Source organism: Bubalus kerabau, chromosome 4, assembly GCF_029407905.1.
Source record: "Bubalus kerabau isolate K-KA32 ecotype Philippines breed swamp buffalo chromosome 4, PCC_UOA_SB_1v2, whole genome shotgun sequence".
Taxonomy (NCBI): domain Eukaryota; kingdom Metazoa; phylum Chordata; class Mammalia; order Artiodactyla; family Bovidae; genus Bubalus; species Bubalus kerabau.
In genome coordinates this window covers 156,070,532-156,208,835 of record NC_073627.1, presented here as the reverse complement: position 1 = coordinate 156,208,835, position 138,304 = coordinate 156,070,532, and the positions used below count along the sequence as shown (strand labels likewise).

Below are 138,304 nucleotides of genomic sequence, written 5' to 3'. Positions count from 1 at the left end.
TTAACCTCTGAGCCACCAGGGAAGCTGGTGTGATGAGACATAACCAACTAAATTACAAACTCCCCCAACAGAACCAACTAGGTCCAAGATCTCAGTCAACTTCCAATAGACCCTGAGCCTCATTATACTCATTGTAATACATTAACAACTAAATGACACATCCAGAGGTGCCATGACAGTTTTGAGGCCAATCATAAAAGGTCAAAAAGTGGGCAGTGGCCGAATTCCTGAAAATCTCCACCCCTTCCCCAGAATAGGATAATCCTCCCACTTATTAGCCTGTGAAATTAACCAGCCCATGAAAACTAACCATCCCATAGTTCAGGGTCTCTTGCCTTCTAAGATGGCCCACACTCTGTCTGTGGAATATGTTTCTCTCTGAATAAATCCATTTCTTACCTATCTCACTGAATTCTTTCTGTAACAAGACAATTGAGAACCAGAGCTTTATTAAGTCCTGCGATCAGGTGTGTGATCTCAACTAAAAGGCTATGGGTTCAAGTCCCAGTCTGAGTTGCACAGCTTCAATATGACACTCAGAGGGCTCATAAATTCTGTGATCTGGGGTGCTTGAGAGAGAATCCATCAGGGGTCCTGTGTACAAGACATTGTAACAGCTAACACTTTCAGAATCCTCACCCTTACCACCATAGCACTAAGTGTTCTGTGAGCATTAATTCACATGTTCCCCACAACGACCCTGTGATGGAGGGACAGGGGCACAGAAAAGTGATGAAAAATTTCCAAGGTTACACAATCAAGAAGTGCAAGTGGGCTTTCAAACCAGCAAAGGCAAGCTTTGAACCACACTGATAGCAATGGTTCTCAAAGTTGAGTCCCCACGAGCAACAGCATCATTGAGAACTTGTTAGGGAAGCAAATTCTTAGCCACATCCCAGACCTACTATGTTAGAAACTCTGGGGGTCAGCCCAGCAATCTGTATTTTAACAAGTCCTCCAGGGGATTCTGATGATTGCTCAAGTTTAAGAATGACAGTTCTACAGCCTAAGGCCTCTAATTAGAAAATCTCTTTCACATTATTTATCTCTTTGCTCTCTCACATATCATGAATAATTCCATGATTTCTGTCTTCCAAATCACTGACTCTTCTTTAAATTTTTCCCAATGCTACTATACTCATCCAGCGAGTAATTTCAATAATTATATGGTTTTTTCACTTTTGTAAGTTGTTATTTCCCTTTTATGACCCTTTCATCATACTTTACAGTTTCTTCTTCATTATTCTATTTTCAAACTTCATTTTACTTTATTTAAACATGTCAATTGTAGTTACTCTATAACCTATGTCTAAAAATTCCAATACGTGATGACTTCAGGAATCTATTTCTATGGAGTGTTGCTGCTGGTTCTCACTCAAGCTACATTATTGCCTTCTGTAAATGACCTGTAACTGTGAACTACTCCCTTTTTTGCTAGCCTAATGTGAGAACATTTAATGTGTAGGATAATGTTTAGGCTCCTGCAAGATGTGAGTATATTCCCATGTGTTGCCTGGGAGCACAGTCAATATGAAACCATGTGAAAAAAACTTACAGGCATTTAGAATCACCCCAAGAACACTGGAGAAGGCAATGGCACCCCACTCCAGTACTCTTGCCTGGAAATCCCATGGATGGAGGAGCCTGGTGGGCTGCAGTCCGTGGGTTCGCTAAGAGTTGGACACAACTGAGCGACTTCACTTTCACTTTTCACTTTCATGCATTGGAGAAGGAAATGGCAACCCACTCCAGTGTTCTTGCCTGGAGAATCCCAGGGACAGGGAGCCTGGGGGGCTGCTGTCTATGGGTTCGCACAGAGTCGGACACGACTGAAGCGACTTAGCAGAAGCAGCAGCGGCAAGAACACTGGCTTGTAGTTAAAATTCTCAGGGAAGTTTCTCCTCATCTAAGGGAATGCCAGCAATTATCTTTCTAGTCTCCACATCTTTGTATTCTCCGTTGTTTGTACCACACTCCTGGATTGATGGAATACACTTTTGGGGTCCTAGCTTAAAGCAGGAAGTTCTCTTAAAGCCTACACCTGGCAGCAGATACCCTCAAAATGAAAGCTGGGTTCAGTAACCAGATTACCTGGTTAGCCTTGCCTTCACTCAGCTTTCTTCTTACTATTTTTTACTTTGTGTATCAGAGTTCTCCAGAAAAACAAAAACAACAAAAAAGAAGCAGAGCCAAGATATATACAATACACATATCAATATATAGTATATCCAGAGAGAGAGATTTTTTTTAGGAACTGGCTATGCAGTTGTAGGGGCTGGTAAATCTGAAGTCCATAGGGCAGGTCAGAAATTCAGGCAGGAGCTGACACTGCAGTCTTGAGGCAGAATTCTGCAGGAAATCTTGGAATTTACCCTTGAGGTCTTCAACTGATTGGATGAGATCCACCCATGTTATCAAAGGTAATCTCCTTTACTTACAGTCAACCAACATTAATCTTGTCTACAGAATCCCTTCACAGCAGCACCCAGCATCTTCACAAGTGGTTGTTGTCTGTGCCATAGCCTAGCCACGAAATTAATCACCACTCTTTGTTTCAAGATCATTGATAGATTCAAGGATTTCTCTTTATTATTAATCATTACTTTCAGCTGTTGTTACTGAGTCAGGAAGAGTTTCTGGTCTACCATATTGCCAGATATAGAAACCCATTTTATTTATACCAAGAATTGGCAAACTATAGCTCTTAGGCCAAATGTGGATCACCATCTGCTTTTGTACACTCATAAGCTAAAAATGCTGTTGTTGTTTAATGAACTTTACTTTTTATGAATACTTTTTAATTTACAAAAAAATTTGCAAAGACAGTACTGAGCTTCCATATACCCCACACCCACTTTCCTCTATTATTACCATCTAATATTAGCATGGTACATGTGTCACAATTAATGAGCCTATTTTGATTTTTTTTTTTTTTTTATTAACTAAAGCCCACACTTCACTCAGGTTTCCTCAGTTTTTCCCTAATGTTCTTTTTCTGTTCCAGGATCCCATCCAAGCTACATTTAGTCATCATATCTCCTTAGGCTCCTCTTGGCCGTAGCAGGATAATTTTCATTTTTAAGTGGTTGGGGGGGAAATCAAAAGAAAAATGCCATTTAATGACACATAAAAATTAAATGAAATCCAAATGTTATTGTTAACCATGCCCATTTGTTGACACACTGCTGCTTTTGCATGTCAGGGTAGAGTCAGTCTGTATGGTCCAAGAGGACTTAAATATTTATTACCATCTAGCCCTTCACAGAAAAAATTGCCAACCTGTACTGTATACCAAACAAATGCAGTTTATTTATCAATAATGAGGAGAGGTCTCTATGAAGACATACAAGGAGAGTCAAAGAAAACTCTGGACATTGACTGTTCCCATATATTTTGTGGCCAAAGTGAATACTATTAACAAGGTGCTATGACCAACTCGTCCAAGGAGCCGTGGCTGCTCGGGTGCAGGAGGGCCTAGAGGAGCTATCCCACGTTGAAAGTCAGGAAGGGCAGCGATGAGGGGATACCCCTCGTCCAAGGTAAGGAGCAATGGCTGCACTTTGCTGGACCAGCCATGAAGAGATACCCCATGCCCAAGGTAAGAGAAACCCAAGTAAGATGGTAGGGGTGCCAAGAGGGTATCAGAGGGCAGACACACTGAAACCATACTCACAGAAAACTAGTCAATCTAATCACACTAGGACCACAGCCTTGTCTAACTCAATGAAACTAAGCCATGCCCGTGGGGCAACCCAAGACGGGTGGGTCATGGTGGAGAGATTTGACAGAATGTGGTCCACTGGAGAAGGGAATGGCAAACCACTTCAGTATTCTTGCCTTGAGAACCCCATGAACAGTATGAAAAGGCAAAATGATAGGATACTGAAAGAGGAACTCCCCAGGTCAGTAGGTGCCCAATATGCTACTGGAGATCAGTGGAGAAATAACTCCAGAAAGAATGAAGGGATGGAGCCAAAGCAAAGACAATACCCAGCTGTGGATGTGACTGGTGATAGAAGCAAGATTTGATGCTGTAAAGAGCAATATTGCATAGGAACCTGGAATGTCAGGTCCATGAATCAAGGAAAATTGGAAGTGGTCAAACAAGAGATGGCAAGAGTGAATGTTGACATTCTAGCAATCAGCGAACTGAAATGGACTGGAATGGGTGAATTTAACTCAGATGACCATTATATCTACTACTGCGGGCAGGAATCCATCAAAAGAAATAGAGTGGCCATCATGGTCAACAAAAGAGTCTGAAATGCAGTACTTGGATGCAATCTCAAAAACGACAGAATGATCTCTGTTCGTTTCCAAGGCAAACCATTCAATATCACAGTAATCCAAGTCTATGCCCCAACCAGTAACGCAGAAGAAGCTTGAGTTGAACAGTTCTATGAAGACCTACAAGACCTTTTAGAACTAACACCCAAAAAAGATATCCTTTTCCTTATAGGGGACTGGAATGCAAAAGTAGGAAGCCAAGAAACACCTGGAGTAACAGGCAAATTTGGCCTTGGAATATGGAATAAAGCAGGGAAAAGACTAATAGAGTTTTGCCAAGAAAATGCACTGGTCATAACAAACACCCTCTTCCAACAACACAAGAGAAACCTCTATACATGGACATCACCAGATGGTCAACACCAAAATCAGATTGATTATATTCTTTGCAGCCAAAGATGGAGAAGCTCTATACAGTCAGCAAAAACAAGACCAGGAGCTGACTGTGGCTCAGACCATGAACTCCTTATTGCCACATTCAGACTTAAATTGAAGAAAGTAGGGAAAAACCACTAGACCATTCAGGTATGACCTAAATCAGATCCCTTATGATTATACAGTGGAAGTGAGAAATAGATTTAAGGGCCTAGATCTGATAGACAGAGTGCCTGATGAACTATGGAATGAGGTTCATGACATTGTACAGGAGACAGGGATCAAGACCATTCCCATAGAAAAGAAATGCAAAAAAGCAAAATGGCTGTCTGGGGAGGCCTTACAAAGAGCTGTGAAAAGAAGAGAAGCGAAAAGCAAAGGAGAAAAGGAAAGATATAAGCATCTGAATGCAGAGTTCCAAAGAGTAGCAAGAAGAGATAAGAAAGGCTTCCTCAGCGATCAATGCAAAGAAATAGAGGAAAACGACAGAATGGGAAAGACTAGGGATCTCTTCAAGAAAATCAGAGATACCAAAGGAACATTTCATGCACAGATGAGCTCGATAAAGGACAGAAATGGTATGGACCTAACAGAAGCAGAAGATATTAAGAAGAGATGGCAAGAATACACAGAAGAACTGTACAAAAAAGATCTTCACGACCCAGATAATCACGATGGTGTGATCACTGACCTAAAGCCAGACATCCTTGAATGTGAAGTCAAGTGGGCCTTAGAAAGCATCACTATGAACAAAGCTAGTGGAGGTGATGGAATGTCAGTTGAGCTAGTCCAAATCCTGAAAGATGATGCTGTGAAAGTGCTGCACTCAATATGCCAGCAAATTTGGAAAACTCAGCAGTGGCCACAGGACTGGAAAAGGTCAGTTTTCATTCCAATCCCAAAGAAAGGCAATGCCAAAGAATGCTCAAACTACTGCACAATTACACTCACCTCACACGCTAGTATAGTAATGCTCAAAATTCTCCAAGCCAGGCTTCAGCAATATGTGAACCATGAACTTCCTGATGTTCAAGCTGGTTTTAGAAAAGGCAGAGGAACCAGAGATCAAATTGCCAACATCCGTTGGATCATGGAAAAAGCAAGAGAGTTCCAGAAAGCATCTATTTCTGCTTTATTGACTATGCCAACGCCTTTGACTGTGTGGATCACAATAAACTGTGGAAAATTCTGAAAGAGATGGGAATACCACACCACCTGATCTGCCTCTTGAGAAACCTGTATGCAGGTCAGGAAGCAACAGTTAGAACTGGACATGGAACAACAGACTGCTTCCAAATAGGAAAAGGAGTTCATCAAGGCTGTATATTGTCACCCTGTTTATTTAACTTATATGCAGAGTACATCATGAGAAATGCTGGACTGGAAGAAACACAAGCTGGAATCAAGATTGCCAGGAGAAATATCAATAACCTCAGATATGCAGATGACACCACCCTTATGGCAGAAAGTGAAGAGGAACTCAAAAGCCTCTTGATGAAAGTGAAAGAGGAGAGTGAAAAAGTTGGCTTAAAGCTCAACATTCAGAAAACGAAGATCATGGCATCCGGTCCCACCACTTCATGGGAAATAGATGGGGAAACAGTGGAAACAGTGTCAGACTTTATTTTGGATGGCTCCAAAATCACTGCAGATGGTGACTGCAGCCATGAAATTAAAAGACACTTACTCCTTGGAAGGAAAGTTATGACCAACCTAGATAGCATATTCAAAAGCAGAGACATTACTTTGCCAACAAAGGTCCATCTAGTCAAGGCTATGGTTTTTCCTGTGGTTGTGTATGGATGTGAGAGTTGGACTGTGAAGAAGGCTGAGCGCTGAAGAATTGATGCTTTTGAACTGTGGTGTTGGAGAAGACTCTTGAGAGTCCCTTGGACTGCAAGGAAATCCAACCAGTCCATTCTGAAGGAGATCAGCCCTGGATTTCTTTGGAAGGAATGATGCTGAAGGTGAAACTCCAGTACTTTGGCCACCTCATGCGAAGAGTTGACTCATTGGAAAAGACTCTGATGCTGGGAGGGATTGGGGGCAGGAGGAGAAGGGGATGACAGAGGATGAGATGGCTGGATGGCATCACTGACTGGATGGATGGGAGTCTGAGTGAACTCCGGGAGTTGGTGATGGACAGGGAGGCCTGGCTCGCTGTGATTCAGGGGGTCGCAAAGAATCGGACACGACTGAGCAACTGAATTGAACTGAACTGATTGGTGAGCTTCTGCAGATGGAAAGGCAGAACTCCCAGGGGGCAGGGCTGAAGGGAAGAAGTCTCCCACACAGGCTGTTCCACACCTCTCTGATCAGGGTCATCATCTGGAGGAAGTCACTGATGCCCACTACCCTATCCCTCCCTCCCTCCAGTGTTCTGATTATGACTCTATGATGCTGACTCCTGCTTTCCTCTTTCTCTCCTGAAAGAACTGTAGGGGGAGTTGGTAATTTCCTTGGTTCTGTCTCATTGCAACAAAAATTTGAAGATATGGATGGACTAGTGTTACAGCTCCATGTTACAGCTCAGTTTTATTTGGCAAGCAAAGAAAATATATCCTCAAGGTGTGAGGGCCCGCTGACCCAAAAGACACGAAGAGAAGCCCCCAGCTCAATTTTGGCTCCTCTTTGTATATGTTTTTTCTCCTCACCCTAAGCCCGCCCTATGTAAATTGGGCCAGGCAGGAGGGATACTTGTTTTACCTGAGGTTCTCACTCTGGGGTTCTCGAACCTTCCTTTGTTCTATTTTCATGGGCTTTTTCCTTCCTTGTCTTTTAGCCACCGCCATTCTGGACTCCTTTTTCCTATTCTAACTACTTAACAGAACCAAAACATGAGGGTGACTGAGTGAAAGGGCTGGTCAACAGGAAAAGCTTAAGTAAGGGCTCACTGGGGACTTCAGTGGTGGTTCAGTGGTTAAGAATCCACCTTCCAATGCAGCGGACACAGGTTCAATCCCTGGTTGGGGAACTAAGATGCCACATGCCACAGGACAACTGAGCCCAAGCGCCACAACTAGGGAGAAGCCCTTGTGCCACAATAAAGGATCCCATATGCTGCAATGAAGGCCCTGTGAGCTGCAACTAAGACCCAGTGCAGCCATAAGTAAATAAACAGTAGAACTGCATCTGAGCAAAGCTTCCCCACTAAAGTGTGGTGGCTGAACTTCCCAGGGGAGGATTTTGCACACTGTGAGTTTAAGAGGCCAGTACACACTCCTGGGACTCCACAAAGCCCTGTCTCAGCAGCTTAGGCTGCTATAATGAAATAGCACAGATGCGGGCTTACACAGCAGATGCTTATTCCCCACACTTCTGGTGACTGGAAATCCAAGATCAGGGCAACCACGTGGTCAGTTCTGGTGAGAGATCTCTTCCTCACTGGGTCCTCACATGGCAGAATGAGGAGAAGACAGAAAGCTTTCTGGTCTCTTCTTGGTGGTGGTGGTGGTGGTTTAGTAACTAAGTCATGTCTGACTCTTGCAACCCCATGGACTATAGCCTGCCAGGCTCCTCTGTCCGGGATACTCCAGGCAAGAATACTGGAGTGGGTTGCCATTTCCTTCTCCAGGGGATCTTCCCAACCCAGGAATCGAACCCAGGTCTCCTGCATTGCAGGCAGATTCTCTACCAACTGAGCTACAAGGGAAGCCCTGGTCTCTTCTTATAAGGGCTCTAATCCCTTCACAGGGGCTCTATACTCACAACCCAATTACCTCCCAAAGGCACTCTCTCCAAATGCCATCACATGGGGGGTTAGGACTTCAATATATGAATTTGGGGGGACAAAATTCAGTCACTAGCACCCCTATTTAGGCAGTGACCTTTTTGCCACTGGCCAGGATCAGAGCTATTATGCCCCTAGCTAGCCAGCTAAACTGCTATTAAGAGTAGCATTTAGCCTTTCAGATAGGTTTATCGTGTGTTTAGTCTGCTAATTGAATCAGTTTAAGAGCAACCCAGCTGAGAAGCCCAGCACACTCTGGCAAATGGGCTGTATTTTACATTAAAGGGATTCACAGGACTCAGTCAGTTATAAGTGAGAAACACAATTCAATTAAACTTAAAAAAAAAAACAAACAGGAATGTGTTATTAGTTTCTGTGACTGGGGAATCCAAAGCAGTTCAGGTGTTTCTAGAATCAGACAAGTCTGCATCCAGGTGCTCAACTGGTATCATCTCTCTCTCTCTCTCTCCCCGCCTTCCCTTCGCAGCCTACCTGTTTGGGTCTCACTTTCAGGCAAGCCCTCTCCATGCAGAAGCAAGATGCTCCCTTCTTGGTCTCCTGACTCATGGGATTCCTTTCAGTCATCTCCCTCCAGAAAGAGTGAGGAGTTTTCCCAGCTAAACTCCCAGAGAAGATGATCATTGGTCTGGTATGAGTGATGGCCAGACCCAGAGCTAATCGTTGTGGCTGGAGGGCAGGTACTATGATTGCCCAGGGCTGGGCCAGTGCCACACAAACTATAGAATAGAAGCAGATTGATTATGCAACGGCCAAGGGGAACCTGCCTTCCCACAAAATGAAAGTGTGTGTTTCTCTCTTCCAGCCCTCTCCAGGATAGTCTCCTTGGTGAGGAGAGTCCATATTCTCACACTAACTGGACATGCTTAGTAAGTTCCTAGGAACTTCTTGCTATAAGTTCATTATTGATTCAAAATATTTTCAGTAGAGAAAACGGACCTTTTTTTCTTCATTTACCAAAAAAGGCCACATGATGGGAGAATGAATAATGGCTTCATCTACTTCATCCCTTATCTTTGATGATTCAAATCTTTCTAAAATATATTAAAGAGTAAGCTATCTTCTATAACAGTAAACACAATTTAAATATTCTCTGATGTTACAATTACTTACAAAACATATGCATACATTACTACGGCTTCTAATCTTCCCCTCACACATAGCCTTCACCTTACACCATTAGGGATCCAACTCCAGCTGCAACCCCATCTTTCTCACTTTTAACCCACCAGCCTGAGACTCCCCAAACCACCCAGCCTGTGTTTCTGTGCACGTTGAATCTATGTGCTCAAACACAAGACCAAAGGGCTTCCTCTACAGAATAGAACACAGAAGCGCCGAGGGTTTAGGGGTGTTATTTCTCTCTTCCCTGGGTCACTACTGTCCAGACGATCGGCAATGGCACAAGCCCAGAGGAGCCCTCCTCCTATTGCTGGCTAGCTGGGTGATCATGTGTGGTGTCCTACCCCCACTGATCCTGTGTTGCTAAATGAGAAAGGCAGTCTCCACCTTGAGCTAGGTGGCTCAAGGGGACAGGCACACAAAGTGTGGGCTGACTCCCCAGCCCTGCCCCCCACCCTCTGCTTCTGTCCACACAGCATGAGACAAACAAGGCAAGGTCACTCCCTAACCCCTAGGCCGTTGTCTACACCAAACTACCCACCACCAGAGGAGACAACAGGTGTGGCTTCTGCAGGGCCCCAGCCACCCTGTTCTGTCCCATCTTTCCAAGTCTTCCCACAGCATCACCTTCCTGAAATACTCCCTCCCAGCCCTTCTCTCAAGGCTCAAAACCCGACATTGTCTTCTGTTACCATTTACTTCATCCACTTGGATGTTTTTCCAATTCTAAGACCCTGAAAATGAAGGAGGGGCCTGTAGCCATTGAAACCTAGCAGGTACCTGCTCAGCTCAGCCCACCCCCAGCTCTGACTCTCATCACTCCCCTGGTCGTGAAAATTGACCCTGAGTCTTCTTTGCCTGCCATTATCCTCTGCTTCTCTCCAAAATCTACTGATCTGTCTGCCTTCTCTAAACCTGCTAATGATCCTGATTCATTTAATTGATGGAATATATCTTTTGATGTATCCTGCCCTGCTGGACTGACCTGGAACTTCTCTCAGGGTATGAGTCCAATTAATTCAGTCGTCTACCTTTCTTTTTTGTATACAACTTTATTTATTTATGGCTATGCTGGGTCTTCATTGCTGTGCAGGATTTTCTCTACTTGCGGCGAGCGGAGGCTGCTCTCTAGCTGCGGTATTTGGGCTTCTTATTGTGGTGGCTTCTCTTGCTGCAGAGCACGGGCTCTAGGGCGTGCGGGCTTCAGCAGCTGTGGCTCCCGGGCTCTAGAGCACAGGTGCAATAGCTGAGGCTCACAGGCTTAGTTGCTCTGGGGCATGTGGGATCCTCCCAGATTAGGTATCAAACCCGTGCCCGCTGCATCGTCAGGCGGACTCTTTACCACTGGGCCACCAGGGAAGCCCAGCCCCCTACCTTTCTAATGAATAAAAGTCACTGAAATCAGACCTCTCAAGGCACACATTGTTACTATCAAGGTCAAAAACTGTTAATAATAGTAACAGAAGGAAGGAATTAAAAAACAAAACAGCGACAAGTGGGAAGCATATGTCTGTGCACTTGCTGCCTCTTCATGAAAGTAAAGAAAGACTTTCTGCTATTTTTCATCAGTATCAGAAAATAGGGGAGAACTAGCTTCCAGAACCAGAGCCATGTACCCCATCCAAGGGACTTCCTGGAGGCTCCAGGTATCATACCTGTCTGGCTCTTCAACTCACCTTGAGCCTAAGGGTCAGGTCTGGAAGCCATTCAAAGACATCTATTATTTTTAAAAGTTGTTTTTCTTGGGGGGAAAAAAAACACAACTCACTAAATGGAAAAAAGTGAAAGTGTTAGTCATTCAGTTGTATTTGACTCTTTGTGACCCCATGGACTGTAGCCAACCAGGGTCCTCTGTCCATGGTATTTTCCAGGCAAGAATATAGGAATGAGTTGCCATTCCCTTCCCCAGGGGATCTTCTCCATCTAGGGATCAAACCTGGGTCTCCCACATTGCAGGCAGATTCTTTACCATCTGAGCCACCAGGGAAGCCCATTGAAATTAATAATCCAGGTATTTAAAAGTCAATTGCAGACCTCTGGTTTTGGAACAAGATAACAAGACTCATTTCTCCCTGTTCCTCCTCTCTAAATACAACTGAGAACTCTGGAAATAATTTAACAGTTAGTGATAAAAGGACTCTGAAAGCTGGAGTAAAGAAGGCCACTGACTAGGGACTGCAGAACGTGAGGGCTGTGGACACGGGAGCTCTGAGGGTTTCTCCACATATCCCAGACTGGGTGTTTAAGAAGCTGCAGGCTGGACCAACAGTCCTGGACCAAGACCAAACAAAAAAAGCCCACTCCCTCTGGCCAAAGGACCGGGAAAGGAAAAGCCCAATAGAGACCTAATGCAGGCCCCCAACAGGGCCTCCTGTGGCATCTGCTGGCTGACCTATATAAGTGACAGCCCCAAAGCCCCAGCGGGTGACCCAAACCCTATTCCACAGCCAGGCCCAGGCACCTGGGTCATTCTGCCTGCAGGGCCAACACCTGGGCCATTCTACCTGCAGGGCCAATAGCAGGGGAGCCATAGTCTCCTGGGCCTCCACCCAGTGGTACAAGGGGAACCAGGCCAAGCAGAGTTTGCCCCAACCCCAGAAAATGGCCTGGCAACACCAGGAGACCATGGAAGAGCCTCTTTCCCTTGCAGATATCAACTGCAGAGGCTGTGTGAGCTCCAGCAGCACTGCAAAATGAGGCAGACCAGAAATTACACTGCAAGGGCCCTGAAAATGAAACCGCTATTGCAACCATGGCTACAGTAGGCCGCAATAGGCAAGAACCTATTCCCTAAACCTGAACAGGGAAACTGCCTGCTGGAAGAGAACTCTTAGAAAGGATCAAGACTTTCCTAACATAACGCCAAACATTCTCTTAGAGTCGAAAATCATTCAGCACACCAAGAGCTGGGAATTTCAATTTCAGTATATCTGGAACAAATTTTTAAAGTAGAAAATCTCAGCAAAGAAATGAAAGTTATTTTTAAAAGAATCAAATGGGAATTATACAACTGAAAAATAGAATAATAGAAATTTTTAAAACTCTCTGGGTAGACTCAACAGTAGAATGGAGATGACAGGATAGAATCAATGAACGTGAAGACAAATCAATAGAATTTATTCAAGAAAAACAAAATATTTTATCTTGAATAAGATAAAATTGAGAGAAAAAAAAGAGCCTCTGGGATCTGTGGAACAGCAACAAAGATCTAGTATTCATAGTATTAGAGTCTCAGAAGCAGAGGAAAAAGGCATGAGAATGAGAAAGTAGTCAAAGGAATAATAGCTGACAATGCCCCAAATTTTGCCAAAGACATATACAGGTGTCCCTCACTTTTCTGAAGGTTTGATTTATGCCACTTCACTTTTACGAAAAAGCTATGTTAGTACTTGTTTTTGCCTACCAAAAGAAATCTGAAGAGGATTTTTTGCTTTTACAAAAAAAAAAAAAAGGTGAAAGATGAAAATAGCATTCAGTATTTGCTTTACAGCAGGCATTACAGAGGCACCAAGGACCCCGAGCAAAGAGAGTGGAACCTCCAGACAAGAGTACTGGAGTAGCCATTTCCTTCTCCAGGGGGTCTTCCCAACCCAGGGATCAAACCCAGGTCTCCCACATTGCAGGAGGATTCTTTACCATCTGAGCCACCAGGGAAGCCCAAGAATACTAGAGTGGGCAGCCTATCCCTTCTCCAGGGATTGAATCAGGGTCTCCTGCATTGCAGGCGGATTCTTTACCAACTAAGCTACCAGAACTGTCAATTATGAATCCACTATCTGGCAAAATTATCCTTCAGGAAAAAGTGGGAAATAAAGACTTTTTCAGATTAAGAAAAAAATATGATAATCTGTTGTTAGCAGAGTAATCCTTTTAAAATAGGTGAGAAAGCTCTCCAAATAGAAAATGGCAATAGGAGTAAGCTGAGACCATCAGAGATTTTTTTTAAAAAGCAACAGAATAGCTAAAAATAGAAGTATGCATAACAGATCATCGTATGCCTCATGAGTTTCTATAATTATATTTTGTGGCTGAAGCAAAACTTACAACACCATCTGATGTGGTACTCAATGCATGTGGAGGAAATACTGCAGACAGTTATACTTAGAATTTGGAGATGGTAAGTGATGCTCGTCTGTGGCCGTGGAACCATCCTGCCAAACTCAGCCTGGGGCTATAGGCTCTTCATCCTTCAGTTCTCATTTTGCACAATTCTCCTGCATCCTTTAGGTGGGGGTGGGGATGTGATGGAATATGGAATGAGGGGTAGGTGGCCGGCCATGGGCAAAACTATGGACAGGAGGCTGGCTCCTGCAACTGGCTGCAGATGGACATCTGTGGCAGGGGGTTTGGCCATTACCACCCTCTCCATTACCAGACAGACGGAGGGCCAGGACCCCTCCAGGAGTGCCGCTGTGTTGTCTTCTTTGTCTCAGAGTCCCCCTATTCTCCCAAGTCCTAAGTCTGCCCATTTTCACGTTTAGCACCCTAGGTTGATTCCTCACTCCACGTGACTGTGATTAGGGAGGGAGGTACTAGTACCCAGGCCAGGGCCACTTCTAAAACATGGCTCTTTGGGAGCCCAGAGCCCAAGTCCTGGCAAAGAGGATGCTGGAATTTCAATACCCACTTCTCTTTCATCCAGGTAGCCCAGTGAAGTGAACAACCTATCCAATATCACATTATGGCTCTGTCCTACAGAAGGTCTCAGCTCCTGTGTACTTGTCACTTTAAATCCAGAGAAACCTAAAGATTACATCCTGAGGAGAGGACTACCTCTATTAACCTGCCTTCTTGTCTTTCTTCTCCAGAAGACAGCCTTTGCGAGTCCTGTGCATTCTACCAGCCAGCCATATTCAATTCCTATGCTCAGCAGCTCCTTAAAGTCCCTTCAGTTAGTATATCGGTAACTGCTGCTCTATATAAAATTTCAATGAAAAAACAAAAAAGTTTTTTGCCTGTATGAGTCCCCAGAATGGAATCTGTCTTCTCTTCATCATTTCTAGACAAATATTGAATTCTTTGTTGTGCTTTTAAGATTGGTAAGCACCTGAAATGTATTTGTTTACATCTACAATGTGAATATTTTCCTAAATTATTTTTTAATATTAGTCTACCATATTGTTAAAGGGCACAGGGCACAGATATCCCTGCATGAAATGTTACTTTAAAAAGGACAGATGAGTCCAAGAGGAAGGTGGCATCTCCATAAACTTGTAGACAAGACTCTTACATATCTTCACTTACATTGTATTTTTGCAGTCTTATTTTCTTAGTCATCCTAATAATCTTCAAAATATTTCTCCTGACCTGCCTTACCTCTCACTGAAGCATCCTCTTGGTGAGCAGGAACAAATGATTTGTTCTATGCAGATGACAAGACACCTAAGCCACTGGCTCCTGCAGAACTAGAAACACCACTACATTTTCATAATGCAGTATACTTTTTTAAAAGCACTGCAATTAAAATTGAAGGCAGTCCCAGAAGGACGAGTATTTGGTCTTAAGAAATCTTATGCTTGTCTGTCCCATGGAATTCTCCAGGCAAGAATACTAGAGTGGGTAGCCATTCCCTTCTCCAGGGGATCTTCCCAACTCAAGGATTGAACCCAGGACTCCTGCATTCCAGGCAGATTCTTTACCTTCTGAGCCACCAGGGAAGCCCACTTATTTCCTAATACTTAAAAAAAAAAAAAATCTGTATTCTGCCTGTTTTTAAGGATACCCTGAGTATCAGTGAGAAAGGCCCCTGCATGTACAAGGGGGATTGCAAAGAAGCACAACAATTTGAGGGAGACTAACCTGGTGACTCAGACAGTAAAGAATCCACCTGCAATGTGGGAGACCTAGGTTTGATCCCTGGGTTGGGAAGATCCCCTGGAGGAGGGCATGACAACCCACTCCAGTATTCTTTGCTGGAGAATCCCCATGGACAGAGGAGCCTGGTGGGCTACAGCCCATGGGGTCGCAAAGAGTCGGACACAACTGAGAAGCAAAGCACACAGACCAAGGTAGGGTTTCCTAGGTGGCTCAGTGGGTAAAGAACCTGCCTGCAATGCAGGAGACACTGGAGATATGGGTTCGATTCCTAGGTCAGCAAGATCTCCTGGAGGAGGGCACGGCAACCCACTCCAGTATTCTTGCCTGGAGAATCCCATGGACAGAGGAGCCTGGCAGGCTAGTCCATAGGTTGCAAAGAGTCAAACATGACTGAAGCAGCTGAGCACAGCACACAGGCCAAGGTAGTATCAGAAAATTAGCTATACTTTAATATTTTTTCCATATTATACTTAAAGACATTAAAAATGTTTTTATCCACATAGAAAATGATCTATTTTCTTATATGAAATGTTTTTGTGATATGAAGAATTTTTAAATCCTCTCATGTCTGAATGAGAAAAAAGTTATAAAGTTAAGGGGAAAGAATGGAAATTCCATTCAGTAGAAATTGATCCTAAACATAGATTAAGGGACCAGGCAAAACATGGTTTTCAGATTCTACCTACACAGACTGAATTTTTTATGAATTATGTGAATTTATATTACCTTCATAGATCATTTATCTCCTTCCAAACCAACAAACTAACCTGAGAATTAAAATGAAATGCTTTTCAAAATAAAAAATGACTCAAAAAGTTATTTGCTGCAGTATATTTTAACACTGTCACATTGCATATACTTTAAAAAAATTCACAAAACAATAGTTTGTCTTATATGTTTAAATCATTGTTGAATATGGTTTCACTAACCTTCTCATTTGAAAAAAGAAAAAATCTGAGCCTACAAAATAGCTAAATTACTTACAAGAAATTTAAACTGTTTCATCTTGTTGATTTTAGTATACTAATTACATTTTGGAAGAAGGCAGGAATAAAAAAAAAAGCCAATTTTTATGTTACACTGCTTTTTCTAATAGTTGCTCATACACACCACCCCTGGCAGTCAATTAAGGCCATATTTCACTGGGGAGATTTGACTGCTTTTTTTTTTTTCTTTTTAATTATTACAAAACCATTATCTTCTTGAAATGTCACTGCTCAAGTCATCATGCAAAGCAGGCCACGAGATGTTTCAACATTTATCGTTTCCAAGTTCACGTTAGTACAGGATTAAATCAATTTTAATTTCATCCAGAGAGGCTCATTCTATTTTTAAACAAATACGATTCGGCCTCAGGTCATTGTCATTTTAATGGTGAAAGTATGTCACCTGCACACACATTCGCCTCTCCAGGCGATCTTCCATTCGGGTTGTTATGGAAATGAAGCCGCCGGGGGTAGGTTTTACCTGCAGAAGGGTGAGGACTACCTGTCAAAAACTCCCCAGGGCAGATCCTGCCCGCCGGGGCGCGAGGTTCTGGGTGCACAGGGCTACTGCGCCCAGGACGCGCTAGGAGAGGACCAGGCGCACCTAAGCCCACAACTCCCTTAAAATACAGAAACCCTTGAAATACAAAGACTATCAGTTTTATCATTCCCACCCTGGAAAGTAATGTGATGGATGCAAGAGAGCAAGAATGGTGACACAGAGGAATCTGTCCGGTTATCTCCTTGGTGTGTCTCCAAAGAGAGCAGTCACTCAGACCGTAAAGCGTCTGCCTACAATGCAGGAGACCTGGGTTCAATCCCTGGGTCGGGAAGATCTCCTGGAGAAGGAAATGGCAACCCACTCCAGTATTCTTGCCTGGAAAATCCCATGGACGGAGGGACCTGGTTAGGCTACAGTCCATGGGGTCGCAAAGAGTCGGACATGACTGAGCGACTTCACTCACTCACTCACTCACATTGGGCCTTCAAGGAGCCAAGCAAGGGACCTCAAAGCAAGAATCAAAATCTGCCCTTTCTTTTTTTGAAATATGGTAATTGTCATCAATATGGCCGTTGCCTTTACTGTCAGGTCTTCTAGTTCTTGTGGCCTAATAGGTGACCAGATTTGCTTGTGTGAACTCCAATCATCTCAGGGTGCTTTATTTTGTGTGGTTTTGTTTTCTTTTGTTTTCACTGAAGTATAGTTGCTGTACAATAGTAAGTAACTTACAGGTGCACAGTATAATGATTCACAATTTTTAAAGGCTATACTCCATTTATAGGTATTATGAAATATTGGCTCTACTCCCCATGTTATACAATATATTCTTGTACTTTATGCTTAATAGTTTGCACCTCTTACTCCCCCACCCCATCTTGTCCCATCCCCCTTCTCTCTCCCCACTGGTAACCACTAGTGTGCTCTCTATATCTATGAATCTGCTCCTTTTTTTGTTACACTCACTAGATGGTTGCATTTTTTTAGATTTCGTATGTAAGTGATATCACACAGCATTTGTCTTTGACTTATTTATTTCACTTAGCCTGATGTCCTCCAAATCCATCCATGTTGCTGCAAACAATAAAATTTCATTCTTTTTTTTATGACTGAGTGGTATTTCTATATAAATCTATATCAACAGGTGCTTCCCAGGTGGTGTTAGTGGTAAAGAACCTGCCTGCCAATGCGGGAGGCATAACAGACTCAGGTTCCATCCCTGGGTCAGGAAGATCCCCTGGAGGCGGGCATGGCAACGCACTCCAGTATTCTTGCTTGGAGAATCCCATGGACAGAGGAGCCTGGTGAAATGCAGTCTGTGGGGTCACAAAGATTCGGACATGACTAACACTTTCATTTCCATCACTTACCTTACCTTGGTTCAGTTGTCACCACTGAAGACCACAGTTTACTCCATTTCACCAGCTTTTCCACTAACGTTCTCTTTGTGTCCCAGGATCCAATCCATGACATCACACTGCATGTAGTAGTCATGTTTCTCCAGCCTGCTTTGGTCAGTGGTGAGTTTCAGAGTACATCCTCATTTTTGAGGAAGTAAAAGCAGAGACATTACTTTGCCAACAAAGGTTCGTCTAGTCAGGGCTATGGTTTTTTCTGTGGTCATGTATGGATGTGAGAGTTGGACTGTGAAGAAGGCTGAGCACCGAAGAATTGATGCTTTTGGACTGTGGTGTTGGAGAAGACTCTTGAGAGTCCCTTGGACTGCAAGGAGATCCAACCAGTCCATTCTAAAGGAGATCAGTCCTGGGTGTTCATTGGAAGGACTGATGCTGAAGCTGGAACTCCAATACTTTGGCCACCTCATGTGAAGAGTTGACCCATTGGAAAAGACTCTGATGCTGTGAGGGATTGGGGGCAAGAGGAGAAGGGGATGACAGAGGATGAGATGGCTGGATGGCATCACTGACTCGATGGACGTGAGTCTCAGTGAACTCCGGGAGTTGGTGATGGACAGGGAGGCCTGGCGTGCTGCAATTCATGGGATCTCAAAGAATCGGACTCGACAGAGCGACTGATCTGATCTGATCTGATAAGTATAAATATATATATATATATATATATATATATATATACACACACACACACACACACATATATACATACATACCACATCTTTATCCATTCATCTGTTGACGGACATGGGTTGCTTGCCTTTTCTTTTCTTTTCTTAAAGACAAAAGGGTAGAAAAATCCTGGAGATGCTGGCAGGGAAGGCACTTCTCCAGTTGTAAATGGGCTTCAATTCTTCAGTGTTCCTGCCGGAAAAGATAGCACCATATTTCATACTGGTTTTCCCACTTCATGTCCCCTTTTTTAACAGCTCTAATATAGTTGATTCATTCATTCAAATGTTGCATTGCAAATATTGCAAATCTAAAATAAAGGCCTTCAAGTCTCAGTAGTTCCTTCACACCTAGAGACCTCTACCTAGAGACCTAGGTAGAGAGGGCACTGTCACCTGGTAACGTGGAGTCCTCAGTGAAGAGTGAGTGCCAGGTAGGAAGCTGTTTCCTGCCAAGTTTGGGGGAATCCAGCTCATGTCTTTATCATCATCCTTGGCTTCTTCTGGCATATTACCCACAAGGCAAGAGACTAAAAATGCAAATTCCTCCATTGGAGTTTCTTGTCCATGGAAACATGGACACATGGAGTTTTGCCTGCTCCTTTGTCAATATGTTATTTGAAACACTCCACTGTTGTTACAACAACCATAGGGATCCCTGGTACCATAAGTTCCATTAATTTTAAACATTCTATTTGATACGCAAACATTCAATGCTTGAGAAAATGGCAATACATAGCAATATCGTGTCACAAAATTGAGTGAATACTAAGAAAACTCATTTCTCCCTTTGGGACTTTGAATCCCAAACGTGGGAAGTGGGGGCGGTAGGGGAGAAAGATAAACAAGGATGCCAAGCCTCGAGGGAAGGAAGGAGAGGGCTGCATTGACAACGGCACACCATTGTCTTCCTCTCCTGGATTTTTCTTTCTTGGATTTCTGGTCCCCACCATTGCCTGTCTGGGCTTTATTCACCTAGATTCTCACAAGAGAGAACTGGGCTTTCTCAGAAGGAAGGTCTTAGAAAACCTCAGGTTAGTTTGTTGATTGCAGCTCTAAAAATTTGGCTGACCAGCCCTGTGTGATATTCTTTGCTCTGAGCCCTTGGAACCTCCTTGCCTAACCCTATTAACAGGGCTTGAGCTTTGCCACTAAAGATCACCTGGATCCACTGTCTTGGGGTCCAGGCGCCCAGGTTAGATGCTATCTTCCTTGGAACCCACCTGGGTCACTTCTCCCTATCTTCTCTCCTACCAGCTTATCCCTAAGGGAATTTTCCCCAGGTTCCCTCTAAGGACCAGGTCCTCTATTCTATTCCTCAGGAGAAAGGAAAATGGCATCCAACCTCCCATCACTACAATAGGCACTATCACATGAGAATAAAAATACTCTGAAAATAAACAGTACTCACAGAGAATTGTCAAAAGAAAATTATTTCCAACCAGTCAGTGCTATGACTGCATTACTTAGCCAGCTCTAGAGAGGAAATGCCTTTCAACATTCCTTTCTGTGTGAAATACCAGAGACTCTTTAAAAATGTAAGTTGTTCGTGTTTATAAAATACACTCAACAAGCACAAATGGTATGATGTATCAATAACACAAATGCAACTTTATTTTGCTTTCCTATTGTCTCTTTAAAAATGTGCTCAGTGAAGGATGTTCATCAACATCAGACCCTGCTCAAGTAGGCCCCAGCTTTGCCCAGGTTAAAAAAACAAAAACATTTTTTAAATCTGCGTAACCAATGCAGATTTTCAAATCTGCGTAACCAACGCAGTCTCATTTGTTAGGTGAGTCCTCTCTCCCTGACCTGGGGTCCCAGGTGGGTTACAGGGAGAACCAGTTCCGCCACCCTTTCTGGCTCATCCCTTCCCCCTACACTGAAGAGATGCCAGTGTGTGGTGTCTGGGCTCAGCAGGAGAAAGGAAATGGGGGCACCAAGTTCCCTATTTGACAGAAACAATTGCAGAATGCTTTGCCTTCTCTGGTATGGCAGCTGACAAATGCTTTTCTCTCATAAGCACTTTCACTGCAGAGAAGTGCACACACACACACACCCTCCCACCCTCAGCCAGGTCCCAACAACTGCAACACCACCTCGTCTACACCCATCCCCACCCACACATTCTCTGGGCATGGGCAATGCCTCCCGTTCCCTAGACTGCTGCTCCATGCTCTGTCCCTGCTTCCTGGTGGTCCTCCCCTCTAGACTCACCCAGGGGAAGGCCCAGCGCCCTGCCAGTGGTCCAGTGCTCCTGACTCCCAAACTTGTTACCAGTAAATCAGGTCCCTCTACTCACCGCTAACAAAATCAATTACAGAGTCCTAAATGGTAGAGGAGAAAGGTGCCTTCAGTCAAAATGTCAGCAATATGGGGAGATGGCGAATTCAGTATTCTCCCAAAACCACCTCTGAAGATTCTGCTTGGCCATGAAATTTCATCAAGAGAAACAGTTGAGTGATCTCAGTTGATCATTGAGACAGAGGGTCAGAGTCGTCACCATCTCCCACTGTCAGGCTTGTGTGCAGACTTGTCGACTCCTTGTGATCTTATTCTAGATGTTATCCTGGTCACACTATTTGTGCCCAAGATTACTGAAGGGGAAGCTAAGGAAGAGATCTGGTCATCTGTAAATTACTTTTTCCAAATTCCTACTTCTTTGATCTATGGAAAGAACCAACAGGTTAGGCAAGGTATTGTGTGATCAAAAGATTTGAGATATGTGCTTGGGCTGAGGTGAGTAGGGCATGGAGGTGCCTGATTTGAAAGTTAGTTACAATATAACTTTGCTCAAGTGACAGGAAAAGGGGCTTCCTGCTGAGGGCAGTTTCCTACAAAGAGCTGCTTACAAATTCTTCCTCACGGGGACCTAACATATTTTCCTGCACCATTTAATTGGAGAAGCTGTTCTGATTATGATTGCTGTATAATAAGGTACCCCAAAACTTAGTGGTATAAAACAACAAACCGTTTTGTTGTGATCATGTGATACCCTAGTTAGAAATGAGAAATGGAGTATCAGTTCTTGCCATATTAACAAACAAGAATGTCACAACCATTAGCGACTCCTATCCAGCCCTCCAAATGTGAATTTCTGAGCCCAGAGCAAGTGCAGGAAAAACAAAACCTGCTATTCAGCAACTATCAGGCTGCCCCCTACAGTGAGCAAGGAACTAAGAATGTGAAAAATCTCATAGTGGGATGCTGGCGCCAGATAGCTGAGATGCATATGAAAGGAATGATGATAATAAGCCCAGATTCTTGCATCTTCCCATACAGAGGAAAGTGCTAAATTACTTAACTTGGGATATCTGGTTTTTCTTAATTAACAATAATCTTTTGATTTTCAGACTACCGGACCCTTGTGGCAAATTTCTATGTAAACTGACTTCTCCCCCCACTCACCCCACCTCCTTAGAACAGTTCTTTCAGGGCTACTTGAGGTGCTGTCTTCTGGGCCCAAACTCCTAAAAATTCCCACCAAATAAAACATAAGTCTCAACTTCTAGTTTGTAATTATTTTTTAAGTCAATAGAAACAAACATTCCAATACAAAAGAGGTAAAGGATTAGAAAAAATATTTCACCAAAGACAATATAAAAGTGGTGAATAAGCAAATAAGATGTTCAACATTATCAATCAGGAGGGAAAAGAAGTTGCAATTCCATGAGATGTCACCATGCTGCTGTTGTTCAGTCACTAAGTCGTGTCTGACTATTTGCTACCCCATGGACTGCAGCACGCCAGGCTCCTCTATCCTCCACTCTCTCTCACAGTTTGCTCAAATTCATGTACATTGAGTTGTGATGCTATCTAACCATCTCGCCATCTGCCACCACCCCCTTCTCCTCCTGCCTTTAATCTTTCCAACATCAGGGTCTTTTTCAATGAATTGGCTCTTTGCATCAGGTGGCCAAAGTATTGAAGTTTTGGCTTCAGCATCAGTCTTTCCAATGAATATTCAGGGATAATTAATTTCCTTTAGGATTGACTGGTTTGATCTCCTTGCAGTCCAAGGGATTCTCAAGAGACTTCACCAGCACCACAAAATTCAAAACCATCAATTCTTTGGCACTCAGCCTTCTTTAAGAAGAGGTGGCAGGGAATACACAGAAGAACTATACCAAAAAAAAGTCTTAATGACCAGGATAACCATGATGGTGTGATCACTCACCTAGAGCCAGACGTCCTGGAGTGTGAAGTCAAGTAGGCCTTAGGAAGCATTACTACAAACAAAGCTAGTAGAGGTGATGGAATTCCAGCTGAGCTATTTCAAATACTAAAAAATTATGCTGTTAGGGGAAGCACACTGATTGAAAGCGCCCACCCTGGCCAGGCACCATAGTAACCATTTGCATGAGTTGTTTTATGACAGGAGGTCCCGGTAAGGAACACGGAACTAATAACCCACCACCAACTGGAAGAGTTTGGGAAAGGTCAAAAGGAGACACCACATGTCTGACCATCTCCCAGAATCCTTCTCTCTGGCATCCATCTTGGCTGAACAAGGCGTGCACCACCAGGAAGGACTCTAAGTCAGAATGATTGGCTGAAGACAACCCAGAAACTAATCCCATTACCATAAAACCGAGACTACAAGCCACATGGCAGAGCTGTTCTCCTGGGTTCCCTTACCCTACTGTTTTCCACCCAGGTGCCCTTTCCCAATAAAATCTCTTGCTTTGTCAACACATGTGTCTCCTTGGGCAATTCATTTCCAAGTGTTAGACAAGAGCCCAGTTTTGGGCTCTGGAAGGGGTCCCCTTCCTACAACAGTGCTATTAAAGTGCTTCACTCTATATGCCAGCAAATTTGGAACACTCAGTAGTGGCCACAGTATCTGTCATCCCCTTCTCCTCCTGTCTTCAATCTTTCCCAGCATCAGGGTCTTTTTCCAATGAGTTGGCTGTTTGCATCAGGTGGCCAAATTATTGGACCTTCAGCTTCAGCATCAGTCCTTCCAATGAATATTCAGGACTGATTTCCTTTAGGATTGACTGGTTTGATCTCCTTGCTGTCCAAGGGACACTCAAGAATCTTTTCCAGAACCACAGTTCTAAAGCATCAGTTCTTTGGCACTCTTTATGGTATAAAGCCTGGTTTAAGGTTCAACTCTCATGTCCGTATATGACTACTGGAAAAACCATAGCTTTGACTATACAGCCCTTTGTTGGCAAAGTGATGTCTCTTTCTTTTAATAGGCTATCTAGGTTTGTCATAGCTTTTCTTCCAAGGAGCATGCATCTTTTAATTTCATGGCTGCAGTCTTCATCTGCAGTGATTTTGGAGCCCAAGAAAATAAAGTCTGTCACTGTTTCCATTGTTTCCCCATCTATTTGCCATGAAATGATGGGATTGGATGCCATGATCTTGAACATCGAGTTTTAAGCCAGCTTTTTCACTCTCCTCTTTCACCTTCACCAAGAGGCTCTTTAGTTCTTCCTCGCTTTCTGACATTAATATGGTGTCATCTGCATACTTGAGATTATTGATATGTCTCAGCAATCTTGATTTCAGCCTGAGCTTTATCCAGCCCAGCATTTTGCATGATGTACTCTGCATATAAGTTAAATAAGCAAGGTGACAATATATAGCCTTGACATACTCCTTTCCCAATTTGAAACCAGTCTGTTATTCCATGCCCAGCTCTAACTGTTGCTTCTTGACCTACATACAGGTCTCTGAGGACGCAGGTAAGATAGTCTAGTAGTCCCATCTCTTTAGGAATTTTCCATAGTTTGTTGTGATCCACACAGTCAAAGACTGTGAAGCAGAAGTAGAGGCTTTTCTGGAATTCCCTTGCTTTCTCCATGACCCAACGGATGTTGGCAATTTGATCTCTGGTTCATCTGCCTTTTCTAAACCCAGCTTGTACACGTAGAATTTCTTGGTTCATATACTGTTGAAGCCTAGCTTGAAGGATTTTGAGCATTACCTTGCTAGCATGTGAAATGAGTACAATTGTGTGGTAGTTTGATCATTCTCTGGCATTGCTCTTCTTTGAGATTCGGATAAAAAGTGACCTTTTCCAGTCCTGTGGCCACTGCTGAGTTTTTCAAATTTGCTGACATATTGAGTGCAGCACTTTAATAGCATCATCCCTTAGGTTTTGAAATAGCTCAGCTGGAATTCCATCACCTCCACTAGCTTTGTTTGTAGTAATATTTCTTAAGGTCCACCTGACCTCACACTCCAGGATATTCAGCTCTAGATAACCACACCATTGTGGTTATCTGGGTCATTAAGACCTTTCTTGTATGGTTCTTCTGTGTATTCTCACCATCTTTTCTTAATCTCTTCTGCTTCTGTTAGGTTCTTATAGTTTCTGTCCTTTTTCATGCCCAACCTTGTATGAAAAGTTCCCTTGATATCTCCAATTTTCTTGAAGAAAGATCCTAGTCTTTCCCATTCTATTGTTCTCCTCTATTTCTTTGTATTGTTCATTTAAGAAGGATTTCTTTTCTCTTTCTTGCTATTCTCTGGAACTCAGCATTCAGTTTGATGTACCTTTCCCTTTCTCCCTTGCTTTTTTGCTTCTCTTCTTTCCTGTTTTTTGTAAAGATTCCTCAGACAACCACTTTACCTCTTGTATTTCTTTTTCTTTGGAATGGTTTTGGTCACTACCTCCTGTACAATGTAACAATCCTCCATCCACCTTCAGGCACTCTGTCTACCAGATCTAATCCCTTGAATCTATTTGTCACTTCCACTGTATAATCATAGGTATTTGATTTAGGTTATACCTGAATAACCTAATGATTTCCCCTGCTTTCTTCTATTTAAGCCTGAAATTTTCAATAAGGAGCCCATGATCTGAGCCACAGTCAGCTCCAGGTCTTGTTTTTGCTGACTGTATAGAGCTTCTCCATCTTCAGTTGCAAAGAATATAATCAATCTGATTTCAGTATTGACCATCTGGTGATGTGTATGTGAAAAGTCATCTCTTGGGTTGTTGGAAAAGTGTGTTTGTGGGTTGTTTGTTTGTTTGTTTGTTTGACAAAACTCTGTTAACCTTTTCCCTCTTCATTTTGTACTCTAAGGTCATACTTGCCTGTTATTTTGGGTATCTCTTGGCTTCCTACTTTTCATTCCAATCTCCTATGATGAAAAGGATATCTTTTTTTGGTGTTAGTTCTAGAAGGTCTTATAGGTCTTCATAGAACTGTTCAACTTCAGCTTCTTCAGCATCAGCAGTGGTTGGGGCATAGACTTGGATTACTGTGATGTTGAATGGTTTGCCTTGGAAATGAACTGAGATCATTCTGTCATTTTTGAGATTGCACCCAAATACTGCATTTTGGACTCTTTTGTTGACTATGAGGGTTATTCCATTTCTTCCAAGGGATTATTGCCCAAAGTAGTAGATAAATGGTCATCTGAATTATATTCACCCATTCTCATCCATTTTAGTTCACTAGTTTCTAAGATTTAGTTTTAGTGGAAGTTGCTCTGTTGTGTCTGACTCTGTGATCCCATGAACTATACAGTCCATGGAATTCTTCAGGCCAGAATACTGGAATGGGTAGCCTTTTCCCTTCTCCAGGGGATCTTCCCAACCCAGGGATAGAACATGGTCTCTCACATTGCAGGCAGATTCTTTACCAGCTGAGCCACAAAGGAAGCCCAAGAATAATGGAGTGGGTAGCCTATCCCTTCTTCAGCGGATCTTCCCAACACAGGAATTGAACTGGGGTCTCCTGCATTGCAGGTGGATTCTTTACCAACTGAGCTATCAGGGAAGCCCTTGTTCAGTCTTGCCATCTCCTGCTTGACCACCTCTAATTTACCTTGATTCATGGACCCAACATTCCAGGTTCCTATGCAATATTGTTCTTTATAGCATCAGACTTTACTTTCACCATCAGACACAGCCAAGTATCAGCATCACAGCCAACTTCTGCTTTGACCCAGCCACTTCATTCTTTCTAAAACTATTTGTAATTGCCCTCTGCTCTTTCCCAGTAGCATATTGGACACCTTCCAACCTGGGGGGTTCATCTTCCATTGTCATGTCTTTTTGTCTTTTCGTACTGTCTGTGGGGTTCTCCAGGCAAAAATACTGGAGTGAGTTGCAATTTCCTCCTCCAGTGGATCACTGTGACCCATCCATCTTGCGTAGCCCTGCACAGCATGGCTCATAGCTTCACTGAGTTACACAAGCCCCTTCACCATGACAAGGCTGTGATCCATGAAGGAAGACATCACCATACACCTATTCAAATGTCTAAAGTTAAAAGACTGACCATACCAAGTGCTTGTGAAAATGTGGAGTTATTGGAACTCTCACACGCTGCTGCTGGTGAGATGTGAAATGGGATAGCCACTTGTGAAAACAGCTTGGCATTTGATTAAGAAGTGTAACATGCATCTACCATGTGACCCAGCAATTTCACCTCTAGGTATTCATGCAAGAGAAATGAAAGCAGATACACACAGGTTTATACAGGAATCTTTCACAGTGGTCACACATAGCACAATGTTAGGTTGTGGTCTAGGAATGTGGTGATGTTTGTCCTTCCCTGTGGCCCCACATGCTCCCAGTTTTCACAGCACTTCTACATAAGCCAAAAACAGTGCAAACACAATAGAGTTTAATACAGTACTTGGTGGACTACAGCCAATAGCCTAAGTATAGTCACTTGCCTGGATCTTGTAAATAAAGGTCTACTGCAATATGATCCTGCACCTTATTTACAAATTTCCTCTTTTGCAGTATGGCTGCACAGTTGAATAGTTATGATACAGACTTTGTGGCCAGGAGAACCCAAATATTAACTATCTGGCCTTTTGTAGTAAAAGTTTTCCAAACTCTTGTCAAGTAGAGAAGAGCATGGGATCCGGCTTCAGGTAAGCTCGGATCCAGCTGTGCCTCTTAATGGCTGAGTAATCCTGGGTCAGTTACTCAGTTCCTCTCTGCCTCAGTTTCCTCGTGTCCTAAATTAGCAAGAGTTAGTCATTTACAGCACTCAGATCACTGCTGGGTACATGGTAAACACTTCACAAATGTTAGCAGTTATTATTATTCATTTGGCACAGGGTCCTGAGAATGTGCTTTATTTTATTTCCAGGGTTTTTTTTTTGTTTGTTTCAAATATTTCATATCTTTACTAAATATTTGTCTGACTGATCTGTTCATTTCTGGAAGAGATGTGTTAAAATCAGCCCCTATCCTTGGAGATTTTTGCTTTATATTATGTCGAAGAAAAGTCTTTAAATATAAAAATTAATAAAGAGAAACCTCAACTGAAACAAGAGTCAGGAGACCAGCAGGGGGAGCGCTCACACCCCACAATGATAGGAGAGCCTGGGAGGAAGACTTTGCCTTCTAGCCTGGCAAGACCTCAGCCAATGAGAGACTGTCAATTCAGCCGATGGAAAAGCACCATACTCTCAGTTCCTCCAATGGATTCTTGTTTTACTATGGCCCTCTTAACTTCCTTTCCCCCTCTTTAAAAGAGTCTTCTTGTTGCTTGAAGACTTCCACATTGCTTCCCATGGTGGCAGACCCCCAAGTGCAATTCTTTGCGGATTCCAAATAAACCATTTTTTTTGCTGAAGAAAAAACCTGAGAGTCTCTTTGTTTTAGGTCAACATAGATCTCGTTCTTTTAAAATTGCTATATCTTCCTGATAATTATTCTTTTACCATCAATCAGGACCCTTTTTAATACTTAAATTTTTTTTTTCAAAGTTTAATTTATCTTATATTCATACTGCTATACCATAATCTCTTTTCGCTACTATTTCACAGTTACATATCACTGTCAACATTTCTTGATTATGTCTTGGGTGTCTGTCTTATAAGTCTTAGATATCAGTTGTTTTATGCTATTCCAAATAAACTATTTCTTTGTATTGGATATCATTTATTGGATTATAGATGTATTTACTTATTTCATCTGAAGGCAATGGCACCCCACTCCAGAACTCTTGCCTGGAAAATCCCATGGATGGAGGAGCCTGGAAGGCTGCAGTCCATGGGGTCGCTAAGAGTCGGACACGACTGAGCGACTTCACTTTTACTTTTCACTTTCATGCATTGGAGAAGGAAATGGCAACCCACTCCAGTGTTCTTGCCTGGAGAATCCCAGGGACGGGGGAGCCTGGTGGGCTGCCATCTGTGGGGTTGCACAGAGTCGGACACGACTGAAGCGACTTAGCGGTAGCAGTTTTATGTTTGCTTCCCGTTAAGTTAACATTTTCTCAATGTTCCTTTTCCTCTGAATTGTTGAAAAGAAAACCATGTCCCAAAATGGCATCGCTTATACTAAAACTCATCACTTATACTCATGATACCAAACCTAGATTTAATACCTGACCTAATTGCAGTTTTAGCCTCTCCCAGAAATGTAATCATAATCAACCAGTTTGGAATTTTCTAATCAGCACCAATAAGTAAATCTGTCAAGAAAATGTCCTGGCCTAAAAATAATCCTTTTCTTTTGCTAATAGCTCCCTTGCCCAAAACTGCTTCATATAAAAAAATTTTCCTTTTTCAAAAAAAAATTTGCTTTTAACTTTTTTTTGGCTGTGCTGGGTCTTCGTTGTTGCAGGAGGGCATTCTCCAGTTGTAGCGCCCAGGCTTCTCATTGCAGTGACTTCTCTTGTTGCAGAGCACAGGCCCTAAGGCATGCAGGCCTGCAGTAGTTACACACTCAGGCTCCACATAGTTGCACACTCAGGCTCTACAGTGCAGGCTCAATAGTTGTGGCACACGGGCTTAGTTGCCCCATGGCATGCGGAATCTTCCAGGACCAGGGATTGAACTCATGTTCCTTGCTTTGGCAAGTGAATTCTTAACCACTGGGCCACCAGGGAAGTCTAAGTTTCCATATTTTTACAACCTTTCCAAGTGAAACAGAGGAGGATTCTATGGACCTTGCCCCTCTACTCTACGTCCTCTCTCTGCCTTTCGTCTCAAATTTTAGTGAAAAAATACTTCAGTCAGAGAAATGAGAATATGCAAAAACAAAGGAAAACAGTCAAAGAAAATCAAATAAGCATAGTCAAGGGCTTCCCAAGTGCTGCTAGTGGTAAAGAATCCAACAGCCAAAGCAGGAGACTTGAGACAAGGGTTCGATCACAGAATCAGGAAGATCCCCTGGAGGAGGGCATGGCAACCCATTCCAGTATTGTCTCCTGGAGAATCTCATGGACAGAGGAGCCTGGCGGGCTACAGTCTGTGGGGTCACAAATAGTCAGACACGACTGAAGCTACTTAGCACACACACATGCAAGCATAGTCAAGGACACTTAATTCCTTCTCAAGGGCTATAGATAATTTTCTGAGCCATATCCTGTGAGCTGTCTTGTAGATACTGAAACCCTCACCAGCTGGAAGAAGTTAACTACATGATGACCAGACTGTAGCCATGACATAAGCTGCCACAATGCCGAGAGGCCTCAAGAAATGGAAATAAATTAATCTTGGGATTGAAGGTTAACTGTACCTAAAACAATCAAAATGATGCTGGTCAGACCACAGCATGACCAATTTCAAGATGATTATCAGAACTGACTGTGCTGTTTCTGCATGTAGCCCCCTCTCTCTATCTATAAAAGCTTTTAGCCACTGCTTGTCAGCAGGGCAGGTAGATGGGGTACAGAGGGTCAGCTTTTGGGTAGATAGCTGCCTTTCCTCCAGTTGCCAGCATCCAAATTAAAGCAAACTTTCCTTTCTATCAACCTGTCCTTTTTATTGGCTTTTGAGCCACAAGCAGCCAGACTCCACTTTTGGTAACACAAACACCCTTCTCAGATCAGATCAGATCAGATCAGTCGCTCAGTCATGTCCGACTCTTTGCGACCCCGTGAATCACAGCACGCCAGGCCTCCCTGTCCATCACCAACTCCCGGAGTTCACTGAGACTCACGTCCATCGAGTCAGTGATGCCATCCAGGCATCTCATCCTCTGTCGTCCCCTTCTCCTCCTGCCCCCAATCCTTCCCAGCATCAGAGTCTTTTCCAAGGAGTCAACTCTTCACATGAGGTGGCCAAAGTACTGGAGTTTCAGCTTTAGCATCATTCCTTCCAAAGAAATCCCAGGTCTGATCTCCTTCAGAATGGACTGGTTGGATCTCCTTGCAGTCCAAGGGACTCTCAAGAGTCTTCTCCAACACCACAGTTCAAAAGCATCAATTCTTCGGTGCTCAGCCTTCTTCACAGTCCAACTCTCACATCCATACACAACCACAGGAAAAACCATAGCCTTGATTATATGGACCTTTGTTGGTAAAGTAATAGCTCTGCTTCTGAATATGCTATCTAGGTTGGTCATAACTTTCCTTCCAAGGAGTAAGTGTCTTTTAATTTCATGGCTGCAGTCACTATCTGTAGTGATTTTGGAGCCCAGAAAAATAAAGTCTGACATTGTTTCCACTCTTTCTCCATCTATTTCCCATAAAGTGGTGGGACCGGATGCCATGATCTTGGTTTTCTGAATGTTGAGCTTTAAGCCAACTTTTTCACTCTCCACTTTCACTTTCATCAAGAGGCTTTTGAGTTCCTCTTCACTTTCTGCCATAAAGGTGGTGTCATCTGCATATCTGAGGTTATTGATATTTCTCCCAGCAATCTTGATTCCAGCTTGTGCTTCTTCCAGCCCAGCGTTTCTCATGATGTACTCTGCATAGAAGTTAAATAAACAGGGTGACAATATACAGCCTTGACGAACTCCTTTTCCTATTTGGAAGCAGTCTGTTGTTCCATGTCCAGTTCTAACTGTTGCTTCCTGACCTGCATACAAATTTCTCAAGAGGCAGATCAGGTGGTCTGGTATTCCCATCTCTTTCAGAATTTTCCACAGTTTATTGTGATCCACACAGTCAAAGGCTTTGGCATAGTCAATAAAGCAGAAATAGATGTTTTTCTGGAACTCTCTTGCTTTTTCTATGATCCAGCGGATGTTGGCAATTTGATCTCTGGTTCCTCTGCCTTTTCTAAAACCAGTTTGAACCTCAGGAAGTTCACGGTTCACATATTGCTGAAGCCTGGCTTGAAGAATTTTGAGCATTACTTTACTAGCATGTGAGATGAGTGCAATTGTGCGGTAGTTTGAGCATTCTTTGGCATTGCCTTCTGTCGGGGTCCGGCCCCAGCTGATCCAGGGTATTCGAAGGAGAGACGGCGCAGGCGAGGGTCAGGAAACAACTGCTTAATTAAACGTTAATTAAGGATATAAAGAATAATAGAATGAGGATAGCTCAGTAGGAAAATTCAGTTGAGAAAAGAGGCTGAGTAGCTTGGTTTACGCGGGAGACCAATAAAACTTCAAGACAAGAAGTTTGCACCACTTACGTAGGCCGCAGGCGTCCTTCCGTTCTCCCGAAGGAGAGGAGACACTGAGGCCTCCCTGGTCGGATCTTAGAAGCCCAGGCATAATTAGCAAGCATGGCGGGTTCCGCGCTCCAGATGGAGACTCAGACAGAGAGAGAGAGCGACATGGGGAGACCAAGTTTCAGTGAACAAGTCCTGCACTTTATTTTTGAAAGTAGTTTTTATACCTTAAGTTGTGCATAGAGGATAATGGGGGAAGGGGTGGAGTCATGCAAGGACAGCAGTTCCTGGTCCTAATCGAAGCCAGGCTTTCAAACTTATCATATGCAAAAGTTCAGGTGAATTACATCATCTTCTGGCCCGGAGGCCTGTTAAAATTTTAAGAAACTTATTTTTCTCTAAAGGTGATTATTCCAAAGTCAGGCACCAGCCTTCAAAAAAGCATTGGACAAAGCTGCATTTTACATTTCTATACACCCTTTATATCAATCAATACACCACCAAGGACACAGTAGGTAAGGAGTATGGAGACTTAGCAGCAAACATTGGCTCAGTAAGTGAAAAGCCCTTCACCAATACAATTTCTAATCAATCTTTTAACTACTCAAAAGAATCTGTGTTTAGACAGTTTAGAACATCTCCTGCCTCTCACAGTTGGGAGGCTCTGAACAATCACATGTGGCCTGAAAAACCTATTCAGGCAGGCTAGAGGACTTCCAAAGGAGTTTGTAGTTTGAAACACTGTCACACCCAGGAATTATTAACTGGAGCTGTAAGCTAGCTCTTTTTTCAAAGAGAGGTAGTGGGGGACAGCCGCCATAAAGTCAGAGGTGTAGGTGAGAGCACAAAGCAGAAAGTAGGCAGACTCTGGTTTGGGGGGGTAGATGCTCGAGAATTTCCAGGGGGACTCCTGAGGCTCGATCCAGCCTTTGCGTATGCCGAGCCTCCTTCCTCATGACCTTTGTCATGGGCGGAGTTCCTCACGCTGGCTCCCGGCAGTGATAGAATTCCAGTTGAGCTATTTCAGATCCTGAAAGATGATGCTGTGGAAAGTGCTGCACTCAATATGCAATATGCACTCAATATGCAATATGCCGGCTCCCGGCAGCCTTCCTTTGGGATTGGAATGAAAACTGACCTTTTCCAGTCCTGTGGCCATTGCTGAGTTTTCCAAATTTGCTGGCATATTGAGTGAAGCACTTTCACAGCATCATCTTTCAGGATTTGGAGTAGTTCAACTGGAATTCCATCACCTCCACTAGCTTTGTTCGTAGTGATGCTTTCTAAGGCCCACTTGACTTCACAATCCAGGATGTCTGGCTCTAGGTGAGTGATCACACCATTGTGATTATCTGCATTGTGAAGATCTTTTTTGTACAGTTCTTCTGTGTATTCTTGCCATCTCTTCTTAATATCTTCTGCTTCTGTTAGGTCCATACCATTTCTGTCCTTTATCGAGCCCATCTTTGCATGAAATGTTCCTTTGGTATCTCTGATTTTCTTGAAGAAATCCCTAGTCTTTCCCATTCTGTTGTTTTCCTCTATTTCTTTGCATTGATCACTGAAGAAGGCTTTCTTATCTCTTCTTGCTATTCTTTGGAACTCTGCATTCAGATGCTTATTATCTTTCCTTTTCTCCTTTGCTTTTCGCTTCTCTTCTTTTCACAGCTATTTGTAAGGCCTTGTCAGACAGCCATTTTGCTTTTTTGCATTTCTTTTCCATGGGGATGGTCTTGATCCCTGTCTCCTGTACAATGTCATGAACCTCATTCCATAGTTCATCAGGCACTCTATCTATAAGATCTAGGCCCTTAAATCTATTTCTCACTTCCACTGTATAATCATAAGGGATTTGATTTAGGTCATACCTGAATGGTCTAGTGGTTTTCCCTACTTTCTTCAATTTAAGTCTGAATGTGGCAATAAGGAGTTCATGGTCTGAGCCACAGTCAGCTCCTAGTCTTGTTTTTGCTGACTATATAGAGCTTCTCCATCTTTGGCTGCAAAGAATATAATCAATCTGATTTTGGTGTTGACCATCTGGTGATATCCATGTATAGAGTGTTCTCTTGTGTTGTTGGAAGAGGGTGTTTGTTTTCTAGTTGCTATTAATAGATGAGATGCTGCCAGATTCATGAATTGCCTAACAAAGATATTCAAACTAACTTGGTTGAATTTTGTTTTTTAACAATGTTAATTTAGACATTATAGTCTTCTTTTGCTGAGGCACAGACAGAAGGGATTTTTTTTTTTAATTAGTAGTGCAACACAGGAATTTAAAAAATAAATCATGAATTCCATGTACCATCCCTCAGCATCCCACTCTAGAGGCACCAACCCTTACCTGGTTTGTTCCAGGAACATTCTAGGCTTCAGATACTGAGTTGAATTCTCCCCCATGTTAATGTTCACATCTACCATCTGTTTTTCTCCCCTTTATTTTAGTCTTCCTTTTCCCTTACTCCATCCATCCTTCCACCAACCTTAACAGGAGGAAACAAGCTGACAGAGACAGGAAGTGGATAACAGAATTTGGAAGTGAGGGAAGAAGAAAAGAATTATCAAAGAAACATAAAGTTCAAAAAAGAACTTTTAAAGGATTAGTCCAACCAGAGTCCCCTATGTATTTGATCTTTGTCCCTAGTTCCTGGCAGAGCTCTTAAAATCCTTATTGATGTCCTTAGCGGTAGGACTGTCCATTATTCATGAACAGCCCCAGTAAGTTTGTTTTAATGGGATGACTCAGAATGGGGTCTCTGGAAGGGGCTCAACACCAGAAAGGCCAAACCCGAGATTAAAGGATGGGGGCTTTTCCAGACTTCCAGATAGGGAGGGGGAGCTGGAAATTGGGCTATAAAAATCCTTGAACAATAATTCGATCCCTTGCAGGTTGGTGGACACATCGGAGATGGCAGTTCTGCACCTCTCCCTTCTTAACTTGCCCTAAGCATCTCTTCCCTGTGGCTGTTCTGGGTTGTATTCTTTATAGCAAATCAGAGAATGTAAGTAAAATAAGATGTGCGGGTCTTTCCAGTGAATTATCGAACCAAAGGAAGGGGACAGGGGAGCTTTCTATTTATAACTGGTGGATCAGAAACTCAGGTGACAACCTGAGATGACAACTGGTGTCAGAACTGAATGGATTGCAGGACTAATGTCAGAATTGGAAAACTGGTCAGGAAGCATCCCGTATCTGGTGTCAGAAAAAAAATCACATTTCTGGAAGAAGAAAACAGTGAGGGACACTGAACTATCAATCTGTATCGCTTCACACATTTATTGCTTTTTGGAGGAAAAAAAAAAAACCAACCCTCCCAGAAGAACCAGTCCAGGATGAGAGGAGCAGAGAGAGCTTCAGGGAAGAAACTCACGTCCCCAGATGTGTCGATCAAATATTATCCCACTTCATTACATGCATTCTTCTCATCTCAGATGAAGGAAATGAGTCAATACTGTACACAGATCTCTGCACAGGAAAGACATTGGTGATGGACAAGTGTCTCTTTTTTGTTGATAAGAATTTTCATTCTGAAAAAGACCTTTTACTAGGATTTTGTTGACTTGATTATAACAAGATTGCCAAGGGAATAGCCTTAAAGTATTCAAATTTATGGGCTTCCCTTGTGGCTCAGCTGGTAAAGAATCCATATGGAATGCCGGGAAACCTGGGTTCAATCTCTAGGTTGGGAAGATCCCTTAGAGAAGGGAAAGGCCACCCACTCCAGTATTCTGGCCTGGAGAATTCCATGGACTGTATAGTCCATGGAGGTCACAAAAGGTCAGAAACAACTGAGCAACTTTAACTTTCACTTTTCATGCAAATTTATTTGCTAAACAGGGTAAACATTCCATAGCTTTTTAAGCTTTAAAATATTATATTTTCCTTTCCCTAATAAATTAAAATAATAAAATAGAGCAAGGATACATTCATAGGCATATACATGTTTAAATTAGTCAGAAGTTCTGTTCCAGGGCCTGAAACAGAAACCAAAACTAGCTTGACAAGCAAAGAAGACCTAAATAAGTGTGAGGGCATGCCATGTTCGGACACGACTTAGCAACTGAGCACACGTGCACACGTGCCATGTTCATAGACTGAGAGACTCAAAAGGGTAAAAATGCCAATTATCCCTAAATAAGCCTTCCTTGATGGCTCAGTTCAGTTCAGTTCAGTTGCTCAGTGGTGTCTGACTCTTTGTGACCCTATGAATCGCAGCAAGCCAGGCCTCCCTGTCCATCACCAGCTCCCAGAGTTCACTCAGACTCATGTCCATCGAGTCAGAGATGCCATCCAGCCATCTCATCCTCTGTCGTCCCCTTCTTCTCCTGCCCCCAATCCGTCCCAGCATCAGAGTCTTTTCCAATGAGTCAACTCTTCACATCAGGTAGCCAAAGTACTGGAGTTTCAGCTTTAGCATCATTCCTTCCAAAGAAATCCCAGGGCTGATCTCCTTCAGAATGGACTGGTTGGATCTCCTTGCAGTCCAAGGGACTCTCAAGAGTCTTCTCCAACACCACAGTTCAGAAGCATCAATTCTTCGGTGCTCAGCCTTCTTCACAGTCCAACTCTCACATCCATATATGACCACTGGAAAAACCATAGCCTTGACTAGATGGATCTTTGTTGGCAAAGTAATGGCTTAGATGGTTAAAAAAAAAGAAAAATGCCTGCAATGCAGGAGACCTGGGTTCAATCCCTGGGTTGGGAAGATCTCCTGGAGAAGGAAATGGCTCCAGTATTCTTGCCTGAAGTATTCCATGGACAGAGAAGACTGGCAGGCTACCGTCCATGGGGTTGCAAAGTCAGACAGGACTTGGAGAATGAACAACAGTAGCAAGCCATGATTAAGTTAAATGGATCAAATGGGTCATGAACTTAAATTTAAAACATAAAAATGTAAAACTTTTATGAAAAAACACAGAAGAGATAATTCCCTGACAGTTTAGTGGTTAAGACACAGTGCTTCCACTGCAGAGGGTTCTATCCCTGGTCAGGGAACCAAAATAGCACTAGGCCATGTGGCATGGCCAAAATGAAAGAAAACAAAATGAAAAACAGAGGAGAAAACTTTGGGATCCAGGACCAGATAAAGAGTTTTTAGACTTGACACCAAATGTGAAATTCTCAAAAGAATACATTGACACATCATTACATTAATCTTCATCTAAATTAAAAAAAATTTTGATCTATTAAGGCCCCTGTTAAAAGGGTGAAAAAATAAGCTACAGACTAGGAGAAAATATTTTCCAACCACATATCTGACCAAAGACTAGTATCTAGAATATGTAACTCAACTCACAAGTCAACAATTAAAAAAAAATTTTTCAATTAGAAAATGGACAGAAGACATAACAGACATTTCCCAGAAGAGGATATACAGATGGCTGATAAATATATGAAAAGATGTTGTTCAATTTTATTATTAAGTAGGAAAATACAAAATAAAGCTTCAATGAGATATCATTACACATTTATCAAAATAAAAATTAATGACCACACTATTTGCTGGCAAAGATGCAGAGAAACTGAGTCACTCACACATTGCTGGTGGGAACACAAAATGGAATAGCCACACTGGTAAATGGTTTGGCAATTTCTTATAAAATTAAACTTACAATTACCATATGCCCCATAATCTTATACTCTTGGACATTAATCACAGAGAAATGAAAACTTGTGTTCACATTAAAGCCTGCATACTAGGACTTTTCTGGTGGTCCAGTGATTAGGACTCTAGGCTTCCAATACAGGGGACACCAGTTTGATCCCTCATCCAGGAAGATTCCACATGTCTCACAACAATGAAGTCACCTGCCCCAACTACTGAGCCCGCGATCTAGAACCTGAGAGTCACAGCTACCAAGCCTGTGTGCTGTGACTACTGAAGTCCACACATTCGAGCCTGTGCTCCACAGCAAGAGAAGCCACTGCAATGAGACACCTGTGTACCACTATGAAGAGTAGCTTGCCACAACCAGAGAAGCCCCCACAAAGCAAGAGGACCCAGCGTAGGCAAAATGAATAAACAAATAAATCATAAAAAATTTTAAACCCTGTATCTGGTGGCTTAGATGGTAAAGAATCCACCTGCAATGTGGGAGACCTGGGTTGGAACCCTGGGTCAGGAAGACCCCTGAAGGAAGGTATGGCAACCCACTCCAGTATTCTTGCCTGGTGAGACCCCATGGACAGAGGAGCCTGGTGGGCTACAGTCCACAGGGTCACAAAGAGTCAAACACGACTGAGCGACTAAGCACAGCACATCTAATATTTATATCGGTGTCATTAGTAATAGCCAAAATTGGAAAGCGTCTAGGTGTTCTTAAGCTGTGGTGTGTGTGATCTACTCAGTAACTTTTATAAAATGAGATACTGATGCAAGCGACAACTTGGATGAATCGCTAGAGAATGGTGTTAAATTTAAAAAGCCAGTCCTAAAAGCTTATATAGCCACATGATTCCATTCTCATAGCATTCTTGAAGTGGCAAAACTACAGAAGGGAAGAACAGGTTAGTAGCCACCAATTATTAAGAATGGTGAGAAGGGGCAGGTAGACAGGGAACAGCTGTGACATAACAACTAGGGATCCTGGTGGAACTGGTTGGTACCTTTGTTGCCAAACAAGGGCTGGCTACCTGAGGCACATAGAAGATGATACTATGGCACTAGCTTTTGAGAAAAGAGCTTTATCATGAGGTCAAACAGCAAGGAGACAGGAGGCTTGGCTCTCAAACCTGTCTCCTCCATACGGGGTTCAGGGTGAAATTTAAGGGGATAGGGAAATTTCAAACTTGGAATCTGATTGGCTAGTCTCAAATCAATCCATATCAGCCACTCTCGCTACTGGAAGCCAGCTTTTTCTTATTGAAGGAATTCTCGCTTCATAAAGGGCTCCAGTGGCAATGTTTCTATTCTTTATGTTCCTAATTCTCGGTGCCAGGGTCATTTGGGAGACATGGATTCCTGTCTTGCACATACACAGTGCTGTCTCTGTAAAATTACTTCAGGTTTGATGAGTAAAACCACCTGTTTTAAGGAGGCAAAACCAGTTTAAGGTGATCAATGTTTTACGTGCTATTTTATGTTGACTGTGGTACAGATATGCAAACCAGCATATGTGATAAACCTGCATAGAATGACACGTTCTCACACACAAATGAGCATGTGTAAAACAGGAAATCTGAATAAAGATTTGTGGATTAGATCAGAGTCAATATTCTGTCTGTGATATTGTACTCTAGTTTTGAAAGATGTCACCTTTGGGGAAATTGGGTAAAGGGTACACGGGATCTCTCTATTATTTTTCACAACTGTAGGTAAATCTACAATTTCTTTAAACTAAAAAGTTTAAATACACTTATTGTCTTAGCACATTGTTCACAATAACCAAAACGTGGAAGCAACCCAAGTATTCATCAATGGATGCATGAATAAAGAAAGTGTAATTTATCCATGCTTGGGTGCACGTTCAGTCTCTAAGTGGTGTCCAACTCTTTAAGACTCCATGGGCTGCAGCCTGCCAGGTTCCTCTGTCCATGGGATTTTCCACACAAGAATACTAGAGTGGCTTGCCATTTCCTACTCCAGGGAAACTTCCCAATTCAGGGATCGAATCCATGTCTCCTGCATCTCCTGCTTTGGCAGGCAGATTCTTTGTCACTGAGCTACCTGGGAAGCCTCTATCTATACAATTCAGCCTTAAAATGAAATGAAATCTGACACATAGGTAAACCTTAAGGACATTATGCTTAATGAAATAAGCCAATCACAAAAGGGCAAACACTGTGTGATCCCCCTTATGTGAGGTTTCTAGAAGAGTCTAATTTGTAAAGACGGAAAGTATACTGGTGGGTGCCAGGGGCTAAGGGGAGCGGAGATGGGAATTAATGTTTAATGAGGACAGAGTTTCAGTTTGGAAAAATGAGAAGGTTCTGGAGATGGATGGTGATGATGGTTGCACAATAATGTGAATGTACTTAATATCACTGAACTGTACACTTAAAAATTATTAAGATTGTAAATTTTAGGTTATGTGTATCTTACCACAAATTAAGAAAAAAAATTTTTTTCATGTATATGGAGAATTCCCTGGCAGTCCAGTGGTTAGGATTCTGCACTTTCACTGCCAAGGGCCCAGGTTCAATCTCTGGTTGGAGAACTAAGAATTTAATTTTTTAATTTAAAAAATTATTATGCTTAGAAAAAAGACAAGTAACTTAAGCAAAGGAAAACTGGAAATGACTCATTGGCTATTCACATAGCTGAGAACCAAAGGCACGCGTCTGGGTCCAGGCATGGCTGGCCCGGACCTATCCCCTCCATCTTCGCATCCACCTTTTTCTCTGTTACATCCATCTCAGGCAAGCCCTCTCTACTTGAGAGCAAAATGGCCAGTGGGAAGTCCAGGCTGATATTGTTTACAAGTAATGACATCCAAAGAGAAAAGCTAAACTCTGTCTCCCCACATAGGCATGTCAAATCCTAAAGAGAACTCAACTAAGCCAGCCCAGGCCAAAGGTGGCACCTGATGTGAGGAAAATGGGGCACGTGATTGACAGCCCCTGCCCACGTTTACCTGGAATGGACCAGGTTTCATCTCCACCAGGAAAGTGTGTGGGCGTGTCCACCACAGTGAAGACACAAACTTTGTGACATTACAATTGTACTTCAATACAATCCAAATTCTCTTAGCTTCAAGGGACTTCTCCCAGAATAAATAAATCCTGGAGCATCTAGACACAAAACCAGGCGAAACTGTACGAATTTATAGAAATAATTCTCTGGTGATAACTAAATCACTAGGTCTATGTAGTATTACAATTTCATATTTTAAAGAAAATGAGAACTTATAATCAGTGGAGATAATGAAAGTGGTTTGGAATTAGGAACAAAAGTGTTCCATGCTTTAATGGCACATATTCCTGCTGTACTTGGCAGGAAGCTTCGTTTCTATTAAGATTCTCCTTGTAGTTTTTCTAGAATTCCTCCTGGAAACAGTCTGTAGGAGATCCTGGTTGAGCACACTGGGTATGCACATGTGAAACGGTATTACTCTACTTTGCAAGTGCGATGTAAGGTGCCTCTTTTGCTAAGAAAGGACTTGTGTTGAGCAGGTATATGTAGCACTTATGTATAGCACCTACCTGCGTTCTCAGTCCCATCCAACTTTTTGCGACCCTATGACTGGTAACTTACAGTGACTGGAAAGCTAACACTGAGTGTCCCAGACATCCTTTCCACTAGGACCCTGAGTTCCAGCAAAGCAGATGGCAGACGTGAGTGGTGAGAAGTAGCACATGGATAGTGTATCTCCTCGGACAGCTCTGGGGGAGGTTCTAAAATCAGAGGGTAAGTGATGACATTTGCATGGGAATCCCATTATAAAACTCCTAAACATCTTCTGGTTCCCCTTCGTTCCTCCAAGAATTTCTTTAAGCTGATCAAAACTTTTTGCTTAAGAAGGGACCTCTTTTCAGGGCTTCCCAGGTGGCTCAGTGGTAAAGAATCCCCCTGCCAATATAAAAGATGCGAGTTTGATCCCTGGGGGTGGGAAGACTCCCTGGAGAAAGAAATGGCAACCCACTCCAGTATTCTTGCTTGGGAAATCCCATGGACAGAGGAGTCTGGTGGGTTACAGTTCATGGGGTTATAAAGAGTCAGACACGATGGAGCGACTAAACATCAGCAACAGCAGGACCTCTTTTGGCTTAAATCTACTTGAGTAGAGTCTGTGCCCACTTTGTATAATAGTAAATGCCAGAAGGGCCACAATTTTCATAAGAACTTAGGAAAGAGAGTGCTGTGCTCAAAGGGTGAGTGAGTGGGTAAGTGAAGTCGCTCAGTCATGTCTGAGTCTTTGAGACCCCATGGACTGTAGCCTACCAGGCTCCTCTGCCCATGGGATTCTCTAGGCAAGAGTACTGGAGTGGGCTGCCATTTCCTTCTCCAGGGGATCTCAACCCAGGGATCGAACCCGGGTCTCCCACACTGCAGACAGATGCTTTACCATCTGAGCCACCAGGGAATTCCAAAGGATAGTAGATTCTCAAAGGATAGTAGATTTAAAAAACTAAACTAGAACCCCAGTCTGGACTCTAGAAAGCATGCCTCATCTTGCAGGGCCTGTGACCCGCCCCTGACCTGTGGCCCCATTCCCATTACTCTAGTTCTCACCTCAGGGACCTGAGCCTTAGGGAGGCTCCATTCCTGAATCCATTGCAGCAGGAGTCCTCCACAATCTAATGCCTGATGATCTGGAGTGGAGCTGATGTAATAATAATAGAAATAAGAAAGTGAAATGAAAGTGTTAGTTGCTCAGTCGTTTCCATCTCTTTGTGAACTATGGACTTTAGCCCGCCAGTCTCCTCTGTCCATGGAATTCTCCAAGCAAGAATGATGGGGTGAGTAGCGATTCCCTTCTCCAGGGAATCTCCTGACCCAGTGATCAAACCCAGGTCTCCTGCATTGCAGGCAGGTTCTTTACCATCTGAGCCACCAGGGAAATATGCACAATAAATATAATACCCTTGAATCATCCCCAAACCATCTCCTCATGCCACCAGGCCCATGGAAAAATTGCCTTCCACAAAACTGGTCCCTGCTGCACACACGCCTTCTGTGCCCCATCGCATGGTCTACAGGGGCCACACATACCTGTCCTCCCTGGCTGAGGAGAGGCACAGAGACCAGGCATCATTTCCGATGAAAAGTAGGTTGTCAATAGATGCTTTTTAATAGAACTAAATTTATTCTTGCATTAAGCTGTTTCAGAGAAACAGAGGCTTCCCTGATGGCTCAGTGGGTAAAGATTCTGCCTGCAATGTAGGAGACATAGGAGAAGTGAGTTCGATCCCTGGGTTGGGAAGATCCCCTGGAGGAAGAAGTAGCAACCCACTCCAGTATTCTTACCTGGACAATCCCATGGACAGAGGAGCCTGGAGGGCTAGAGTCCATAGGGTCTCAAAGAGTTGGACACGACTGAGTGACTGAACGCACACACATGATTGTGGGGGCTGGCAATTCTGAAGGGCAGGCCAGGGACTCAGGAATAGTTGATGCTGCAGAATTCCTTCTTCCTTAGAGGTCAGTCTTTTCTCTTAAAGTCTTCAGCTGATTGGATGAGGCCCACTCCCACTATAATAGGTAATCTGCTTTGCTCAGAGCCTACTGATTTAAATGTTGATCTCATCTACCAAATACCTTCACAGTGATATGTGGACTAGGGTTTTAACAAACACTGGGGTCAGCTTCGTTAGCCCAACAAAGCTGACACGTAGAATTAACCACATTGGTGTATCTTTGGCCCAACACCCGATAGTTGTTCAGTCGTCACCAAGTGGGACCCTATGGGGCCTCCCCAGGGCAGGCCCTTTCCCTGTATCCTCCCTCTGCTTCAGCTCTTCTCTGAAGCACCCAGATAACAATATCTGAAACACACTGACAGGTGTGAAAACCCCCCACCAAATGTTAACCACTTGATGATCATAAGCAAGTAGCAACCAGACCTCCTGGCAACTAAGGATTGATAACATCAACGCCTGTGACACCTCACCATCAGCCAATCAGAGAATCGTGCCTGAGCTCATCACATACCCTGCCACCCCCTTCCTTCTTCTGCCCTTTAAAAATGTTTTGCTGAAACACTTCTGGGAACTCAGGGGTTTTAGGAGGCGTGAGCCGCCCGTCTCCCTGCTTGGCCTTGCAGTAAACCTTTCTCCACTCCAAACTCTGACTTCTTGGTTTTGGCCTCAACTTGCACTAACACAGTAAGTGAAGGAGTGGGGTAGGAGAGAGGAGGAGCTGGGGAGAGAGAAGGAAGGGAGGGGAAGGGAGGGGAAGGGAGGGGAAGGGAGGGGAAGGGAAGGGTAGGGAAGGGAGTGGAGGGCAAGGGAGGGGAAGGAAGGGGAAGGGGGCTTCACTCTCCCACCCCCAGGTTAGGTGTGGGGGGCTAATGAGAAGACAACCATGCACCCTATTCACACGTAACTGTGTGGAGTTAAAAGAAACAAAATCCATCTCAGTACATTGGAAAGCTCTAATTGGCTTTATTGAACGATTCATGGATAAGGCAGCCAAGGGCTATAGAAAGGGAAAGATTTTTCAAGGCATAACCAGGAAGTTTAACAAAAAGATGATTTCAGGCTTAGGTAGCCTACCTATGGGCTCTGGAAGGTGTCTATATTGTAGATTACCTCATCTTCCTTTGGGGCATGAAGAGTGTCCATGTAATGGATTACCTCATTGCTATTGACCAGAAAACTCCATTCCTGAGAGACTGTAATTGCAGTTGGGTTGGGTATTAAGCCCCGGGTTTGACGGCATCGCCTAGCATAAATGACTCCATTTTGGGCCTAAGGTTTTCCTTTTAACAGTAGCTAGGTGAAATTTTCCAGAAACAGCACATTTCTTTTTTCCAGCTTTAGTTTCTCACCTTCCCAGGGCTGAGTTGAATGGACACCTCATTGCCTCCCTCTGGGATCAGCCTGGCCTCCTTGGGTTTCCTAGGAAAATCAGGAGTCATTGCCCTGTTCCTGTAGTAGACTGGACCTTTGGAGAGGCAATATGATTGCAAAGCAGTGCCTTCATCAGCCCCCAATACCCATCTTGAATTTCAAATTGTTGCCCATTTTTTAAACCAATGTTTTCTCCCCGTCTGCAGGTGTTAAGTAACCAGAGCCTCACTATCAACTTGCTGGAATCTCTGAGCAAGGGCTGAGTTATCTCCAGAAGGCACTCACACCCCAGTGTATCTTCCCAAATATTCACACACAGCGTAATGTGTTATTTTAACATTCTCCAAACACTCTCTCGGAATATAGTTTAAAACACATGGAATTACTTCTTTATGACACAGCAAAAAAGCTCAAAGAACAATTTAGTTGTGACAGATTTCATTAGGAAAAAAAATTCTTGCTTCAGTTTTCACTTTCTGTGACTTGATATCTCTCTTAAATATTGTTTCAAATCTTCCACCTTTGGAAGCTACTTTACATGACTTAGGCTGTTTAAGTATGTGCCTTGTTTTTCTCCTTGATTAGACTGATTCTAAATTTGCTTCCTGTTTTCAGAAGAAGGAAGAAAGGTGTCTACAAAACAGTCCAGTAATGTTCCTAGTGAGAGTCTGACGCCCCACAGCACACCTCATCAGGAGAAACCTTTTTTCCCCAGGATGGAACACTTCAGAGGCAAGGAGAGGTGTTCTAATTCTCAAATCCCAGCCTTGAATACCCTGGGAGGGCTGGGCATGGTGGGGCAGAGCTGTTGGGCTCTGAGGTAGAAGCTCCCTGTGGCTCAGGCCAAGTTCAAATTCAGAGACCAGCAGGGAGGTCAGGTCCGGCCTCTAAGACACGCACATTAACTGACACACACCCTTTCCCAGAAATTCCTGAATCCACACCAGGCAAATATCAAAGCCGAAAAGCCACACATTCTCAGCAGGCTGAGATAGATGGTGGAACAAGAAGTCCATCACAGAAAACCACACTTGCTCACCATGTACTTCTGATAGTTCACCCCTAACTTCAGGCATTTCGTTTCTTCACACTTGAACACTCGATCAAGTGGCTTAAGTCTGCAGTGAGTAACAGGTCCTGTTTGTGCAAGACTGTCCCAGTTTTAAGACTGAAAGTCCTGGGTCCCTGTTACCCCTTCAGTCCCAGGTAACAGGGACAGCTGGTCACTCTACTTTAGTCCAGTGGGCATCTGACTGAAGCCAGATTTGAGGCCCTCAAAAGGCACACACCAGACTCATGACAGGCAAAAGCAATCAATACTGTTAGAAGGTGGGAGAATGCTGATTTGCAGAAAGGACTAACAACTGAAAAAGGGACTAGGGGTGTCCCAGGGGATGACCAAATTTTAATTCTTTGTCTGGTATGGGTGGCCTGGAGGTTCCTTTTGCAAAGATGCTGTGAACTGCTCCATTTGACACATATATCTCCTTGTACAGATAACCCACTTCAATACAGAGAAAGTCAGAGAGAGGAGACAGGTTTGCAGCAGAGTCCTGAAGGATTTCCTATAAAGTTTTCATTATACTCCAATCCTGAGACAGTTATGAACTAAATTTTGTCCCCTCAAATTCATAGTTTGAAGCATTAACTCCCAATGTCACTGTATTAGGATATAAGGTTTTAAAAGCAGGTTAGAGTTAAATGAGGTCATAAGGGTGAGGCCCTAATTCGATCAGAACTGGTCCTTAGCCGAAGACTAACAGACACCAGGGCTCTCTCCATGTGTTTGCACTGAGGAAAGGCCATGTGAGGACACGGCATGAAAGCAGCCGTCTCACCAATGCCAAAGCTGCGCCTTAATCTAGGACTTCAGCCTCCAGAACCGTGGGAAAGCAATGTCTGCAGTCTAACCCACCCAACCTGAGGTCCTTTGTCTTGGCAGCCAAAAAGACTATGAGGAGACCTATCTTAAATATACCATAAAAAGTCTCCCTCCCTCCCGGTCCCCTCACTGAGGTCACTGTCATGGCCAGTCACCCCAGGCATCCCTTTAGAGATACTCTGTGCAAGTACAAAGGGTGACGTACTGCACCTGCTGTTCTGCCCCAGCCACCACGATTTTCACTCTCCTTGGTGAAATAACTCCATATTATCAATAATGAGGGGAAAAAAGTCCTCCTTAATCTTCCTACTAGAGACAGAACATATTATTTAATGGATGAATCATCATTTATTAAGCCAGTCCCATATTAATGGACATTTTGTTTATTTCCAATATTCCCCTTTCATGTTTCCATGCAGAACTTTTTAAAAGAATATTTATTTGTTTTTTTGGCTCCACCAGATCCCAGCTGCAGCACGTCACATCCTTGATCCACCTTGTGGCACCCAGGATCTTTTTTAGCTGCAGCTTTCGAGCTCCCATTTTTGGCATGTGAGACCTAGTTCCCTGACCAGGGATTGAACCCAGGCCCCCTGCATTGGGACTGCAGAGTTTTAGCCACTGGACCACCAGGAAAGTCCCTGAAGAATTTTTATTTATGTCAGTTTATATGCACATGAGTACACCTGAGAAATCTCTGGGAGTAAACTTACGAGGCCCCTTGGTCAGATGTATTAGTAAGTTGAGTAGACGTCCCACCGGTGCCCTCCACGGACATTAGATGGCAGTGCGGTCTCATGTCCTCACCCCACAGTGTGCTGTGTCACGCTAACTAAGTTTACAACATGAGATGGAAAGTGACATCTCAAGATTGTGAGCAAGCTCATCTTCTAGTTTTTTACTCATTTCAACAAGATAAAGCGAAGCCCAAAAGACTGGTCAAGGAACGACAGCAGCACAATCTTGCTGAGAGAGGATGGAAGGCATCTGAGTGGCCCATAGAGGCCACTCTGTACAACTATTGTACAGAACCTTCATTTGTCAGCAGAATTTTGCAGCTCAAAGGCCATCTAGGTGTGACAATATAAATCAGGCAAAAATGTGTGTCCTCGGTAAACGTCACATGGCCCATGAAAATATGTGAGTTATTTTCTAATACCTTTTGATATTGATGGCTAACATAATTCCACAGTGATAAGGGAACAGACTCTATGATTTCAATACCTTTAGACCATGAATTTTTTGTATCTTGTTTTTTTCCCCTGGATATGTTCTAGTGTTTCCTAGTTTATGGGATTGTGAATAGAATTTGTATACTGCTGTTGTGTGAAAATTGTATAAATCTTAATGATGTTGAATTGGTTCATGGTGCTTTTTAGCTCTACCATATCCTTCTACTTCTGTGTATATTCATTATATTAATTTTTGAGGGTTTGATATTGAAACTCCAACTAAAAATCTTAATTTATGTACTTACAAAATAATTGTAATACATAGTGGAGCTATATGTAACTTTGTTCTGTGTTTCCAAGTCTCCTGTAAATGTGTTATTATACTTTCATAATTTTAAAAAGAAAGAGAAAAAAAAAAAATGTGTCCTCAGAGGTGAGGCACCAGCTGCCAAGGCCCAGCTCTTGAGAAGGCAGTCCCATGCTTCCTCATCCGCCACCCAACACAGAGACCCTCTGCCTCTCTGCTTTGGTCCAACATGACTTCATCAAGAGGAAATCGGGCCCAAAGTGATCTGCCAGGCCACAAAGGCAGGAATAATATATTTCATTTTTACTTTATTCTTGCCTGAAGAATTCCATGGACAGAGGAGCCTGGTGGGATACAGTCCATGGGGTCACAGGGTCAGACATGACTGAGTGACTAACACTTTCACTTTCAAAATCCTGTATAGAGAGTGCAGGCCAGTATAGACCACTGTAGACCAGTAAAGACCAATATAGACCCATGCAGATTATAGAGACAATGCAGATTAGTAAAGTCCAGTATAGACTAGTGTAGACCAGGACAGGCTTCTGCAGCTTCTCAGTGGCTGTGACTCTTTCCACAGGCTATATAGACCAGCACAGCCTGCTTAACCACTCAGCCTTCACAAACACCCAATTAGTGCCAGGTACCAGTCAATCCTAAAGGAAATCAACCCTGAATATTCATTGGAAGGACTGATGTTGAAGCTGAAGCTCCAATACTTTGGCTACTTGCTGCAAAGAGCTGATTCATTGGAAAAGACCTTGATGCTGGGAAAGATTGAAGGCAATAGGAGAAGGGGGAAAGAGAGGATGAGATGGTTAGAGAGCATCACCAACTCAGTGGTCATGAATTTGAGAAAACTCTGGGAGACAGTGGAAGACAGGAGAGCCTGGTGTGCTGCAGTCCATGGGGTCACAAAGAATTGGACATGACTGAGAGACTGAACAACAACCAGGATACAACAGGAAACACAACAGAAGGACAGCCCTGACATGGCAGGGCTTAGTCTGTAGTGGAAAAGAGAGAAATTGAACAAGATCCATGGGTCAAATATCTAGTATGACAGGTGGTGACAGGTGCTGATGAGAAGCATAAATCAAAGAGTGGATTCAGCGTGTGCTGCAGTGGGGAGGAGGTGTGAGTTCAGGTGGGGTGTCCAGGGAAGGCCTGCTGAGCAAGGGGCATGGAGGAGCCAAGGGAAATGGCCAGTAGAAATCTGGGCAAAGAGCATGGGGCAGAGGGAATGGCAGGTGCAAAATCCCTGAGCAGAGCATTCTGCATGCTCAAGAAAGGGCTCAGACACCAGACGCTTAGACAGAGGGAGGAGAGGGAGTGTGGTAAGACTGGAAGCAGAGGGTCAGTAGAGGCCAGGCCATGCAGGGCCTCAGAGGCCACAGGAGGTACTGGATTCACTCTGAGTCAGATGAGAAGATGTGCATTCAGAACAGACTTCCATTTTTGCATTCTTTTATGATGGTGCTGGCTGCTGTGTGGAGGACACAAGCAGGTGCAGGGAGCAAGTTAAACTGTGATGCAGTGGTCCAGGTGGGAGGGCACTGTGCCAGGGACATAGACAGAAGCAGAGCACCAGGAGAGGTGGTACTCTGGTTATGTTTTGAAGGCAGATCTGTTGAGATTTGCTCATGGATTGGATGTGGGTAGTGGGAAAGGAGTCAAGGACAAGTTGAAGATCTTTGACCTGAGAACTGGAAGCATGCAGTTTCGATTTGTGACCTGGGGAAGACTGTGGATTGAGCAGTCCTGGCAGGGAGGAGGGGGATTGCTTTTAGACATGCTAAACTCAAGATATTAGACATCCAAGGAGCAATGTTGAAAGGGCCGTCAAATAGAGGAATCTAGAGCTGAAGGAAAAAGTAAGGGCTAGACATGTAAATTTAGGCAAGGCTAGCATACCTGTGGTATTTAAAGCTATAAAATCATGGCTGAGGTGTGGGTAGAAAAGAGAACACAACCTGAATCCTGACTTTGGGGAGCTAGTGTTTGAGGAGAGGGGAAAAGTGGTCCAAGAAGAAGGACAACAAGAGGGAGAGAGCAACCAACTCTGTCCAGTGTCCTCAGTTAGATGGAAACAGCGATTGCATGGTGGATTTAGAAGTGTGGGAATTTCTTGGGACTTCCCTAGTGGTCCAGTGGTTAAGATTCCATTCTTCCACTGCAGGGGATGCAGGTTTGATCCCTGGTCAGAGAACTGAGATCCCACATGCTCCGTGGCATGGACCCCCAAAAAGTATGAGCATTTCCTAGTCACCTTCCTTAGTCACCTAAGTAAGAGCAGTTATGGCAGATTGCATTGGACCCAGAAGAGAACAGAAGAGAATACAGAGTTGACTCTTACAAGGGTACTTGCTGTAAACTTTGGGCTTCCCTGATAGCTCAGTTGGTAAAGAATCTGCCTGCAATGTAGGAGACCGAAGTTCAATCCCTGGGTCAGAAATATACACTGGAGAAGGGATAGGCTACCCACTCCAGTATTCTTGGGCTTTCCTTGTGTCTCAGCTGGTAAAGAATCTGCCTGTGATGTGGGAGACCTGGGTTCAATCCCTGGGTTGGGAAGATCCCCTGGTGAAGGGAAAAGCTATCCAGTCCAGTATTCAGTCCATGGGATTGCAAAGAGTCGGACATGACTGAGCGACTTTCACTTCACTTACAGTATAAAGCAGAGATAAGAGCTGAGGTGGTACTGGGAAGGGAGGTGGAGTCAGGAAAGAGGTTCAGTTTTAGGAGGTGGGATGAGGTATTTCTGATTCTTTGGTCCTGCTAGTCTTTTGCTTTGGGATCTATTTTGAAGACAGTAATGATGATATTGTTGTTTAGTCACTAAGTTGTGTCCAATTCTTTGCGACCCCATGGACTGTAGCCCACCAGGCTTCTCTCTCCATGGGATTTTCCAGGCAAGAATACTGGAGTGGGTGGCCATTTCCTTCTCCAGGTGGTCTCCCCAACCCATGGACTGAATGCATGTTTCCCACATTGCAGGAGGATTCTTTACCACCAAGCCACCTGGGAAGCCCCAGTAGATAGACAGACAGACAGATAGATAGATGGATGAATTTATAACCTGATTCTTTCAGTCATATTATTAAAAAATACACGGTACATATCTAACATGTGGCCAGCATTATGCTGATACCAGAAATCGAAGGAAAAGCTAAGGGGCCTGGTCTTCAGAGGCATTGGTGGGGAATGTTCCTCACTAGTCTAGCAGATATGTTCCATTTCTAATAGTACCACTGAGCTTAGTAAGAAACATCTGTACTACCAACATGAGATGGAAAGAGTATGTTTTAAGTTGCATTCAACAGTAATCTGCATTTCCAATGACTCCTCTCAATATTTATGTGTAGTAGAATTCTGCTATAAAATAAAGGCCACTGTTATAAGAATAAAGGTAACCTGTAGATATAAATATATCAATTGGACACACAAAGTGTAACTACTTGGAACAGTTTAGATCTGGTACTACATAATTAAGTCACTCCTCTCCTTATCTAGCTCCTTGATGCTCCAAATGTGAAGGAGGACAATGATAATTTTAGTAATCAGTGTTGTTCCACATTTCGTAAACAAACATCTCACTGAGCATTCACTTAGTGCCTGGCTCTGCTAAGTACCAGGAATAAAGTGTTGGGCAAAGACTGACACAGACCCTCTCTGAAAGCAAATTATTTCATCTGGAGGAACAGTGAAGGCTTCCTGAGGAAGTGATGCAGGAGTTGAGACCTGAGAGATTAAGACAGCAGGGAAGAGGCTTCCTGGGAGAGGCAGGAGCAGATGCAAAGGCTCTGCAGCAAGAGGGGCCTGGAGCAAAGACAGGACTGAAAAAAGCCAGTGTGGCTGGAGAACAGGGGGAGGGGTGATGGGGGTGGAGAGTAGGGCCCACGGATCCCAAAGGTCAGCAGGGCAAGCCACACAAGACCTTCTTGGACCCCAAACATCACAAAGTGAAAGACAATCTCATTGCTTCATATGAATTCTTCATTCCATATTCCATGACACCATAGTGAGTCACATGGGTATCACAAGAAGATGGGAGAACAGAAAAGAGTGACAACAAGGTGTCTTGAGTGTCACCACTGACACTTGGAACTGCAATAGGAAATGTATTTACTTATTTGTGAGAACTTGTCGAGTACACTGGCTGCTCCTTTGAAATATCAAACCTATGAGGCTAATGAAAGAACTTGCAATACCTAGAACTAGGCTCAGACAGTAAAGAATCTGCCTGCAATACAGGAGACTGGAGTTCGATCCCTGGGTTGGGAAGATCCTCTGGAGAGGGGAATGGCAACCCACTCCAGTATTCTTGCATGAAGAATGCCATGGGCAGAGGAGCCTGGTGGGTTACAGTCCACGGGGTTGCAAAGAGTGGGACACAACTGAGTGACCAACACACAAAGGCTCCTCCACAAGAGGCTAACTCCAGATAGTTTTTGCTTACCTTAAGTAGAAATTGATTTCTCTCATGCATAAATAAACCTAGCCTAGAAGCTATAGCAGCACACATTCTAGAAAGCAAGGAGAAATGAATAAAGATGGCAAAGTGTACAAGTTGCTGGATCTTAAAGTGAAACAGTCTTAACACCAGAGAGACATAACCATGTGACCACAAATAGCTGCAAGGGATGCTGGGAAATGTAGTCTTCATTCTGAGCAGCTGAAAGTGAAGTTGCTCAGTCGTCTCCAACTCTTTGCGACCCCATGGACAGTAGCCTCCTCTGTCCATGGGATTTTCCAGGCAAGAATACTGGAGTGGGTTGCCATTTAGGTGCTGTCTAAACTTGTACTACCACCAGGAGAACAAACTGAGTAATAATAAACAACTGACTTTATATCACACCTTGTAATTTACCAATGTTTAAAACACCCTACAAAGATAACATGATTTTAATTCTGATGGATTTAGATGATCTCAATTGATTCACTTCAACATTTTCAAAATGTTCCAGTGGTTATAATCCTCCACAGTGAAATCTAAGTAAATTCCTATATTTCGTCTACTTCTAACCAACATTCTCCAAGTTTAAAAATATTATTGATAAAATATAAAGAATATTGTAAACTAAATGTTCATACTAAATTTGCTAATATTCATGATCTATATATATCAGTTAAGAATGTTTAACACAATAATTAATATACCACCATACTGTTGGCAGCAATTCATGATATTTCTAAATGGTAGGACTTTTTGAAATGTGTTTATTTTAGCCTTAATTCTGCTCCAAATTTCTACACCAGTAAGACACTTCCCTTTCAGTAGCTCCATCTGCTAATTGAAATTTTGTTTTAAGAAACCATGGTAACATGTGTTTTGCCATAACACAGAGTGGAGGAATTAATTTCAGGTTCTTGGGCAAAATCAAGCCTTCTGTAAAACACAAAGGCAATCAAATTATTGGGAGAGCTGTTTCTTAAGAACCCCATTCAGATATTTCATGATTGGTGGACTACCCCAGAAGAGTAACAAGGCAGCCTACCCTTATAAAATGTATCTTTTTTAACCTTGGGTAAAAGTGAGTTGAGCTAATCATACTCATAAAAAATTAGCATCAGTCTGTGCAAGAATCTTCTCTTGTTTATTCTATCTTTCCTTTCAGAAGCTAGTACCTGCCCATTTCCTACTTCCTCCCTATCACTGGCACCCACTTGAGGTGCTGCGTATCAGGGTTCCACAAGTTTGTCTCCTTACAGTATTATTTTGTGTGGTGCATATTTTAGGTCACAGAAATGGTTCTGTGCTTTCATAACCAAGCAGGATCCTATGGGGTCTTCCCAGCACAGCCCCCCGACCCTATGTCCTCTGCCTGCCTCTAGTCTGTATAAAAACATTAGCTTCCTGGGCCTTCTCTAAGTTCCAAAGAGTAAATTTAATCAAAGGCGTGAGAAAATGAAGCAACAAAGGAAAACAGTCAAACAAGACAAAACATTAATGGTTTAGCCATTAAACAAAGTTGAGGACCTTAAGTTTCTCCCCAAGAGCTATGGGTAATATTCTGAGCCATGTGCTTTGAGCTATTTTGCAGATACTGAAACTGCCACTAGATGGAGAAGTTAACTCGATGCTGCCCACAGATGTATAGACCCCAGATCAGCAGGAACCAGAAGACTGATGATGTTGACCCCTGATTTCTTCACCACCACCAAACTGGAAGTATGTCCATGAGTTGATCATACACCTCCACAGTCTCCCCCTGACAACCTGTCTTTAGAAATCTTCTCTTGAAAGTTTTCAGGCCTTTTAAGCACTACCTATCTGGACTCCTTGCTTGGTGCCCTGTAATAAATGCTGTGCTTTTCTTCATAACCCAGTGTCAATAAATTGGCTTTACTGTAAACACAGTCAAGCAGACTCTAACTTGGTTCAGTAACACTTTCTCCCTCTGGTTTTCCCCCTTCAACACCATAGATAGAGCTAACCATATATTTCTGAGTTTGCACCCACCCCATTTTAATTATCCATCTTCCCCAAGATTATGTTGGCTCCTCTACTCCCTGACACAGGCTTCACTAAAGAATCTGCCTGCAATGCAGGAGACCTGGTTCAATCCCTGGGTCCAGAAGATCCCCTGGAGAAGGGAATGGCTACCCACTCCAGTACTCTTGCCTAGAGAATTCCACAGACAGAGGAGCCTGGCGGACTACAATCCATGGGGTCACAAAGAGTCAGATACAACTGATCAACTAATACTTTCACTCTGCCACACCCCATCACCAGGAGTACTATGGTGTATAATTGCCTGCCTTCAGGGGGATTCCCAGGGACACACATCCTGAAGTGGGTTTCAGAGACAAAGCCAACCACATCCTTCATTTAAATCATGGTGGTGGTTTAGTGGCTAAGTCGTGTCCAGCTATTGTGATCATTGCAATAGTAACCATTAAATCCCAGCAGGAAGCAAATGAAAAGTTATCCAACAGGGTAATTGGAAGAGGGCTTAGTAAAGAGATTCTATAAAAATATGAAAAATATTCTCAAGGGTTAGTGTGGGTACAGCCTGACTATCCTGGCTCTGAGGTTCCAGTAAAGAGTCCTGTGGAGAGGGTCACGTTTACAGAGCATGGCCACCAGCAGAGGGATGAGGCAGCCTTATCCAACTGAGCTGTCTCCCACCCCTCAGAGCTCTCTACTGAGGAACCCACCAGAGGATAGATGGCAGGATTCCCTGGTGCAACTGTCTTGTCCCCACACACAGAGAATGGGGACCTCACCCAACAGCCAAAGTAAGGAAGTGGGACAGCCATGTTCCAAACTGTAGTAAATATGATCATTACAAATTCAATTCACACACACACAAAAATGCTATACACACACAATCAAGTAGGCTCCTGGATGTCCACTACCACTGAAAACAATTTTTCTAAGTTGTTGGGTTGCCACCTAACATTTATGATTCTGTGGCCAGTAGATACCACCCTGGTGATCTGATTCTGAAAATCATTTGTAAATGATGTTGCTTATCATCCAGGTTTGTCCGCGTGTTTGCCACAAATCTGTGTTCATGGTTTCGAAGCATTTCTTTGTTTTTGTGCATGTATTTAGTCTAAGAAACAATTAACCCAGAGGCTCTACTCCAGAACAGTGATGTCAGAATCTCTGGGCCTGAGGTCTAGTGTTGGTGTGTGTGAGTGCACATTATGTATGTAAGTGTGTGTGTGAGTGTGTATGCATGTGTATGTTCATTTTTAAATCTCAAAGGGAAAAATATGTAATTTCTGGAAGGGTTCAGTGGCACCAAGTTGCCATCAGAGAGAAGAAGGAGGACAATGGAAGGGACCCCGAGGTAGCCACAGAAGTTGGTGTCAGTACCCCTGTCTTTCTAGCCCTCCTCCTACACCGAATCAGCCACATATGGGAGAGCCAACTGCTGAGTGAAGACATGAGGAGATGTGGCCTGGCCACGTGTGAATCTGTGGCCTGACATCCCAGGCATTGCTCTGCCGTCAAACTGTCTGCGTCCCCTGTAGAGAAGCCTCTGGGGCTCAGCCAGCAGGGAGTGAAGACGGTTTCAATTACAATTCATCAAGGTGTCCAATTAGGAAGGTGGCACAGAGCCAAACCTCGATGTGGATCCTACCTCCAGGAGCACTGGCCGCCCATGGAGGTAACAGACTGGATGCCGAACTGACATTCATTACTTTAAACACAGTTTTAACGAGATTTCTAAAGTGAGATTATTCACTTGATCTTTGTGAACTCACTGCATTCTAGCAAACTCAAATTGCTTCTGAAACAAATATCCTTTTTAAACATCCTCAATCAGGATTTTTCTCTACAAGCTGGACTGGTCCAAGTTCACCAGAGTAACTTAGACTAGCATGGTGTTTATCGTTCTCTGAGCATTCTTGCACGTGTTATTCTGAGCAGCTCACAGAAACGATTGTAGACTGTGTGACCTGGGCCAGCCTTGGCCAGATGCCCTTGCAGACTCAATCTTTTTAATTCTCTTAATGTCACTAGCCACTTTTATCATCTTACAAATAAGGCACGGGAGAAAAGTGAATTCAGTGCTTTGGCCTGACGTCCCATCTTCTACCGGGGCAAGACTAGAGTCCAGAATGTCCCAGGACAAACCATGGGCTTTCCCACCCTCTGAAGATTGCCAAAACTTGATCCCCAGAACCTGTGACTGCTACCCTACATGGCAAGTATGATTAAGGGCATGGACCTTGACATGAAGAGAATAGCCTGTTTGATTCAGGTGGGCTCCATCTAGCCCCAAGAGTTGTTAAAAGGGGAGAATATTTCCAGCTGAGAGAGAGGGATGTGAGGATGGAAGATGGGTAGGGAGATGTGATGTGGGAAGTTTGCTTTGCTGACTTTGAAGATGGAGGAAGGAGGTCAAAGCCAAAGAAACTGGGCAGAAACCAGAAGAGGCAAGGAATCGGATTCTCCTGGAGAGCTCCCATCAAGGAAATCAGCCCTACCAACACCTGATTTTAGCTGAGGGACTTGTGTCAGGACTGACCTGTGTGACTGTGAGATAAAGTTTGTGTCTGTTAAGCCTCTAAGCTTGTGGATACTTGTTAACAGCAGCCACAGGAAACAAACACACTGCCCAGGGCCAGAATCTGCTATGGGGCTTTAACCATCATAACCACAGAAGCCAATTGACCTTTATCACTGTTTATTTCCACCAACAGCCACTAAAAAGAGTTCTCATCCCCTGAACCAAGTAATGGAGGCCAATGACTGAAAGCCTGTTGAGTGGCAGATGGAGGAGAACGGGGCCTCAAGACCCAGATGACGAAATTCAACACACACCAACCTGAGTGATAGCAACAGACAGTGGCAGTCCTGAGTTGTCTCTACCCGGGAACTGTCTCAGCACCTGGAATGATTTAACTCACAGAAACCTTTAGGGATGAGTATGGTTATCATTCCCCCTTCATATAGATTCAGAAACTGAAGCTCAGAGGTGGTTAAATAACTTGCTGAGGGTCACTCAGCCAAGCAGGGCTGGAGCAGGGACTGGGTACAGGGGATTAAGCCCCTCCCCTGTTCTTCTGAAGGTGGGTGGAAGGTTCCAGTGGATGGCCCTGGGAGCAACCATTGTGAATAAGCTGAGAAGTCAGGTACCCTGCAAACTACTTTGTGCCCCAGACTCTGTTTTGTTGTTTTTGCAAACTTCTACACCAGGATAATGGACTTCCCAGGTGGCACAGTGGTAAACAATTTGCCTGCCAATACAGGAGACACGGGTCCAATCCCTGAGTGGGGAAGATCCCCTGGAGAAGGGAATGGCTACCCACTCCAGTATTCTTGCCTGGAGAATCCCATGGACAGAGGAACCTGGCGGGCTAAACAACAACAACTATATAAGGGATGAGAGATTGAAACAAAGACCCAGGAGAAACAGTATTAATAGGTGGAGAAAAGTGAAAGAAAGTGAAGTTTCTCAGTCGTGTCTGACTCTTTGCGACCCCATGGACTGTAGCCTACCAGACTCCTCAGTCCATGGAATTTTCCAGGCAAGAGTACTGGAGTGGATTGCCATTTCCTTCTCCAGGGGATCTTCCCAACCCAGGGATCGAACCCGGGTCTCCTGCACTGTAGGCAGACGCTTTACCGCCTGAGCCACCAGGGCAGAGATTATACTAGATTTCAGTTTCATAGAATCACGAATGATGGGATCAAACTAATTTCCAACATGTGAAAGCTGACAGTGGGCCCCAGCTAACAAAACCCACCAAGACTATGGACTGACTGAGTCAAGAATGATGTCAACTAGAGCAGAAATTTAAGAATAAAATAAGCCAGATTAGGCCTCAGAAGGGGGAAAGTGAAAGTGAAGCCGCTCAGTCGTGTCCAACTCTTTGCAACCCCATGGACGGTAGCCTACCAGGCTCCACGGAACATGGGATTTTCCAGGCAAGAATACTGGAGCGGGCTGCCATTTTCTTCTCCAGGGGATCTTCCCAACCCACGGATCGAACCCAGGTCTCCTGCATTGCAGACAGACACTTTATTATCTGAGCCACTAGGGAAGCCCCAGGAAGAGTATTCATAAAAGCCAAGGGACTAGCTACTCTGAAACAACTGTACCGATTGTGAGGTCAGGGTTGGGGGTATAGGAGAGTAACAGAGAAAAGATGGCCTGGATATGGGGGGAGACAGGGAGAGAGAAAAACTGTGATATTGAAATTCAGCCAGATGAAATAGGGAAGCCAAATCAGCCATGTGGAGGCCCACATGGAGAGGAACCCAAGCACCAGACAAGCTCCAGCTGAGCTACAAGCCAACAGCCAGCCACACATCCCTCACTCCCCCAGTGCTAACCAAGTGAATGCACCCAGTCCCTCAGCCCCAGCTGACATTGCCTGGAGCAAAGATGGCCAAGTCCTGCCCAATTGCTTCTTTGGAAACAAAATAATAGCTTGGTATTTTTAAAGATAAAAATGAAACACTCCCTGGAACTTTAAGGGATTAATTCTAATGTACATTTCACAGAAGAGGAAACTAAGATTTGGAAAAATTAAATAACTCACCTAAGATTACATATAGTGGTATAACCAAAGTTCCCACCCAGGTCTTATTGCAAAGCCCTCATGTTGAATACATGATTCTCCACCATCTGACAGGTACCCATCCCTCCAAAACACACCATGTTCATAAGAGCACTACTTCTCCAGAGAGAGCAGTGTTCCCAGGGATTGCCTACTGGGCCATCCCAGAGATCCTCCAAGGATGCCTCAGACATATGTGTGCATGATGCATGGGGCAGTCCTGGGTGTCCATTGGAAGGACTGATGTTGAAGCTGAAACTCCAATACTTTGGCCACCTGATGCGAAGAGTTGACTCATTGGAAAAGACTTTGAAGCTGGGAAGGATTGGGGGCAGGAGGAGAAGGGGACAACAGAGGATGAGATGGCTGGATGACATCACCGACTCGATGGACGTGAGTCTGAGTGAACTCCTGGAGTTGGTGATGGACAGGGAAGCCTGGCGTGCTGCGATTCATGGGGTCGCAAAGAGTCGGACACGACTGAGCGACTGAACTGAACTGAACTGAATACCAACATGGTCCAACATGGACTTCTACTTTGTCTTGTGGCTGGACACAAGACAAATTAGCCAGAGGAAAATAAACAAATTTAACTCATGCACATAGAGGTTTTATAGAAATAGGACCTAATAAACTGCCAAAGCAAGCAACTTTATACTTTCTAGATAAAGAAACATAAATTTGTGAGGCATTAATAGGACAAAGAAACTTAGGCACTGGGTGCTTAATTAGTGAAGAATCTAAACAGATTCAGCTTGGGCTAGTAAATTGAAGAAATAGCAAAGTTTGTTTATACAGGCTTCTTATACAGGCTTATTTATACAGGCTTCTTAGCCAATTCTCTATCTCTGATAATAAGGGTGTCCTTTTACCTTTAGACATAAATATGCACCTTTCCTGGACATCGAGGAGAGTCAGTGTCCCTCTTACGCCTGCCATTTCTTTAATAACTTTAACTCAAAATAGTCAATATGCATTGAGACATATTTTAGGGTGATCTGCCCTGGGCAGCAACATCATATACAAAAATTAACTCAAAATGTCTCAAACATTTAAATGTAAGTGTTAAAACTGTAAAAGTCTTAGAAGAAAAAATAGACGAAAAGCTTCATGACATTGGATATGACAGTATTTCTTGTATATGACACCAAAAGCACAGGCAGTAAAAGAAAATTATATAAATTGGACTTCATCAAAATTAAAAAATTTTGTGCATCAAAGGACACAATAACAGAGTGGAAAGGCAATAATGGAATGAGAGAAAATGTTTGCAAATGATATATCTGATAAGGGATTAATATCCAGAATAGAGAGAGAAACCCCACAACAATAAAACTAACAATTCAATTGAAAAATGGGCAAAGGACTTGAATAGACATCTTCAAAGAAGAGATACAATAAGCGTGTGAAAAAATGCTCAATATCAGTAACCACTATGGGAATGCAAATCAAAGCCACAGTAAGACACCACTTCACTACCATTAGGATGGCTACTTGATGGATCGAAAATAGCAAAGTGTTGGCAAGAATGTGGAAAAATTATAATCCTTGTGCACCGATAGTGGGAATGTAGACTGATGCAGCTTCTATGGAAAACTGTAGGGTAATTCTCCATAAAACTAAATATAATCCAGAAATTCCACTTCTGGGTGTATACCCAAAAGAATTGAAAGCAGAGACTCAGACAGATATCTGTATACCCATGTTCATTGCAACATTATTCACAATAGCCCAAAGGTAGAAGCAACCCATGTGTTCATCAATGGAAGAACTTGATGAACAAAATATCGTATATCTGAAGTGGAGAAGTACACTATGGTCCTTGAACCCTCATGTCCTCAGCTGGCCTTTTGTCTGTGGAAAACTTTAGTCAAAGAATAAGTTTAATCAGAAACATGAGAACATGTGAAAACAAAGGAAAACAGTCAAAGAAGACTACATAATAATAGCATAGTCTTTAAGCACAGTCAAGGACATTGAGTTCTTTCTCAAGGGCCAGAGATAATATTCTGAGCCATATCCTGTGAGCTATCTTATAGATACTAAAACACCAGGTGGAGAAGTTAAGTACATGATGACCAGACAGTACCCACGACAGAAGCTGCCACAGTTCTGAGAATTGGCCTCAAAGAAATGGAAAAAATGGATCCTGAAACTGAAGATTACCTGTACCTAAAACAACCAAGATAATGCTGGTCAGACCATCGATGGCCTATTTTAAGATGACTGTTAGCGATAACTGTGCTATTTCTGCATGGAGCCCCCTCCTGTTTATAAAAGCTCTCACCCCACTGGTTGCCAATGCAGGGAGTCAGCCTTTGGACAGATGTCTGCCCTCCCCCTCCCCTGTGGCTGATGCTGACATCTGAAATAAAGCAAACTTTGCCTTCCACCAACCTGGCCTGTTTATTGGCTTTTGGGTGGCAAGCAGCCAAACCCCAAAAATCTCACCTTTTGGTAACAGATTCATCCAATAGAATTTTATTCGGCCTGGAAGAGGAAGAAAATTTTGACACATGCTATAACATGAAGGAAATTTGAGGGCATTATGCCAAGTGAAATAAGTCAATCACAAAATGGTAAATATTGTATGATTCCACTTATATAGGGTACTTAGAGCAGTCAAATTCATAGAGACTGAAAAAAGAATAGTGATTACCAGCAGCTGGTCAAGAGGCAAATAGGGAACTTGGTGGGTATAGAGTTTCTCTTTGGAATGATGAAAAAGTTCTGGAGGTGAATGGTAGTTGGGGTTGCACAGCAATGTGAATGTACTTAATGCCACAAAACAGTACAATCAAAATGGTTAAAATGGTATATTTCATGGCATGTACATTTAGCCACAACAACAAAGAATCACAGGAAACGACAAAGAGAAGGCAAAGTTCTGAAGCATTCAAATCCTTCATTCCAACGGCATCTTGACCCATGGGTTCCATGAAAGACCCATTTCTCTGACTGGTTTCTGTTGCTTGCAACCAAAATAATTTGGTTATTATTTGTAATCAAGACCCCTCTCCCCAAGATCATAAGAATCTAGAGAATGTGATCCTAACTCATCACTGATATGAGTTGGTTACTGATGAAAAATGAATATATGATAAGAGGAAAGCAGGGTTGTCACTTGTAAGTTGTCTTTGTTGGTCCCCTTGGTCTGCCCCACGGCAGCTGTAACAGTGCTTTTGTGTGTGGTGAGCTGGTTGAAAGGGTGTGAAATAAGAGATAATAAACTACCCAAACTAATCTAGGATAGAGAGGGGGAAAAAAGCCTCCTCTGAAACCTACTTACTATAAAGTTGCAGTAAGTGAGAAACGGAGCCAAGGAAAACATATTAACGCATCTGCAAATTGGCACTACCTGGACCCTGCTCGGTAACCATGGTAACCACTGATATGTGTGTAAAATAAAGCAAAAAGGTATTAACTTTTAATGCCTGTATAACTAGTTTAATCAGTCTTTGCCTAAGCTCCAGACATTTTTATAAAAGAAAAGGAAGGACTGAATAATAGAATTTTAATGAAGACATTATGAATTACAACAAAAATTGGAAGCCATTGGATAATTAAAAGTTTTTTATCTTGAAACTAACCAATAGTGTAGACTCTGAAGTTTACAAAAATAATTTTTTAAGGAACTGACTCATATAGAACATCATTGAGCATGAGGACACTATAAATGAGAACACAAAATAGAAGTTATGCATTAAATTAATGCTTCATCCTTGAAATGGTTCAAGTCTAACTTATATTACAGAGTCTGAAGCAGTACAAAAAGAAGAGCCTTTTTTTTTGAAGTGCCTTATTGCCCAATGCCCTCCATCTCAAAAAGCGGTTGCTTCAAGATGCCTTAGGAAACTCGGAGTACTAGTAATATTCTAGTTACTCAACTGATGTTAGGAGCATGAGTGTTGATTTTATTGTTCTTTTAATTTTACACTTGCAGTAAAAATTGTCTTTTGCATTAAGATTTACTTCACAGTGAAATCTTTTAATATTTACTTACTTGGCTGTCTCAGATCTTCGTTGCAGCACTCGGGATTTTGTTGCATCATGCAGGATCTCTCACAGACGTGCTCAGACTCTACTTGTGCGGCAGGGACTTAGTTGCTCTGAGGCAAGTGGGATTTTAGTTCCCCGACCAGGAATCGAACCCATATCCACTGTATTGCAAGGTGGATTCTTAACCACTGGACCACCAGAAAAGTCCCCACAATGATACTTTATATATATAAAAAAAAGAATAGGTAGAGGAAGAAAACCCCTCCCCCACCCCAAAACATAAGGTCTCAGGCTAGTCTAGAGAGAATATAAGTAGCAGCTGAGAGGAAAAAAAAATTCCATGAGACCTTGTGCTTCTCAGTTTCACCACTGGGTCTTGTTAGAACACTTGTTAATGGGCCCGCTCCAGGGCTTCAGAGCCAGCAAGTCTGGGTCGGCCTGAGAATCTGCATTTCTAACAGGGTCCTAGGTACTGCAGCAGCTGCTACTGCTCAGGGCCTCGCCCTGAGAACCTGTGCCCTGAACCACTGAAGTCAGCCTGCCCTACCCTCTGTATTTGTTTGACTGTTTTATGAGGTCACACTATGAGGTCCCACCAAATGCTGACTTCCACTTTCAAAAGCAGTCTGCTGTTTTTCTGAACTATGAAAATAACTTTTTTTGTTTTGCTCCAATATTCTTCCCTTCATTTTCAGTTTAAGTTTCAAATGCACCCAATTTACAGGGTCAAAATCATTGGGAAATCAAAGAACTAAAAGATTTTCCTTTTCACCGAACATACTGAAGGTATTGTATTTATTTGGCAATAACAAATATATGTAATACATCAAAATTAAAGATATTTCATTTTTAAATTTCTTCTGTAGCTTCAGTTACCTATTGCACCACCAAAACAAAGTCTGAAATAAGCCTAATTAGGACAAGTTAAAACACTACTGAATTTCATTAGAGGTCCATGTTAAGTGCCCACCTTATCGGTTTACAATAGTGCTTACCCCCCAGAAGTGAAACAGGAGGGAAGTGGTCAGGAAACAACCTTTAAAAGAACGAAGTAGCGTTTGAGGATACAACATAAACTGGTTATGTCCAAAATGGTGAACGATTCTACTTCTAGTAAACCTTGAGCCTCATTATATGCTCATTATAATATTCAGTTCAGTTCAGTTCAGTCACTGAGTCGTGTCCGAATCTTTGCGATCCCATCGGCTGCAGCATGCCAGGCTTCCCTGTCCATCACCAACTCCCAGAGTTTACTCAAACTCATGTGCATTGAGTCGGTGATGCAATCCAACCAGCTCATCCTCTGTCGTCCCCTTCTCCTTCTGCCTTCAATCTTTCCCAGCATCAGGGTCTTTTCAAATGAGTCAGCTCTTTGCATCAGGTAGCCAAAGTATTGGAGTTTCAGCATCAGTCCTTCCAATGAATATTCAGGACTGATTTCCTTTAGGATGGACTGGTTGGATCTCCTTGCAGTCCAAGGGACTCTCAAGAGTAGTCTCCAACACCACAGTTCAAAAGCATCAATTCTTCGACACTCTGCTTTCTTTATAGCCCAACTCTCACATCCATACATGACTACTGGAAAAACCATAGCTTTGACTAGATGGACCTTTGTTGGCAAAGTAACGTCTCTGCTCTTTAATATGCTGTCTAGGTTGGTCATAACTTTCCTTCCAAGGAGTAAGCATCTTTTAATTTCATGGCTGCAGTCACATTTTGCAGTGATTTTGGAGCCCAAGAAAATAAAGTCTGCCACTGTTTCCACTGTTTCCCCACCTATTTGCATGAAGCGATGGGACCAGATGCCTTGATCTTAGTTTTCTGAATACTGAGTTATAGGCCAACTTTTTCACTCTCCTCTTTCACTTTCATCAAGAGGCTTTTTAGTTCCTCTTCACTTTCTGCCATAAGGGTGGTGTCATCTGCATATCTGAGATTAATGATATTTCTCCCAGCAATCTTGATTCCAGCTTATGCTTCATCCAGCCCAGTGTTTCTCATGATGTACTCTGCATGTAAGTTAAATAAGCAGGGTGACAATTTACAGCCTTGACTTACTCCTTTCCTGATTTGGAACCGGTCTGTTGCTTCATGTCCAGTTCTAACTGTTGCTTCCTGACCTGCATATAGGTTTCTCAGGAGGCAGGTCAGGTGGTCTGGTATTCCCATCCCTTTCAGAATTTTCCAGAGTTTGTTGTGGTCCACGCAGTCAAAGGCTTTGACATAGTCAATAAAGCAGAAGTAGATGTTTTTCTGGAACTCTCTTGCTTTTTTAATGATCCAACAGATGTTGGCAACTTGATCTCTGGTTCATCTGCCTTTTCTAAATCCAGCTTGAACATCTGGAAGTTCATTGTTAATGTACTGTTGAAGCCTGGCTTGGAGAATTTTGAGCATTACTTTACTAGCTTATAAGATGAATGCAATTGTGCGGTAGTTTGAGCATTCTTTGACATTACCTTTCTTTGGGATTGGAATAAAAACTGACCTTTTCCAGTCCTGTGGCCACTGCTGAGTTTTCCAAATTTGTTGGCATATTGAGCACAGCACTTTTACAGCATCATCTTTTAGGATTTGAAATAGCTCAACTGGAATTCCATCACCTCCGCTAGCTTTGTTCATGGTAATGCTTTCTAAGGCCCACTTGACTTCAAATTCCAGAATGTCTGGCTCTAGCTGGTGCTCACACCATCGTGATTATCTGAGTTGTGAAGATCTTTTTTGTATAGTTCTTCTGTGTATTCTTGCCACCCCTTCTTAATATCTTCTGCTTCTGTTAGGTCCATATCATTTCTGTCCTTTATTGTGCCCATCTTTGCATGAAATGTCCCCTTGGTATCTCTAATTTTCTTGAAGAGATCTCTAAACTTGCCCATTCTATTGTTTTCCTCTATTTCTTTGCACTGATCACTGAGAAAGGCTTTCTTATCTCTCCTTGCTATTCTTTGGAGCTTTGCATTCAAATGGGTATATCTTTCCTTATCTCCTTTGCCTTTAATGTCTCTTCTTTTCTCAACTATTTGTAAGGCCTCCTCAGACAACCATTTTGCCTTTTTGCATTTCTTTTTCTTGGGGATGGTCATGATTGCTGCCTCCTGTACAATGTCACAAACCTCTGTCCATAGTTCATCAGGCACTCTGTCTATCAGATCTAATCCCTTGAATCTATTTGTCACTTCCACAGTATAATCGTAAGGGATTTGATTTAGGTCATACCTGAATGGTCTAGTGGTTTTCCCTACTTTCTTCAATTTAAGTCTGAATTTGGCAATAAAGTGTTCATGATCTGAGCTACTGCCAGCTCCTGGTCTTGTGTTTGCTGACTGTATAGAGCTTCTCCATCTTTGGCTGCAAAGAATATAATCAATTTAATTTTGATATTGACCATCTGGTGATGTCCATGTATAGAGTCTTCTCTTGTGTTGTTGGAAGAGGGTGTTTGTTATGACCAGTGCATTCTTTTGACAAAACTCTATTAGCCTTTGCCCTGCTTCATTCTGTACTCCAAGGCCAAATTTGCTTGTTACTCCAGGTGTTTCTTGACTTCCTACTTTTGCATTCCAGTCCCCTAAAATGAAAAGGACATCTTTTTTGGGTGTTAGTTCTAGAAGGTCTTGTAGGTCTTCATAGAACCATTCAACTTCAGCTTCTTCAGCTTTACTGGTCAGGACATAGACTTGGATTATTGTGATAATACATAAGCATATGTTAAATGACACACCCACCAGTGCCATGAAGTTCCAAGGTTGACCATAAAAGGCCAAAAAGTAGGCAGTTGCCCTATTCCTGGGAAATCTCCACCCTTTCCCCAAAATAATTGGAATAATCATCCCTCTCAGCCTGTGAAATTATCCAGCCTATAAAAACTAACCATGCCATATTTTGGAGCCTCTTACCTTCTGAGATGGCCCACACTCTGCCTGTGGAGTGTTTCTCTCTAAATAAATCCACTCATTACCTATCACCTCGTCTGTCACTGAAATCTTTCTGCCGTTAGACATCAAGAACCTGAGCTTCATTAAGTCCTGAGATGAGGTGTGCAATCTCAATTAAAAGACAGTGAGTTCTGGCTGTGTTCAACTCCAGGCCTGTGGATTCAAGCCCCATCTGAGTTATGCAGCTTCAGCAGGACATGTCATATTTCTTTCTTTCTTTTTTTTTTAAAGTCTTTATTGAATGTGTTACAATATTGGTTCTGTTTTATGTTTTCATCTTTTGGTCACAAGGCATGTGGGATCGTAGTTCCCCGACCAGGGATCAAACCTGCACCCCCTGGAGTGGAAGGCTAAATCTTAACCACTGTACCACCAGAGAAGTCCCATCATATTTCTTAGTAAGTATCTTTTGGGGGGTTTTGTTTTGTCTGTTTGCCACACTGCACATCTTGTGGGATCTTAGTTCCCCAAACAGGGATTGAACCCAGGCAGTGAATGTGCAGAGTCCTAACCATTGGACTGGCAGGGAATTCCCAGTATCTTTAATACTTGATGCAATAAAGATATTCTCCTTTTTTCTACTTTCCATGCTATCTGTTAGCTTTTTTGTTTTTCCTATTTCATTTGCTACTTCAAAAGTAACTGATGAGAAAAACACACATTTAAAGATAACACCTTTCTAGCTCCCTTGTCCTGAGACTGGCCAGTCTTCACCCTGAGCCCCAGCCCACTGCCTGCGCCCTACAACCAACCACGTGCTGCAAGTGACCCAATGTTAGCTTTTAGGAATCTGGTGAGCCTGTTGCTAAACAGTTGGAGCTTGAAACCTGGCACTGGGGGAGGATTTACACTGAAAAAATAGGGGCAAATGCTAGACCCTGGAGTCAGTTGTTAACAGTTATTAATACTTAGAGTACCACTGCCTACAAACCTACAGAAAAAAGAAAGGAAAGAGGGAAGGAAGAAGGGAGGAGTAGAAAGAAAGAAGGAAGGAAGGGAAGGAGGAAAGAAGAGAGCTTGGAAGGGAGGGAAAGAGAGGGAAGAAGGTAAAAAGAAGGAAGGGGGGAAGGAAGGAAGGAAAGGGAAGGAAGGAAAGAGGAAGGGAAAAAAAGAAGGAAGGAAGGAAAAAAGGAAAAAAGAAGAAGAAAAAAAAGGGAGGGAGAGAGAGGGAAGAAGAAAAAAGAAGGAAGGAGAGTATCTCTGAAGCCCAGGTTTATAAACACGAGGAACAGCAAGCCCTCTTGTGGTTGTTGCCAGAATTGCAGAGGATGAGGGGAGATGGCAGCATGGTCGATTTCATCCTGAACACATTTTACATAAGGCTTCAGAAGGAGAGTGCTGATCATTTAGTTCAATGTCATCTGTCTCTGAGCAGACTTTCCTCAAACCACCCGAGGACGTCACTTAAATATTCCTTTCTCAAGAGCTAGAAATACCTTCTTATGAAGAATAAGCTTTCCTTTGTGATAGTATAGAAGGACTACATTACTTCTTTTTAAGAATATGTTCCCTATTGTTTACTGTGGGCATGTCGCAGCAAGGCAGTATGCCCTGAAATTGTCTCTGACCTTAGCTGTCCAGTGAATCCATGTGAGGAAAGCAAACCCCACCAGGCCACCCCCCAATCAATCAGTTCAGTTCAGTCTTCAGTTGTGTCCGACATTGTGACCCCATTGACTGCAGCACGCCAGGCTTCCCTGTCCATCACCAACTCCTGAAGCTCACTTAAACTCATGTCCACCAAGTTAGTGATGCCATCAAACCATCTCATCCTCTGTCATCCCTTTCTCCTCCTGCCTTCAATCTTTCACAGCACCAGGGTCTTTTCTAATGAGTCAATTCTTCACATCAGGTGGCCGAAGTATTGGAGCATCAGTCTTTCCAATGAATATTCAAGGTTGATTTCCTTTAAGATTCACTGGTTTGATCTCTTTGCAGTCCAAGGGACTCTCAAGAGTCTTCTCCAATTCCCCAGTGGTTTCCTGCTGTATCTAAATAAAGCCCTAATTCCTCACCAAACCCTGTAACTCTGGGTCCCATAAATCCTGCTGGTGCTCAATTCCTACCCTCCCTACCCACCCCTCCCCTCCCCTGCACTCTCCTATTCATTAGGCAGGTGTCTATTCCAAGGCCACTTCTCAGTGGGGTGAGGACCTGCTTTTTCCTGGGGATCTGCTCTAAAGCAGTGCCCACCCACCATCTGTCCCTCAGTGACATCACCAGGTTAGTTTTCCTCTATCTGTCTCTACCTGGAATCACCCTGATTGTTTCTGCGTTTAACTGTCTGACCACCCAGCAGAATGGAAGCTGGAAGCTCCGTGTGAATAATGCCTTTGTCTGTCTTACTAGCAATGTTTCCCATATGAAAGGCCCTGGCATTGAGAAGGCAACAGATGTTCACAGACAAAGGAACTGGAAACCCTGCACGCACCCAGCCTCCCACCTGGGTGGGTGTAGGGTAACCAGCTTTCCCAGTTTGCTTGTAGCTGTCCCTGTTTTCACTTGGAAAGCCCTTATCCTGGGCAACGTCTCAGCCCCAGACATCCTCTAACTGGGTTATATATTTATCTAGAATTACCTTCTGGAGTGATTGTGAAAAGTAACTTAAAAGACACATACATTTTTTTATATAAAAGCTTCCTCTGAAAACAGAATTTAACTTGCAGATTATCCTTTAATACTCTGTGAAAAGAAAAGTTATTTGAATTAACAGAATTAACCTATCTTAGTATATTCTTTTGGAGAAGGCAATGGCACCCCACTCTTGCCTGGAAAATCCCATGGATGGAGGAGACTGCAGTCCATGGGGTCGCTAAGAGTCGGACACGACTGAGCAACTTCACTTTCACTTTTCACTTTCATGCATTGGAGAAGGCAATGGCACCCCACTCCAGTGCTCTTGCCTGGAAAATCCCATGGACAGAGGAGCCTGGAAGGCTGCGGTCCGTGGGGTCGCTGAGGGTCGGACACGACTGAGCGACTTCACTTTCACTTTTCACTTTTATGCATTGGAGAAGGAAATGGCAACCCACTCCAGTGTTCTTGCCTGGAGAATCCCAGGGACGGGGGAGCCTGGTGGGCTGCCATCTATGGGGTCGCACAGAGTCGGACATGACTTAAGTGACTTAGCAGCAGCAGCAGCAGCAGTATATTCATTTGTATTTGCCTTAGCACTTAAAATATAAATGCACCATATTGTTTTTTAAAAAACAATCATATTGCATTTCTCAGGTAGTGTTTTTAATTTTAAATGTCACTGCAGAAATAACGTGTTACAAACACTGCACACATGACTCATGGCTGGTAGGATTTGAAATTTCCCACTTGAAGTCATTTATATTCTTAAAATAAGTTTATTCTTATGTTTCTTTTACATTCTATCTTCCTGATAAGAACTCAAAATATTGCATTCTTTCCCATTTAATTTTCCAAAGAAATATGCTTTGGCATTTCTATTTCTCCTTGAAACTGAAAGGAAGAAGTGATGGTCTTCAGAGGCAGAAGTAATTACACCGAGGACACTGGCTAAGCTATCAAAGTTATCTAAGTTGGGAAAGGATTTGTTGGCCTTCTGCTTATGTTTATTGGAATGATGCACCAAAGGCGCCAAACTTTTCAAAAGGTAAATTTAAAATCTCTAGTGAATTAAAATGCAACCATGTGCAATCTGAGACTGCTCAAAGTGTGCAGAAGAGCTGTGATCTTTACCGTGTTGCTGAAAATGTGTTAGAAGCCAGAAAAAAATACATTTGACTGTTATTTGTATCAACCAGTAGATGAGGAGACATCTACTGGTGAGCGGGTGAAGAGAGATCAGAGGTCAATGGCCACTGAGGACATCGGGTAGTGATGTGGATAAACATCAGCCTCCCTGTTCTTTCCAGTCCTCACCCTCACCCTTGTCAGGCTGTCCACCTGCCCTCTGAAAGCAGGAAGAGCCAACAGGTGGGGAGGGAGCACAGAGGCAGCTTGTGATCTGCTCCAGTCTACATTGACCTTTGATCTTGTGGAAGGAACTGCCTCTCCCATGTCCCTCCCCTACTGCCGGTCACTTTCCAAGGCCAACAAGAGACTGCCTAATAGACGGTCCTAAGTGACTTACTAGACAAATCTGTGAAGTCACTGCCTTAGTTTACACCCATGGCATTTCTTATGTACAATCCAGTGAGCACCCACACCCTGAAATCACAGAGGAGCTTTTTAAGAACACAGGTTCCTGAACTCCAGTGAATCCGAACCCCTGGGAGGGTCCCCAGGAACCTACATTTGTAACATGATGGTTCTGGTGCACACTAGGGTTGAGGCTCAGTGATCCTTGATCTTCAGAGCATAGCTAACTTTCATAAATCCCCCCCACACCCCACCAAAGACATCTGCCATCCCAGCCCTGCCCATGGACAGCTCCCTTCCAACCTCCTTCTCTGTGGGAAATACCCATGGGTCCTGTGGATCTGAAGTGAAGTGCACACAAAAGCGCTTCCCTGGCCTCATCTCCTGAAAAGAAGAGCCTGTCTCCTGAGTCAGTGTCACTTATAAAACAGCACACATGTCAGTCTTCCCTACAGGACTTGGGCTTCCAGACTTGAAGAGGTCAACTTAATGCTGGCCTGTCCTTGAGCCTGGTTTCTCTGGCAGACAGACCATGAGCCATTTGGCAGGAGGGGCTGTCTCTGTCTCTTGCACAAACCCCAGACCCACAAGCCAGACTCAAAGCTGCCTGGGATGGTGCCGCTCTCATACTCTTGCTGACATTCTTCAGTTTGGCAGTACCCTGGTAGGTGTTTTTGGAAGTAAAACTTCACTGGACACTGAGAAAAAGTAAATATTAAAGCATAACTAAGTTTAGCAATAACTAACTTATTATATGTAACTATGGCACATAATGATGCCAGACATATTGACATATTATATAGCAGCAGACTTTAAAACACAAAAAGATGGATTTAGATAAAAGCACTGCCTAAGTGCAAATAGGGCTTCTCTGATAGCTAAGCTGGTAAAAAATCCGCCTGCAATGCAGGAGACCCTGGTTCAATTCCTGAGTCAGGAAGATACACTGGTGAAAGGAAAGGCTACCCACTCCAGTATTCTGGCCTGGAGAATTTCATGGACTGTATAGTCCAAGGGGTCTCAGGGTTGGACATGACTGAGCGACTTTCACTTTCAAGTGCAAATAGGTTTTAAAATGTATGCAATTTAAACTACTATATAGTGATTACAAATAGGAATTCAGTTGTTGTCTTTATAAATGTTCCTACGTATTTTTCTGGTTACCAGAATCAAATTTTGGGCCAGCTTATTTTGGACTATCTCTAAATGCTTCCCTGGTGGCTCAGCAGTAAAGAATCCGTCTGCAATGCAGGAGCTGCAGGAGACACAGATTCAATCTCTGGGTCAGGAAGCTCCCCTGGAGGAGGGCATGGCAACCCACTCCAGTATTCTTGCCTGGAGAATCCCTGTGAACAGAGGAACCTGGTGGGCCATGGTCCATAGGGTCTCAAAGAGTTGGACATGACTGAAGCGACTTAGCACACATGTACTAAATGCTACAGCTGCTATCATAAAAGCACCAAGAACTGTAACAATAAAACAGTGAACAGAGATTTCTCTGGTGGTCCGGTGGTTAAGACTCTGTGCTTCCATCCCTGTAGGGGCCACGGGTTCCATCCATGGTCAGGGAACTGAGATCCCACATGCTTCAAGGCATGGCCCCCAAAATTAATGAATTAAACAGTAAAATAATGAACACTGTCTGGGATAGATGAAGGCCCTCAGCTGACATCAAGGGCTGCCCACCTGCCTCCATGACACTTAGATGATTGAGTTCCCATTGATACTACCTGGGAAAGGGCATTGATCTTCAAAGTTGGCTCCAAAGAGATGACCATCCTCCCCACAGGGCACCTCTCCCACCTGGCTACTCATTATAAAGCCCAAACCAGCTCTCTCCAGTTTGAGAGCAGCCTCAGCCACTCTCCACCCTCCCAAAAGGTTGTAGACTGACAAATCCCAACTAAGCAGTAAGCTGGTAGAAACTCAGAGTAAAAGGCATCGTCTGGACAGTGAAAATAAATAGCATGAAATTCATGTACTTAACTTATCAAAGTCCCTCACAGCCTTCCTCAGGGCACACTGACTATTCTCACTTAAATTTGTGTAGCCATTTCTGATCACAAATAGCGTTAGAAGGAAACGTATAGATGGGGACCAAGGAAACTGCTTAAATAATAAAAATAAATTTGGCAGTGATCAGGCAAAGAAAAACAGGAGATATTCAGTACCTACTACAAACCAAGCATTGTGTTGGCCCTGGAGATATAACTGAGCCTATGAAGTCTTCACAGAATAGAACCTCACATGTGTTCTCTGCCTGCGTTTTGTCTGTAGAAAAACTTTGTCAAAGAATGAATTTAATCACAGAAGTGAGAAAAGGGAGAAAGAAGAAAACTGTCAAGCATGACAAAATAATAATATTCTAGTCATTAAACAAAGTCAAGGACGTTTAGTTCTGCCTGAGGACTATGAATAATATTCTGAGGCATATTCTTTGAACAGTTCTGCAGATACAGAAACCCCCACCATGTGGGAGGAGTTAACCGTGTGCTGCCCACAAGCACGAAGACTCCAGACCAGTTAGAACTAGAAGGTTGATGATGTTGACTCCCAATTACCTCAGTTCAGTTCAGTTCAGTTGCTCAGTCATGTCCGACTCTTTGCAACCCCATGGACTGCAGCACGCCAGGCCTCCCTGTCCATCACCAACTCCCAGAGTTTACTCAAACTCATGTCCAATTACCTCACCACCAGCCAGTCAGAAAAATGTCCATGAGTTGACCATGCCCTGCTCCTTGAACACGGTGAGACTTCTCACTATCCACACTCTGGGGCCGGATCCACAGTCTTAAGGGCATGAGGCCATTGTGGCCTCCTTTGCCTGGCAAAGCTATTTCTTTCTCAGTTCAGTTCAGTTCAGTCACTCAGTCATGTCCGACTCTTTGTGACCCCATTGACTGTAGCACACCAGTCTTCCCTGTCCATCACCAACTCCCGGAGCTTACTCAAACTCATGTCCATCACGTCGGTGATGCCATCCAACCATATCATCCTCTGTCATCCCCTTCTCCTGCCTTCAATCTTTCCCAGCATCAGGGTCTTTTCCAATGAGTCAGTTCTTCATATCAGGTGGCCAAAGTATTGGAGCTTCAGCTTCAGCATCAGTCCTTCCAATGAATCTTCAGGACTGGTTTCCCTTAGGATGGACTGGTTGGATCTCCTTGCAGTCCAAGGGACTCTCAAGAGTCTTCTCCAACACCACAGTTCAAAAGCATCAGTTCTTCGGCCTTACCTTTCTTTATAGTCCAACTCTCACATCCATACATGATTACTGGAAAAACCATAGCTTTGACTAGACAGACCTTGGTTGGCAAAGTAATGTCTCTGCTCTTTAATATGCTGTCTAGGTTGGTCATAGCTTTCCTTCCAAGGAGCAAGTGTCTTTTAATTTCATGGCGGTAGTCACCATCAGTTCAGTTCAGTTCAGTCGCTCAGTCATGTCCAACTCTTTGTGACCCCATTGACTGTGATTTTGGAGTGACTGGCAGTGATTTTGGAGCCCCCCAAAATAAAGTCTGTCTGCTTCACCCGAAACTCTGTCTCCAAGATTTAACCTAGCACGAGTGCACAGAGGCCATATTTCAGCAAGAGACAAAAATGAGAAAGGCCTTTTTCTTCCCCTCATCCTAAACACAATCTGCATGTTAAGACTAACACACAATGATTAGCTTTAAAATGATGAAAACAAAATAGCAATTACAGTAGTACAGGTACCAAATTTGACCTAACTTCAGCATAAATGGCATTTGCTGGTATGGTGTTGGTGACTCATATAATTGTTGGTCAGTCTAGAAAATCAGAGGCTTCCCTGGTTCAGTGGTACAGAATCTGCCTGCAATGGAGGGGACAAAGGAAATGTGTGTTCGATCCCTGGGTTGGGAAGATCCCCTGGAATAGGAAATGGCAACCCACTCCAGTATACTTGCCAGAGAAATCCCATGGTGAGAGAAGCCTGGCGGGTTACAGTTCAAGGCACCACCAAAGAGTCGGACATGACTGAGCACACATGCAATGCAGCTAGACAATCAGCCCTCGTGGGAGACAGAAACCAAAGCAACCCCAAAGATCTCAGTAACTAGAACTGCTATGCCATCACCTAAGGTTGCTACCATTCCAACTACCTTCCATCTCAAGATTCACTTTCCCAAAAGAAAAAATGTTGTTGTTCTAAATTGCATTACCAACTACTATGGTCAGGGAAACAAAGTCCCATAGTCTGCAGACCAAGGCCTGCCTCTCCTGGAGTAAGAACTGAAGTGGGAAGTATGTTGTCTTGCCAGTACTCGTGTAGACCCATCCTTCCATACAGATCTCTGCCTTACCAAGAGGCCTCTGACTAACATTTTGCAAATACCACCTACACACTCACCTGCTCCCCAATGGAATGCAACCCAAAATGAAATCCATTAACTGCATCCAGGGTAAGATATGGTACTGGGTTGGGGTTACACATTGGGTTATGTTGCTAGCAAACTGGACACTTGGTTGTGGCCAAGTGAATTGTATAAATAGAAGTCCCTGTTTTTGAGTCCAAGGTACCAGTTGATTGATTTGTTGGTCGGTAAGTCACTAAGTCATGTCTGACTCATTTGTGACCCTATGGACTGTAGACTGCCAGGCTCCTCTGTTCATAGGATTCCCTAGGCAAGAATACTAGAATGAGTTGCCATTTCCTTCTCCAGGGGATCTTCTTGACCTAAGGATTGGACCTTCATCTCCTACCTTGACAGGTGGATTCTTAACCACTGAACAACCAGGGAAGCCCCCAAAGTAGCAGAAGAATTTGTTAATAATTAGTCATTCAGTCCACCTAGCTGTTAAGATCTCTCCTATAGAAAGAACCCTCTGGTTGGCATTCAAATTGAGCACTGTATTCTTGGATTCTGGGCCTCTTCCAAGCAACTCATTCTCATGTCCCTGTCCCACAAATTCTTGCCTGCAGACTTGCCTTTCAGTCCTTCCAAGATCCTGGCCAATGATAGGATCCATGTAAAGGATGGAAACAAGCATGAGGGAGGAACCTCACTCCTCTCTTGCCTTCTCTCTCATTGGCCACTTTTTTCCTTTTTGACTATCTGCCTTCCCTGTCCCATGAACTTGGACTGCCCAAGGGACCACAAGGCTAGCAAAAGCAGTAGCTGGTAAGTGGTCATCAGTATTGTACCAACTACTCCAAACAGAGAACATGAAAAGAGGAGCCCCACATCCAAGTTTTGTTAACATAGAAAATGCTGCCTGTGTTAAAACTGTAAGGATGTATACTCAACTTGCTCCTGTCCTATAAGAATGCTGACCCGTCTTCAGTCAGGGAGTGGTGAGTGCTCACTGGTGCTGAAGAAAGTCTTTAACCTCTGTTTGGTCTCTTAACTCATTTTCGTTTTTTCCGAGAATAGGTCCAGGTCTAAATCTCAGACCATCTTGTTTTGCAGGCTCAGTGGATATTGAAATGTTCTACTCAAACAATGCCTACTTGGAAAACATTTGTCCTTCTCTGTTATCCATCAGAGCCACCTAAAAGGGATGCAGTGCTTCAGGTGTGCATTTCTCTTAAGTTCAGCAATATTCTTATACCTTATTGTTTAATTTTTCATTTATGATTCTCAGTCAGTCTGTCATAGGACCATATGCTTCATATGTTCAGACTGAGAGAGAAAAAGTGGAAATTCAGGCAATCTAAGAGGTCTAAGAGGGGGAACAGGATGATCCCATGTCTTCCAGAAGCTCCCTCCTGTTTTCAGAGACTCAGCAGGCCCAGCTTAATATTGACCACCCCCATGTGATGCTGCAGTGTGGGAGGAGGTCATCGAGAGGTCATGGCTTCTGATTGATGTGAGAGCAGGACCCTGGCAATCAGAGCTTCCTTACCCCTTCCCTGTTTTTGGAACATATGTACACTCCACCCACCATTCCCACAGTTGGAGCTGTTTCAGAGATTTAGCCTTGAGAGAGCAATGTGTTGTCAAGATCATCTGGACTAAATATGAGACTGAACCCAGATAAGGCTTCTCTACAAACTCTTAAGATTCTTGTAGGCAGGTTGAAGGCCTACTGCTCTGTCGCCACATGACAGCATCCTATGTAAGTTTCATTGATTATTAAGGCTGTTACCTACCAATCTGGAATGGTCTGCCTCTTCCTTTGGTCTTTCCCTGCCCTCTGTGTATGGGGGCCACTTTGCAAACCAACAAATGTTCCTGGGCACCACTACCATATGGCCAGGTGAATCAGCTATGCTCAAGTAAGGATGGTAGCTTGGAGCCCTGGGATTCATAATCAGAGGTAACTCTGTGCCCACAACAGGTCCGTGTCTGTACGCTTTTATTCTGACCTTTTACATTCCTTCCTCTATATTTTATGCCAGGATTCCTTGCCCTGTAATGTCCCTTTGTTTGAGCCAGCATTTGGTCTAGGCTTATGTTAGCCAACACAGGAAATTATTGCAATTGTAACCAGCTGCAAGCCACCAGTTGAATGCAGAACTCCTGGTAAGGACATCCATATAAGCAATGTCAGTACTATCCAAAATTAAGTTTTGCCCTTCTTAGTCTCCCACTCTTGAAATTTCTTTCCTCAAGTATTTATTAGTAAACTCTTGCAATGCCTCCTCTTTCTTACTCTGTTTCTGTGACACACATACCCACACACCATATACCACACCCTCATCACACACACAAAACACAACATACTCACACCCCAGGCAGGTGAAGTATGAATCCTGGGAAGCTAAGAGCAGGGGAAAACTGTTTTTCTGTAGAAGAGGCAGCTTCTGTGAGCTAGAGAAGCAGAGGGTAAGGTGGTACCTGAGAAGACTTGGGGTCCTCTGAGTCTTCCAACTCAGCCCTGATGACACCAGTACTAATTTGGGGAACCTATCCTTTCCAAATTAATGCTGTAACTTTCAAGGAAGAAACCTAGTGAGATAGCAGATTCAACTGGCACTTCAGTTCAGAAACCTATAAAACCCAACCCTGAGGTTTGGTTTTTCAGAGATATCAAAGCCAAAGCATCAAGGATGCTTCCAGGATCCAAAGAAAGACCCCCGGGTTTATCTCCTGCCTCACAGGGGAACTGAGATTCACAGTGTGCTTTTCTCATTTTAAATCAGTGCCTGAGTCCAAAGCAATCCTGGAACCCTGTGATCTTGGCAGTTCCCTTCTCCTTTCACGGGTCTCGAGTTCCATCTGGAAAGTCAGAGCGTCAGGGAGCTGCAGGCAAAGGCTCAACAGGCCGGCTGTCCACTCTGCACTGCCATAAGTAAGGGTCAGCTTCACGGAACAGGAGCTGGGGCACAGTCCCGCCTCAGGTAGCTATCAATTTTGATGTCTCACATTTCCTCCAAGGTCCCACAGGCCTGTAGCGCACTCCTGCCAAAAGCCTTTTTTTTTTTTTAATTAAAAAGTGTTTATGGTTGTTTAGAGCCTAAATCTATAAAACTAAATGACTGCCAGGTCACTCACAGGATCCAATAGTAGGAATGGGGCAACCAGGGGTTTGGGGAAAGACACCCAGCCCCCACTGTGGGGACATCACCACTGGACAACTTGCTTCACTGGTATGCAGTCCCGCTCAACATCCAGACTCCAGGCAGGAGACAGGATGACTTGCTTGCACAGGGCCGTGTGCTCTTCAGGCAGTTGAGGGTTGGGGTTCTAGGTTCTGTAGCCACAAATAAAAGTTGTGATGGGACTAGTGGGAGAGAATTAATAGAAAGATCTATGGATACAGAAGGAAAAGACTACACTGATTCCACTTGGCTTAGAGAGAGGAGTGGGAAATTGACAAACAGGAAGGAAATCGGGACCAACACATTCCTCAAAAAACTCAAGTAATAATTCTGAGACCATGGGTAATAAACCTCAGTCAGCCCTAAGCTAGCAGTCAGAACCACTGTGATTATGGGGAAGGGCACACTCCCCATGTTGGTGTGTCCCATGGGCGGGTGTGGGCTGTAGAACCAAGCAGCTTGGGACATGGAATTGACAAGTTCTCAGTGCTGTTCCCTTAGCCTGGCCTGGGTCACACACTCTGGCAGCTCCCTTGGGGATGTCCTAGCAAGGTCAGAGCACAAGATGACAGATAGCGTGTCAGGGGGTCACTAAGGATCCACATAGGGGTTCTTCTACATACAGAGAAGGGGAGGCGACTGAGATCATTCTGTCCTGTGGCTTCCTCATGTCTTCTTAGATTTATTGTCATCCCATTGGTGACAGAAGTCAGGCTCTGCAGACCCAGAGCCTGTCCAGGGAAGCCAAGTGCTTCCATATTAAATCTCCAAAATCAATGCTAGTTTTTTTTTTTTTTAATATTTATTTATTTCACTGTTCTAGGTCTTAGTTGCAGCATATGGGATCTTTAGTTATAGCAGACAAACTCGTACTTGCAGCTTGCGGGATCTAGTTCCCTGACCAAGAATCAAACCCAGGCCCTCTGCATTGGGAGCATGGACTCTTAGCCATTGGACCACCGGGGAAGTCCTTATGCTAGTTTTATTTATTTATTTATTTATTTTTCTTTGTGTTCATTTCTTTTCTTTTTTTTTAATTTAATTTTATTTTTAAACTTTACATAATTGTATTAGTTTTGCCAAATATCAAAATGAATCCACCACAGGTATACATGTGTTCCCCATCCTGAACCCTCCTCCCTCCTCCCTCCCCATTCCATCCCTCTGGGTTGTCCCAGTGCACCAGCCCCAAGCATCCAGTATCGTGCATCGAACCTGGACTGGCAACTCGTTTCATACATGGTATTTTACATGTTTCGATGCTATTCTCCCAAATCTTCCCACCCTCTCCCTCTCTCACAGAGTCCTAGTTTTAACTTAGGAACTTCTACAGTCACATACAGTGACTTTTATTTTTTATAAAACCATGCTTAAATGTATAATTCATTCTGATATTTAAAAATGTTTTACCTTGAAATAACTTCAAATTTACAGGAAAATTGCAAGAAAAATATAAAAAACTTCCCTATTCCCTATATCCCCAATTCACATTTTTTTTTAATTACCCCAAATCACAATTTTTCACATTTGATCATATTTGGTTTATCATTTTCTTTCTCTTTCTTTATACACTCACAGACACATTAAAGAATGTGCTCATACTGAGGAAATTACTGTATTTGTATGTGTACACTACAGTGTTTTATATACAAAATATACATAGCATGTAAGATATGTAGATACAGTATAAAAGTACATGCATATTTAAATTTTTTTAAATTTCTTTGGCTGCACCAGGTCTTAGTTGCAGCATGTGGGATCTTCAGTTCTGTCTTGCAGGACCAAGTTCCCTCAACAGGGGTTGAACCTGAGACCCCTGCATTGGGAGCACGGAGTCTCAGCCACTGGACCACAAGGGAAGTCCCAGTACATGCCTACTTTTGAACCATTTGAGAGTAGGTTGAGGACATGCCTCTTGAGAAACCTGTATGCAGGTCAGGAAGCAACAATTAGAACTGGACATGGGACAACAGGCTGGTTCCAAATAGGAAAAGGAGTAAGTCAAGGCTGTATATTGTCACCCTGCTTATTTAACTTATATGCAGAGTACATCATGAGAAATGCTGGGCTGGAAGAAGCACAAGCTGGAATCAAGATTGCTGGGAGAAATATCAATAACCTCAGATATGCAGATGACACCACCCTTATGGCAGAAAGTGAAGAGGAACTAAAAAGCCTCTTGATGAAGGTGAAAGAGGAGAGTGAAAAAGTTGGCTTAAAGCTCAACATTCAGAAAATGAAGATCACGGCATCTGGTCCCATCACTTCATGGCAAATAGATGGGGAAACAGTGGAAACAGTGTCAGACTTTATTTTTTTTGGCTCCAAAACCACTGCAGATGATGATTGTAGCCATGAAATTAAAAGATGCTTACTCCTTGGAAGGAAAGTTATGACCAACCTAGATAGCATATTCAGAAGCAGAGCTATTACTTTACCAACAAAGGTCCATATAATCAAGGCTATGGTTTTTCCAGTAGTCATGTATGGATGTGAGAGTTGGACTGTGAAGAAAGCTGAGCACTGAAGAACTGATGCTTTTGAATTGTGGTGCTGGAGAAGACTCTTGAGAGTCCCTTGGACTGCAAGGAAATCCAACCAGTCCATCCTAAAGGAGACCAGTCCTTGGTGTTCATTGGAAGGGCTGATGCTGAGGCTGAAATGCCAATACTTTGGCCACCTCATGTGAAGAGCTGACTCATTGGAAAAGACTCTGATGCTGGGAGGGATTGGGGGCAGGAGGAGAAGGGGACAACAGAGGATGAGATGGCTGGATGGCATCACCGACTAGATGCACATGAGTTTGGGTGAACTCCAGGAGTTGGTGATGGACAGGGAGGCCTGGTGTGCTGCAATTCACAGGGTCACAGAGTCGGACATGACTGAGCGACTGAACTGAACTGAAATGAGGACATGTTCCTTTATCTTTAACTGAAGTATGTATTTCTTAAGAGTGAAGACACAATTTACCTAACCATAGTGAAGTGAAGTGGAGTGAAAGCCACTCAGTCATGTCCTACTCTTTGCGATCCCATGGACTATACAGTCCATGGAATTCTCCAGGCCAGAATACTGGAGTGGGTAGCAACTCCCTTCTCCAGGGAATCTTCCCAACCCAGGGATCGAACCCAGGTCTCCCACATTACAGGCAGATTCTTTACCATAAATAGTAAAAAATATTCTAACCATAGTATACTTATCAAATTCAGGAACTTTAACATCAACACTTTATATGATCTGCCAACCATCAAAAGTCTCAAAAATGTCTTTTGCAGTCTTTTTTCTCTTTCCTGATTCAGGATCACATACTGCATTTAGTTGTCATATCCCTTTGGCTTCTTTAACCTGGAACTGTTTCTCAAACGTTGTCTTTCTTATCAACACTTTTTAAAAAATTTTGTTGGTTTATTTTCGGCTGTACTGGATCTTCACTGATGCATGGTCTTGTCTCTAGTTGCAGCAAGCAGTAGCTACTCTCTAGTTGCTGTGTGTGGGCTTCATTGCAGTGGCTTCTCTTGTGGAGCATTAACCCTAGAGTTCAGGCTCAGTAGTTGTGGCACATGGTCTTAGTTGCCCCACAGCATGTGGGATCTTCTCCATCCAGGGGTCAAACCCATGTTTCCTGCATTGGCAGGTACATTCTTTACCACTGCATGACCTGGATGCAGTGATGTCCCCATTTCTGAGTCTGTTAAGTATTTCGGGAAGTCATTTTTGCATGGGGTTTCCCGGGAAACCCCATATTAACAATTTTTAATACTGTTGTTCATTTATTTTAAAGACTACCCATCCATTTCCTTTTGATGTCTCCTCCCCGGGAGATTCAGGCTGTGTATTTTTGGCTTAAGTGGTGGCGTGACCTTCTCAGGGTTGCACATCTGAAGACACGTGATTTCCGTCTGCTCTGTATGGGTGATGTGCCTTTGATGACTTGGTTAAGGTGTTGTCCAGTTTCTCATCTTCATAAGTAGAATTTCCCCATTTGAAATTAGTTAACTAACTTGTGTGGAAATTTGTCACACATTTTACCAAACTGTCAGAACAGATAAAGAAAAACTTTTTGCATATGATTCGGTATGCAAAAATGACTTCCCGAAATACTTAACAGACTCAAAAATGGGGACGTCACTGCATCCAGGTCGTGGATTCCCAGAGGCACAACTGTAGCTCTCAGTGCTGTCCAGAACCTTGTAATGCTCAGATAAATGAATGATCACCCCAGTCATCATCCTCCTCTTCTTTTTAAAGGTCTTCACAGTACCATGACTGAGATTTGTTGCTCATGACCCCAGGATTATTGGGTCTTCTTGCATTTTCTGAGGGGAACATTCTTCCAGAATTTTCTTCCATTTAGCAAATCCCCACTCCTCACCCTGGAAGCAACAGACATCACTTTCTCCCCGAAGTTTACCTGGGGCAGTCCCCCCTCCACTCCAGGTAAGATAAATTTACTCCTCCTTCTTCTCCACCTCCAAATCAAAACCTTTGTGACCACATAGTACAATATTTCAGCTGGGAACTAGTAGAAAAATCTGTTTAACTGAGGGCACTTCTCAGCCCTCAGATGTGAAATTTTTCTGTCTTGAGGGAAAATTAGCATGAGTTAACACAGGATACACCCAGTACCTGTGCACACAGCCTAGCAGTCTGCATGCAGCCAAGTTCCAGGAGGCTCTGCCCCTGTGCTGCTGCTGCTAAGTCACTTCAGTCGTGTCCAACTCTGTGCGACCCCAGGCAGCAGCCCACCAGGCTCCCCCGTCCCTGGGATTCTCCAGGCAAGAACCCTGGAGTGGGTTGCCATTTCCTTCTCCAATACAAGAAAGTGAAAAGTGAAAGTGAAGTCTCTCAGTCGTGTCTGACTCTCAGCGACCCCGTGGACTGCAGCCTACCAGACTCCTCCATCCATAGGATTTTCGTGCAGCTCCTGGGAATAGAAGCCTTTCTGTTTCCTCATTTCTTGTTTGTAGGGAATAGACTCCAGCCTCCACCACCTTCCCTGAGTCCCAAAGGGCAGATTAGAACAGTTGCTAATCAGGGAAGGGAAGGGATACAGAGACAACACTGGGGCAGCCAAGAAACAATAGTGCAGCCCTGGGGCAGGGTCCTGGTTCTGCCTCAGTTCAGTTCAGTTGCTCCGTTGTGTCCGACTCTTGCTACCACATGGACTGCAGCATGGCAGGCTTCCCTGTCTGTCACCAACTCTCGGAGCTTACTCAAACTCATGGCCATTGAGTCATTGATGCCATCCAACCATCTCATCCTCTGTCACTCCCTTCTCCTCCTGCCTTCAATCTTTCCCAGCATCAGGGTTTTTTCCAATGAGTCAGTTCTTCGAATCAGGTGGCCAAAGTATTGGAGTTTCAGCTTCAGCATCAGTCCTTCCAGTGAATCTTCAGGACTGATTTGCTTTAGGATGGACTGGTTTGACCTCCTTGCAATCCAAGGGACTCTCAAGAATCTTCTCCAACACCACCGTTCAAAAGCATCAATTCTTTGGCCTCAGCTTTCTTTATAGCCCAACTGTCACATCCATATATGACTACCAGAACAACCATAACTTTGACTAGACGGACCTCTGTTGGCAAAATAATGACTCTGCTTTTTAATACGCTATCTAGGTTGGTCATAGCTTTTCTTCCAAGGAGTGTCTTTTCATTTCATGGGTGTGGTCACCATCTGCAGTGATCTTGGAGCCCAAGAAAATAAAGTCTGTCACTGTTTCCATTGTTGCCCCATCTATTTGCCATGAAGTGATGAAACTGGATGCCATGATCTTAGTTTTCTGAATATTGAGTTTTAAGCCAACTTTTTCACTCTCCTCTCAAGAGATACATATAACAATATATTTGAGTTCTTTATAGAACTAAAGGGGCTTTCCTGGTGGCTCAGACAGTAAAGAATTCACCTGTAAAGCAGGAGACCTGGTTTGATCCCTGAGTTGGGAAGATCCTCTGGAGAAGGGAATGACTACCCACTTAAGTATTCTTGCCTTGAGAATTCCATGGACAGAAGGGCCTGGAGGGCTACAGTCCATAGGGTCACAAAAAGTGAGACACGACTGAAGTGATTTAGCACGTAGCCCAACATAGAACTAAGAGCTCAACAAGTAAAAGATATTAGCATTACAGAGAAGACCACCTGAGGCAAGATTAAAGGAGTGCAGGCTCTGCACACGGCCGAATCCTTATCAGCACCTCCTTCCTTGAATGATTGCTAAAAAATTTCTCACTAAATCCTCCTGGGTTGGTACACACAGTTTTTCAGGGCACAAGTCTGTGTCCCCCTTTGCCTGCTAAAGCAATAAAGGTATTCTTTTTCACTTCATCCAAAACTCGGTCTCCAAGATTTTATTTGGCATCAGTGCACTTAAACTTGTGGTCAAGTTTTTGGCATCAAGACCATGAGGTAAAGGGTGTCCAGAAGCTGTGCCTCATGGCTGACCAGAATGAGATAGCCCTATATTTTAGCAGAGATTTTCAAATGTAAGAATTGTACAGATCCCTTTTGAAAGTAAATAAATCCCCCCAACTACCAGTATTAACTTTACATCCATTAAACTAGGGGGAGAAAAAAACCATTTTTATTATAATGTTACTTAAATACACAAAATAGAATAAAGTTTAGAACTTTTATACAAAGAAAACAAAATGCTAAATGCAAACTAAACTAACTTCAGTTTAAATAGAAATTAAATTGACTTAAATTTAATGTGATAATGTTTCGCTGAAACCAATCATCACTTCAACACACTATGATAGTACTTAAAATGGGTTTTTTTCAGGCTAGCATGATTTACCAATCCCATTGGGCTTTTTGATACTTCATATTGTGATACTGTGATTTATGAAAGCAATACTTGTTTGGTCTTTGACCCTGTTCCTGGCACAGATCTCCTTAAACCCTAGCACTTGCCATGAGAACCTCATGAACTGTATAAAAGGCCAAAAAGATATGACACCAAAAGATGAGTGCCCCAAGTCTGAAGGGGTCCGATATGCTACTGGGGAAGAGTGGAGGAGAATTACTAGAATGAAGGAATTGGGCCAAAGTGAATACAATGCTCAGTGTGGATGTGTCTGGTGAAGAAAGTAAAATCCAATACTGCAAAGAACAGTATTGTATAGGAACCTGGAATGTTAGGTTCATGAATCAAGGGAAATTGGACATGGTCAAGCAGGAGATGGTAAGAATAAGCATCCTAGAAATCAGCGAACTAAAATGGATGGGATGGGTGAAATTAATTCAGATGACCATTACATCAATTACTATGAACAAGAATTCCATAGAAGAAATGAAATAATCCTCATAATTAACAAAAGAGTCTGAAATACAGTACTTGGGTGCAACCTCAAAGATGACAGAATGATCTCGGTTCATTTCCAAGGTAAGCCATTCAACATCACAGTAATCCAAGTCTATGCCCCTACCACCAATGCTGAAGAAGCCGAAGTTGATCAGTTCTTTGAAGACCTAGAACAAATCCTAGAACTAACACCTAAAAAAGATGTCCTATTCATCATCAGGGATTGGAATGCAGCAGTAGGATGTCAAGATATACCTGGAGTTAAGAGGCAAGTTTGGCCTTGGAGAACAAGATGAAGTAGGGCAAAAGTTAACTGAATTCTGCCAAGAGAATGCACTAGTCATAGCAAATACATTTTTCCAATAACACAAGAGATGACTTTACATATGGACATCACCAAATGGTCAATACCGAAATCAAACTGATTACATTCTTTGTAGCCAAAGACAGAGAAGCTGTCTGTATACAGTCAGCAAAACCAAGGCTTGGAGCTGACTGGGGATCAGATAATCAGCTTATCATAGCAAAATTCAGATTTAAACTAAAGAAAACTGGGGAAAGCAATAGGGCAGCCAGGTATGACTTAAATCAAGTCCCATATGAATTCGCAGTAGAGGTAATGAATAGATTCAAGGGACTAGACCTAGTTAACAGTGTGCCTGAAGCACTATGGACAGAGGTCCATAATATTTTAAGGGAGATGGAGAACAAAACCATCCCCCTCCCAAAAAAATAGAGCAAGAAAGCAAAGTGATTATCTGAGGAGGCCTTACAAATAGCAGAAGAACGAAGAGAAGCAAAAAGCAAGGGAAAGAAGGAAAGGTGCTACTAAGTCGCTTCAGTTGTGTCCGACTGTGTGTGACCCCATAGACGGCAGCCCACCAGGCTCCCCCGTCCCCGGGATTCTCCAGGCAAGAGTACTGGAGTGGGGTGCCATTGCCTTCTCCAAGAAGGAAAGGTACATCCAGTTTAACAGAGTTCCAAAAAATAGCTGGAAGAGACAAGGTCTTCTTCAATGAACAGTGCGTAATAATAGAAGAAAACAAAAAGGGAAAGACTAGAGATCTCTTCAGGAAAATTGTATATGTCAAGCAAGCATTCCACCCAAAGATGGGCACAATAAAGGATAAAAGTGGTAGAGACCTAGTAGACGCTAAAGAGATCAAGAAGAGATGGAAAGACTACATGGAAGAACTGTATAAAAATATCTTAATGAACCGGATTACTATGATGGTGTGGTTAGTTACCCAGAGGCAGACATTCTGGAGTGTAAAGTCAAGTGGCCCTTAAAAAACACTGCTGTTAATAAAGCTAGTGGATCTGATGAAATTCCAGCAGAACTATTCAAATCCCTAAAGGAGAATGCCATCAAGGTTTTGCATTCATTATGTCAGCAAATCTGGAAGACCCAGCAGTGGCCACAGGACTGGAAATGGTCAATCCTTATTCCAATTCCTAAAAAGGGTAGAACCAAAGAATGTGCTAACCATCAGACAATTGCACTCATCTCCCAGGCTAGTAAGTTCAATTCAGTTCAGTTCAGTCACTCAGTCGTATCCAACTCTTTTTGACCCCATTGACTGCAGCACGCCAGGCCTCCCTGTCCATCACCAACTCCTGGAGTTTATTCAAATTCATGTCCATTGAATCAGTGATGCCATCCAACCATCTTATCGTCTGTCGTCACCTTCTCCTCCCACTTTTAATCCTTCCCAGCGTCAGGGTCTTTTCAAATGAGTCAACTGTTTGCATCAGGTGGCCAAAGTATTGGAGTTTCAGCTTCAACATCAGTCCTTCCAATGAATATTCAGGACTGATTTCCTTTACGATGAATTGGTTAGATCTCCTTGCTGTCCAAGGGACTCTCAAGAATCTTTTCCAACACCATAGTTCAAAAGCATCAATTCTTCGGCGCTCAGCTTTCTTTATAATCCAACTCTCACATCCATACATGAATACTGGAAAAACCATAGCCTTGACTAGATGGACCTTTGTTGGCAAAGTAATGTCTCTGTTTTTTAATATGCTGTCTAGGTTGGTCATAACTTTTCTTCCAAAGAGTAGCGTCTTGTAATTTCATGGCTGCAGTCACCATCTGCAGTGGTTTTGGAGCCAAAAAAATAAAGTCTGCCACTGTTTCCACTGTTTCTCCATCTATTTGCCATGAAGTGATGGGACTGGATGCCATGATCTTAGTTTTCTGAATGTTGAGCTTTAAGCCAACTTTTTCACTCTCCTCTTTCACTTTTTTTTTTTTATTTTTAAACTTTACATAACTGTATTAGTCTTGCCAAATATCAAAATGAATCCGCCACAGGTATACATGTGTTCCCCATCCTGAACCCTCCTCCCTCCTCGCTCCCCAATCCATCCCTCTGGGTCGTCCCAGTGCACCAGCCCCAAGCATCCAGTATCGTGCTTCGAACCTGGACTGGCAACTCGTTTCATACATGATATTTTACATGTTTCAATGCCATTCTCCCAAATCTTCCCACCCTCTCCCTCTCTCACAGAGTCCATAAGACTGTTCTATATATCAGTGTCTCTTTTGCTGTCTCGTACACAGGGTTATTGTTACCATCTTTCTAAATTCCATATATATGCGTTAGTATACTGTATTGGTGTTTTACTTTCTGGCTTATTTCACTCTGTATAATAGGCTCCAGTTTCATCCACCTCAGAATACATTTGAATCAGTTCCTCTTTCACTTTTATCAAGAGGCTCTTTAGTTCTTTTTCACTTTATGCCATAAGGGTGGTGTCATCTGCATATCTGAGGTTATTGATATTTCTCCTAGCAATCTTGATTCCAGCTTGTGCTTCATCCAGCGTTTCTCATGATGTACTCTGCATATAAGTTAAATAAGCAGGGTAACAATACACAGCCTTAACGTACTCCTTTCCTGATTTGGAACCAGTCTGTTGTTACATGTCCAGTTCTAACTGTTCCTTCCTTACCTGCATACAGATTTCTCAGGAGGCAGGTCAGGTGGTCTGGTATTCCAATCTCTTTCAGAATTTTCCAGAGTTTGTTGTGATCCACACAGTCAAAGGCTTTGGCATAGTCAATAAAGCAGAAGTAGATGTTTTTCTGGAACTCTTTTGCTTTTTCGATGATCCAGCAGATGTTGGCAATTTCATCTCTGGTTCTTCTGGCTTTTCTAAATGCAGCTTGAACATCTGGAATTTCTCAGTTCACGTACTGTTGAAGCCTGGCTTGGAGAATTTTGACCATTATTTTGCTAGTGTATGAGATGAGTGCAATTGTGTGGTAGCTTGAACATTCTTTGGCATTGCCTTTCTTTGAGATTGGAATGAAAACTGACCTTTTCCAGTCCTGTGGCCACTGCTGAGTTTTCCAAATTTGCTGGCATAATGAATGCAGTACTTTAACAGCATCATCTTTTAGGATTTGAAATAGCTCAATTGGAATTCCATCACCTGCACTAGCTTTGTTTATTGGTTCTTAATAAATCATGATCTGCTAGAGTCCATTAAGTGTCTTTGCTATTCTTAGCCATTTCCTTATTCATATTATTTTAGAGTCAAGTAAGTCCTTTGAATGTGGTACTTTTATTGGAATTAGACTAACTCTACAATCTATTTGGAACTAATTTATATTTTAACCATACTGAGTCTTCCTAAGCAGAAACACAGTATATTTGCCCATTTATTCAAGACTTCATTTATGTTTTTCAAAGTTTCATAATTTTGCATATCCTTCGTTAGGCTTATTCCTAGGTACGTAACATTTGATGCTGATACATTATTTTTAAATAGGTTTTCTAGTTATTGTTTCTGGTGTACAGGAATGCAATAGACCTTGGATATTAATCTTATACATATAGATGATTACATCAGTTGCAAACAATTCTCTTACTAATTTGTCTTAAACCTCTCTTAATTGTGCTAATTTTCAAACATTGTTCAATCTAATTGGGGATAATAGAACATTTTAAAGAGAATGCTTCCAATGTTTTCTCATAAGAATGTTTTTTACAGATAGATTTACAAGGTTAACAAAGCTTCCTCTTACTTCTAATTGCTAAGAGTGGTATCACCAGTGAGTGGTAGGTTTACTACGAGTTTGTATTATAGGAGTAATTAATTTTAGCAATTTTTTTTCTGTATTCATTGTTGTTGTTGAGCCTTTAAGTTGTGTGCGACTCTTTTGCGACCCCTTGGACTGTCAGTGGGATTTCCCATGCAGGAATACTGGAAAGGATTGTCATTTCCTTCTTCAGGGGTTCTCCACACAGGAATTGAACCTGAGGCTCCTGCTGCACTGCAGGTAGGTTCTTTACTGCTGATTATAGGAGCATTGAATTTTAGCAAACTTTTTTTCCTGCATCCATTAGGAGGATCATTTTTTTTCTCCTTTACACTGTTAATGTGGTGAATTAGATTAAGAAATTTTCTAATATTAAACTATTCTTACATTTGGAGATAGTAAAATCATCCTGTTAAGAAACACAATAGGATTCAGTTGGCCAGCATTTTATTTGAAATTTTTACATGTATGTCTTTGAGTGAAAGGGATGTCTACTTTCTTTTCTTGTGTTTTTTGTTGAATCAATATTATTCTTGCCTAATAAATTCTTATAAAGCAGAAGTTTATTCTATGAAATAAACTCTGGTAAAACTTGGAAGCTTGGTAAAACTTTTCTGTAAAGCCATATATGTCCAGTGGTTTTTCTTTCTTGAAAATTTACATTTGAGCTGAAATATTCATGTACCATACATACAGCTCACCCTTTTTAAGTATAGAGTTTTTTCCTGTTCACCCTTATGCAGCTGTTACCATACAGTTGGACTTTCAATTACTGCTCTAGGTTAATTGGCATGGGACTCTTCAGTCTTTCTCTGGCTTCTTGAGCCAGTACAGGAAGACAGGTAGGGGGAAGCAGATGAAGGAAAGAGAGAGAGACCAAGTAGAAAACAACTATTAGAGAAAAAAGAGGAATCACAAGTGTAGAAATGACATGGTGCTAAAATATTTTTAAAGTTTTTCTTGAGACTCTATACCGTGTACGGATATATACAAAAATGTATTATCTCAGAGTGAAATGACATTTTATTTGGACTCTCTTTAAAGATATTATAGGGAAAAGGGGAAGAGTTGAAACAAGATGGGCCAAATGTTAACAGCTGAAGGTGAGCAACTGGTCTATGGAACCTGATTTTATTACTATTCTGCTTTTCTGTTTGAGATTTTTCACAGCAATCTCTTACATACCTCTTAGTAAGATTTTCTTTCCTAAGTTCTGCCAAAAAGTTAGTGATTTCCTTAACCGTCTCTCATAACGGTTTATTTATATCTTTTTTTTTTTTTTGGCCCTGATGATTGGCATGGGCAGGATCTTACCTCCCCTACCAGGGATCCAACCCCGTATCCCCTACAGGAGAAGCTCAGAATCTTAATCATTGGATCACCAGGAAAATCTCTTTATTCTCATCTTTATTATTACGGCACATTATTATGTTTAATTATTTAGGCATACATTACTCGAAAAGTAATTGTTGCTTGAAAATTAGGGAGTGGAGCACAAGGAACCGTTACGTGCTGGGTATAAAGTGGTGCACAAAACAGACATGCCTGCCACAGTGGTTTACTGGAGGATATGTTATAGTGCGGGTGGGGGCACAGTACCCGAGCGAGCGTGCAACTGCTGGGCAAGAATGGAGAGGAATGGGGACGGTGGGGACTTCCTCCAAACAGGCGATGAAGACGACTTTCGGAACAGGGAATCCTTAGGCTGAGAGTCAAAGGATAAAGCGATCATCCTGTGGGAGGGAAGCAGTGGCAGGACAATGAAGCTCTTACCGGTATTGTGCTGCACTACCCGGTACACGCTCATTGTGGAAAAAGTGAAAAACACTTTCTTCTTGGCCACGGGGCATGTGAGACCTTAGTTCCCTACCAGGGATCTAGCTAGGGTCCACGACATTGAAAGCGCATAGGCCTAACCACTAGACCACCAGGGAACCCCCTGCTGCTGCTGCTAAGTCGCTTCAGTCGTGTCCGACTCTGTGCGACCCCATAGACGGCAGCCCACCAGGCTTCCCCGTCCCTGGGATTCTCCAGGCAAGAACACTGGAGTGGGTTGCCATTTCCTTCTCCAATGCATGAAAGTGAAAAGTGAAAGGGAAGTCGCTCAGTCGTGTCCGACTCTAGCAACACCAGGGACTGCAGCCCACCAGGCTTCTCCGGCCATGGGATTTTCCAGGCAAAAGTACTGGAGTGCGGTGCCATTGCCTTCTCCGAGGGAACCCCCTACAAGTACCTTAATTTTAAATTAGATTTCAAGGGTAACAAGCCAAAGGAATTTTTACAAATCACTTTTAATACCGTCGTCCTCCACCAAACATCATTATTTTAGTAATTTTTATTTTCCCATACGCACGCACACACACCTATCTATAGAGCTGTCAGAATGTGCGAACGGCGTGGGAAGACAATTTTCCCCTAACAGAGGTCTCTGGGCAACGGCCTCGCACCTCCACCCCCGCAGCACTCTGCAGCGAGGTTCCGGGATACTCCATGCGGCCTCGCCGCGGTGGGGTATTCTGACGTCTTCCTCACGTCCCGGCACAACTTTGGCTTTCCGGATCTCTTCTCCACAGAACGGCTGGGCGCGCCCGGGTTAAGGCTTTTCCCCTCACTCTTCCCTCTTTCTCTCAGTCTTTCCCTCAGTCTAGGGCTGCCGGCGGAGAAGGCAATGGCACCCCACTCCAGTACTCTTGCCTGGAAAATCCCATGGATGGAGGAGCCTGGTGGGCTGTAGTCCATGGGGTCGCTATGAGTCGGACACGACTGAGCGACTTCCCTTTCACTTTTCACTTTCACGCATTAGAGAAGGCAATGGCACCCCACTCCAGTGTTCTTGCCTGGAGAATCCCAGGGACGGGGGAGCCTGGTGGGCTGCCGTCTATGGGGTCGCACAGAGTCGGACACGACTGAAGCGACTTAGCAGCAGCAGCAGCGGGGCTGCCGGAATTCCTCACTTCCCACGTACTTCAGGCACGTAGCACCGGCAGCTGAGGGTGCGCAGACAAACGGACGACAGCTCTACAGGCAGCCCCCTCCCACTCCCGGGCCTCGCCAAACATCGCGATACCGTACCCCTCCCGCAGGTTCTCTGTCCAAACGGCTCAGCGGACCTGGAACCTTCTAAACTCCTGCGCACGCGCTCTATGGCCCCCTAACGTCCCAGTTCCGCCCTTCCCTGGTCACTCCCTTCTCGTTAGGAGCTCCCCTCCCCCACGCCACGCCAATCATCACTTCTTTCCTGGGACGACCTCGCAACAGGCCTCTGATTGGCTAATCTTGTGCAAACGCCACAGAAAGGCGGTTGACGATAGGCTAGGAGCCGGTTGCAATCGTCCCGCAGGATGCGCGGAAGGTGATTGGTCGACACCGTTACCCAATCAGCGGCGGGCTGTCGGATTCAAACCTGGCTCGTTCGGCTTACGGTCGGTTGGTCTCAATCGAGTCGTTGCCTTCACCAGACGCGGACGTCCCCTCACCTTCGCCCTGTCTTCACGCCGCTTCGCTCTAGTCAGCTGCTGCCCACCGCCCACCTGCAGGATGGCCCATAAGCAGATCTACTACTCGGACAAGTACTTCGATGAACACTACGAATACCGGTGAGCAGGCCGGACAGCCTACCTCGGCCGCGGCCCCGGACGAGCCTGAGCTGGAACTCCGGCCAGGGGAGAGAACCTGGGACCCAGAGTCGGGGTCGAAGAGCTTGGGGCTGGGGTTAGGGTTGGGATCCGGAGGTCAGGTCAGGGACCAGCCCGGGGGCCAGCCGGGAGTCGCTGTTGTGTTGGGGTCGGGCCGCCGGGGTGGGAGCGCGCGCCTCTCCTCGTCTGGCGGGCTGGCCCGGCCGCCTTCCGCTCTTTGTTCCTGTCTGTGAGGGGGACGAAGCTGGAGCGCAGAAGGGGCCGCTTCTGGTGCAGAGTTGCCGCCCTAAAGGAAAGGGACCGAGGGCCTAGAGGGGCCCGGCGTGGCTGAAGCCTGGCGCGGAGAGTCGACGCCTGCATAAAAGCGCAGCTGTTCCTAAAAATTTCGGCCTACCTGGCATTCAGGCAAACGCCCCCCACCCCAGTCCCAGCGGGCGAGGGGCGGTCGGAAGGGCGATTTTGGTCAGGTAACGTCGCCAGAGAAACTCTTTTGAAGTTGATGGCACTAAAAATTAGTTTGTGGGGGAATCCCCCCCAAAACGAGCTTGCTTGGGATTTGAATGTGTAGTGTGGGTATGGCGACTTTGAGCGGGTGCTGGTGCGTGGTAACCTTGGGTTAATATTGAAGGGGCTTCCTTTTGAGATTAAATTGAGAACTCGAACGGCTTTGGGGCATTTTTTTCTGTTAGTTTATATCGGCCAAATTTTTTGCTTTGAGGCATTTTTTTTGTTTTTTGGCTTTTGCATCATTATGTGCTGGGACTAGAGCGTAGTTCCTAAATGTGTTAGATTAGCAAATTGGATTGTGGGAGGAAAGGAACTCTTAACACTTAATGGCCTTAACGTTTGCCGGAGACTTAACTAGGGTGTGGCTTCAAACACCAGCTCCGCCCAGTCTTCCAGGGTGGTGACTAGGACGCTGCATCCTGGGAAACTGCTAACGTGTGGGCGGGGCCAAACAGTGACCTTCTTATCTGTCTGCTATCCTTTTAGATTTCCGAGAAAGCTATTTGAGATAGAAAGCGTACATTCAGTAACAGCGGGTGCCTCTCCTTTAAAAACCCTCTCCCTAATGTCTTGTAAATCTGTATTCTCTGGAGAAAAATTGATGATTTCTCTGGGCAGCCTTGCAGATTAGTAATACCTAATTGCATTGGACAAGTCTCTTTGTTTGAAGTCAATTGTCTTATTTTTATATACTACACAGTTCTAATCCTGTAATGTGTTGATAATAATGTTCAATTATGTGATGCTGACCAAGAATTCAGCTGGGGATATGCAGTAGTGGACAGAATATAACTACAATCTTACTAAAATCTGGATTAATATTTAATCCAGTATTAATTAAAGCTGTTGTTTCTTGACCAAGCCACTTTAAACTTTTATGAAACAGGGCAGTAATCTCCAGAGAAGGGAAATTTAATTGTATCCTGCAATGTTATCTTAGTAGCTCCTTTGTTGTTTGTACTGTTACTGCCTTCTTTACCTCGTCACCCTCCATGAAAAGCACTTGGTACTGAAATGTTAACTTTGGGGAACAATTCTCCTTATATGTAGTTAGAAAGTGTGAAAGTGTTAGTTGTTCAGTCCGTGTCCGACTCTTTGTGACCCCATTGACTGTAGGCCACCAGGCTCCTCTGTTCATGGGATTCTCCAGGCAAGAATACTGGAGTGGTTGTCATTCCTTTCTGGAGGGGATCTTCCTGACCCAAAGATCAAACCTGGGTCTTCCACATTGCAGGTAGATTCTTTACCTTCTGAGCCACCAGGGAAGCCCAATATATACCCATGCAGGGGGAAAACAAATACATGTAGACTCTCCATCTGATTGAAGCTGCTTAGATTTTTCCCTTGTCATCAAACCTTGATGATAGTTAGCCTATTTCTATGGTTTATGGTTAAGGTAGGGATGTGACTTCCACTTAAACATAAAATATTGCTTTTTTTTGTAGGGTATACATAAGATGAGTACAAAAGCACTGTACATTTCTCTTGAAACTAATCAACAATTAGGTAGAAGATAGAAATCAGGTAACAGGTTATTTGCAGCTCTTACAATTGGGGACCATTATCAATCATATCAATCATATCATATCATATCAATCATAATTACTTCTGTGGTCTTAGTGGAGAAGGAAATGGCAACCCACTCCAGTACTCTTGCCTGGAAAATCCCATGGATGGAGGAACCTGGTAGGCTACAGTCCATGGGGTCATGAAGAGTCAGACACGACTTCACTTTCACTTTTCGCTTTCATGCATTGGAGAAGGAAATGGCACCCCAACCACTCCAGTGTTCTTGCCTGGAGAATTCCAGGGACCGGGGGAGCCTGGTGGGCTGCAGTCTATGGGGTCGCACAGAGTTGGACACAACTGAAGCGACTTAGCAGCAGCAGCAGCAGCTGTGGTCTTAGATGACTTCTCTTGCTCCCTGATCACATCAATCTGCTTTGTAACCAACAGGAAGGAGAAAAATGAAAATGGGCATGCTCTTTTCTTTTTAGGATGCTTTCCATAAGGTGCATATTTTCTGCTTTTATCTATTGGTCGATTTAGTCATGTGATCAGAGGTAGCTGCAGGGGAGGCTGGGGTGTTTTGGATAACCATGTGTCCCACTTAGTTTTTGAGGGTCTATTCCTGAAGAAGATTGAGACAATTAGCAAGCAGTCTCTATTAGGGAAAAATGTTAATGGTAAATAAAATGCTTTGTACTTTTGGACTACATATTCTAATTTCTAGTTTGAACAAAATCAGAATTAAAGGTGGTCGAACTACTTAAGTAGTTCTTAAGATTGATGCCAGTGATAACGTAACAGGGTTGCTTTTTTAAGTGTCCTAAAGATGGATGTGTAAAGTAACCATAATTGTAGGAAAGGCATATCCACATAGAGTACTAATATTTGGCTATATTTTTTTTAACAGACATGTCATGTTACCCAGAGAACTTTCCAAACAAGTACCAAAAACCCATCTGATGTCTGAAGAGGAGTGGAGGAGACTTGGTGTCCAACAGAGTCTAGGCTGGGTTCATTACATGATTCATGAACCAGGTAAGTTTTTAGAGAAGCATTATTTGACTGAAAATAATAGTGGTTGTTGAAAATGTGTTAGTAATACTGATGTTTCAATGATATCCCTAAGTAAGTGATAAGCTTGACTATTTTTGAATGACTTCCTAGAGAGGGTTCTAATTTTATAGTAAACAACAGTTTACATAGTGAAAAGAATGCATTCTTGTATCTGCAAAAATAACCTATGAAGTAAAAAAAGAAACAAACAGGTTATTCTGTTTTATTTTAAAATCTGTGTCATTGCTAGCAGTATCTTGAAGTATTTTGCCGTAAATATATTTAGAATTCTGGTGTCTATTTGAAAACTAAGAACTTAATTTAAGTTGTGTGTCTAGGAGTTCTATGTATAGAAACTGATGCAATTTGAAATGAACAGTTTTCTAGATTATTGGTAAGCTAGACTAAGAAACTCCATGGTGTTTGGGGGTTATCAATAAATCTAAAAGGATTTACTGCTTTGAACAAAATTTGAAGGGATAGAAGCTGAATTAAGTGTGATGGTTTAGTCACTCAGTTGTGTCTGATTCTTTTCGACCCCATGAACTGTAGTGTGCCAGGCTCCTCTGTTCATGAGATTTCCCAGGCAAGAATACTGGAGTGGGTTGCCATTTCCTTCTCCAGGGAATCTTCCTGACCCAGGTCAGGAATCAAACCCAGATCTCCTGTATTGCAGGTGGATCTTTACCAACTGAGCCATAACTTAATGATATGATTAGGTAAAGCTAAAGCTATCTTGATTTATACTTTTAAAGAAAAGCATCAGCAGCAAAAACTCAAACTTGTAACTATCTTGGGATCGGAGCATGTAATTATATTAAAAAGGTCTTTCTCCAGATAATACAAAGCAACTGAGGACCTTACCTGTAGGTTCCTACTCAGTCCTCCACCTACTGAAACAGAATCTACCAGGAGGGCCCCTGGGACCTATGGTTTTTTAATGAGGTGTTAACTGTTTTCCGCACAACAGATAACCTTTTTCTTTACTTTTCATTGGAATTGAGATTCTAAAGATAGAAACCCTTCTCCTCAAATGACTTCTTTACTTTCCTTTTCTCCAGAGTGTGTAAAATTAACTGGGGGGAAATTCTCATTGTTAATGTTGATTTCTTGTTTATTGTTGATAGTAACTTAAAAGCAAAATTTCAGATACCTTAATAAATAACATCAGTTGACTGTGGAATTACTTTATTTTGGTTCAATTGAGAATTCTCTTAATTTTTTGTTGAAGGAATGAAAATTAACCATATTAATATAAAACATTTTGTTTCCACAGAACCACACATCCTTCTCTTTAGACGGCCTCTTCCAAAAGATCAACAAAAATGAAGCTTATCTGGGGATCATCAATTAAATCTTTCTCAAATTTAATGTATATGTGTATATAAGGTAGTATTCAGTGAATACTTGAAAAATGTACAAATTGTTCATCCATACCTGTGCATGAGCTGTATTCTTCACAGCAACAGAGCTCAGTTAAATGCAACTGCAAGTAGGTTACTGTAAGGTGTTTTAAGATAAAAATTTCTTCTAGTCAGTTTTTCTTTTAATATAAGTGCCTGACGTTATCTGTTACTTTTGTTAAATAAAGTTTGTACATTGCATTTATTACTTTTTGAAGTTACTGAGGTTTGTTTTCTTAAGGTTAACTTGGGACTGTTGAGGATGTTGGATGATTTCAGTTTTATAGTCCTGAGGAAATAAATTCACTTCAAAGAAATAAAATGTTAAGTGGGTTTAAACCTATCAGCTTGGTTGTGATTCCGGGTACCATTTAAATTCACTTATGAAGATACTAAGAACTAGGAATAAGTTTAATAGAGCCAAGGTAGATTTTATAGCTCTGTTGTTTAGTTCCTAGAGAATTGTCTAGAATCTCCAAGTGAACAAAAAGAAACCCAACTTAATACTCTGGGTTACTATACTTATTTATGTAATTACTGCCTTGGGAGAAACCACTTAACCCCATTTCTCTTCTCCATGTGCCAAAGGGGGATCATAGCATTTTTAAAACTTCTAACATGGTGTGCATTTTGTGTCAAATTCCTTTAACTGCTAAGGAAATATTTTAGTTAATCCAAACACAGGCTTTTTATCATCATTGCTAATGCTGAAGAAACCTTTTAGCTAAGCTGCCAATAAGCATAAGACTCCCAGTATGCTGGTCCTCTGTACGCACCTCTCTTTGAAGAAGGTAGTGCTTTCACATAATAAGCATGATAAATATTGAGGGCAGTGTGGTAATGGGCAAGAGCCTAGAACTTACTCCCATCCCCATGGGTCCACTGGCTCCAGGTTCAGGGTTAGGCCAACAGAAAAACGTCAGAATTGTTAAGTAAACTTGATTGTATTTAGCACAGACCAGCATACTGCATAATGCTCAATCTCCAGCACTGCTTACTGTCAGATCCCAAGCCTCATTCCACTCTGGAGGTTTGACCTGTGGGAGGCGCACAGAACACCAGGAGATGAGCTGGAATTGCCTGCATTTACTGCTTGAAATACCTGGTAGTCACTCAACAGAAAGTGAAAGTGAAGTCGTGTCAGACTCTTTGCGACCCCGTGGACTGTAGCCCGCCAGGCTCCTCTGTCCATGGGATTCTCCAGGCAAGAATACTGGAGTGGGTTGCCATTTCCTTCTCCAGGGGATCTTCCCAACCCAGGGATTGAACCCCGGTCTCCTGCTTTGCAGGCAGACGCTTTATCCTCTGAGCCACCAGAGAACCTACAATTAGCCTCCAGTTTAGGATGTTCAACCTAATTAACCTCTACTGGTCAAACAGCTTCCACTTTTCACCAAGTAAGCAAAAGTTCTAGGATCTGCGCTCCCCTTCCCTCACTCCGTCTCCCAGGCACCGCCCTCTATTTCCCATTCTACCTACCACCACCTGCCCTAGGATTGCTTACTTCCACCCTGCTTGTCCATCTCTTCCTCTCCCAGCACATTTCCTAGTGGTCAACAGCCCTTTGTTGAACTGAGCAGTTTTGAAATTCTTTTTCGTGGTTACTTCCAAACTGCTCTGCTGCTGCTAAATCGCTTCAGTCGTGTCCGACTCTGTGCGACCCCAGAGACGGCAGCCCACCAGGCTCCCCCGTCCCTGGGATTCTCCAGGCAAGAACACTGGAGTGGGTTGCCGTTTCCTTCTCCAATGCATGAAAGTGAAAAGTGAAAGTTAAGTCGCTCAGTCGTGTCCGACTCTTAGCGACCCCATGGACTGCAGCCTGCCAGGGTCCTCCGTCCATGGGATTTTCCAGGCAAGAGTACTGGAGTGGGTTGCCATTGCCTTCTCCAAACTGCTCTAGGTTCCTGGAAATGTAAGATGCCAAATCTTGTTGACTTTCTCCCTTTGTAGGTCCACAAGGTATGCGGTTTCCTTAAGGCCCCCAACTCCCCACAGACCCTTCTCTCGCTCCAGGTGCCCGCCACCCCATGCACCGACCCCTCGTGCGGGCCTGGCTAACCGCATCCCGCGGTTTGTCCGCTATCTTTGCGGAGACAGCCTCATGTTAACTCCAAACTACACGCGCAAGGATGCAGCTTCAAGTACTCACCATGCCGGGTACCTCGCGTAGGCGCAGAACTGCCGCCCGGCGCACTTCCGACCGGAAGTAGGGCGGGCCGAGGCGCGTTTTTGTGACGCACGTCCTGGCGTCCTCTCCGAAGGTGGAAAGGCGGGGAGGAGGACTGTCGCCCTTCGGTCCCGCCAGCCGAAGGGGCGGCTATTGGCCTCCCCGGCCGGACCTCTTCCCAGCCGCCCGCCATGGCATCGGAGGGGCGGCGGGAGCCCGCGGCCGAGGTGAGGATGGCGGCCCTGGGCCTCCCAGAGTGCTGGCCTTGCGCGGGTGGGGTGGGAAGTGGATTAGCGTGGGCCGGAGGCTGGTTGGGGACAGGGCGGGGGGTGTCGGGCCGGGCGGCCGAGACCCCTAGCTCCGGGCGCGTCCACACGGCCCGCGGTTAAACGAAATGAGGAAGGACTCCGTCGATGGGAAACTGCCACTAGTCCCGAGGCTGCGGAGGAGCTGCGCGACCGTGTCTCTTGACCGCATTCGTGAGCAGGAACCACTTGTTTAAAGCTTGTGAATACGTTTTCTGAAGCGGAAGTCTCTGCTGGACTAGCTAAGAGTAACCTCTAGCAGGAGCCCTGACTATCGCAAAAACCGGCTTTCACAAGAATGAAAAAACATGATTATAAGTTGCTAGTGAAAGTATTTTTCTCAATACATATCTAAAAACGGAAAGAAAAATCCAACCAATATTTTATATTCATATTTCAAGGGCTTGTGGCGATACAAAGATTTTCTGGCAAAGCTTGCTTTTGGTTTTCAATAAGACAGCCTTTATTGGTTCGCTGAGTGAAAAGCAGCTGTTCTGAGTTCCTTGAGAAATTTAATAGAAGCAATAAAGGCTAAGGAGCATGTGCGTTTTGAGTGCTACAGTTAAGTTTGATAGTGTGTTATCCTTTAACTCAGTCGAGAGGTAAACTACTGTATTCTACCTTAAGATAAGGAAACGTCACTTGTAGTTCTAACTCTATAGTCTGGGTTGACTTTTATTCCCACTTTATTCCCACTTTTTTATTCCCACTTTAAATGGTTGTCCTTATTTTCCATTTTTAATATTTGATAGACTGGCTTTTCTAGGGAAAAAGGGTTTGGGAAGAAATTGCTAACAAATTCTTGTATTTGCTGGGCAGATATATTTGAACTGCAGCACTGGGATTAGCATTTCTGGGGCTTTGAGATGGGAGGGACTCTGTTGTTTTTTTCCCCACTTGGTTGATCTTAGAAAGTTTGTAACCATAACCCTCTTTTTCTTCTCAGGGCATCAGGTTGTCAGCAGATGTCAAACCATTTGTCCCCAAATTTGCTGGGCTCAATGTGGGATGGTCAGAGTCTTCAGAAGCGCGGGTTTTCCCCAGCTGTGCAGCCACCCCATACTATCCATGTGTCCAAGAACTAGCAGTGCCTGAGTAGGTATTCTTCCCCAAGTCTTGCCTTAACATGGGGACCTTATTGCTTGACTTTAATGGTAATTAGACTTGAAATATTCTGCAGCTATCACGTTAACGTTTTCAGAGCAACTGGAGAAGATGCTCCTCATCCAAGAAGGAAATGTACAGCACAACTTAACTGTGTAGCACACGAAAAACTGAAGACTCAGCTCTCCTTTTTTTCCTCCATATTCATTTGGTTATTTGGGGCAGAGAAAATATGGAGACTGCATTGCATTTATTAGTGGGGAATGCAAGTCTGTTGTGCCTACAGTTTAAAACTGTATCATGTATTTATGGGTGATGAAATGGCAGGAACAAGTGGGTGAGAGCAAATGGGGCAAAGAAAAGCCCAAATAAATAAATAAACATGCTCCTCAGTTTTAGGGTGTAACATTGAAAAACGCTGCTCAGTGATGGAGGGGGGCTAGCAACCAGGGCTGCCTCTTTGTGCAGATAAAGTGTTTGGAAATTGCTGAGGTTTGCTTTTAACTGTTTTGCTTTATAACTGTCCTGTGGAGATGGATCCTACAAATTTTTGGTTATAAATTCTTCTAGATTTGAGCTGAAAGAAGGCTTATTTTGTCCTTTAAATGTTGTTTTTCCTCCCCAGGATTTATTCTCTAGGTAGTTACAAAATGGTTTCCATTTATTAGCTGAAGGTAGAAAAATAAGTGTTAAGTCTTTCACATGATTGTGTGGATTATTTGTAGATTTATTTTTAAGGCATGAATCACCTTTATGCTTATGTGAAAATCCTTATCTTTATGTTTTGTTGTTTTGGGTCAGACTTGTTACCTTTTCCCCCCATACCTGCATGGTGTACTTGAAAATAGTTTATACTTTATATAAATTCTAGAGCTGTGTTCACAAAAATAAAAGTTGAAATAAATAAGAAAATCATTGGATTGTCTGGTATGTTTAGGAAATAAGAAAAGTTATATTTTTTGACTAAAATTGAAGTCCTGACAGAATGTGCTTGAAGGTGTTTGGTAGGAATGCCAAGTTTTCCATTGTAATTTCTTCCTTTGTAGTAGGAAGGTTGACATGGGTGTCAGTTAAGTCATTTCCTACCTTGAGTGGGCTCACATGATAAAATACAAGCTGTATCTCACTCTGTGATAAAAACTCTTAAGCCATCTGCTGAGTAAAATTCTAGTGACCTAAAATAAAGGTGGAAAACAGTCATACAGCTAAAGCAGCATTCTAGCTATAACATGTTGAGACTAATCAGAGGCTTAAGGATGCTCGATGCTGAATTTTAAAATTATGCTTTTTTAACCCCTTATTCCCTTATAGCTTTGATTTTTTTTTTAATATTTATAACCACTGAAAAGGTTGACTGACCGTATTCCTGCCTGACAAGAAAACGATTTAAGGACAATGGAGTCATGAAACCAAAGAGCAAGCTTAGAAAGAATGAGAGCCTTTAAAGTGGGGATGAAGTGGTGAGACTTTACACAGTGAAGAAGTGATTATCTAGTTAATTCTAATATAAGTTAAGAGTTGTTTTGCTATAATCAGATTTTGTTTAAATGGAGATCTCTTGCTGCCTTGAAAAAAGGACTGAAATTTTCTATAACAAACATGTCCTCTTTTCTACTTCTTCCGCTATAGCAGCCTAGTTCTCTGTGTCCTTAAAGGAAGGAGTGACCTTTTGCTGAATGTCCACCTCTAGTACTTCTAGCAGTGCATGCCAAAGGACTCATCTATTCATTTGGAATTCATTAGCTAAAGGCTACTATATGGAAAAGCACTAGTTCCTAAGTGGGGGAAGGCCTGTCTCATGAACTATGGTGGAGATGGAAGAAAACACACTATCAGTCTCCTTCAAGTTTATGTTATAGGCAGGACAGATATCATTAGAAGTATCCTAGTATGTAGAATGGCCATGTTTGGGAAGTACTGAGTATTTACTGGTATAATGAACAAATAAAGGTTATGTAAACAAAGTAAGTTCTCCGTTGCCAGTCATCCTCCCCAGAAAATGATTTTGTTGATTGTCATAGTATGTGCTTTGTGACAAATCCTGTGTAACACAGGTGTGAGGAAGTATGTGTTTTGTTTGGGAATTACTGAATACATTCATTTCATGCTTGCCAAAATCCATGAGTTTGGCAGGGAGATGTAGTGTTATTTCTACACAAGAAAAACTGAGGCTACAAATGTTTGTCCCAAATTTCTCAAGGAGATAGCCCAGGATCAGAATTAGCATTCAGTTTTTCTGACCTGAGTTCAGCTGCTCTTGCTCTTGGTATCTTGTAGTATAATGTGAAAAGTACAGTGCCAGTGGTTGCTTTTAGGTTAAAACTCTCATTTGTAAGAATTGGGGCTTCCCTGGTGGCTCAGTGGTAAAGGATCTGCCTGTAATTCAGGAGACCTGGGTTCAATCCCTGGGTCAGGAAGATTCCGTGGAGAAGGGAATGGCAACCCACTCCAGTATTCTTGCCTGGAAAATCCCTTGGACAGAGGAGCATGGTGGGCCCCATGGAGTCTCAAGAGTCAGACACGATTGAGCAACTAAGCATGCACATACGCTATGTGAATTAGTGGTTCTCCACAGTGTGGCTCATGTCAAGCTGGTGGATGGAGGAGTGACTGGATTCCTGACAGGTCATAGGGGACTGGATGCAAGATGTATGGGAGACAGTAGAGAAATAAGATCCCATTGTTGAGGGGAGCCACTAGTCCACTGGCCTACATGGTACAGCTGAAAAGTTAGGTTTGTTGGATAAGAAATAGAGAACTTTGGGAGTGTTTTGGGTGGGATCATGATAATCACACCTGGTTTCTGGCTCAGCTTTAAAGGAGACGGGCTTGAAGGTTTTGATTGGGTTGTTGGTGGTGGTGGTTTAGTCACCGAGTCATGTCCAACTCTTGCGACCCCATGAACTGTAGCCTGCCAGGCTCCTCTCTCCATGGGATTCTCCAGGCAAGAATACTGGAGTGGGTTGCCATTCCCTTCTCTACTAAACGGAGCTTAATGGCATCGACCTCACTGGGCTGTGAAGGGGCTCAAGGGAGACAAAGACTCCTAAAGTTCTCAACACAAGGCTTGGTACCCAGGTAGTTTTCCACACACAGTAAGTTCACTGTGAGCAATGATCAGGAACACTCCTGGGGGCCTGCAGTATTCCGATTGAGTTAGGCACTGAAAATAGAGAACAAAATACAGGGAGACTTTCTGCAGGAGAAAAGTGTTCCTATGGGTTTTGGTGGGAAAGATCCTAGCTAGTTCCAGTTGGAAAGATTGGGGATCGTTTGTGAGAGCATAAGTTGGCAGTGGGGCTGGTTTGGGGATCATGTGTTATGTTTTGGATCTATACGTGCTAGGTGGGTGAAAATGACCTGTAAGTTGGAGATAGAGGCCTAGAGGTGATAAAAGTGCTGGAATTCGAGTATGTTGAAGTGAAGTCCTGAGCAAAATGAGGACAGGTTCTGGCTCAGAGTGAGTCTGACAGGTGAGATGGGGAGAGTGTAGTGGGAACCATGCCACGGAGGAACCTTTGGAAGATGAGTGAGAGCAAGGAGAGGGCAGAGGTTGTCAAGTCCAGGCTAGTGGAGCTTTTCAGGTGGTGTGATAGAAGTAGATACCATGTAGTAGAGGTTAATGAGATTGACAGGAAGGAGGTGGTGGGAGACTTGGCAGCTGTTAGTGTGTTACAGGTCTAGCCTGTTTATAGTGACTCCTTTCCTTCATTGCAGACTCTTACTAGTAGCAGAGTAGAAATACAAATTCTACTAGTTGTTGCCTGTGCTTGTATCTCCTTACATTCGAACAATTGGAAGATCATATGGGTTGTCTTATCCTTAGCTTGGGAGAAGGCAATGGCACCCCACTCTAGTACTCTTGCCTGGAAAATCCCATGGATGGAGGAGCCTGGAAGGCTGCAGTCCATGGGTTCGCTGAAGGTCAGACACGACTGAGCGACTTCACTTTCACTTTTCACTTTCTTGCATTGGAAAAGGAAATGGCAACCCACTCCAGTGTTCTTGCCTGGAGAATCCCAGGGATGGGGGAGCCTGGTGGGCTGCCGTCTATGGGGTTGCACAGAGTCGGACACGACTGAAGCCACTTAGCAGCATCCTTAGCTTTGACTCTTCCTGTCTTTCAGTGGACCCTACACTTCAGGATTTCACTGATTTGCTACAAATAATTCAAAGCCCTCGAAAGTCATGGAAACACCTGCTGGTGCTTATTTGTGGGAATGAGAATACTGTGATTTGTATTAAGTCAGTTGCTTAGCATTTATCATTGTATCAACCTTTGTTGCAAAATGGTTGAAACCTCTGGCCTTATACTAAATTTGCCAAACAAAATATCAGTGTTAAATTATAGTTCACTCCAGCCTTGCGACTTGAGCAAGTTGAGGCAGTGGCAGTGTTCACAGACAGTTCATCTTATTAGCAGGACATGTAGTTCCTGGACCACGTTGTGCATAGTGTTCCCAGCCCCCTGTCAGTAGAGCACAGGATATGGCAGTGGGCTTGGAACAGGAAAGGGGCTGGGCAGGCTGCCTGTGGGCACCCAGAGGCCTCAGGGAGCAGGCCCTGGAGGTTGTCAGGGTGGAATTTGGATGGGCAGTGGGGGCTCTATAAAAGCTCCCTCTGCCAAGAGAGTGGTCTAGATGGCCTAAATTTTGGTCAGGGTTGCTGGAGTGAGGCATTTCCGAATATTTTGACAGCATGAGAGTGGAAAGCTGCTAGAGCATCCTTGGGCTTTTCTAATATTCCTTATAATAGGGTCCTGTTACGGAGGTTCCAGCTGCGTAATGAAAAAAATAGAACTAGTCAGCATCTTTGCTTGCAGGTTAAGAAGTGCTCAGAGGTTTTATTTGGTTTTTATTTAGAGGTATTTCAGTGCTAGAATGAATGACCTCAAAAATAGTATGTTTAAATTTTGTTTATTATAAAATATTAAGCTTCTTGGTTTGTGGTATGAAATCTGCAACTAAAATTTACCCTTTTTATTTAGACAGAAACTCTATACCGATGATATGACTTTTGGAGCTTCAGCTTTTCCGTCTCAGTATTTTTCTGCTGAGATCCCTCTTCATCCATATGCCTACTCTCCCTACACCCTGCAGTCACCACAAAATGTTTGCCCAGTGCCCGGCTCCCCATATGATGACAACCAACCCAGTTGTTTTGGAGGTTTTCAAAGAGTGAAGCCACGAAGTGAGCACACGTGCCCTCTCTCACGAGACACAAAAGCTGTGTTTAAGGTCTGTAAATGTCTTGGTGTTGTTGGCCACTTTAGCATTTAAAACATAAAGAACAGGCCAGTTCTTGCATGTTATTTAAGGTATCTAAAATTTCATATGGTCTAACCTTTTTAAAAAATGATTGAGTTGTGAGTAATTATGAATATGCACATTCAAGCCTTTTTTTTTTTATAGTGATTGTGTTCTTAAAAATGTTATTTTTTAATGTTTCCTGCAGAAGAAAACCTATGATGAACAAAAGTTTGACAGTAAGAAGACTGATGGACCTGTATCATCAGATTTAAAATCAGTCAAAGGTTCACCTCGTGTGTCCATTCATGCTGAGAATAGTTTGAAATCAGGTAAAAATAACATGCTCTGTATATTATATTATTCTACCCTGTCTACTCCCAGAAACATTTCTGTTCTTTAAACTGTTTTTGTGGGCTTATTCATCATGAAAAACTGAGGCAATCAAGTTTCCTGTGGGATCCTGGAGTTTATCCAAAGATGGTATTACACTGTCTTATGCAAGAACTTCTGTAAAATCACATAACAAGTAGGTGACAATCAACCACCTCAAAATACTTGTTAAATAGTGAATTACAGCCATTTCCTTGTAATGTATTTGATCATGTTGATCCCTAAAATAGCTTTTCTGGTTTTCTGTTGGAACACTTTTCAGTAGGGAAGAGAGTTGACTGCAGTTTAAATCCCATCCTGAACAATACCAAACCCAGGGCATGATGGTTATTCAAAGGACATGTCTGTTCTGGGCTTAAGAACTGCTGTTCCAGTCTCTGGTTGAAAGTTAGTGATTATACATGATACCTTGGTTTTTTTTTTCCTGTAAATTCTTTACTATTGCACCTTGATCACAGCCATCATCTATTTATGCAATAACTTAAAACCTCTGTAATAGTGTACTTACTGGGAATGCTTTGTCATTTATTTACGTGTGTAATTTACTGTTATTTGATACATAACATTTTCTCTTTGTGTTGATGTCATTTATAAATCCTCTGGTACATGGTAATGTGAAAGAAGAGTTGAACAGTTAACTGGAATAACTCTAGCCTTATAATTAAACAATTTTTAAAATGCTGGGGCTTTATGGAATTGTAACCTACGGCATCATTCATTTGCATTTGAAGGAGAAAGGTGGGAGAGGTTATAAGTTTAATTCTATTAATACTTGTTTTCCTCTAGTTCGTTCCAGCAAACTAAAATATGGAAAATTTATTATTTAAAGGAAATTCGCAAGAGTCCCCTTAATCTCACAAAACTCTAAAGTGTGTTTTGAGAATAATTGAAATGCCCAGCTGCACAATCAGGTTAAGGTAACTATTTCATCCAGTTGAGAATTACTCCTAAGATTTGCAGCATGTTGCTTCTTTCTGCTTGGTGACCCCCATGGTCATTTATGTTTTCCACTGTTTCAGAGGTTAACAACGCTACCAAAAATTAGGCTGTTTGGACAATAATATGTTGTTGCATCAGTAGCAATAGACTTTCTACACTGCAACTGAAGTGTAAGTACAGGTCATCAAACAACCTCTGAATTTTTACCCTTACTTTTAATTCTGTAAATGCAGATGGTTATTATAAACGAACAGACAGGAAATCCAGAATCATTGAAAAGAGTGGATCTGCCTCCAAACCTGAGTTTGGATTTACCAGGTTGGATTTTCCTGAACTGCAGAGTCCAGAGAACAGTGAGATACCAAAGATACAAAAGCAGCCCAAGTGGGGGCCTTTACGCTCCACCTCTACTGACATTTCTCTTCTCAGAGAAATGGGGACACCCTCTGCAGTATTATCAGAGGTGAGTGCAGCCTCCTGCTCTTTGTGCCCCTTTCTTCTTTTCTCCTCAGTGATGGACAGTTACGCAGGTACATCACCTGAAGCACTGCATACACTTCACATCGTGGGGTGGCAGGGGCCTCCTAAGTGCGCTTAGGTGACTCTGTGTTGTTGGAGCTGTTTATGGCCAGGCTGTAACACCTGGTGTTGCTCTTTCCAGAGAATCACTTAGCAAGTGTCTTCATGTCTGGTGGCTAGAAAGCATTGCCATGCCTCAGGAGGGGAAGATTCTGGCGTTGGTTCAACTAAATTCCATAGCCCATTGTGAAAATGTTTCTACCGTTGCATTCTGATAACACTGTTTTCAGTACAGAGAAACGAATTTTTTTTAATCAAATAGTAATGTTAGAACTGCACAGTGTAACTTCTGATTTTCCCAGGCAGTTTTATCTGCACCTCTGTCCTGTCAATGATACAGAAAATCTCAACTGCAGTAAGTGTTAAGTTGCACTGTATTCAGTGTTTGATCTCAAGTTTTAGTCCATCAAATTGAAGCATTTTCCTGTCAGACAGATTTTGAGATTTCCAGGAAAAAATTTTGTTGGATTCTAGTTACTAAAATGGCTTTCGACAAATTGAGGCCCATCCCTGTGTAGAGGCAAGGAGAAAGAAGAAACACTGAGGAAAACAGAGCTTCCCAGTTCACATACCTTTTGAATGGAGAGAGAATTTACATTTCCTGTCCTAGTGCTTCTTTTGGGTGCCTGGATACTGAAGCCTCTGAAGACTTGGTGGTAGTGGCTTATATAATGTGCTGAAAATAAAGCATCCCCAACATGTTGACCCTTAGGCTGTCCCACCTGGGTGTTTTCCTTTTACATGGTGGTGATAAGTAAGGCTGATTGATATAGAAAAGTCACAGTTTCATTTAGCAGTTGTGTGACTGTTTTTTGGGCCCTGGCTGGGTGTATGGAATAGCTGAGTAGTTGAGGAGCTCCATGCCTTCGTCGTGGGTGGTCAGTGGATAATTCCAAGCCTGTGAGCTCTCACAAAAGTACAGGGTACATAGGGTCCAGGGTGGGCAGGGGCATGACTGACGCCTACGTCACGCTCACTTGCTGTGTGTGTACTCCGAATGTGGACAAGTAGGACACCTCATGCTGTGTGGGGAGGTTTACACACTCAGTGCCTTATATATTCACACTCTTGAATTATAGGTGGAGTGTTTTGTTTTTCCTCAACTTTGCCATGAAAAGAAACTTTTTTTCCTTCATGGTGTTAGTAACATGACACCAGAAAAATATTAAGAAAAAACAAACTGTCTAAAGTTGTACAGCCAAGAGCAAACCATGTTTGGCACTTAGTCTTTTTTTAATATTACATTGTTGGAATTGAGGGGCATTCCCTTCAATTAAGAATACATATGTACAAGTTTGTGTTTGAATTTTTTAAAACCTTTATGCTAATCTTCCCATGTCATTAAATAGTTTTTGGACATATAACTTACATTGAATCTTTGATATTAATACATGTAATTTACTTAATCATTCTTCAATGGGTAAGCCATTTCTAGTGTTTCATTGACTTTGGTGAGCATAAAAGTTATGTTTACTCAAAGAACAGGCTGCATTTTAATCATTTATTTTCTCATTTGATGGATTTATTTTTTACTTGGTTACTTAACATGTTTATATACTGTGTCTATCTGGAATCCCTTAGAGAACACAGCAGCCTACAGATGGGGCCAGAAGAGAATGTTTCTCAGAGCGTAGCCACTTCCACAAGAGCTATGCTGATGCCACATCACCTCCTCCAGAACTAGCCCAGTGTTTTGGAAGCTGAGAAAAGTGCCAATAGAAAGGGGAATGGCATCTTTCTCTTTGCCTAACTCCATACTTCCCCATGCCTTTGGAGTTTCCAGAAATGCTTCATTTGAAAGTAAAAATTTACTTCCCGAGTGGCCTTTGTCTTGCATTTATTTGCGGCAACGTGCTGAAATTATCGAGATCCTATTTAGAGGGGAGGCCTCAGGCCCCCAGCAGATTGAAGCAAACAGCTCCACACTCCCTCGAAGGGGCAAGCGCTCTAGGCGACACCTCCTGCAAGATTTGTATGCTGTGTCAGGCAGTGATTTGGAATTTGCAGGTTAGCAAGTGATACCTGCCGACTCAGGAACCCATGCTTGCTCTCTGGAGGGAAGTGGTGTGTCCTTGCCTGGGGAAGTCCTGGGGCAAGAGGGCCCAGGGCTATGTAGGCATTTCCAGGCTCTTAGTGAGCTCTGCTGTGGGGCCAGGAATCAGCGGATGTCCCTTGGAGGATTTTACTATATTTTTGTTTTTAATGAAAATGGTGGCTTTCTGCCCTAGTTACGGAGCATGTTCTTTCCATGGTTCTGAAGCAGCTCTTTGAGGTTGCCAGGTTTCTACTAGGTAGAGAAGTGGCACAAGGCATATTCAGCAGTCAGCAGTTTTAGCTGCTGCACAATTTTTTTTTTTTTTTTGACTAAGCTTAGATGAAATGGTAAAATGGGTAAATTTTTGAAGCATATGAACTTCAGAATTTATTTTAAAGCCACTTAGTTTATCAGTTTCCTTTCACCTTGGGTGCTGCTGGTCACTTTGAGGTCTCTCTTAATGTACTCTCTTGTCCCCAAGTGTCATTCGGTTCCTCTTGTTCCATGCATGATGTAGCATTCTGTCTATAAAAGAAAGTACACATTAGAAGACTTGGATTTGTTTTTGTGGACATTTTCAGGAATTTTTTTTTGAGCTTTGGTGTGGCGGTGTGATGAAAACAGCTTTTCCTTTCACAGCAGGCACTTTGGCTTTTAAGAATCTTTGCTGACTTGGAAATTATTAAGTTAACGTGATACTATATGTGGTGTGATCCCATTATTGAGATCCATTTAAAATGATACACAGGTGTTTATCTCCGAAACGCTAAGATGCTAGTAGCTAAGCTGTAGATGGGTGGTTTTCCCTCTGGGGAATGAGATTTGGCAAAAGAAAGTAATTTAACTTTGCACGTTATGTACTTACATGTTTGGAATTTTTAATTAGCCTATATTTTGCAGATTTTAAGAATGGTGAAGGAGGCTATATGTTTTGAAAATAATGATTATTTTTAGTTTGAACTAGTAAGAAAACAACTGGTTTGCTTTTTAGGGTGAAATAGTGGTGAAAAATAATAATCGGACTGAGTCTGTAACCGATAATGCTGTTACCAGTCCCTCTTCATGTACGAGAGGTAAGAGTGGCTACCAAATACTATTTTAGAAAAATCAGTTGTCTATTTTCTTAGTTTATTTTCAGGCTAGTGCTGTTGAAATGTTTCTGTTTTAAGGCCTTCTTTAAGGAAAGGAGTTGATGGGTTGTTGATAAACTGGCATCGTTGTTAGAAGATTGAAGTTAAGTGGGAAAGATCCCACTTCCTTGCCCAAGGAATGTAAACTACATACAAGTAAGGAGTTCTCAATGAAATGTTCGTCGGGCTAAGAGAGACATTTTATGAACTCAGGAATGACCACTGTCTTAAGCATTTCATATACCAGTAGTTCTCACAGTTTTTGGTCTCAGGACCCCTTAATACCCTTTGAAACCCCGAAGAGTGTCTGTTTGGATAATTGTCAATGTTTGTAATATCTGAGGGTTAAAACTGAGAAATACTAAAATACTTATTAATTTACTTAAAAGTAACAATAAACTTATTACAGGTTAACACAGCACATTTTAATTTAAAAAGGTAGCCATTTCCCAAAGTTAAAGTCAGGAGAGGAGAGCAGCCTTTACATTTTAGCAGCTCTAACACCCAGCTCAGGAGATCTGCTTTGGCATTCAGCTGTTTCACTGTTCTCTGTCATACTGTCTTAAACCCCACTGTACTATACCTCTCTGAGCAAGAGAGTAGGGAAGGCAGATGACACAGTCCTGTTATCAGGAAAACATTTTTGACTGTGGATCCCTAAAAGGGTCCTGGGAGTCTCAGAACTTTGAGAACTGCTGGTCTGTCCTAGCCTGGTGCAGAAGTGAGATATTCAGAATGAGTTCAGTAGATTCTGCTTTTGAAATTTTTGTCGGTAATTTGTCCTAACAGAAGATCTTTTTACACAATTATTCTTGATTTATGCACAGCTGTATTTCCTGTGGTGTTAGCATGTTGGGTACATATGTGATTCAATACAAGATCCTCACTTCAGCAGCTGCTGTGAAGATGTGTAGCTGTATGGTGACAAGAGCAGTCTGTCTCTCCACTGTGGGGTGGCCACAGGCTGCTGACATGACCTGCCTGTGTCCTGATGGATGTCCTTTTGTTTTGTCTGTGTATAGACTTTCATGGGCACCTAAGGAGTAGTGTTGCTGTACTTATGCCTGTGTTCTAAAAAGAAATAAATTACCAGTTACTTTGGTAGCTGAAGTCTAGTGATCTTTGACTTCTGATGTTTAAAAGTACACATCAAGGTTAGTAGGGCCACAGTTTGATCTTCAGCTCATTATTTCTGTGTGTTTGCCATGTGGATGTATTGTGGATTCTTATTTTTTAATGGAAACTATTATTTGTTTACTGCCCACACCCCCAAGTTAAAAAGAGCAGATCCTAGGATAGTCAGTCCCCCTTTCAAGTTAATTCACCCTGCATGTTCCAAGAAGAAAAGCAAATTTAATGGAAACTGTAGTTTGCTAGAGTGTTCTGAACAGTACCTTAGTTTAACTATGCTCTTGAGTACTTCATGTAATGCATGCTTGGAATTTCTAAGGAATTTCCTTTTTACTGTTGGGATTGTTCAACAATTTTGGTTATCTTTGAGCAGAATTATCTTGGACACCAATGGGTTATGTTGTTCGGCAGACATTATCTACAGAACTGTCACCAGCCCCTAAAAATGTTACTTCCATGATAAACCTAAAGATGGTTGCTTCACCAGCAGATCCTAAAAATGATAGTATGTCATCTTCTGAAGTTTTATCTTTGGAGCCTTCCTACAAAGAGAAACACGTTGTCCATCTTACTGAAAAGGTATGCGTCACACTTTGTTCATGTTGCTCTCCTGTGCCACTGGATAGTCTTTCTCTCTCAAAGCTTCACTGAAGGTGTTTCATTCGGTACTATAGGCACTAATCTGAGTTGGTTGTACTTGAGGTCTTAACTGTTTTTTCAAGAGGGACACAAGTATTTGACGGGCACAAGTGATACCTTTTAAAAATGAGTGAGGATGTGTGTTTTAGACCTGTGGTCTTAAAATGTCAGTGACTATTTTGAATTCTTTAAAAGAGAGATGCTGGAAGAAACTTATGCTCTGGTATTTAAAATACTGCAGTCTTTTGTCTGTTGAAGTTACATTGCTACAAGTACTGATAGCAAAATAATTGTATGCCCCATTTTGCAATTATCTAGTATGCTAATTGATTCTTGGTTAATTGCAGCCTACTTACTGTAAGATAGCATTTCAGAATTTAGTTTTTCCTTTCGGTTCAAATAATTTTAAGCTGTTATTTTTCAATCTCTAGATTTGTTTCTTGAAGAGCGTTTTGTAGGGGAGGCTAGATTTTGTTCTTGATTTTTCTTTCTATACTGATACATTATTTTAGATTGACATATGGGGTAGTATTTGTTTTGTACTGGTTTCCTATCATTTTGCGTATTGGGATACTTTTCAGTATCCAGAGTGTCTTAGCCCATCCCACACAAAAAAGAACTATGTTTTTATACTTGGTTGATTCAGGGAATCTACGCTGGTGACAATTAATGGTGAAATTAGACCGATGTGCCTGTTCCCTGCAGCTTCATGCCCATACTTCAGGAACACAGGAGGCGGTGGTGAGACCCCCTCCAAGTAGACACAGAGACTGGCCAGCTCCAAGGCCCCATCGACTTCTGGGCACAGGTTACACAACAGGCCACCATGTTACCATCTAAACCAGCTTTTAACACTCTAAGAATTAACAGATTTTGTTTTATTTTCCTAGCATCTTAAAAAAATTTTTTTTAATTTCTTTTTTTAAATTTTTTAAATTATGAAATTATGATAACACATTTACAAGAGACTAGGAAAATACAGAACAAAGTTACATATAGTTCCCACTATAGATTACAATTGTTTAAGTAGATAAGATTTTTAGTTGAAGTTTGAGTATCAAACTTTCAGAAATTAATGGAATGAATGTACAGAGAAGTAAGAGACTGTGCTAGACTTGAATAAAAATGATTTTTTAATTAAAGGTGTAAGAGAAGTTTATTGTTAAGAAGTTCCAAAATAAAGATTAGAAAATGAAGATCTCTGGTAATCTTATAACGCAGATCACTTTGCATTGTGGTCATAATGTTTTGGTTGTTTTTTCCCCTTCCCTCTAAAACTTTCTGTGTTGTGAGTTTTTATTACTGAAAAAGCACAGGTAATATTACCAAGATCTAATTATGGAAAAGGTCCTTGTCCTATAGCCCTTTGGTCCTCACCCCTCCAAGAGCCTTTATTAACAGCCTGCTGTCGGTTCCACCTTTTGTTGTGTTGTGCGCAGTCTCTCAGTCACGTCTGATTCTTCACGACCCCACAGACTGTAGCCCACGGTGCTCCTCTGTCCATGGGATTTTCCCAACAAGATTACTGGAGTGGGTAGCCATTTCCTCCTCTGGGGAATCTTCCTAATCCAGGGATTGAACCTACATCTCCTGCAATGCATGCAGATTCTTTACTGCTGAGTCACCTGGGCAACCGTCTGTTCCACCTTAGGGCTTCTGAAAACATAAATAAATAAAGAAGTTTATTTGGTTTAATTTTTTTTTCTTTTTTAAGAACAGAAATGGGATAATTTTATACATATTACATATGAAAGTTGCCTTTTTCACTTAACAGGCTACCATGGATGGCCCCTCCGGGTTAGTAGATAAATATTCTTTTTAATGGCCATTGAGACTTTTTACCTCTGAAGGGTGAGGTCTCATTGGGGCAAAGCAGGGTCTCAGACATTAAAAATGTCCCATCTTCTTAGAGCTGCCATGCTATTGGAGAGAGACTAGCCGTCTGCAGACCAAGACAGAGTTTGTCAGATGGGATTAGTGCTCCAAAGAGGATGGAGAGTGAGAGGGTAGGTAGAGGTGGGATGACTCTTGAGCTAAAATGAGGAAGTAAATGGTAGTCTGGATCCAGCTATGTGAGTGTTAAGTGCAAAGGGCCTGAAGCTAAAGCGTACTTGACCTGACTGAGGAAAGGCCAGGGGGCTGAGTGGAGAGTGAAGGTGGTGAGGTCAAATTCTGCAGGTCTGGGATGAGCCCAGACAGAGTCTGATTCGCAGGCTACATTGGTCATCCTGAGGTACAGTCAGGTTTAGGAGCCATTGGGCTGTCGTGATAGAAGTGGCACAACTGGACTTAGGAAAGGACTTCAGGTTGACATCAGTAGAATCATTATCATGACCTCCTCAAGCTGGAAACTTAGGTCCAAATCCACCTGTTTCAATGCAGTTGGATGTGGCATCTGCTTTAATGGATTTTTTTCCTTCAGAATCATTCTACCAAATGCTGGCTCTTTGGAAAATAGGGAGTAAGTCTGAGTAAAGTTGCCATGTGGTTGTACAACTTGGTATCTTAATTTTATTCTGATGCATGGAATTAAAATGTTTACTAATGCTCTAAAAACCATAATTTTTGCTTTTTTGTTTGTTCTTGTTTTGTTGTTGTTGTTAGTCCAAAGCATCACAAGGTGGCAATCCTGAGCAAAATGAAGCCTCAAGAAAGAATAAGAAAAAGAAAGAAAAGTCTAAATCAAAATATGAAGTCCTGACAGTTCAAGAGCCACCAAGGATTGAAGTACATTTATATTTATTACTCACCTTGTATGATATAATAAATGGGTCTTCCTTAATAGAAATACAGGTTCATACTGGTTGCCCAAGTAAAAAAGTCTCTAACATTTTTAAAAATAATTGTTTTCCTAGTGCTAAAAAAAATAAATATCACCCACTTTCTTCACTCCTTCAATCTGGTGTCTCAAGCACAGTGCCCATCTCATAGCAGGCACTCAGTAAATATCTGAAAAGAGTGAATGAATGGTCTAGAGACAAAACTGCTTGTATTGAAATTTAGTGGTGTATATGCCATACTCCTAATATATACCATACCCCTCAGTGTCTTCCGACCTGTTTTCCTTTGCTTTGGCATGCTCGCTTCTGCAGGGCCTCCTTTTCTATCTAGATGTCTTGCTATAACGTGCTCCACTATAGAGAGAAACTTACAATACCATAAATCTGTTGTGGGCCCTGGTCAAGAAGAGGATATCACGAGCTTCCAAAAGTGTGCTTTAAATTGTTGTCCTGTGATACTCCAAGAATGTCCTTGTTCTCCAAGGAGCCATCCTGGATTCTGATTATGTATCTCCTGGGTCAGGAATTACCAGACTCAGCAGCCTGGTGCTGACAGGAAGGGTCTTAGCAGTGCTCTCCAGGCCACCAACTTAGGGTGAAGCCCAAGGTATTCCCACAAACTTGAGGGGCTCCCAAGGCTTTTGAAACATTTCCTTGAGAATAATGGGATTGCCTGTTTGAAAACCTGTGATTGCATTAGAGCATTATTGTTTGGGCCAACAAATAATTCACGTTTCCGTCCCTCATTTTTCACATAATTTCTCCAGGGTGCCTAAAATATTGACAAAAGTACGTAAAACATTTTTAAATGATTTAAATATTGTTTAGAGACTTGTTTCTTTTTTCTAGCCTAGGATCAGCACACAGGACAGGATGCTTAAATCTCCTGTGTCCAAGTTGATAGTTTCCCCAAAGAAAACATAGTTGAAGGATGGTGCTTGAATACTCTTGTGTCAGGATGGTTAGAGGCAGTTCGTAGACTGCTTGGTGAACCCATCCTTGAGGCCCCACACTCTATGGGGGCAGGGGCATTCAAACTGCAGTCTTTAAGTTTGTTCTAAAAGTGAAATAAATTAGTTTTTTTTTTTTTTTTTTAATAATAACTTTGAGCACTTCTATAAGATTTTTATAGAAAGAAAATACGAGCGAAGAAAAGATTGTAGTTGGGCTTATTTGATTCTTGTGATGTGTGAAGAGCTAAAGGGTATGTGGTTTACTTAGGATGCCGAGGAATTTCCCAATCTGGCAGTTGCATCTGAAAGAAGAGACAGAGTAGAGTCACCGAAATTTCAGTCTAAACAGCAGCCACAGGTAATTTTTAGATTGAAACCACAATTGCTTTAGGCTTAACTTTTCTTGCTAAACTAAAACTCTAAAGAAAGCCTCCTTTCCAGACTTCTTCCTTTATGGGCACAGGTGGTTTTGTTTTGATTCATTTCTTCATTGGGGAACCGTATCCAGTGTGTTGAAACAAATTTGCTCTTAAGCCAGAACTACTTTGTCACTTTCGAAATTAGATGATTGGTAACTGCTACTGCTATATCAGAAAGGAGGGGAACACATACTGCTTGTTTAAGTTTGATTTGAAGAAAAAACATTAACTTAGTGTATTCAGGAAATAGAAGACTCCTTTTGTGAGGCAGTTATATCTGACAGAAGCATAGTCAAGTAGTCAGGATCAGAGAAAGAGATGAATCTCCGTGTACCTCAGCCCCACTGTGGATTCAGGAATGAGTTTGTAGTTCATAATCTAGATGGGGAACTTGTGTACTTTGGGCATTTTCATTGTCCTTTTGCCTTTCAAAGTGGGGTGGTTATTTTCACATTTATGACGAGTAAGATTCTTAACCCCGTAACTTTGCATTCCTGTGTTGTAATTTGGCCATCTTCCATCCCTGCAGAGGTCTCTAGGTGCCGGTGCTGTGCTTAGCATTCCCCTCTTGCTGTGAGCCCTCATCCAGTGTGACTTTGGCATTAGGAAAGAGAAAAGTGGCTGGAGGGCAGGAGTGGAGGCACTAAAGCACAAGAGACAACATGCCCATGCAGCCTTTATATAGTCTCAAAACCCATGTCACAACTATTTCAGAAATAACACTTATTTAGAGTATATCTGACTTTGTGCCTAAATTTAATACTTTGGACTGTGTACATTTTTTGTTGTGCCCCCATGATTTCATGATAGTTAGTTTTGCTCACTTAGGCAATTGGAGAGCAAAAGGTGCTAATGAGGTACTAACCAAAAGGTACTAACCAGCTAGCCTCACACAGACTTTGTAGCCAGGGACTTTATTCCAGCCTTTGTTCCTTATCTGTAGATGTATGCTGTTATTTATTCATAATGGAGATGCAAACAGAAATATCAGTGGTTTAATTAAACCAGTGTTATGAAAGGAGAAGAAGGAAATAAGCAACCTCAGTGGTAATGTTGGCAGATAATTTGGAATTGATGGGTTTTTTCTTTAATTACTTTTAATGTCAAGATTTTTATAGTCTCTGTATCTGTCTTTTTTTATCCTTAATTATATGGCTTTTTGTTATAAAATGAAAAGTACAGTTTGTAAAATAAAGTATTATGAGTAAACTTCTGATTTTTAACTTTTTAGAATAATTTTAAAAGTAATAGAAAGAAAAGCCAGATTCCAGTACAGCTGGATTTGGGAGGAATGCTTACCGCACTGGAAAAGAAGCAGCACTCCCCGAATGCAAAGCAGTCCTCCAAACCAGTGGTGTTCTCAGGTAAAAGAGCTTGTTCATTTCAGACAAATGATTGACGTCTTTTTCAGAAAACTATTTTGTGACAGTCTTCTCTTGTAATCAAAAGTTGAGCGAGTGAAAGTCGCTTAGTTGTGTCCAATTCTTTGCAGCCCCATGGACTATAGCCTGCCAGGCTCCTCTGTCCGTGGAATTCTTCAGGCCAGAATACTGGAGTGGGTAGCTGTTCCCTTCTCCAGGGGATCTTCCCAACCCAGGGATCGAACCTAGGTCTCCCACATTGCAGGTGGATTCTTTACCATCTGAGCCACCGGGGAAGCCCAATCAAAAGTTATTGATATATAATCAAAATAGTGTAGTGCTGGAATAAGGATAGATGTAGACCAGTGGAATAGAATTGAGAATCCAGAAATAAATACACGTATCTGGCCAGTGAATTTTTGATTAGGAGTGTTGAGTTTATTAAAAGGACAAAAAACAATCACTTAAAAAATGGTACTGGGACAACTGTTTTAGCATTTCCCCATGCTAAAACAATAAAGTAGTACTGTTAACCTCATACCATATACAAAAATTAACTCAAAATGGATCACATTTTAAATATGAGCTGAAACCTTGAAACTGTTAGAATAAATAAAACAGGATAAATCTTCATGACCTTGGGTTAGATGATGAAGTTTCAGAAAGGACTCCAAAAGCACAAACAACAAAAGCAAAAATAGGTAAATTGGATTTCATAAAAATTAAAAACTTGTGTACCAAATGATGTTATCAAGACAGTGAGTAAACAGCTTGCAGCATGGGAGAAAATAAAAATCATATATCTTATAAGCATTTAATATACAAATATATAAGAATTCCTACAGTTCAGTAATTCTTATTACAAAATGGGCAAAGCTCTTGAAAGACATTTCCCCATTAGAAGATATACATATGGCCAGTAACACACAACAAGATGCTCAACACCATTAGTCATTAGAGAAATACAAGTTAAAACTACATGGAGGTAATTCTTCAAACTTACGATGATAACTAATCAGAAATGTGGAAAATAACAAGTGTTGGTGGGGATTTGGAGAAATTGGAACTGTTGCTGATGAAAACATTAAATGGTGTACTTGGAAAACAGTTTGGTGATTCTGGAACGCTAAGTAGAGAGTTGTCACATGACCTAGCAGGTGCACTCGTCTGAATGAATCTGAAAGAATTAAAAACAGAAACTCAGTCAGTCACTTGTACACCAGTGTTCATAGCAGCATTATTTGTAGTAGTCCAAAGGTGTAAGCAGCCCAAATGTGTATCAACAAATGAATGGGTAAACAGGAGGTGGTATATACATATAATGGAATACTCGACCTTAAAAAGGCAGGAAATTCTATCGTAGAAAGAATGTAAATTAGAGGTTACCAGGGGTTGAGGCGAGTAGGGAATAAGGAGTTACTGTTTAATGGGGACAGATTTTTATTTCGGGGCATGAAAAAGCTTTGGAAATGGGTAGTGGTGATGGTTGCAACAGTATTTTGAACATATTGATGCCACTGAATTGTGAAGTGAAGAATGGTTAAAATAGTGGGTTTTATATGTATTTTGGAGAAGCAAATGGCAACCCACTCCAGTGTTCTTGCCTGGAGAATCCCGGGGACGGCAGAGCCTGGTGGGCTGCCGTCTTATGGGGTTGCACAGAGTCGGACACGACTGAAGCAACTTAGCAGCAGCAGCAGCATATGTATTTTACCACAAAAATTCTAAACTTCATTAAATGTGATTGTTTTAAGAAATAGGTCTTATTAAAAGATGGGTTTTCCACTTGATGTGACGACCTGGTGAAAATCTTATAAGTGCTCTATGCAGGTTGTATTTTATTTTTGCTGCATTTGGTAGAAATGAATTAATTACCTGCTTGTCCATGGGAACACAGCAGGTGGCAGTGTTAACTCCTTAGTGATGTAGTCATTTTCTCTGAATCATGCCTGAGAGCCAAGACAGTTAAAATTGGTAATATGTCATACAAAGAAATAATGCTCATTTGCCACCATAGTCTTGTAGATATGTTTCCCTCTGAGGTGATTTAAAAGTGAAAAATAGGATCCAAAGAAATGATGAAGCTTACTTTCTTTTTTCCCTGAAGCATTTTAAAGCAATTCATCATGTAATTTTACTTATAAACCCCTCCTTCTGGTGATAATTTTATTATGGCATCAATCCTAGAAAGGATAAACATAATTTGTTTCCTCAAGGGAAGGGATATATAATATTTTTGTTTTTTCCAAAAATTTTCAAGCATCTGGAAAAGCTGAATAAAATCATGCAGTGAATACCCATGAACTCACCACCTAGATTGTACAGTTGTTCCTAATTTTTCTCAGTCACATAACTTTTCCAGAGGTCAGCCAACTATATCCTGCTGGCTGTGAGTATGTATGTGTGCTCAGTTGTGTCTGACTCTTTGCACACATAAAAAGAGTATGTGTGTGTGTGCACTGTAAGCTCACCAGGCTCCTCTGTCCATGGAATTTTCCAGGCAAGAATACTGGATTGAATTGCCATTTCCTACTTCAGGGGATCTTCCCGACCCAGGGGTCAAACCTATGTTTCTTGTGTCCCCTGCATCAGCAGATGGATTCTTTACCACCACACCACCTGGGAAGCAACCCGGATACTTGTAAAGTTTTATTAGAACACAGCCAACACACATTTATTCGAGTATTATCCGTGGCTGCTTTTGAACTAGAATGGCATTTGAGTGTTGCAATACACGTATGCTCATTAGCTTGAAATATTTACTCTCTGGCCCTTTAAGGAAGTTTGCTGATCCCAATCTATCCATCAGTTTATCCAATATCAATTTATTTGTATTTTATTTTTGCTGCATTTCAAAGTAACTTGCAGCCATCAGTATATTTTACCCCCAAGCATGCATATCATTAATAGAGTTCAGTATTTGTGATTCCTATTTTCCTTTGGTGGCAAAATATGCATTTAATGACATGCACAGATCTTAAATGTATCATTTTAAGAGTTCTGGCAAATACATAACTTTGTAACCCAAGCTTCTGGCTGTGTAGAACATCATCATCACCTTTGAAATTCCTGCCCCTTCCCATCCCAGTCAGTCCCTGCTGCTACTTGAAGGCAGCCAAGGTTCTGATTTTTATTTTTCCTGCCATTTCCTGCCATACACTGTTTTTTCCTGTTCTAGAACTTAATATAAATGAAATCTTAGTTTGTTGGTGGAGGTGGGAGTTTTTTGAAGCTGAAAATTCTAAAATTCTAAATGCTGTTTCTCATATAGATTATTTTATATGGGCTGCTGAATGGTATAGTCAGAAGTTTCCTAAATAGCTTTCTCATAGGTATAGCAGAAGTAAGTCTTAGTCAGTTTCATAGTGACCTTAATTAAAAGCCCAGAGTACAAATTTAAAATGTTTGAATGCAGTTAATTTAGTCCAAGTATACAGTGGCTGAGGCACCAGTTGACAACGTGTACCTGAACCCAGTATTTCTTTTTCATGCAGTGTCCCCAGGACTGCCAGCAATGGCCCTACTGGGAGCAGGCTGAAAGTGCAGGTTCTGGGAACACCTCTGATGTGGTACACTTAGAACCACTTAGTATGGGATGGGCAATAGGTGTTTTTAACAAGCACACAGTGGGACTTTTGGTTTTGTTTTGTCCTGTTTTTCACTTTTTGTGGTGGAACATTTAAAACATAGTCAAAAGTAGAATATGATGAAGACTGCCACCATATTCCCATTACCCGGCTCCATCAGTTACCAACATTTTGCCAGTCCTGTTGAATCTGGAACTCTTATTTTCCCCTGAAGTACTTGTAGACATCATGTCATTTAACCTGTAAATACATCAGTCAGTATCTCTAAGTGATGGTGATTTTATTTTTAATTGATCCATTCTGCCATTCTCCCTTCTAATAATAAAGATTATTTTTTTGTTAGCATCTTGTATCCAGTCTGTATTTAAATTTTTTTCTCAATGATTTTGGTGATTTTTTTCCATTTCAGGATCATACATCACATGTATGAATGATTCTTAAATGTATCAAAGCTTAGGATCACTGCCTTCTTAGGTATTCCTCCTTCAAAGTTACTTTGCTCAGCGTCTGTTTGGGAAAGATCTGCAGTGTTGACCTTTCCAGAAAAGTCAGGAAAGTGCTTGGCCAACCTCTGATTCTGAAAAATGTAGCTTCTTGGGGAGCCTTCAGGGAAGCATGTGAGCTACTAACTGAATGTTCTAGACCTCTAGCCAAAGGTAAAAGCAAGAAAAGTGAGGGAACTACCTCTGAGGCTATATAAGGTGGCTCTTTTGCAGCTAGATTCAAGTTGGACCTTTTAGATGGAATTGTATATGAAGTCTGAGATAATTTGGCAAGAAGTAGGGGCCCTCAGTCAGATGATATTTTTAAGTAGCTTGTTAGATTGTAAGGTTGGTTATTGGGTTGTTGGATTTTGGTAGTATTGAAAGGATGTTTTGGCCACAGATCCCAGTAATGCCCAGATACTGACATGTCCATCATCTTTCTTTTTGACATCAGTAATGGAACCATTCTTAACCAGAAAAAGTAAAAATTAGCTAAGAGGAATTCAGAGTTTCTCTTTATTTTTAGATTAGCCAGTACCAAATACTCCTAGAAGGGGCTTTCTTGCCAGAGCACAGCTTAAAGGCCTTTGGTGACTTATATCTATTCTGGAGCCCAGGTTTGGCCTTCCCAACTGGCTGATCAGATTAATGAGGAGGTGAATGCTTTTACCAGCAGCATAGGGCAGAGTAACCTTGGCCACCTACCAGTGTCTTTAAGATGTGTTTCTGGTAGACAGCTTATAGTCGGAGCTTTCTGTTTAATCCAGGCTAAAAATCTCTTCCTTGTTGAGTGGGGTGCTTTGTTCATTCGTGTTTAATGCTGTTGTTACTGTGGTTGGATTTACTGCTGTTACTATTTTTTTTTCTGATTCTTTCATGTCTTAATTTATTCCTCTGTTCCTCTTTAACTGTTTTCGTTTATGTTAAATAAATATATAGTACCATTTTGATTCCTTTGATTTTTTTCCTTTACTTAAAAAATTTTCTTAAAAGTAAGAAAGTAAGTAGTTGCTTATAAATAAATAAAAGCAACAAATTCAGTCCTTGTTTACCTAGAAACATCTATATTTTAGATTCATTTTTTGAAGGATAGTTTCACTGGATATAGAATTCTTGATTGACAGGTTTTCCCCCTCACTTTGAATGTCATTCCATTGCCCTCCTGCTTCCATTGTTGCCAGTGAGATGTCAAATATTAATTGTCTTGTTGTTGCACTTTCTGTGATGAGTTGTTTTTCCCTTGCTGTTTTTGTTTTGACCTTGAGCAGTTTGACTATGTGTCTATGTAGAAATCTCTGTATACGTCCTACCTCTGGTTGAGTAATATTTATCCTATTTTGAGTTTGTCAATTGAAATATTCATTGAATTTGGGAAGTTTAGGGTTATTATTTCTTCAAAATATTTTCTTTTCTCTTTCCTCTCCTGGCACTCACATTATATATATACTAGTATATTTGTTGTTGCCCCACAGGTCTCTGGAGGCTCTTTTAAAATCTTTTCTTTAAATTGAATGGTTTCTGTTGATTTATTTTCAAGTTCATTGATTTTTCTACCATCTCCAATCTTCTGTTGAGCCTCTCTCCTTTATTATTTGTATGTATTCAAATTCTGGGTTTATTATCTAGTCTCACAGTTGCCTTCATTTCTTGGTCAGCTGGGGGCACTCAAAGCAGTTTCTGTTAACTTCCTTTTTCTTTAGGGTGGGTTATACTTTCTTGTTTCTTTGAAAGTTTCACAATTTTTTGTTGAATACTGACTTTTAGTTAATACATTGTAGCAACTGGTATTTTATATTTTCCTTCTGAAAGTAGTGGTTGTGATGGGGTGGTTTTTGTTTTGTGTAAGGAACTGCCTGGTCTGAGTCTGGTGGCTGCCTTCCCCACAGTGTGTGATTGCTGATGTCTCTGCTTAGTTGTTTTTGTTTTTGGGTTGCCTTTCCAGGAGTCACTCCTGTGTCTACGCAGTACTTTAAAAACATGTACCAAAATTAAGGAGGGTGGGTAAAATATATTTGGAAAAATACTGATGGTAGTTGAAGCCGGACAGTAAGTACATGGTTTGTTGTTACACATTCTCTTTTATTTGGTGTGTGTTTAGAAGTTTTCCTAATTAAAAAGTTGGGGGAAAGTAGGCACAAATTAACTATTCCCTTGGAACAAGAACAAGATGGGAAGTAGAGCAGAACCACAGTGTGCAGTGGAAGTGTTCGGAGCAGTGATTGTGATCATGTATTTACTCTCTGCAGGGAATTTAGGAACGTATGTCTAGAAAACTCAAGAGAATCAACTTGTAATATTGCTAGGATCTTAAAGGACCTTTTAAGATAGTGAGGTAGAAGGTATACATATATATACATGAGGTAGAAGGAAGCCAGTGGCCAACTTCTGCAAAGGCAAGGTAAGCTGAAAATGGTGGAGTAAAAGGGGCAAGCTACCTGGAAAAGCTCTTCATCAAAAAATGAGACCCAAACACATTATCAGACTTAGCTGGAAAATGTAAGAAGTTTGATTATGGGGATAGGAAGCTGGTTCCCTCAGGGACAGTTTGATGGGGACGAGGAAGGATGTGGGGATGGGTGGGTGGCACAGGGAGCCCCTGAGACAGATCTGCAGTGAGCCTGCCCCTGGAGCCTGGCAGGTGGTGGGTGGCAGCCTGAGCTGTGTGTCCCTACTGTGTTGCAGTTGGGGCAGTGCCCGTCCTCTCCAAAGACTCCATGTCAGGGAAGAAGGGCCACCGCCTTGCCCAGGTGAAGACCCCGCACAACCCGTTAGACTCCACTTCCCCCATGATGAAGAAAGGGAAGCAGAGGGAGGTCCCCAAGGCCAAGAAGCCAACCCCATTGAAGAAGGTGTGTGGCATTTTGTTTGAAATCGGGCGCAAGTAAACTTGTAGAGTGCTGTATCCATTCTACTTCTTTCAACTCCTAGGTTTTTAGATTTTTAACATTTACTCTCATTTGAACCTGCTCTTAATCAGGATGCATGCATGATTCTTTGAAAGATGATCCCTTGCTCTCCCCTCATGGTGTGCAGAGCACCTCAGCTGCTGGAGAAGGAGGCCTTATTTATTAATTTCATACTTTGGAGTGACATGGACAGAAATCCAGAAATGGGGGGGAATCTGTTCTCATTTACATTTTTTACCCTCATCCTACCCCAAGGCGTTGTGTCTGATGCTCTGATTTGGTAAATATTGGACACTACTGCCACATGTCTTTGATTTAACTGTCAAAGCAGCCTGTAGGGTATGGTGAGTCTCAGATGGAGGAAGGCGTGTCTTGCCTGGGGTCAGATTGAGCTGCACCGTTTCATCAGAGCCCAGGTCTCACGTGCACTGCTCTGTTTCCCCAGGGGAGCCTGCTGTTGCTGGACCATGGGTGAGAGGATTGGGCTGCCCACAGGGAGGGGGCAGGCGGCGGGGGGAGTAAGGGCACAAACAGGTACAGTGTCAGCCAGCTGAATATGGGTGGCTTATTTCACAGAAGAGCTTATTTTCAGATGTGAGTCTTCAGGTGTTTCAGTCGTTTATTTAACTTTAAAGATTATTTTGAAAGAACGGCAAGAGAGAAAGCAGCAGCGTCTCCAAGAAAATGCTCTGAGCCCAGCTTTTCCCAGTGACAATGTACAGGATGTGCAAGATGAAGAGAGCGGCGGTGATGACCAGGTCCTCAGGCCACCTGATGTGTTAGGTATTGAGTTCCATTGGTTTGCTTCTTAAAGAATCCCTCGGCGGGAGTAACCATGTACACAGCCAATTGTCTGGCTTTTGCCCAGCCCCGGTCCCTGTGTGGTAAAAGCAAGTGGGCCTTGGGCCTTGGGAATGCAGACTTTTTCAGTGTCCTAACTTGACAGTAAGAGGACCTCCCTGTGAACAAGTGGAGCTTCTGGTGCCTCTGCTTTTCAGGGCTGTGAGATATAAAGGGGAGAAGCCCCTGATGTTGATGTGTATGATACTTGATGGTCCTTGCAGTTTGAAATGGCCATGAGAATTAACACCATTAACTGCAAAGCTGCTTGCCCACAAGTGTGTAAGACATGGTGTCATTCCAAAAAATGGGTTAAGTAAGCTTCTTATAGAACTGTCCTTTCAGAGCAGTACATAGATCATACCCAGTTCAGAAGCACAATGGCCTCCCAGTCCCCATGATTCTGGTCCAAGACCTCACCCCTGTCTGCAGTTCACCCATGAGCTTTCAGGCTTCATTCCAGTGGAATCTTACGTGTTGTTCTGGCTGGCAGTATGTCTGTGGCCTATAAAAGTAGTTCCTGATTGTCAGTGCGGCATAGCATTCAGGTGTACAAACATGCCAGGTGGCACATGGGTGTTGTGGGAGTTGCTACATGGGCTCCGTTAGAAGCAGAGATGCTGTGGCAGCTTGGGGTGTATATAAGAAGTGCGAGCACACCTCCTGCTGGCATTTTCCCCTTAAGCGCATCTCCAGCTTAAGTCCACTGCCATCCAGCCTAGTGGCCCCTGCCACACAGGCTGCCCAGGGTTTTATGAGCTGCACCTATGGGTGGCAGAGAGGCCAGCCGCTGAGTCTGGGTGTTCTGGCGATGCTTTTGTGGAGGCGCTGTCTCATTTCCTGCCCCAGACCCCTCAGTCTGTGCACCGAGCCCTGCGGGGGCCCTGCTGTAACTTCTTTCTCTGAAACTCCAGGGGAAACGAAAGAGTCTGTGTCCTGTGTTCCTGTGGTGGAGAGCAAATCAGAGGAGCAGCCGGGACCTGAGCCCCAGAAAGAGACAGAGGCCTGCCCCAAGATCCACAGCCGGCGGTTCAGGGAGTGAGTGAGCCGGGGCATTGGGCTCACTGTGGGACCTGGGGCACTGTGCTCACTCTGATCGTGGGCCTCGAGTTCTTTGCCCGCCATGCTCAGCACAGTAAAGCGGCCAGGCTGGGCCATGGTGTTGTGTCCTGGTGGAAGGTGGCCAGGACCTGGTCTTAACACATGCCAGGGCTACATAATCTGCTCATGAGGGATCTCTGTCCTCATTCCGTGATCCCAGAGGTGCCCTTGAACCCACTTTTGTGATTGGGAACGGGTAGTAAGGTGACAGCTCATGATCTGAGGTCCCTTTCTGTGTGTAATTTCTTAGGGTGCTCCACCTCTTTCCCTCCCACTTTTCTTCAGGGTAGACTCTGTAGATGTTTGTCTTCACGAGGAGAGGTGCCTGGGAGTGGCTGCCTGGGGGATGTGGGGCCCAGAAGTCTTTGTCCCTTGTGGTTGGGGGTGGGGAGGATGCCTCCATCCATCTTTTCTAAAATTCTGTCAGTCAGGAACCAAAGCATGATTTCTTGAGAGGAGCTGAACTGCCCACACCCTGGGAGCAGCATGCCAGACTGTCACAGCCAGAGGAAAGGTGACCGTGTCTAATGTCCCTTTCAGCTACTGCAGCCAAATGCTCAGTAAAGAAGTTGACGCCTGTGTTACGGACCTGCTGAAAGAGCTGGTTCGTTTCCAAGATCGTATGTACCAGAAAGATCCAGTCAAGGCTAAGGCCAAACGCCGACTTGTGTTGGGGCTAAGGGAAGTCCTCAAACATCTGAAGCTCAGAAAGTTGAAATGCATCATCATCTCTCCAAACTGTGAGAAGATACAGTCAAAAGGTAAGGGTACAATATGGTCCCTGGTGTGTGGCTCCTGTTGTGTGTACATGCCCTCTGGCCGCCACACCATCAGCCACTTGGGTTGGGGACCTTGGAAGTGCAGTTTGCTTCATTTTCTTTTAGTTGAGTTTTTTTTAATTCATTTTTAATTGGAAGATAATTGCTTTACAGTTTTGTGTCACACATCAGCATGAATCAGCCATAGGTATACGTATGTCCCCTCCCTCTTGAACCTCCTTCCACCTCCCACCCCAAACCATCCCACCAGTCTAGGTTGTCACAGAGCACCAGGTTGAGCTCCCTGCATCATACAACAAATCCCCACTGGCTGGCTGTTTTACATATTTGTTTCCAAAGTTCGTTGGCTCACCAAGTGATCACTCTGAGCAGCTGGGCCCCTGCAGTCTTCACGACTTTGCTCAGGCTGGCCCACGCGGACCAGAGAGGGTGTGTCACATCGTGCAGCGGGCCAGGTGCCGTGCTGCTTTCCTCGGAGCTTGGGGGCGTGGTCCCTCATACTGCAGGGATTTCGTGACTGGCAGCTAGGCAGTCCCTGCGTTGGGCTTTTCCTCCATGTGTGACTAACTCGTCTGTTCACTTACTAAAGGTGTGGGTTTGTCCAAGCCCTTCGCCATCTTACTGATGCTGGAAGGTTCGTTCTCTTTTTCGGCATGCTATGTGCTGGGTGAGGTGACCGACAGACGGATGTCTGACATCTCCCTGGCCCTCAGCTGACCCACTTTGTGTCCTCCTTGGGATGCGCAGTAGAGGGGCTGTTAGGAGCAGGATGCCATCACTCAGACGCTGGTCCTCCATCTTAGTCTCAACATTCAGACTCCTCCTCTGGTCCCATTGCTCTCTCCCATGGTGTAGAGTTCCACTTGGCTGGAACAGCACTTTCAGGGAACCAGTCCAGATCCCAGTGCTGAATCTTTCTGGTTGCTGTTTCCAGTCTGAACACTTGAGGTTTCCTGACTTGTCTGCAGCATCCACCAGCCCTTGGGCAGCAGCTGGACCTGCTCATGGCCAGCCCCATGGACTCATCCCCATCTTAGCTGGAGGCAGATCCAGTCCCTGCCGTTGGAAAGGGCTCTCAGGTTCGTCCCTTTGGTTGTACACCAGCGGTGTCCCAACCACAATCCCATGGCAGACGCTGGGCTTTACACGAATCACCCCTCAAGCTCTCAGCCAGCTGCCTGGCCCCACCCTTAAAGTAGTGGGTGCTGCAGGCATTCTGCAGCTCCTCCTCTGGGGCCATTCCAGCTCTGTGCCTCCCATGCAGCTGTCATCCTGGGGATGTGTCTTCTGGTGGGCTGTGGTGTTTGTTGGCTCTCACATACTCCCTTGTCTTGGGGCGTGTGCATCCCCCCGTCAGTGGCATGAGAAAAAATGTCGGGACATCTAGAAGATGGTGCTTGAAATCCAGTCTTTCCAATTTCTGACCTTTGTTTCTTTTCTCCCTCCTCTCTGGAAGCTTGTAGGAACTTCCCTGTGCCCAGGGTTCTGAGAGGTGGGACGGCTTACAGGCAGTGCTCAGTCCTGGGACACGCTGCAGGGTTTGTGCTCTGAATCTCCCTCCTGTTGGTCCTCTCTCGGTTCCCCCTAGAACTGTGTTGCTCGGATGCTGGGTCTCCTGCACTGTCATCTATCCCATCCATGTATTTACCATGAAGTGATGGGACCGGATGCCATGATCTTAGTTTTCTGAATGTTGAGTTTTAAGCCAGCTGTTTTACTCACCCTCATCAAGAGGCTCTTTAGTTCCTGTTCACTTTCTGCCATTAGAGTGATACCATCTGCATATCCAAGGATGGGTGTGCATTTGAGAAGTTGTTCTTTTCTTTTGAAAGAAGATTAGGTAATCATATGTAATTAGGTACCAGGTGATAAGAGACCTTAGATTTTTTCTTTCTCCTGTAGATGTATGTTCCCTCAGGAAGTGATCAGTCTGCAGAGGAACCGGGGTGGGGTCACACTGCCTCTAGGGGCCACTGTAGCCCCCACAGGCGGGCATGCCGCTTCCTCCCAGCCTCCCCCGGTCTTCGGGTGATTCTGTTAGCATTTTCTTGTGAGGCAAGGCTGAGCATCTTGTTTAAGGGCTTGGCATTTTCTGTGAATTGTTGATTATTTGCCCATTTGTCTTTCAGGATGTCAGTCTTCTATATTCACATATGCTTTTTTTTTTTTTAATAATAAGAGCCACTTTGGTTAAGAATTATGAATGTTTTTCCAGTTTGTCATGTGCCTGTTTTTCTTTAAGCCTCTTTAGCCATTCAGAGATTGGGTGTGTATGTTTTTTATTCTTGTTTTTATTGCATCTAGGTTTTATGTTGTTATTCAACCTTCTTACTCCAGGGTTATTAATTTTTTTTTAATTCAGTTTTTTTCCTTGTTCTTCTGTGTTTTCATTTTTATTTATTTAGGTAGAATGCATTTCAGTCTGAGATGGATTTTTGCAGAGATTGTCTCTTTGCACCTTCTGTGCTTCAGGGGACTCTTGCCAGCCTGCTTAAGTGCCACACATTCGGGTGATTTCTGGGCCTTCATTCTGTCACCCTGTATCCCATAATTTATATTCTTATAGTTCTATAGCAAGCCTTAATATCTGGAAATGCTGGCCTGACATTAATTTCCTTTTTCAAAAGGCCATTCTCATTTTGTGTTTTTTGTATTTCTCAAAAAAAGTCCCACTTAGAGTAAGTTACAGTATAAAAAGTTTGAGGTTAACATAGCATTGACATATGATCATATTGGTTTGTTCCATTCAAGAGCATAGATGCCTTTGGCTTAGATTTTCTTTTGTGTTTCACTGGCATGTTGAGGCTGCTTTGTAAATCACTCACATTTCTTGCCACATTTATCCTCACCTTTTGTGGCCTTTGGTTGCACTTGTACGTGGAATCACCTCTCCCATCCAGCGTTCTCTAGCTGGCTGATGTTTGCACGTATATGGATGGTTTCTATGTTACTTATGCACGGATGCCCAGATGTGATTCTCTTGTTGGTAACAGCTTGTCGGTGTTGCTGGTTTCTGACTCTGTGTGAGCATCACTCACACACAGCTTCTTCACCCTCTCTGCCTGTAGTGCCACCCCTCCCCTCCCCACCTTCTTCCTGCCAGGCTGTGTCTCACTGGGAGGCAGGGTAGGATAACTCAGGGACCTCCCTGGGCTCTGGGTTTCCATCTTTTTAAGTGGGTACCACCTCCCCTCTTAGGGTTTTGTGAGGATATAGGAGCCAATCCACCCAAGGCCATTAGACCCAGACTGGCACACCGTATTCAGCAAACATGTCTAAGGCTTTCTTGTCCCGTTTCACACAGCGCCAGCTGCTGGCTTGATGTGGACGTATTTTATACTGATTTATTGCTTTAGAAGTGTCTCTTGAACAGTTGATTTCTTCCATGTGGCCAAGAGTAACAGTGTACTTCCACCACAGCGACTGGCTTTCCCAGTGAAACCTGGCCTGGGGCACTGGCTTGAGTGAGGAAGTAGCCGGGAGTGTCAGCCTCCATTGGGAAAAGCTCTGGCAGCCAGTTTCGCCAGTGCGCTCCTGGGATGCCTCCCCTGTCATTTCCCTTGTCTTCCGAGCAGGTGGGCTAGACGACACCCTGCACACCATCATTGACTACGCCTGTGACCAGAACATCCCCTTTGTGTTTGCTCTCAACCGCAAAGCTCTGGGGCGCAGCCTGAACAAGGCTGTCCCCGTCAGTGTGGTGGGCATCTTCAGCTACGACGGGGCCCAGGTGAGGCGGGGAGGGGGTTCTGGCCTGTCTTGCCCTGGGAGGGAGTCAGGGGGGACGGTGGTTGTCTGCACTTCACTGGCTGAGTAGGCCTGAGCTCCAGGGGCCCCAGTCTTGAAAGCGGTAACCTCGGTGGCCTGGTTTCCTTAAAAACCCAGAAGTGTGATTCCAATTTCGCTCTGGGCTTACTGGTGTCACAGAGGAGCCTCAGGAAGGCCTGAGGGCAACACCCCTGGTACATAGGCGGGCATCCACCCCCCTTTCCCTGTAGAGGGTGCCTTCGCCAGTTTGCAGGTGACCTCACTTGTACTCTGGTTTCTGCTCAAGGACCAGTTCCACAAGATGGTGGAGCTGACGATGGCGGCCCGGCAGGCCTATAGGACTATGCTGGAGAACACACGCCAGGAGCTGCCGGGCGAGCTTGGGCCCTGCGCCCCCGCCAGCCCGCCCAGTCAGAGCCCCAGCTGCCCTGTGGAGGACAGCCCCTTGGCCCCCACTGAGAAAGAGGAGCCACACTACAGTGAGTGCTGGGGGAATGGAGTTGGGGCCCATCGTCCTCTAGGTCTTCATTGATGCCGATTGAACAGGGTGCCCAGGAGAGTGGCATGGCCACTGTGGCAAAACTAGCTGCAGAAGGCCTTGTTAAGCCCCAGCCCTTGTTTAAGAGGTGGTCTCAGATGTGGGAGGGGAGGGCTGGTCAGTGGGTGTCCCAGACAGAGCTTCCTTGGGTCACATGGCACCCAGAGGGCAGCTGTGCAGACAGCTGGATCCCTGGTGGGTGGTTTCAAGGCCGGCATGCACCAACCTGCTTGATCCTGTTCGCGAGGGGGAGGTTGCAGTTGGGGATTTTTGCTTGAGTCCTTTCCAGGCCCCACTTCGGGAGCCAGTTTGCTGGGCAGGCTGTGTGCTGCTTGCTTTCCAAGAGACTTCCCTGACTATGGTGGCTCAGATGCTAAACAGTCCGCCTCAATGCAGGAGACCTGGGTTTGATCCCTGGGTCGGGAAGATTCCCCTGGAAAAGGAAATGGCAACCCACTCCAGTACTCTTGCCTGGAGAATCCCATGGACAGAGGAGCCTGGTGGGCTACAGTCCATGGGGTCGAAAAGAGTTGGACACAGCTGAGCGACTAACACTTACGCTGGCTGACCCTGCCTGTCTGTTTGTGGTGTGCTTTCTTGTTTCCAGTTCAAGTCTGGAGAAACCATGTGGAAGCGTACAGTCGGTGTGCCCTGGAGCTGGAGGAATCGCTGGAGGCTTCAACCTCTCAGATGATGAACTTGAATTTATAACAAGAGTTCGTTCCTGTGTGTTTGTGTATTTGAGGTGGGGGTGGGGGGTTGAAAGACTTTGGGGCCTTTTTCTTCTTCTGTTTTTCGTTGACTTACTTGTGTTGTATATGGCTGTTCAACCGGGGGAGTAACCAGCAGTGTTTGTAGCTGTCCAAGAGCTGCGAGTCCTGCGGAAGGGCACTCGGTAAGCTGGCGGAGACCCTCTCACAAAGCCTTGGGATGCAGCCTCGGCTCTCTGAGCACAGTATGAGTCTGGAAAATGCTGGACAAGGTGGTACTCAGAGTACTCTGCTGCTGTGGAACCTCTCTCCATTGCAGGACCGCTGAACCGAGTTGGTTTGTGGAAAGCAGCGGCGGGCTGAGGCGATGTGGCTTGGAACGCGGAGTAGTTCCACCCCATGTTCCCAGTCCCGGTGACCCGCACAGCCCTGCAGAAGCTGTGCGGGTGGGGTACAGGGAATACTTTTCTCAGGTTATGGCTTTTTAGCCAGAAGATGTGGGGATACTTGGAGGGTCTGCTAAAATGAGCCTCAGAAGGAAAATCAGTTCTCTAACCTGTGACCTTTTGACATGAATATTCCTTTTATTGTTTATTTTTCAAAGAAATGATTTTGAAGTTCCTAAATCTCAGTTTTGATAATTTACAAATACTTTCTTTCTTTTGTAAATGAACATATTGCGAATGTGGTTTCTTAGAGGCCGAAGGATAGAAGTTTACTTCCATATTTTCCTGTAAGTAAGAGGGCTTATTTATTTTGAATAAAGAGTGATTATTTAATTTCACTGGAGACTGGTCACCTTGGTCTAATCAGCGCTTCCCTACATCCTGATCTGTATTTTGGGGGCACTCTTCTTTAAACTGAAGGGGACCGAGGAGGAAGAGGTTTGCTGCGCTCCTGTCTCTTGGATCTCGAAGGTGGTGACTGTGAAGTCTCCAGCCCTTAGAGCTCCTGTTGCTGGACCCGCCTTGGCCCAGCCTGCTGGCGAGCTGGTCACGTGAGAAATGGCGGGATCAGACTTGCACTGCTTTGTATTTGTCATGCAAGCAAGGTATCTTGTGGGCTTTGCCAGTGCTGTTAGTTGAATTGAGTCATGGCAGATGTACTTTTGTGAGTGAGTGGCCTGTGGGAAGCAAAATAATGTGAAGTAATGAGTTGGAAGGGCATCCCGCATTCTTTACCATAGTGGTAAAGAATCTACTTGTAATGCAAGAGATGCAGGAGACAAGGACTCAATCCCTGGGTTGGTAAGTTCCCCAGGAGGAGGAAATGGCATCCTATTCTACTAATCTTGTGTGAAAAATCCCATGGACAGAGGAGCCTGGTGGCCTATAGGCCATGGGGTCAAAAAGAGTTGGACATGACCGAGTGATTGGAGCACAGCACAGTGAGTTGGAAAGAGCCTGCTGTGGCCAGGGCTGGCGGCGAGGTAGAGGTTGTCTGTGTAAAGTACCAGTCTGTCTTTTCATCTGTCGTTCCCAGTGAGTACCCGGCTCCCATACACTTTCTGAGCTGTTTCAATGAGGAACATGCGATCTGGTCCAGCAAGCCCTCCATCCGGGCACAGGTTTCTCCCTCAGGGCCACCAGAAGGAACAGCAGCAGGGAGGGTCCCCGCCCCACTGTCCCCATCAACTGTGGTAGGTTTGAAAATAGATTATTTGAGAGTAAAGGTTCCATAATGAACTTACAGGCAGAAAGTTAACTTTTCAGCTGTATTCAGCAGTCTAGAACTATAAAACTGATACATTAAAAAAAAAAAACAGACCCACATTAAAAAGTCTCTGCTAGAGATGCAGGTTGTCTGTCTAGATCCCCGAGGCCTCTGGGTCTGTGGTGGTCAGATTAGCTGAACAAAGTAGGTGGGTTTTAACATCACATTAAGCTGCTGAGAGGGTTTGCTTCTCGAGTGACTTACCGCTGGGCTCCCCTGGCGGCCAGGGCATGGTGTCACTTTCTTGGCAGAGGCCACTGCCGCAGGTGACACAGTGACCTCTCTCTGCTGATGGCACCGCGGGAAGCAGGCAGGCTTCCGAGTACAGACACTCTCATGGAGCAAACGTTTCAGTGGAACTCTTTTATTTTTTTCCCACAGTTCAGAGAATCAGAACTCATCCTCATAACTACCTTTCCCACCAGAACCCTGCATGCTGATATTACAATAACGGCAAGCGTCTGTTCCGATCCTAGCACCAAGGAGAAGGCCCTGCCCATAGAGCAGAGGAACCACCGCACATGAGACCCACAGCAAGAGCGGATGGATGTTGTACCAAAAGTCTTGTCACAGTGCATCGTGGGTGATCTGTGATCCAGCTCGGCCTCTGCTAACAAGGTGGACTGACAGCTCGGTGGCAACTAGGATGACTCTGACCCCCAAACCAGCCATCCTCAGAAGCCTTGTTCACAATGGGTCCTGGAGGTGACTGGCTGGAAACGTGTGCTGCTCTTGAACAAAGGCACCCAGCTTCAGAACAAGGGGTCTGGAAACAGGCTGTGGTCATAAGGCTGAGGAGATGTCCATTTGCTAGGGTCATGAGAAGTACCACTTAATTTAACAGATTTTAGTTTTGTGATAGGTGAGCATTCCACTAAAAGCAGTCATTCTGCAAACAGTGCCTATAAGGTTCCAGGCTGAGCAGCCTCGGCCGCCACATTTACACACAGCAGTCTCCAGGTGCAGTGTGAGTAACTTGGGGACCCCATAGCACTTGGACAGAGTAGCCTCATTAGACCCGTACTGCTGTGAGCAGGGTGACCGGGACCCAGGAGACGCAGACCTGCTGGCTTTTCCATCAGACAGGCTCAACACCTGGGCCATGGCTGCAAGTGGATAGGTGCACACTTGGAGCTTTAGGAAGCAGGCTCTGACATTAGTGAGTAATAACACAGTCTCCCATCCAAGTTAGCGCCTGAGTTTGGACCTCAGCACTCAAGGTTTAAGGCAAATTCTGGTCATCTGGAGCCTTGTCCTTCCTGCCTTGTCTCCTAGAGATGAGCAGCTGAGTGTGAAGGGGGCTCCAGAGCAGTAAAACCAGCAGTCACAAGAGCTGAGCTAACACTGGGCTGTGTGAAGGACGACCCATTGCATGACATGAAAGTAACTCAGACGTGTGGAGTGTAACAACAGTGCTTCTGGAAAAGGACCCGTCACGCACACTGCTGTCTTAACCAGAGTTCCTGTCTATAGCCTGTTAACCTTGGTTTCCTGCTCCTGCCAGACAGGCCATTCTGTCCCATCTAAGTACCTAATTAAAACAGACGTTCTGGCTGCTGCCGCAGGCCCCCTCAGGGCTCCGTGTTTTCTGCTGTGCAACCCGAAGAGCTGTGTACAGTGGACAGGGAGCTCACTGCCCTGAGGCCTCTGGGGCTGCGTGTCGGGTGGCAGCACGGTCAGCCCGGTCAGCACGGCTTCCTGTGGCTAGAATGCGTCCTGGTTACAGCTTTCCTGAAAGAACACCATGGACTTCAGTTCTTGGTATAACAGAAAAGCCTGGAACCTGCTTCCCATGTGCTCCCTGGGGGGGTCCAGGGTCCTGCAGGAGGGAAGCCTGGGCCTACTAAGCTCTGGGCTAGGGGTCAGGGTGACCGTGGGAGGCTTCTTGCTGGAAGCAGCTGGCCCCACCTAACTGTGGTTTCTTCTAAGAGCCCCCTTTCCCTCCCCCCAGGCCGGAGGGCGACAGGTAGAAGGGGTGTGGGTTTCAGAAAGCACAACTGCTTGGTGGGCCAGCAGGAAGCACATGGGCCCTCTGGCAGGATAGGCCCCCAAGAGGGACAGCTGTCATCCCAGACCCCTGCCCTCCCTCATGCCTGGCCACGTACCCACGCCTTCCTCCAGCTCTGCATCATGCGGTCGTGCTCCCCAACCACGGCCCTCCAGCTGGCGAGCTCTCTTGTCCACCTCTCCTGCTGGGTCGCCTCTGCAAGATAGAGGGGGTGCTCCAGATCTCAGCTTCCAGACCTTCATGGCCCCCGGGGTGGGGGCCCCCCTCTAGCCACAGAGGCCGTGCTGAGAGCTGAGTGACACCTCTCTGCTGGGCTGAGCCGAGTGGGCTTGTGAAAGTGAAGTTGCTCAGTCATGTCCGACTCTGCGACCCCATGGACTGTAGCCTACCAGGTTCCACCATCTATGGGATTTTCCAGGCAAGAACACTGGAGTGGGTTGCCATTTCCTTCTCCAGGAGATCTTCCTGACCCAGGGATTGAACCCGGGTCTCCCGCATTGTAGGCAGACGCTTTACTGTCTAAGCCACCAGGGAAGTCTTGTTTACTCCTCGGGCCTTCCTTCACTTCCTGGCTGTGGGGGCTTCCCCAGTCATGTCCCCTGCCTGCTGTTCCAGGCCCACCAGCTCCCATGGCAGCTGCT

General features: G+C 43.4%; 2 protein-coding genes and 3 long non-coding RNA genes across 10 annotated transcripts; 3 read left to right on the top strand and 2 right to left on the bottom strand.

Moving 5' to 3' along the window:
• Positions 1-39,611: 39,611 nt before the first annotated feature.
• Positions 39,612-43,263, bottom strand: LOC129651698 (uncharacterized). 2 transcript variants are annotated; one of them, XR_008714280.1, is made up of 4 exons: positions 43,106-43,263; positions 42,371-42,461; positions 41,341-41,532; positions 39,612-39,912 (listed from the first exon to the last, which is right to left on the bottom strand). It is a non-coding gene; the product is annotated as an uncharacterized LOC129651698 (long non-coding RNA). The 2 variants fall into 2 exon arrangements; XR_008714279.1 differs by lacking the exon at positions 39,612-39,912 and having other exon boundaries at positions 41,107-41,532.
• A 527-nt stretch (positions 43,264-43,790) lies between these two features.
• LOC129651697 (uncharacterized) lies at positions 43,791-54,356 on the top strand. Its single transcript, XR_008714278.1, has 4 exons — positions 43,791-43,962; positions 44,856-44,969; positions 45,265-45,391; positions 54,055-54,356. It is a non-coding gene; the product is annotated as an uncharacterized LOC129651697 (long non-coding RNA).
• A 36,957-nt stretch (positions 54,357-91,313) lies between these two features.
• Positions 91,314-93,141, bottom strand: LOC129650534 (uncharacterized). The gene is made up of 2 exons (XR_008713806.1): positions 93,013-93,141; positions 91,314-91,673 (listed from the first exon to the last, which is right to left on the bottom strand). It is a non-coding gene; the product is annotated as an uncharacterized LOC129650534 (long non-coding RNA).
• A 167-nt stretch (positions 93,142-93,308) lies between these two features.
• Positions 93,309-98,255, top strand: CKS2 (CDC28 protein kinase regulatory subunit 2). Its single transcript, XM_055579140.1, has 3 exons — positions 93,309-93,536; positions 96,499-96,626; positions 97,921-98,255. Exons 1-3 carry the CDS (start codon positions 93,478-93,480, stop codon positions 97,971-97,973), a joined length of 240 nt encoding a protein of 79 aa, XP_055435115.1. The 5' UTR covers positions 93,309-93,477; the 3' UTR covers positions 97,974-98,255.
• Positions 98,256-100,263: 2,008 nt separating this feature from the next.
• On the top strand, positions 100,264-137,908 carry SECISBP2 (SECIS binding protein 2). Of its 5 annotated transcripts, XM_055579134.1 has the most exons (17): positions 100,264-100,441; positions 101,466-101,614; positions 106,611-106,860; positions 107,078-107,201; positions 108,435-108,664; positions 111,807-111,888; positions 113,450-113,655; positions 116,320-116,442; positions 117,717-117,806; positions 119,099-119,231; positions 125,983-126,149; positions 126,842-126,989; positions 127,961-128,084; positions 128,688-128,908; positions 132,502-132,656; positions 132,981-133,173; positions 133,840-135,159. In XM_055579134.1, the coding sequence occupies exons 1-17, from the start codon at positions 100,406-100,408 to the stop codon at positions 133,941-133,943; spliced, it is 2,535 nt and encodes an 844-aa protein (XP_055435109.1). In that variant the 5' UTR covers positions 100,264-100,405; the 3' UTR covers positions 133,944-135,159. The 5 variants fall into 5 exon arrangements, with proteins under 5 accessions (XP_055435109.1, XP_055435111.1, XP_055435110.1 ...); XM_055579136.1 differs by lacking the exon at positions 111,807-111,888 and having other exon boundaries at positions 113,488-113,655; positions 133,840-135,180; XM_055579135.1 differs by lacking the exon at positions 117,717-117,806 and having other exon boundaries at positions 133,840-134,749.
• The last annotated feature ends 396 nt before the right edge of the window (positions 137,909-138,304 follow it).

Coding starts and splice junctions, on each gene's coding strand:
- CKS2 (XM_055579140.1), top strand. CDS start 93,478: ATGGCCCATAAGCAGATCTACTACTCGGACAAGTACTTCGATGAACAC. Junction 93,537..96,498: donor GATGAACACTACGAATACCG/GTGAGCAGGCCG, acceptor TTTTTTTAACAG/ACATGTCATGTTACCCAGAG. Junction 96,627..97,920: donor TTACATGATTCATGAACCAG/GTAAGTTTTTAG, acceptor TTGTTTCCACAG/AACCACACATCCTTCTCTTT.
- SECISBP2 (XM_055579134.1), top strand. CDS start 100,406: ATGGCATCGGAGGGGCGGCGGGAGCCCGCGGCCGAG. Junction 116,443..117,716: donor AAGAGCCACCAAGGATTGAA/GTACATTTATAT, acceptor TGGTTTACTTAG/GATGCCGAGGAATTTCCCAA. Junction 132,657..132,980: donor TCAGCTACGACGGGGCCCAG/GTGAGGCGGGGA, acceptor TTTCTGCTCAAG/GACCAGTTCCACAAGATGGT.